At 30.9% G+C, this 144,179-nt stretch overlaps 10 protein-coding genes across 16 annotated transcripts in view; 9 read left to right on the top strand and 1 right to left on the bottom strand.

Annotated features, from left to right (window-relative positions):
* The first annotated feature begins 67,480 nt into the window (after positions 1 to 67,480).
* On the top strand, positions 67,481 to 69,831 carry LOC148228222 (colostrum trypsin inhibitor-like). Of its 2 annotated transcripts, none has more exons than XM_088199877.1 (5): positions 67,481 to 67,585; positions 67,770 to 67,948; positions 68,030 to 68,129; positions 68,196 to 68,305; positions 69,721 to 69,831. In XM_088199877.1, the coding sequence occupies exons 2-5, from the start codon at positions 67,846 to 67,848 to the stop codon at positions 69,726 to 69,728; spliced, it is 321 nt and encodes a 106-aa protein (XP_088056003.1). In that variant the 5' UTR covers positions 67,481 to 67,585; positions 67,770 to 67,845; the 3' UTR covers positions 69,729 to 69,831. The 2 variants fall into 2 exon arrangements, with proteins under 2 accessions (XP_088056003.1, XP_088056004.1); XM_088199878.1 differs by having other exon boundaries at positions 67,498 to 67,585; positions 67,755 to 67,948.
* A 5,616-nt stretch (positions 69,832 to 75,447) lies between these two features.
* LOC148228221 (uncharacterized) lies at positions 75,448 to 103,403 on the bottom strand. 2 transcript variants are annotated; one of them, XM_088199866.1, is made up of 13 exons: positions 103,185 to 103,403; positions 92,493 to 92,558; positions 83,203 to 83,370; positions 83,057 to 83,129; positions 82,914 to 82,985; positions 82,768 to 82,851; positions 82,474 to 82,575; positions 81,959 to 82,072; positions 81,757 to 81,846; positions 81,098 to 81,262; positions 80,752 to 80,873; positions 77,955 to 78,138; positions 76,066 to 77,885 (listed from the first exon to the last, which is right to left on the bottom strand). In XM_088199866.1, the coding sequence occupies exons 1-13, from the start codon at positions 103,262 to 103,264 to the stop codon at positions 77,769 to 77,771; spliced, it is 1,437 nt and encodes a 478-aa protein (XP_088055992.1). In that variant the 5' UTR covers positions 103,265 to 103,403; the 3' UTR covers positions 76,066 to 77,768. The 2 variants fall into 2 exon arrangements, with proteins under 2 accessions (XP_088055991.1, XP_088055992.1); XM_088199865.1 differs by lacking the exon at positions 81,098 to 81,262 and having other exon boundaries at positions 75,448 to 77,885.
* Positions 103,404 to 104,955: 1,552 nt separating this feature from the next.
* LOC148228220 (uncharacterized) lies at positions 104,956 to 107,154 on the top strand. The gene is made up of 4 exons (XM_088199867.1): positions 104,956 to 105,030; positions 105,730 to 105,794; positions 105,858 to 105,933; positions 105,999 to 107,154. The coding sequence occupies exons 1-4, from the start codon at positions 105,003 to 105,005 to the stop codon at positions 106,778 to 106,780; spliced, it is 951 nt and encodes a 316-aa protein (XP_088055993.1). The 5' UTR covers positions 104,956 to 105,002; the 3' UTR covers positions 106,781 to 107,154.
* A 1,151-nt stretch (positions 107,155 to 108,305) lies between these two features.
* LOC148228219 (uncharacterized) lies at positions 108,306 to 110,229 on the top strand. 2 transcript variants are annotated; one of them, XM_088199869.1, is made up of 5 exons: positions 108,306 to 108,384; positions 109,010 to 109,074; positions 109,146 to 109,215; positions 109,282 to 109,989; positions 110,068 to 110,229. In XM_088199869.1, the coding sequence occupies exons 1-5, from the start codon at positions 108,360 to 108,362 to the stop codon at positions 110,091 to 110,093; spliced, it is 894 nt and encodes a 297-aa protein (XP_088055995.1). In that variant the 5' UTR covers positions 108,306 to 108,359; the 3' UTR covers positions 110,094 to 110,229. The 2 variants fall into 2 exon arrangements, with proteins under 2 accessions (XP_088055995.1, XP_088055994.1); XM_088199868.1 differs by having other exon boundaries at positions 109,282 to 110,229.
* Positions 110,230 to 111,680: 1,451 nt separating this feature from the next.
* LOC148228218 (uncharacterized) lies at positions 111,681 to 114,291 on the top strand. The gene is made up of 4 exons (XM_088199864.1): positions 111,681 to 111,777; positions 112,598 to 112,644; positions 112,713 to 112,782; positions 112,850 to 114,291. The coding sequence occupies exons 1-4, from the start codon at positions 111,750 to 111,752 to the stop codon at positions 114,127 to 114,129; spliced, it is 1,425 nt and encodes a 474-aa protein (XP_088055990.1). The 5' UTR covers positions 111,681 to 111,749; the 3' UTR covers positions 114,130 to 114,291.
* A 1,600-nt stretch (positions 114,292 to 115,891) lies between these two features.
* Positions 115,892 to 119,416, top strand: LOC148228217 (uncharacterized). The gene is made up of 4 exons (XM_088199575.1): positions 115,892 to 115,981; positions 117,210 to 117,274; positions 117,345 to 117,420; positions 117,484 to 119,416. Exons 1-4 carry the CDS (start codon positions 115,954 to 115,956, stop codon positions 118,938 to 118,940), a joined length of 1,626 nt encoding a protein of 541 aa, XP_088055701.1. The 5' UTR covers positions 115,892 to 115,953; the 3' UTR covers positions 118,941 to 119,416.
* Positions 119,417 to 122,186: 2,770 nt separating this feature from the next.
* LOC148228216 (uncharacterized) lies at positions 122,187 to 124,469 on the top strand. 2 transcript variants are annotated; one of them, XM_088199988.1, is made up of 4 exons: positions 122,187 to 122,279; positions 122,584 to 122,648; positions 122,716 to 122,791; positions 122,853 to 124,469. In XM_088199988.1, the coding sequence occupies exons 1-4, from the start codon at positions 122,252 to 122,254 to the stop codon at positions 124,229 to 124,231; spliced, it is 1,548 nt and encodes a 515-aa protein (XP_088056114.1). In that variant the 5' UTR covers positions 122,187 to 122,251; the 3' UTR covers positions 124,232 to 124,469. The 2 variants fall into 2 exon arrangements, with proteins under 2 accessions (XP_088056114.1, XP_088056113.1); XM_088199987.1 differs by lacking the exon at positions 122,187 to 122,279 and adding an exon at positions 122,425 to 122,473.
* A 1,078-nt stretch (positions 124,470 to 125,547) lies between these two features.
* Positions 125,548 to 127,708, top strand: LOC148228215 (uncharacterized). Its single transcript, XM_088199984.1, has 4 exons — positions 125,548 to 125,653; positions 125,889 to 125,953; positions 126,021 to 126,096; positions 126,162 to 127,708. The coding sequence occupies exons 1-4, from the start codon at positions 125,626 to 125,628 to the stop codon at positions 127,457 to 127,459; spliced, it is 1,467 nt and encodes a 488-aa protein (XP_088056110.1). The 5' UTR covers positions 125,548 to 125,625; the 3' UTR covers positions 127,460 to 127,708.
* Positions 127,709 to 129,438: 1,730 nt separating this feature from the next.
* LOC148228214 (uncharacterized) lies at positions 129,439 to 131,599 on the top strand. Of its 2 annotated transcripts, none has more exons than XM_088199986.1 (4): positions 129,439 to 129,510; positions 129,897 to 129,961; positions 130,030 to 130,099; positions 130,163 to 131,599. In XM_088199986.1, the coding sequence occupies exons 1-4, from the start codon at positions 129,483 to 129,485 to the stop codon at positions 131,419 to 131,421; spliced, it is 1,422 nt and encodes a 473-aa protein (XP_088056112.1). In that variant the 5' UTR covers positions 129,439 to 129,482; the 3' UTR covers positions 131,422 to 131,599. The 2 variants fall into 2 exon arrangements, with proteins under 2 accessions (XP_088056112.1, XP_088056111.1); XM_088199985.1 differs by having other exon boundaries at positions 129,882 to 129,961.
* Positions 131,600 to 142,973: 11,374 nt separating this feature from the next.
* LOC148228213 (uncharacterized) overlaps positions 142,974 to 144,179 on the top strand; it is a 4,570-nt gene continuing 3,364 nt past the window's right edge. Inside the window, exons 1-4 of one of the 2 annotated variants that reach the window (XM_088199901.1) lie at positions 142,974 to 143,209; positions 143,477 to 143,541; positions 143,612 to 143,684; positions 143,762 to 144,031. In XM_088199901.1, coding sequence (XP_088056027.1) covers positions 143,182 to 143,209; positions 143,477 to 143,541; positions 143,612 to 143,684; positions 143,762 to 144,031 — 436 coding nt within the window. In that variant the 5' untranslated portion in view covers positions 142,974 to 143,181. Of the gene's footprint in view, positions 143,210 to 143,476; positions 143,542 to 143,611; positions 143,685 to 143,761 lie in introns of both variants that reach the window. The other variant, XM_088199900.1, reaches the window with a different exon arrangement.

Raw genomic sequence — 144,179 nt, 5'->3', positions numbered from 1 at the left:
CTATCGAAATATTTTAAATCAAAGCCTATACATTTTAAATGAGCAGGGGTGGAAAAAAGTTATATCTTTGAAGTAAATTAAATTTTGAATCATAAAATTAAAAATAAACAGGCAAACTAAACTAAGATTTTTTTATTTTTATTTTTAAAAACTGTTGTTAATATATTTTGAAGTGGAGAATAAATCTTTAAAATCAGTATTCTATATTATTTTTAGTTCAAGAACATACTTATAATGATCCTTGCTATCAATTTAACATTTTATACTTTTAGTAATAATTTTAAAAACATAAAAAAGCGTTCCATACACTAGATTTTATTATATCAGCTAAGCTTATTTATATGCTTATTGAGTTAGTTAGTCGATACATATGGTTCTAAATTGAATTATATTTTTCAGTGGAATCGTGTAGTTTATTTTAAAGCACAACTTAATCCATTTTTATAAAATAAACAAAAATTAAAAAAGTACATATGTACAAGCACCGTTAGCCTATTTTATACTGAAATTTTTATAAAGCTTACGGTTTTAAAATATGAATTCATAAATATAAACATTCCTGTATTTGTACAGTAGAGTCTATCATAGTTTGAAATTAAATTTCAAATTTCCACATATCTCTGACGAGCCCACGTGGCCGCCAGGGCCACACTTCAAAATCCCCCCACGTGCACGCACACACTCATAGCTGCTTTGCATGTGTATGATGCCTGAAAAAAATCCGAAACCGCTCACGGTACATGTATACAATTGAAATTCCCACTACAGTGAACCAGTGTCGGTTTCAACATGTTTGGTACAAATATTTGCCGAAGGTTTATGTCCGCGGGGGTGTACGGAAAACGGATGGGTTGAGTCAGGGTGGAAAAGAGAAAGAGACGGGAGACGTCGGCCAGCGGCCGTGGTAAAAGTGGAAAACTAAGGAAGGAAAAGCAGGCTTTGTCTGTTGAGCGAGAAGGACGCAGCGGGCTTTTAGGCGCGACGGCAGAGCGAGACGGTAAAGCCAGCGGCGTGGAGTGAAGGGGCAAATCTTAAACATCTATCTAATTGAATATTAAATATCACTTAAAATGTGTATTTATAGCACACGATTTCCGGATCTATAATTTATAATAATTTAAAATATTTATTAGGCTTTAATGTAAAAAAATATGACCACCGGCTTATAAAATAAATGTTTTGCTCTGATTGTTTACAATTTTTTTTATCATATATGAAAGATTCAAATTTTTTTATCATACTTATGAATAATCTTGTCTGTGTATAATATAATCCAATCGTATCCGAAGATCAATATGATCTCTGGATTTCAGATTTTGTAACTGGACCAGGGTTACCGTGAAGTGGGAAACGGATGCATCTTTGTGCAGTGTTTATAGATTAAAACGAAATTTGCTGTAGTAAATATAGATATTTATTATTGTTAGGTGTACACTGATATAAGGAAATTAGGTTTAAATACCATTGTTTAATCTGAATATTCAAAAACTGTATGCATTTGTCCGTCTTTTCAAATTATTCGCTTGTCTAACTATTCGTAAATTATTCGTTAGTATTTCCAGTAAAATATTTAAAAAAATACACCAACTCAAATTTTACTTCAACAACGCAGGTAGTCATTTTTATTCAATTCAATATAACTTAATTGTAGTAAGAGCAAGTAAAATTATACACTGCTCTAAAATGTCTATGCAACTCAATTAGACAGTTGCGAAACGTAAATTTGCTGCAAACCAGACCCAGCTTGACCTAATGAAAGTTCTAAAACTAATTATAGTGTTAAAGTTTTCATTAAGTCAAGTCCAAAATACAAACTGCACCAACTCAAGGGAAAGTGAGCGGAAGAAGAAGTATACACAGACGTTACATCTTGCATATTGCACCAAAGTTTGTCTGCAATTCGATTTCACACAATGTTTTGAAAATATGATTTTTACCGATATTACTACGAACTTTTGATATGAGAGTATTGGGAAAATTATATTCAACCCGAATTTCGGTCAATAGGTGAGCGCAAAAAACAATTGTTTTTTGCGCTCTCATTTAGTGGTTTTTACTCAACTAGACGCACTGCCTATTGCATTTTTATGCTAAAAAGGGTAGTTTTTCTGGTCATTATGAGCATTTAACGAGCGTGATATTGTGGTCTGTTCAGTTACAAAATTGTGTTATTTAATAGTATTTTCTTGTTAGTTACGCATTTTGTCTAAATGAGTTGTTATTTCATTTTCTTACATACGAAAATTTCGCTTAAATGACGAAAAAAGAAAAATAATTAAAATTGAGCACAAGCAAAATTTATGAAGAAGATGTTGAAATGGTGATAGATGAATGGGAAATATTATTAGTTCATACATTTAGATACTTGGGAATATATTGATGATAAATAATTTGAAATAATATTAAATAAAAAAGATTATCAAGTTAATTAATTTGATGTAACTAATATCAACAAATAATTAAAAATAAATATATGTATAAAATACCATTATTATGCCACTCTTAAAATATTGTGGAACCTTTTTTTTAGCAATAAAGCGCGATATAAAATAGATGTATTAAAAAAGAAAATGTAAGGATGGACAGCAAAGAGAAGTTTTATACAAATATAATAAAATTGATATTATTAAAATAAGTATAAGTCTGCATTTATGCACAAATAAAAAAAATATATAATATGTATGTTTCAAAAGAGTATTTAGCAAATAAACTTGATATAATACTTTATTGTGGACGACGAACTTAGTTCAAATCAATCACATTATAATTTTCGGCTAATGTTATTTAATATTATTTTCTAATTTTAATTTTAATTAATTAAAAATCGCCCCCAGTGCGCCGCCGCTGCCTCAAGCGCGTCAAATGCTTTTGCATGTGGAGAGGCAGTCGCGCCAGTGTGCGTCTAGTTCCGTGCGAGATCGACAGATGGCGTTGCTAGGAAATAAATTGCAAACTTGCGCTTATTGTATTTCCGCACACGCTCTAATGTATATTGCACACATTAAGATTAAGTTTTAGCTTAGTTGGATCGAAGATCGAAAAGATTTTTCCCACTTGCGCCATCTAGCGGCGGTCGAGAAAATTATTATACCCGGAAAATCGGGAAAGCATAGTACGTCACGCGGGAAAAATAATTATGGCCGAGGTTCGGTTATATTTTCACTCACCTTTTGCGGAAAATTCCGTGCCGGTGGGAAAGCGCATGATGGATCACCCGGTGGTCAGGGTGGTTGCCCTTATAATGTTTTATTTATTCCCGTATTATATAATATTAGGTATTAAATAAATATATTTATTTTGCTATGTATTAAATTTTTTTTTTTTGTGAAATTTTATTTAATAATGTATTTTTTAATTATTCATTTTTTTATAGTTTAAAAATAATGTTTATGGAGATAAGTTACTTTAGTGGCAGCCCTATATGTAGTCGAGGCTCAGTGTTTCGTGGAAATTTAGCGGAAAACACGTCAGGAATGTTTTAATTGAAAAAATCCTCATACGTAAAAGTCCACACTGAAAGCGTGCAGGCACGTACTGGGATAATGTGTGATGTTTATATTTTAACTTATATTGTACCCGTTGAAAATTCAATGGAAATTAAGTGAAAGTATCCGAATGTTAAAAAAATAATTGCGTGTTATGCTTCTGGAATTATTAAGTTTTAATTATTTCGAAATGAATTTTTGCCAACAGCTTGTTTAAGACCTTACACTGTTAGAAGTTATCGAAATGCTTAAACAAATGATTAATAAGTGTCAGGTGCAAAATTTTATAGACCATTTAACATGTTGCCTTGAGGTGATGGAAGAAGTAGTAATCAAACAATCATAGGATTTTATTATTTCTCAAAACATTATATGTGAATAACAGTCAGAATTCAGAGAAAAACATTCTACTAAGACTGCATTACAAGTAGTCATAAATGATTAGTTGTTAGCAAGTTATTTACTATCTATTTTGAGTTCAAAGAATTGCTTTTACTTTAAAGTTTTTAATATTTAATTAAATAACCCAATTTAAAGCAAAATAATAAAATAACAAAATTTAATAAAGCAAAAATAGATTAAAAAATGCGCTTTAAATTATTATAATATAAACACAATAAATGTATTACATTTTCATTAAAAGAATAAAAGTTGAAAAAAAAAATATTATTTCCAACGCTTATCTAAATAATTTTTATTTATTCAGAATACGTATTTAAATTAAAAAAATATAATACATATTTATATATATGTATACAAAAAAATATTGTTGTATTTTTTATAAGCAAGTTATTTTAAATGTGTTTTTTGTGAGCAAAATGTTTTTTAGATGTCGCAGATTATATTAATCAAATTTTACATAAAATTCATTGTTTTTTCACTAATACTAAAAAGAAATGATTTACAAATAAATACATAATATTTAATTGAATTATGTAATACAATATCATATTTAAGAGGAAAAGTTTTGAATAGAAATACTACCGTCGACTTCTTGGGAGTAAGGTTTGAGCAGGAATGGAGATTTTCTATGTATATGCGTGTTACTTCAATAATTTATTACCGATTCGCGTTCTGTACGATACGCTAATTCGTAGCGTCCTGGAATATTGCTCCATTGTTTGTAATTTAAGTGAAGTGAACGCTACGTCTGAGAGAAGTAAAAGAAAATTTCTGAGATATCTCTACAAAAGGGAGTACGGGTCGTATCAGCAACCAGAAACACTATGATATAATTCATTGCATTATCGGTGTAGCGTCTACTCAATAAATAAAATGTTCAAGTTGTTAAGGGGAGGCGTTGACAATCCATCATTGCTCGGCAACATTCGGCTGCGAGTTTTAAGATGCCCAAGAGCTCTCGCCTCTTTTTCTTAGCGCTTGAAAACGCTCCTATTTTATGAGCTATCTAGCTTTTCAACGAGCTTGCTAAGCACAAGGATGTTTATGGCGATAGCTACGAGGAGCTGGAAAAAATATGTGGGATGGTGATAGACGTACACCATTACTGTTTTTTTATTAATTTGTTTTTTAATGTATAATTGTATATTTTATAATGACCAATATGACGTATTATAAAGTCCAGTTTAATAATGATGGTCGATTTAAAAAATAAATATAAGTGCATTCGATACATTTATAATAAGAATAACGCGTATAGATAAACATATTTAACTGTCATTGCTACATATTTTGTGGTAAAGCAAAAAATGTTGGGAATTTCTGGTTAAAAATTTAATATTTGTGCATAAAGTACAATTTAAGCTCCAGCCCTATATAAATGGGTACAGCAGCCTTTCAAAAAAATTTTTTTATACATATTATTATATATATAAAAAAAATTGTTGAAGCTATTTTTATTAATTTTGTAAAGGCATAGCAAAAAAATCTTTATAAAATCGTATTTTATTTTTAAATAATTTATGAAATATTTATTTTTAAATAACGGTTATGTATAAGTTACTAATAATGTAATGTAATTGTTTGAGAATAAATTAAATATATTAAAGCTACCATTTGGGCCCTGCGTTCAAAGACGATCCTTCATAATGCCTGCAAGCGCTTTCACTAAAAGCGAGGAAAAAATATTATTAATTGCACGGGAAACAACTATTCCGGAAGTTCATCTTCATTCCGTGATGCAAAAGCTTGTGTCATCCGTTGTTTTATTTTTCGCAAAATGTTTTCCATTCTTTCCCCGTGTACTTCAAAGAAAATTTTAAACCAGCGAGTATATATATATATATATATACAATATATTTTTACACAGGTATTATTAGATTTCATAGAATCTCTCCTGTCCTATTGACTACATATACCTGTGTTATATGACGATATAAACGGCATTATCCTATAATAAACTCAGTGTTTTTTTCAGGAAGATGTCACGCGAGGCTCACAGGACTTTCGTAGAAACAGTCATAAAAGCAAATCCGGCAGTAATGAGATTTCGAACAAGTTACTTATCGGTTTAGCCTACGCCGCAAGGGTTAGGTTACGCCAAGAAGAAAAATATAAAAACAAATATATTTTTTTGTTCATTTCACCGTGTCATCTCGCGGTGGGATTGCTCGTAAAAATACGGAGAGAAAAACACCAAATAATTTTAAAGTCTCGGAGCGGAAAAGGGTAGAGATATTGGAAGCAAACCAAACAGATTCCGGCTGGTGGATGTGCACAGTTTGTTTGCCTGTTTGCAAATTGCAAGTATATGTAAACAAAAACAAGTCTATCTTTTAAGGTAGAATTTCTTACACCTACGTATTATATATATTTTCTTTTTCACCTTCGGGTATTCGGTTGTGAATTATTATATTCTGAACACGTTTTCGCAAACTTCGAACGCCACTTAGCATATGTTGGAAAGCCGGAAAACCAGAAAAAATGAAGGAAATACGATTTTCATACTATATAGCCGCTAATGTTTCATAAATCTCGCGATGGCTACCAAAAGTATGAGTGCAAGATATTTTTTTAAAAGCAAGTATATAAACACATATTCATCATACAGATATATGTTTGTATGGATTATTATATATAATATTTAAGTATATTTGAGAGCTTTCTAATCAAACATTGATTTTATTGTAATAATTATATCAATTGTGATCGTCTTGTTTTTTTATAACAATAATAATAATATAAATGCATAAAAATTATTAATCGGTTGTTCAATCTTAATGCAGAAAGCCTTAAACTGTGTATTTTATTTAAGAAACTAGTATTTTTTTTCGAAACGTCAATTGCATAATTTTTATGTAAGGATTAAAAAAAATCTTTTGAAGATGCTAAAAGACATTTTCGTCGAAACGTCGAAATGAAAACTCATTTGAATGCAAAGACATAATGATAAATACTAAAATAATCCTTATTTTACATAAATTATTAACTATAGTTTATTATACTTATTTTATGTTTGGGTCGTATCGACATTAAGCTGTAAATATGTTTCCAAATACATAAATAAGTATAAATACTAGTAAAGAGCAGACAACGACTAGATAATCATTATTAGTTTATTAACAAATAATTTATATTTTGAACCTCAGCATCATTTAAAATCTATATTTAAATGTATTTTTCACATTAAAATGGACATTATTTAAAATTTGAAGAAATAATATAAATTATATATATAGCAAATTTATGGTTATGGTTTTATGGATACGTATTATGTGAAAAATAAAACGTGTTATTAATTAGCTAATAAATAATAATAATTTTAGCCTGTAGAGATAATTCAATTTCAGCATCATTTAATAACCATATTATTTTACTTTGCTGTTTTTTGTGTGTTTATTCAAATTATTTTAGATACTATTAATAGGTTATCAAATTAAAAATAATAAATAATTTAAAGCTGTATTATCATACATTGAAATATACGTTAAATTGTCATTGATCTATTATCTGAAAAAATTCAGGAAAGTCATTTTCAATGATTTTTTAATGATTTTTCAATGTTTACCTACATGCTTTTAATGATATATTTTTTTATATTGTATTTTTTCAGTGTTTATTATCAGCAATCTTTACAATATTTTCAGATTTACATTCTTAAAGTTTGGTGCTATCTTTTTTATTTAAAAAAAATATTTTCTAAATTGATGAGAATTTTTTAATGACTAAATTGAAGAGCGGTCAAGAAGTTTTATTTTACCGATAGATTTTAGTCTCAATTTTTTGTAATTTTCATATTATATATATTTTTTTTAATTTTTCGTTGTAACATGACAGGGAGTGCAACGTATTAAAACGTTGATCGTTAAATAAAATCTACATCTGACTGAAATCAAAGTCTGTAGATCACTAAAATATATTTTATTAATTATGAACTGCTACTAATAATTTAGTTGCTAAAGGCTTACAATAATTTTTTACTCAATTTTGAAAATCATTCATCACGAATTCATCCAAAAGATTAGGAAAATATTGCAATTATAAATATATAATACTCATAAATTCCTATCTTCGAAATACTATAGAAACTGAAAAACACTAGGGTTTATGTATATGTGATTTAGGTCCAGGTCTTTCAGGTTTTAGATATATACCACTTATCTATCGTGATCGTTAGATACATGGATTTTATTTTATATATTCAGGTTGCTAACTAATTTTTATTTGTAAGCTTTTTCGGTCCTTGAAAACATATCTATGTATCATACATTTAAATCATTATAATATTGAGTAATCATTGTCATGATTATAGCAAATAACTATTTTTATCCTGAAAAGGATATTTTATAAATTTTAAGAATAGATAAATTTTGTTACCCAAATTGAAAGATTAATTTAGCAAACTCTAGTGAAAAAATATTATTGTAAAAGCAATCACTTCTCATAATAATATTAAATTGACGATGATTAGTTCCTCAAAACTAGTGAATTAAACAATTTTTAATATTTTAATCAAGACATAAATCGGTGTAGTTCTTTAAATACAATATCATTAGTAATAGATAATGAAATTTTAATAAAACTAATGATACTGATATGTCTGTATAATTAATCATCACGATATTCATCCGCGACAGATCTTACCTAGAAAAATCTAAGTAAGATCTGTGAAGATCAATCGGAATTATTAATACATAAAAATCACTAATTAAGATCTTAAATTTAAAAACAGTAAGGTCACTCGCCTATTGTGCTGGTAAAAAAGTCAAAACCTTAATGCAATACATCAGAGAAAAACGAAACCTCCCATAGATTTTAAGCGTTATTTTATTCATTTTTTATCACCTAATGGTTTCACTATTTTTGCCAAAAATTATTTAAGTAGCTTTAAATATATTTTAATGTTGTTTGATATTTTTTAGTTTGATGAAGCCTCTTAAAATTATATTCAATAAATACAACTATTTTATTCGAGCTTATTAGGTAAATTTCACATTAAGCAACTATTTTTTTGAACTATCTACTTGTATCATTGGGTTAAATAAAAAATATATTAAATTTAGCTTATTAAAATATAAGTCCGCTAAACGCATTAAACGTGTCTGAATTTTACAAGACTATTAGAATTTCATATAAATAAAAAATATATATTGACCAAATAATTTCTTGTGATAGAGATAAATGCCGCAAATACCCCAAAGTTAATTATTTTGCAAGAATTAATAAGTCATTTATTTTCTGAAATGCAAAAAAACAATTTTTTATTTATCATCTTGCAAACGGCTTAGCATTTTTGCAGAAAACTTAATCATGCTAATTTAATTAATTTAACTCTAAACATAACCAATGGAGGAAAGCGTTTTTGTCCAAATAATGAGTCAAAAGAACTTTGTAAACGACTATTTTGCGAGATTTGAAAAATCACCTATATATAATGTAATAAAAACACTTCACCGTAACTGAACTTAGTATTGAAAGATAACTATTTTATCAGCCAATCGTGAACTTTTTAAATGAATACATGCCACAAAGATATTCAAATTGTTATTTTTCTGACATTTATACTATATTTTTTATTTTTGTCACATGTATATTTTATTATATTGTGTATGTATATTTAAAATCATATGCAATGTAATGTAGATAAGAGCGGAAACTGCATAATGGGCACCGGTTATTCTCCGCAGCGCGCCCTCGCTCAGATGAAAAGATTGACCAAACCGGAAAATGAGGGAAACTTCATCCGTGTTAAAATCAACTCACCACTCATACACATGAACGTGTCTAGGCAAATAGCTTTCATTTTCACCACAGAAAAATTGAAAATATTTAGAAAAATTATAACATACTTAGCCGCCGATGTGAGAGCTTTCGCGGGTAATGTTCGATGGCGATATTCAAATCCGCGTATTAAAGATTTAGCTAGTAGATATCGGCTCGGAGAGAACGTGACTTTTCGCCGATAGTACCAACTGACAAAAGCACTTGCCGAAAATTGGAAATGTGGATATAAATGGATGTAGAGAGACGGTTGTGCTGCGCGGCGATTAAATAAACCACCCCGTTTAAGCTCCGGGAAATATGAGAAAAAAAATGTATTATTATTTTTTATCATATACCAAGGGTGGATCGAATGCATTGCTGCTTCATAGGAAAATGTGTAGAGGTTTCCTGTTGTCTTCGGTGTTTACTTGCTATTTTTAAATATATTATATATATGTACATATCCACACATGTATACGATTATAACTTTTGTATCTAGCATCGTAAGGGGTTATTTTACAGTTACTTTTAATTTATTATTAATCTGCTAGCTTTTGTTGATCTTATGATATCAACATAAGATCAACAAAAAGCAATGGCATTATATGAATCAACATATTTTCGCCTTTAAACGTGTCATTCAGGATATTAATTAAATCATACCAAAATCACATAAGATCAGAATAGCGTAGTCTTGACTAGTAAATGAGAGGCCGCAGGTTCAAACCACGGCAGTAGACTCGAATTTTCAATTATACAAATGTGCTATTATTAAAAATCAAAGTGATATATATTGCGTATAAATTATAATACGCATACTAATTTATATTTAATTATATATATGTATGTCATCGCTTCCCAGACTGAAAAGTCTAGTGGTTTTAATACTTATTTATATGTATTAATTATGTCTGATTGACCTACCCAGTTGATAGGAATCTACCCTGTTGTAACGCATTGGGCTTAAGCCTGTCAGGTTACAACGACAGATAAAAAAATGCATTCAGTTCCTTCAAAGCCAACATTATAATTAGTTTGCGCTATGTAATTTACACGGATCAAAGATTTTTCTTGGGGTCAGCTGGCAAAGAATTAATCACTCACCGAATGACCTATTGTAAACTATGAGTTTCATGTGATTGCGCTAGCCTTACGGTTTGTGAATGAATGATCGAATGCCTTTAGAGCGTTTTTCTCGGGCTATATATACTTTGCGATTATATACTTCTTGAGAATAGAGGAATGTACACATCCCTCCAATTCTCGGTCGTCTAACTAATCTTAATGGCTTGGGGCCGAAACAGATTATTTATTATTGTTTAATAAATATGCCACAAAACTGTATTTGCACATAAAAAAGAACAGCAATTTTGTATATGTGTCGCCGCATTCCATTTTATTATGCACCGACCCTTTTTAAGCCGTTTAATATATGTTCGTCAACATATGCGATCGAATGTATTGCACCGACGAGAAAAAAAGTCTAACTATTAAAGCAATTAGTTTAGATTTTTTTAGACTAATTTTGTCGCAACGATAATGGGTGGTCCTGATAATACATACATGCAAATATGTACATTTTAATTTGAAATCTAATAACGTACAGATAAATAAATGGCAATTCTAATTAAATATTTAGAACAGTTTTATAGCAACAAGCTTCAATATGTTTGTAGGTATTGAAAATATTTTTTATTTGCTTATCATCAATTCTATTGTGTCGTTTTTTATAATTTAATTATTAAAAAATTAAAAATAAATCTTAAAATAAAAATCATTAAATTTCATTATTACGCTCTAAAGAAAATAAGATTAAGAGATAAAATTAACTTTATCTAAAATTTTTGCATATTATGACTCCAAAGTTAATTTTTACTGTTTCAAATGTATGCAAAGAGATTTTTTGGTTAAGATATGTGTATGTCAAATTATAACTGAATAAAAATAGAATCTGAAATATATATAAATTAATTATTATTTTATTATGCAAAAAGGGGAATATATTTCATACTGAATCGTGTCTTAGCATTTTACATATTGACAATATTAAATTCTTACAGATTGTGCGACTTTTACATTTTGGTTCAATAATTGCTGTTACAAAATAAAGTGCTTTTAATTAACGCTTTAAGGTGTTTTTAAGTGCCTGATTCTTACATCTAATTGCAATAGCTAGTTAACTAAAATTGACGCTCAGCTTTTGTATTTGACAAAGGGGTTTTGGTAACAGAATTCGACTGTTTAGGTTACAGATCAGAATTTATATTAATGAATCATTCCTTATCTCACCACCGGGAACATTAAAATTTTGCTGTTTTTTTCGTCTGTGTTATACACGTCGGCCGCCACAAAATCAGCGCACAATTTGGGAACAAGTGGGAAAAATAGGTGCAAAGCAAATTAGTAAGCACACGGGTCGCTTTATTGTCGTAAAAATACGCTTAGGTATTTACTAGTATTTTTCACGGAACCCTTAGCATAGATTTATGTTTTATACCCATTACTATAAAAAATAAGATTTAAACTAAAAATATTTTGAGTAACAGATTGAATCTAATTAAGATATTTTTACTTTTATGGCTAATTATGTATATACAGACGATTATATTATTGCTGTATAGAAAGCACTTATGTACAAAGAAATGGGTAAAGTCACGTAAAATCCAAAAAAGTTTTTTTGGCTTGTGTAAATGTAGTGGAAGGAAAAATTCTTACGATTTTCTCCATTAAAGTGAAATATGAAATGGTAAGCCATTTTAACGTGAAAATACAATGCAACCGAGCATTTTACGATTCTCGCGATGCAGTTTTATTGTCAGTGGCGCACAGCATTTTTCGTAGATGGATCGTAAAATCCTGTTCGACGTCGACTAGTCTCCCTCCTTGAGGAATTCTTCTGAAAAAGGCAGGGTAATTGATATGTTTCCTCAGACCAGTTGGCAAATATATAAAACTGAATATAGAAAGAGTGCCGCTGCGGTCTCTAAAAATAGAGAATGGGAACATTTTCAACTGAAACATATAGCTGTGATGTTAATAAAAAATAAACAGTCGTTAATAAGGAATTAAACAATAAAATCAAAACACGCAGTGAATCTTAATCAATATAATACAATAATAATTTATATTTAAAGAAGGTGATACTCATAATACTTATTTATAGAGTTAAATCTATTCATCCTAAAAAACTAGAACCTGAACGCATCTCCGTTAGGAAAAATATGTATAAAAAACAAGCAGTCAAATTAATAAAAGTAAACATTTTTCCATATTTACCTAATAATTAATAAAATACTAATTAATCATTTCAAAGTTAAATTACGATGCATTTCCACCAACTTTTTAATTTATTACTTTAACAAAACTTTTAATTTTAATCCTCCATAAATATATGGCTACAATTCACCTCAAAATGTAATAAATAGAAAACTGCTCATTTTGTCAGACACAAGACACCTTTCGGGGTACACACCGCATTAAAATCGCTCGTTTAGCCTTTAATTGCAACTGTAAACTTATGTAAACAGTATATCAAGGGGGCGAATGCAATTGGTGTTTGTGTTTGTACAAGATTTGTAATAGTTTCGAATCACTCCATATGTTTTATTTTACCCCCTCGCGGCAACAACCCCAACCCCTATCGACCTAGCCTGCGAATGATTTATTTACTGCAGGATTGCCGTTGCTTGCCTGAGTCCTCTTAATAATAAATCGAATCCTGGACCACGGTCAATGTATTATATTTAATGCGCGACACGAGAGTTTATAGCCTGCAATTTGAAAAACTGTAATGTATTAAACTTGTGCGGTTCAAATCTAAAATCATTAAATTTAAAATAAAGTATATATCCATATACATACGAAATTGATGCAGCACTTTTCTTTCTCAATATTCATGAATTTTATTATTATTTTAAGAATGAGAGAGTATTAAGAAAAACAGGTTGTATTACATACAATCTATAACAGAAAGGTATAATAGATCTGTATTCAAATAAATACTATATTGTTATATCTAAAGGTTACCATTAACCAATAACATGTATTTAAAGTAGAGGTTTTATATTCAAAGAGATATATAATACATATATACATATTTGTACAAGTACAACTAAACCTTTCCTAATTCAGATAATATTTAATGTAAAATAGTTTGATTTTTCAAGACTCGTGATCCAATTTTATACAATGCTTTTATTGATCATCCTATTTTTGAAGAGTTAACAGTTATAAGAGATCTAGGTATACTATTTGATAATAAAGTGACTTTTAATGAACATATATATTCTATTTCCATAAATTGTACTATGCATCTCTTCAAAATTCAATCTATACACACACTTTTATTACTATTTATATATAGCACTTGTTAAAAGTAAAAAAATCAGTTATAGTGCACACTTAAAATAGATCAGCACCAACGCACATATTTTTTCTAGCTCCTCATAAAAAACTCGTTGAAAAGGTGAATGGCTCGTGCATGAAGGGTGTTCTTCATGCATGAGCGCTGACGTTCTGGCCATACGATTAAGAATAAGGGATGCGATCACCACTCTCTAGGCTCGCCAGCTTCATTATTATACGCTACATTGATAATTTAATGAACTGTATCGTAAACTTTTCAGAAACATCCCAAAAAAATTCTTTGAATTCTCTCCAACAAGGAGTACTTCGCTTCACTTGGAATCCAAACAACGGAGTCATATTCAAGGACGCTACAAACTAGCGTATCGCACAGAATGCGAATTGGTAATAAATTATTGAAGTGACACGCGCTCCGCATAACGAAGCTGAGGATCCTTAATACCTTGTGGCGAACCACACATAGACCCTCGTTTGTGGAGGATCTTATTCTTGAAACTCGCGTTAATTACTCTAACTAAAAGTGATTATTCATCAATAAGGATAAACTAGACAATAGTGGAACCATACAAAAACTCTCGTTACGATTAGGTAAAAAGAGTTCTCCCATTGAAAACACGCAAGACTTATCCGGTGCTTTGAATGAATATTTTTTTTTACAAAACGGTCACGAGAAACAAATAACACCATAAGGCTACAACATTTCCGTTGCGCAATTCGACCTTGGATATATCCATAAAGCAAATGTCACTTTTTAAAAACTTTTACTTACTTCGTTGTTCTAAGAAGCGAGTGCAACCATTGGCTGGATGTTCGCTGCATGATTGTGATTGGTCAGCAAGCTTTGCGGCCCTGAATACTTCAATGAGGATAAAGCAGTCACTTGGGAGACTCCGGTAAACTAAAAGGCAGTAAATATAAAAATACCTATTAGACAAGCGCGTCAACAAATTTTATTTAATATTGATAATATTCATTTTAATTACCGTATGAATTCCGCATTCCCAATATTACGTCAGCTTGGGAATCAAAACAGTTATTTCAATATCAATAATAACTCGTCTTGTTAAAAAAAAATGAATGTACTTTTTATTAAATAAAATAAAAATAAGTTATAGTCTAGTTTATATTTATAAATATAATTCAATTTTTGTTGTTGTAAAATCCGAATAATAAGGTGTAAAATAAATATTATTATTATAATTTATAACCAATGAACAAGCAACATAGATAATTCATAGTTATCCCAAGTACATAATTTAATTAGAAGGGTTTTTAGCTAATCGCTGATATGTATAATCTGTTCAAAAATATTGTTGTATTTTGTTAATACAGACAGAATAACATTTTTGTATTTTATACAGTTATACAGTTTTAAATATAAATGTATGCATATGAAGACATCAGAGGCTAATAGAAGTAAGTCACATTTTGCAAATTTTTGGCAGAAATGTAGCTTTAATTCCATATTATTTTTATTTTTGTATTTGATGTATATCTATTGATATTAAATTAGTTAAAAAAAAAACTAAAAAAAGATATCAAATTTAATATTTTTTTCTAGTCTATCAAATATTATATTTTAGTACATAAATATTTAACTATTTGCAATTAATTCTATACAAGTAATATTTGTAACTGTGTTTTTTAGTTAGATTCATAGCTCAATATTATCTAATAATAGTATTTTATTATATAGCAAATATAAAATTGTTAATAATCTTATAAACATCTGGAAAGCAATATTATTTATAACTTCTAAGACTTTTAATAAATATAATTATTTGCTATATAAAGAATCTATAATATATAGCATTAATTGGAAACCATAAACACTATTTGTAAAAAAAGTTTATTTAGATAAAATTAATATGAATAAGAAAATATATATATCGCAAAAAAATTTGGATCAAATCTACAATATTTTAATTTATGAATGAAATATGAATAAATAGCAAATATTACAAATGGATAGCAAATATTAAATGTAATCGGGTGTTTGTTTTGACCTGGTTTTAATTTTACATGGTTTAAGAAAACAGAATAATTATTTTAATACTAATTAACTTGCTCTAGCATAAATACAAATATTTAAATAAATAAAAATATTTATTGAAAAATTGCGTGGCATTTCTATTTTTTGATATTTCGCCAGGAAAAAAAGCAATACATGGACGCGTTTATTGGTAAACTAATTACCCTGAATATTTTTTTTATGGATTAAATTAAATTTATGTATGCATACAAAAATAATTTACTTAATTTTGAGTTTCTCTTCTTACACATATTTTTACATAGTAATCTCTACAACGTATCATTCGTGCAAAACCATAAGATAGTATATAAGTAGTATATAATTTGGACTTTATGAAAGCAAATACTTTTGGTGCAAATTATTTTAATTTTAATGTAAATATACTTTAATTAAATAAGTTGCTTATTTTTTCGAATGTATATGCGTTTTTTACTATGTTTAAATTTAAAAATTATCTATTATAAAACTTGCTGTATAAGACCAAAAGGCAAAAAAAAATTAAAGTCTCCATAGACAAAGCGTTATATATAGAGGTCCGAAATAAATAATGTACGGCGTGGAAAAAGAGCATTTTTGTCGTTTTGCACGAGATCTTTACAAATGAGGAGAGGGTGGATTTATTTAGAGGGTCGGTGGGTGGTTCGCTAGTTGGGTGGCGACCATATAGTGTATATACTACACACGTACGTATAAAAAGTACACAGCAACACAATACGGCATGTCATAAACGACGTTGTTTCCTACTACGCCATTACTTTCCAATAACGTTTCTATTTCAAATACACAATTTATGGGGAAAGGAACGACCGTACATTTATGGGAAAGAGCTCGGATGATGGTGCGGTTGTGGTTTCAAATTGAACCGAAGAAAAAATATCCATCGATACTTCAACACCATGAATTTCATATATGTTACAAAATTATGATCATAGACAAAGATATTTTTAAGAAGAATATGCTATCAAAAATTAATTAAATACTGTAACAAAAAAGTGTGAAAATATCTAGTAAAGTAAATTTTAAATGGAAGTATATTTTTTTTCTATAGGTAAACAATAATCTGATTTACATAAGATGCTTCTTAAGAATCGATCGCTATTCCTCGAAAGAAAACACCATTGACTAACAATTTTCCTTGGGATGCTTTCAAAATTTATTTTAATAAAATAATGAACAAAGCGGCATTCTCCCACTGTTTTGATGGCAAGTCGTGCGAACAGTAGAGTTCTTGTTGTCGCATACACTCCTAAATTTGCATATCAATGAAGTTCAAACGCGAGCGCCGAAAACTCTGTTGAAATATAACTATTTCTTATCTATATACATAGGTATACATCTACTATATTAAAATGTGAAATAAATGCTCTGTATGTGAAATAGAAGAACGCGTTCAGAATAATTTGTCTTGAGAAACGTACGAACGTTTTCTGTGTGACAGTAAATCAATTTGTCAGTTTTTCCCCGACCTAACATAAGAAAATCTTATGCTTATATTTTTGTAGGGTGTATTAATAAATACGGTTATTTATACATTGTACATAATATTTTGATACACAAAGTATAAAATTAAATAGTGCGTAGAATATAATATAAATTACAATGTATAATATATAGAAAAAAAGATAACAATAACACATGTTTAACACATAATTAACATTTTTTATAGTAGTGATTCACTTAATCTGATTTAAAAATCAAAAATTATAATCTAGAGCTTTAAGCTTGATTATATGATAAAAAAATTAATATTTCCTGAGGACAAATTTAACAGAAAAAAGTAATAAAAATATATTTACTTTCAATATAATAAGTATATTAATCTATGTACATTATTCGTATAATTTATCCAATTTTACTTGTAAATTTAAACATTTTTAATTCACTTAAATTATAATTTGCATTGAAAATTAAGCAAATCAATTGAGGTTTATAAATATTAGGTACTACATAATTTGTTAAGGTATTTTTTGATATATGAACCACGATGTCCTTCATTATTAATTGTGACTATATTTTTTTAATTATGAACTATTATTGCAACTCACAATTAATAGATGACAGATATTTTATTTTAATTTTTCAACGCGATATTAACCAGTTAGATTAGAAAATTATACGACAATCTAATCTGTAATGAGCGATTGAAATTATAATTAAATAATAATCACTTATTCTGATCTCCCAGTCACGATAAAAATTGAAAAACACTATATTTGCGTTAACACAGTCAGTTTGCGATTAAATAATAATCACTTATTCTAATCTCCCAGTCACAATAAAAATTAGAAAACGCTTTATTTGCGTTAAAATAGTCAGTTTGAGAGCTATCCATTTCAATATTATTCATAATTGAAAAAGAGATGGCAAATTTGGATTTACGCCCCTGTTATTAGCTCTAAAGCATACGCTACTATTAGCTCTAAACTTTTCAGGTTATCATAGATAATCCATAACGCTTTTCTTCAAGAATGGTATGATATTGTTTCTGACAACTAACGGAAAATACACTTCGAAACGTGAATTTGTACACTTTTTCACCATTTCACTGTGAATCAGCTGCAAGAGAAACCTCAAAATCTATTGTGACTATAAAAACAGTTGTTTCTGGATTAGCTTCAACAATAATTCTCGATATTTTTACATCAAATACATACAAAGGATTGTATTTTCATGGTTAATATTGCGAGTACGAGATATCTCGAACCAGTTCTCTGACTAACAGTACCTTCACAAAATCCTAAATTGCCAAATCCAGCGTCACATTGTATTCAAGTTTAAACTTGTATATAACGATAAGGAGAAATGAAAAAAGTATAACTGCAAATAAAATATATTAAAGACACAACATCCCTCGTAGAGTTAATAAAAAATATGAATATTTACTACGTACTTCTTGTCTCAATCATATTAAATTTTCAAACATTTTAACATGAAACAACCTAATAATAAGATTTCCTTGCTATCAATTCACAAGATGCCAATCATAGTATTTGCTAAATAATGGGATACTTATACCATATTTCATTGTATTAAAATATGTAATCATTCAGTAGCTTAAAAATATTTAATAAATTCAGAACGAGTTATAACTACGTTGGAATATATGAATCATGAAATTCTTTTAAGATGTAGCTATATAATGTACATATGTACATAGAAAAGTACAAAAATCAACAAATCGTTGATCATTTCAATATAATCCTTTCTTCTCAACGAATGATCCAAATCAATGCATCAATGTATCCTATATTTTTAATATGATTTTAAATTTCATGTATATTTTTCGCATTTTACTTATCTTATTACTAAGTTCGATATTTCGAATTCAGCAGCTTTTAAGCTCATGGTTCACAGCATGATATACTAAATAAATTAACGTATTAAGATGTGATTTTAAGAAGAGTATACACATCCAATCAAGTCTGTGCCCTGGCTACCCAAAAACATTCGAATCGACCGGTCGATAGTCCAAATTTTCCGCATTTTCCTCGGCCAATCGAATTATCTGATAGTTGGCTCGAGGGAATGGGTCTAGAATCGATAGTGTGGGCGTTCACTGTGGGCGTGCCATAGTGTGCAAGGCGTGGTCTCACGCTCCGATTGGTCGGCCAAAAGCGCGTTTTCGTAAAATATTCTCTACCAGCAAGCTACCGAGGGATTCGCTTTTTGAACCAGCCTTCTTTATTTATCTTACGATAGTTTAATTTACGAAACCCGGAGGACTTTCAATTTTGTTGGCCGAAAGGGAGAAAAAAAAATTCAGACCCCTACCGCGGGGCTGGAGAAAAATAGGGAAAAACGTAAGAGCGTGAAAGATGTATACATATAAAGTAATTTATGTATAGCTGAATATTTTTCAAGACGCATGGATTTAATACATATTTATATCACACTTATAAGTATTAACTTTTGTTAAATTTCCACAGCAAACGATAGTGTTGTATACTGTTTCATTAACAAAAAAACTAAGAGTTAGAATGAGTGCATTGAAAGTAAGAACGAAACAAAATACCTTTGTCTAAAAACACTTTTTAATATTTTTTTACTTTTTCATAAGTTGTAGGGAAATTATCACTTTGCATTTTACTAAAAATTCATATTTGAAAACAGGTAACATACATAAGTTTCTTTGAGATCATTTAAAAAATGACAGAAAAAAAGATGGCATTAAATTTTTGAATGACAGTGTTATATTTATTCGATTATAATGGTATATATAGTTCATTACAGTTATTCACCAATTACAGCTTCTTTAATTGACAGATATGCATTTCTGCGACGTTTCCTGTTCTCGCAGATAAAGAAGACATTGTGAGGAAGATTTGTAAGATTTAGAGAAAATCGCCGAATGAACAAAATAAAATTTCAGTACAAATGTAGCTACATTTTTCATTGTATATTTTTAAATATCGATACCTTTAACAACACTAAACTCAAATGACATGATCAGCTTTATTCAGAAAGACTTTCAAATTAATATTCAATGAAAATTCAAGAGCAGCTCAAGTCACTGCATGACTGCGATTTACTGTTGTGCAGTAATATAAAATCTGCCTATTTAAAAATTGTTAATTTTTATCTGTATAAAAAAAAATAAAAAAAAGAGAGTGAATACAGGCCATGAAAAACAATGATTCCGAGCCTCATGATAAAAAAGCATTTTATATTTTTTTTAACATCTTAATATAATTTCTTGAATAAATAATAATAGGTACGAGATAGCCCTTTCTATAAATATAAAAATTAGCCACTGTTGCGACATATTTTCTGAATCATATTTTATGCGAAATACTTTAATTAGCCATTAAAAAATATTAAAAATATTTATCTGATTAATTAGTCGTATTTTATTTGCTGCTCAGTGTTACCATAAAGTGAATTTCCAGTTCAGATTAAAAGCAAAAAAACCGTCCCATCGCGGTGAAATTTCTGGATTATAAATTTGTGAGAGTAAGAATCGAATAAAGTACATCTAAACCAAATTTTGCCCAATAGAAGAGCGCAAAAAACAATTATCGCTTCTCAGAAAGCAAAAATTCACGTCAAAAGCAATAAAATCGTGCCGTCGCCGTCGCAGTGGGAACGCTCGTTACCGAGCGTTCCCACTGCGACGGCGACGGCACGATTTTATTGCTTTTGACGTGAATTTTTGCTTTCTGAGAAGCGATAATTGTTTTTTGCGCTCTTCTATTGAGCAAAATTAGGTTTGAATATACTTTAATCAGTACTCTTATATTAAAAGTTTATAGTAATATCGGTAAGGATAGCTATCATATTTTTAAAACATAGTGTAATACCGAAATGCAGACAATGTGAGTTGCGACGTATGTCTGTACTTATTATTCCGCTTATTTTACCCTAAGAGATGAGTTGGCTTAGTTTGTATTTTAGATTTGACCTAATAAAAGTTCTAAAACTATAATTATTTTTAGAACTCGTTAGGTTTGGGTTTGAACAGCAAATGAACGTTTCGCAATTGTCAAATTGCGCTTCATAAACATTTTAAAGCAGAATATTAGCGCCTAGCATTTGCCAGATAATTTATATTTTCACTGGTAAAAATACATATCTACTGGTGAAAATGTATTCCAATATGATTTTACTAAATTGACATATTTTAAAAAATATTTTCGGGATAGATTCGAAACCATTTTTTCTAGATTTTCTTTTAAGAATAACCACATGAAACTGAATGTGTTATTTATTTATTTTTCTTCATTAAATGCAGTTGGCAAATTATCGATAGTACAATCTATAAAAATATTAAATTTATATATAATTCGATTTTTCGTTATTTCTTTGCTAATTCCTTAGGTTTTGATTTTAAAATTCAGAACAAATACCTATATTTATATATAGCCTGTCTTTACTATTTGATAAATACAATGATTTCCAATGAAATATTTGTAGTCTTTTAAACGATTGCCTTATTGCCAAACTTATTAAGACGCCAAACATTACTCTATTCTAGAATATATGTATATATTTAAAAATATAATAAAGATCTTATTGTATTAAAAAATATACTTAATCATACAATATCAAATAATTTAATTATAAAAATCATCCTTTCAATTGTAAACAACGAAAGGGTATAAATCGCATTTTGTCAACAAACACTAAATCTTTTCAGCGTAATCAGTCATCCTTCCATAAGATTACTCATGTATGAAAAGCAAAAGATTCAGTCTCTTCAAAATCTCTCCCTCCACGAAAACATTAAAGGAAAACAAGCCATTGTGTTATTAATAAAATGCCACTGTAATTTCAAGACAATCGTTGGGTATACAATTTATTTTAAAATTATTTTCATATAAATAAATATACACATACAAAACACATTTCACACACGCATGAAACCATAAAGTGCCGAATATATGTCCATCTGTCACTAACATATCCTCCCTCGCCCTACAAAACGTCTCACAGCTAAATTAAACGGCAAAGGTTTATGTGTTGACATTGGTTTACGATGCTAAGGGCTCAGTGCTGAAATATGTACTTTATACACTTTTATTATTAAGTCAAAGCCTATGTTTCGCGCATTTTTACAGCCGCTCTAAAAAAATTCCTCTTTCTCTTGCTCCTCATAAAAATTTGCATTCGAAAACGATTATTGCCCTGGTTGTTTTGCACTGAGAAATATTCTAATAATGCACTTATATTAAAATAAGGATTATAAGGAAATTATCTACATTTAGAATTTAATTTAAAAATATTTGTTATGTGGCAATTATTGATTTTTTTATGTACAGCTTTTAATAAATCAATAAAAATATATTTAACATCAAGCAACTAAGATATCTTAAACATTAATTAGCAATATTATATAGCATATATATGTTTATTAGTATCATAGATATAAATATTATTTTCTACAATATTTTTTTCCCTAAATTTCTCGAAAATACTCTTGTATAAAATTGATTGCCACCCAATTTTTTCGTTTAAACCCAAGCTTAAATAGTTAAATATAATGCTACTCTAAAGGAACTTTATTTAAAAGCAGGATTATATAATAAACTCACATTTTCTATTGCACCGTTCATTTAACGTACACTTTATCACGAACTTTCAATGAGATTGAATCAAAAATTTACGATTTAATTACGCGTAACAAAGGGGAGAAATAAACTCCGATAGCGATCGTCGATTGTAACAGGTGTTACAAAATCGCTCTATCGTTGCTATGCATATTAAAAATAATTAAAAAAATCTCTTGCTTTCGACTCGTTTTTAAAACTTTTTTTTTTATATTACTCTTTCAGTTTTTTAAAGTCGTTTTGACATTCGGGTCACGCGCCATTTTACGGCCCGCGTGCAATTGTTTACGACCGCAATAAAAATTTTCAGTGCTTAGCGTAAACAGATTTTCCTTATTTGCTCGGCCTTATGGACGCTTAAATGTCATAATGAAATCTTGTGTGAAATTTAATTTTCAACAAGCCAGAGTAGAATCGAGCTTTAATGAGCCCATTTTTTTACAACTGGTTAAACACAACGGAAGGGGTGAAATTGCATATATTATTTTTTTTTGGCAACGATGTTGCTTTAATTGGTTATGTGTGTTTGTATTACAAAGATTTTTCAACTAGTTTTGAAACTAGTCGCATGCTATTTGAACTAAACGCACAAAACGCACGCAACGAATTCAATTATACTTAAGGTCAAAATGCGAGTTTTATTACGGTAATGTAGCGAAATAATAATAATGATTCCGCATTCGTATAGTTAGAAAAGTGCTTCTAAAATACATATACAATATTAAAATAATAATAAATGTTTAAATTCTATGTATTTTGGATGTATATATCGCATTATGACTTATCTTAGCTTGTGTAAAAGAGTAATGCCTTTAAGAGAAAATAAAAAAGATAAGTACCAATGATGTGAATAATAACTCTATTTCTAACATGATACATCTACAATCTACCTTTGTATAGAATATAAAAATATTTTTTATTGGGTTAGAAAAGACTCGAAAGATAATCCTAATATTTTATTTAACCAGAAGTAAATCACTTAAAGCATTTAGACTGTGTGAAATATAAAGTTTAAAAAGCAAATTTACTAGTTAAGTTTTAAGACTTTCTATATTTTTTTTATTAAATCATTAATATTTTAAAATTAATTTTTAAATGCTATAGAAACAAATAAAAAAAAATCGTAATTTAGTCCCAAACTAATATATATCTAAACATTTCATTTTCTGATTAACTATTTTATATATTGAGTATTACGCAATAAATTTATAAAAAATGACTTAAAAAATTACATGAGGTCTTGGAAAAAATATAATATCATATTTGATACAATAACATCAAAATTGGGGCATTTTAAAGTCAGAACAGTTTGAATGCTGTCTTCGAGGGTCTAATTGATTACTCTGCTTTGTTTTTTATATTCATTAAATAGGGAAATCCTTGTTTGTATAGGTAGACTGTTGCAAATGGTTGCAACTTTTTGACTGTCTTCTCATCTGCAACTTTAATAGCCTTTGCAGCTCTTGACTAGGCCTGCCGAGAGGAGACAAATTCCCGGGGCTGTTTTCCTTGAGGGGGCCAACTCAAGAAAAATCATAGCAAGAATATATGTATAAAAAAGTAAAAACCGACTCTAATAATGAATCTGATCTAAACTACAGATGTTCGAGATGTATGTACTGATGTATTACATGTATAACTTCCTTTAGCCCATTTTATACATACGGAACATTGCCTTCAAAAGCACACACTTATGTACTACTTATGTACTACTTTCACAATAAACATTATTATTCAAAGGGACAGATTATAATTTTTGACGCGGATCCTTTTGTATTAAAATTTTTTTGCAAATTATTGTTCACTTTATTGCTTTTTGAGCGTTTAAAAAATATTAGACACGAGAGGAAACATTCAACTAATGTAAATTAATAGCAGTAACTTTAGGTATTCGATCTGAATTTTCAGATCGAATATCTATCTAAGAAAGAAGCTAAGAAATAACGAAAAATCAACAACAGCGCCAGCTGAATTATATAAATTAAATGTTTTTATAGATTGTATTATCAGTAATTTGACTACTGGATTTAATGTAGCAAATTAAATAAATAATACATTCAGTTTCATGTGATTATTCTGAAAATATTTTTTTAAATATTTCATTTCAGTAAAATCATATCGGAATACATTTTAACTAGTAGAAATGTATTTTTACCAGTGAAAATATGTATTATCTGGCAGGTGATTATACATTATATGATTTCAACTTTTCTATATGCAATAATATATATATTTACATACTTCATCATTATTTATTTACATCCGATGTATAAATGTTACAGAGAATATGTATTTTTTTGGTAAATTTATGTTTTCACTAGTAAAGTCCAAATATATTTTCACCAGTAGATATATATTTCTACTAGCGAAAATATACTTTAATATGCTATTCTGAAACATCTATAAAGCTCAATTTGACAGTTGCGTAACATCCATTTGCTGTTCAAACCCAAACCTAACCTAATGAAAGTTCTAAAAATAATTTAAAGTTTTAGAACTTTCAAAATACAAATTAAGCCAACTCATCTCTCAGGGGAGAATAAGCGGAAGAATAAATACAGACAGACATCGCATCTCACATATTGCTCCATTACACTATGTTTTAAAATTTTGATAGCTATTCTCACCGATATTATTATGAACTTATAATATAAGAGTGCTGATCAAAGTATATTAAAACCGAATTTTGGTCAATAGGAGAGCGCAAAAACAATTATCCCTTCTCAGAAGGCAAAAATTCACGTCAAAAGCAATAAATTCGTGTCGCAATGGGAACGTTTAGTAACAAGCGTTCCCACTGCGACGGAGACAGCACGATTTTAATGCTTTTGAGGAGGATTTTTGACATCGGTATAAAGTACATTTAACCCGAATTTTGACTTGTCAAAATTCGGGTTAAATGTACTTTATTTAATCGATTTATTCCTTATATAAACGCTTGATAATCGAGTGTTTTCATCACGATGGCACGATTTTATTGCTTTTGACCTGGACTGAAAATTCACTACATGGCAACACTGAGCAGTCAAGAAAACGCGACTAATTATCATGTAAATATTATGAGTTTCATCATTATTCCTTTATCTTATATTTGAGGTAGCCCATAATTAAATAACTCTTCCCAGTATATTTTTTTCTAGTTGATAGCAACTAAAAAATACTGAAATTGAAATGATTGAAAAAGTTTTAGCCTTTCACACCGACATATTTTGACTGCAAGGCGGATTATTACTCGAAATACTGTATAAAGTAGTATAAGTTAATCGTTTATTCCTTTAACTTTTTAAATAATTTTATTTATGTCCACAAATTACTTCCAAGAATGTAATTTTTACCCAATTTGGGGTAATTAACCCAGGTTAACCGATCTTATTATTTTCATTTTTTTAGATTACAGAAAACCATTAGAGAATTTTAAAGTTTTTAAATCACAAAGCTCTGGTTGTAACCTAAATTTTAAAGACATCTGCTTTTTTTTCATAAACCGTACGATAAGTTTCATTATCTTCTAACGATAATTTTTTCTTTAGAAATTCAGATTCATACTTTCAGTAATATCAAAAAAAAGTCTGATATTTTTAAGAGCATAACAAAAATTTATATAAATATTTTGCGACAAAGATAAAAAGACTATTTATTATATAATATTTTTTTAATTTTAAAATACAAAATAAAATAATCGATTACATTTTATAACTGATTATGATAGAATATGTTTTTTTTAGATTATTATTACGGACTTTTAAGGTAAAAAAAAAAAAATCTCTACAAAATCACAAAAAAAATATATTAATTTCAATCTAACAGTATGACGACAAAATATAGTGCAACACAAAAACGCCTAATAATTTTCACAAAACTGATTTAGCCAGATTTTGAGATATGATTGAAGATCATTGAACAAAATATAAATTTCATATCAATCATCAGAGCCACTTAAGAAACATTTATTGCTTATTAAAACATCCTTAATATTCTTAACGGATTATATATTAAAATTATTTTTGATATAATTATTCAAAAATCGAAATATTAAGTGGTTGGAATATGGTGTTTTACCCTTTTTTCTGGCAATTTTATATATTTATGAAATAGTTCCTTATTTAATAAGCCTTAAAAGTAAGCTTTAAGAAACATTGTTTTTATAAATTCGCTCTGAATATTCTGAACGCACCAAATTATATTATATGTCGTGAAAAATCATGTATTATCAAAATTAAAAATATATAAACTAAACCCTACATATTATGCAAATTTATCTTGGTACGTGTCTGTATTCTTTAAATTGTATATTCGGTTAAATTTACCGACGCCAGACTACCACTGTATAATGCATTTCCCAAACGGTTTTCGACTCTCCTAGGCAGACTGGTAAATAGAGTAACATTACGTTCGGCGCTCCAGGGGTACTAAAATAAGTGTTTTAAACAGGTCCCCGTGGACTTTTCCTAATGTAGATATAAAGTAGAAGGCAGGTGAACTCGGCGGCCGAGTGCTAAGATGCGATGGAGTCGACTGAAAAATTATTGCGTCCATGAAACGCGGGCATTTTCACGACGTTACCATAATAACCGTATCGCCATTGAGAAAACATATTTATGTATTTATAACTACGTGTACGAGAATGGGATATTTTCTATCCCAGACACTCTGTACGGAATTTTCAACATGTTGTATAAATTATTAATGAAATTTGAACGCATTACCTGAGTGCATTTTGACGAAACGTGACCATCCAGCTTCTTTGTATTGGGTATAAAAAATCAAACGTACAATGCCCTTACTAGGCAAGTTCACTTTCACAAGGTCTAGGACAAAGGGGCTCGGTTATAAAACTAACAAAAAAATATAAATTATATTTATTTGTATTTTATAAAACAATCATTTGTCTCTTTTTTATAATTTTCATAATATAGATTAGGCTTATGTCGTTATTTTATTGGCCTTAACATCACAAGTTAATTTGTAACAATAAGGTCATCTAAAGCTAATTTATTAAAATTATTTCGTTGCTAATTTACAAAATTTGACTACAGATCTCACTATTTATTTTTATTTATTTATTTACTAAAATCATAACCATTGCGACCTGACAGGCAAACCCAATGCGTCACGATAGTCACAATACATACAAATACATAGTATGCATACATACAACCTCATATACGTACAAACACACACACACTCAAAGCATATAAGCAAAAACATAAAAAACAAGATAAAACAACAGACACAAATCACCTCAACAGGTGTGCATTGTCCCATACAAACTGAACCAAAACTCCATATGTGCAAGAGAAAATGTCAATATTTCTATGGACAGAATTGAGCAGATGAATAGCCTTAGCCAGAGAAGAGTTGGCAAGTGCTCCAGTTCTAGACTTTACAGGCAAGAATAGTGGACGCGACCGAGAACTATAACCACCTTCAGGAGCCCACATTTGAAGCTCCTCGAGCACTGAAGGATTGTCTACGATGCCCTTGAGCAATTTCCAGAAGTGTTTAATTACATAAACACTTCTGCGAGTCGACAAAGAAACGTATCCCAGGGCTCCCAAAATAAAAGCACTGGGAAACAAGAACGGATAATACCCGTATTCCTTCAAGTATAAATATCGAAGAAATTTACGTTGTACTTTTTCCAGCTTCAATTCATTACATTGATTCATTACGCCTGGGATCCAAATGATGGAGCTAGTTTCTAGTATGCTGCGGACTAGAGTATCATAAAGAGTGCGCAATACTAAAGTATTCCTGAAGTAACGCGCATTTCTCAAGATAAAACCGAGCATTTTTAAGGATTTGCTATGAGTCTCTGCAATGTGCTGGCTAAATTTCCAACGTTCTTCGAAAGTCACTCTTAAATCCTTAGTTAAAGAAAACCTTTCCAGAAAATATCCGCCTAGATGGTATGACTATTTTGCCGGCATTAACGACCTTGAAAATTAAATTGTGTAACATTTCTTTACACTGAAAGGCAATTGGTTATAGCAAGCCCATTTCCATATAGAGTTGAGATCCTCCTGTAGGTCGAGGGAATCAGAAATCGAATGCATTTTCTTGTAAATTTTCAAGTCATCTGCATATAATAAAAAATCTGAATGCTCTATTGCTGTTTCTATGTCATTAATGAACAATAAAAACAACAATGGACCCAAATTGGATCCTTGAGGTACTCCAGTGGGGGTCTTATATCGTTCTGAAAAAGAGTTATTATACTTGACGAATTGATATCTATTGGTCAAGTAATTTGAGAATAGAATTATGAGATTTATATTATTATTATAAATATTATATTTATAATATTAAGTATATAAAGTAGTAAGTATTTATGTAAGTAAGACTTTCTAGTAAAGACTAATGTTTCTTATTTATTTACTCATTATTAAAAATTTAATTTGTACGAATATTTTTAATTTGCTTACAACCGCTGCATTTTTTTACTACGCTGCACAAGAAAGGGTGGATCTATACCAGAAGCTTTAAATTGCGCATACTTTCTTGGAAGCTTTTTATAAAGTATTTAAATAGAAAAAAAATGTTAACGACTTTCTCAACTACTCTAATCGACCATATTTTTGCTTTGGTAATCTAAGAAATACATCAAAAATCAGATAAGAAGAAACCGCTCCGCGTGGGAATCGGCAGAATGCAAAAATACATAGGGGCGTTCCATAGAGCTACGTTATAAAATTTGTTGGCGAACCTAAATCTCTTTTTTTCGATAATCCAAAGAGGTTTTTTATTTTATCTTGCTTAAAATATAAAAAATGTAAAATAGAAACAGCTGTTATTGCCAATATTATTTACAGTTCAGGTATTAAAAAAGCGGCCCAATTAATTTGTAGCTTTTTGTAATTGTCATAATCACATACTATGAATTACATTAATCAAATCAAAAAAATCGAGAAGTAAAAAAGTTGTTTAAAACCGTAAGATTTAGTTATGAAGACTGTCTTTTTCGAAACAATAATGTTATTATTATATTATATAGAATATAACTTTTACAAGATATTAAATATCTTGTAAAAGTTATATGGTATATGTATTTGGTATATTTTTATTTTTTACACATAAAAATCCAAAGTAAAACTGCAACTGTACAAAAACATTCTTTCAAAGAGAGTAACATAAAAAGTCCTGATTCAAAAAATATTTTAGGGAAATCTCTTTATTCATCACAAACAAGGGTCTTATGAACATTCTAAATGCATTGAACTAAATTTTAAATTTATATTATATTACATAAATAATAAGAAACGCTTCGATCATATCAGATTTTTTCCTTCGATACATTTCGACACGCCCATCCGAAATGGATGACAAACGTACACCACCTTGATATCTAAAAATCTCTCAGGTCACGTTTCGGGTCGTCGAAGGATTACCTCACCCGGTCGTATATCTTTTGTGTATTCCTGTTTTTTGTGCGTTGATTGGGGGGTCACATAGAGAGGACATCTCTCCGGTCCCTGGGTGCTCGCGATTCTCCTCCGTGGATATCCTCAAAATTGCAGCCTTGGTAAACAGATGATCCCGATATAAAATGTTAGTATTGGTGGTGGCACGTCGAGGCCCGCTCGTAAAATGGTACCCATCCCCCAAGGTCTGATATTCTGGTACAGTAAAAATAAATATGTTATAAGGTGGGCCCAGGTAAGTTATGGCACTCGGGGAGAGCGCGCTCAGACGAGACGGCAAAATAAAATAAAAAAGCAATTGAATGATGGCGATGTCGTTGCGAATACTTTGGATACTATAATATATTTTATTTTAATAAGGAACGTACTTGTTGTAAAATCAGTAGATAGTATAAATCAAACAAATGCTTTCTATATTTATAAAAGCATTGATATATTAAAAAAAAACAATTTAATTGACGCATGTGTATCATATTGTTGTATTTTATAAAATCAGAGAGTATGTTCTGTTTAGATTTAGTATCATATAAAATTTGACTATTATATAGTTACACACATGCATTTATAAAAATAATACTAAATTAATCTAACTTCAAAACCATGTAAAAATCTGTATTGCTTCTTATATCAATATATAAAATCATAAGACGTGCTTATCATTGGGTATTATTCCAATATCAATAAAACTGACAAAATTCATCCAATTAAGAAACTATTACCTATTACCTTCACTTAGTAAAATTATAAATTGTTGATAGTCGCTATTTATGTTAGACATAAAAAAAGTGTGGCACGAATACTTATCCTTTAAATTATATAAATACAAAGTCTCAGGTTATCTCATACAGCTAAAATGTTCATACCTAAAATGTTGAAGCTATGTTGTTTTGCTAAGTAATGAACTCTCGATACCGCGTAAAATTCCAGTGGAAGTGCCGTCCCGCAGGGGATTTTTTCGGCCGTTTCTATTTATTTTATATGCTAATGCCATTCTTATTTAAATAATAACATCGACTTATAAATGAACGCTGAGTTTTAACAACTCGTTCTTATGGTATTAAATCAATTGCAATTAAGTTAAAAAATATTCACAAAACTTGAATATTATTTTTTTAAGAGAAAACAGAATCAATACATTTTACAAAACGCAAACAACTCTCTGCCTTCACATCTTGACCACAGAAACTGTATTAAATGGAGGGCAAGCTTAAAATATATGGGTATATATCTGGACTACAATTTTAAATTAATTAAAAATATCATGGAGCTTTGTCAGAAGAGCTTGCTGCCATTGCGGCCTTAAAACCAATATTTAACAGAAGAAGCATATAAAAAAAGTTGACTATAGAAACAATGAGACAATTAGATCAATAATAACACACGTTTGTTCATTACAGAATAATACCAGTTAAACATTTTTTTCTAAGCTGCAAATTATTCAAAATAAAGCAATAAAAATATTTTTAACATACTGTTTTAGACTTGACTCAAATATATTATTATATTTTTTTAAAACCATTAATTAAAAAATATTTTTGTGATAATGTTTGAAGCATCATTTTATATGAATACTTATTTTTCTATAAAATAAGTAATATTTCCCCCTATTTATTAATGGTCCATAAAAAAATATTTTACAGTTGTTCTTGATTGATTGGTTTTGATTTTAATCCAAAAAATAAATTTTGATATTTATTTTTAAATAGTATAACATGTTTTTGATAAGAAAAAATAAATAATTTATGAAGGGTACAATGATTTTTTTTATTATTTAAATGTGAAATTTAATGAAATTTGATTAATAAGGCTTAGATTAACTTTTAAGCTTTACTCAAGTATGTAAATGTTTGTTCGTGATATATGTCCGTTTAGGCAGCTCTCCCCGCGCCAATTCCCTTTACATATTTATACAGCACAAGACCAGCGTATGAAAGTCATATATGTCCAAAGGAATTTATACTTTCTGGTGTGCTCTCTTACGAGGGGTGCGAAACCACCCCAAGCCACCACCACGGAGCTATGTAGCTTCCTTCCGATGGGCGCGATCGTAAATTCGCCGCTGTATCGCGTGGCCTTGCAATTTGTACCGGACGTAGGCGCAATCAATGTTACCGGCAATGTCGTATAAAATGACCAGAAGGAATCTAGAAATATACCATTTTAAAATAAAGCAAAACTCTATTTTAAAAAATCGATTTACGAACCAGTATTAATTTTAAGTAAATCATTCCATGTAAATTTTCTAATTTCGTTTGTTTGGATTGTTATATATTTTGTTTTCTATTATTTTACTATTTTCTTATCATCTCGCGTGCTAAGTGACGACAGTGAAAGAGATAATGATATGGTTTTTCGCAAACTGAGATAGAACGAGCAACTCGGTTCAATTTCAGTATGCGCGTAGGCGTCCTATGGTCAACACGCATGACGAGCGCTGCATCGTGGTCACGTGGTCAAGTTATAATACCATATGCTTATCGGGGACTTCAACAGACTCTTTGAATATTTTAGGGCACCAAAAGGGATTAATTCTATTTTTGATAGTATATTCTTCTAACAGATATCGTTATTATATTTTTTTCATACAAAATTAAATAATTAGTGATACTTGATTTTATTAAAAATATCGTTTCGAATATCCATACGTATTTTCCAAGATCGGTTTATATGAATGTCACACCATAACGAATTATTATTTAGAATCAATGGCGACAAATTCTAGGATAGTCACAGATGTGGTGTTCGTATTCTGAAGTATCATTTTTTATGCCTAATGGCATTTTGCAAAAGCCGACAAAGATTTTGCATAAATTGAATATTTACGACCGAAAAGTTTTCACTGATATTGTATTGGTGAGTGCCCTATGTGTGTACTATGAGACGTACATTTTTTTTATATCTAAGATCTTATCTATATCAGTAATACCAGTGATTGCATTTGATAATTTATGCTTCTTAAAGTATGCTGCAGTATTTTTGCTGTTTAAGATTTCGACATTGACTGTTACGCCACTCTGTAGAGGACCTGTAGATGAGCGTAGCGTGTGACCGCACCGTTTACCCATCCCCGTATCAGAACGAACATCTACACCCGTTCGCCTTCCCCCAAAATTCCCCAGGGAGAGGATCTTCACTCTCCACGCTTTCATACTTGTTGACTTCCTTGTGCGGAAAATCGCCACAAACATGGCCATTGTTTTTTTTTTGCCTCACCCGTAATTTGCCCTACCCGGATGCCACAGGGACATTTGGAAAAACACTCTCTACCCCCGATAACGCGCGCAAGGTACATAATTTAATGGACACGGAGACCAGTAAACGTCGTTGGGTTTTAACCCGCCGATTCACATTCGTTTCGGGGTGTGAAAAAAAGAGCGTCAAGTATTTAACTGAGAAGAATACCCGGGGCACGTTGATAGGCCGAGATATTTGTATCAATAAAACAACAGAAGGGGTGACTTTTTTAGATGCTTTAAGGCGGCGGCGCTTTTCCCATCGGAAAAATATTTCTGCTACTATAAAACGGAATGAAGAAAAAGCAATCTTATGTACAAATCTAACCATACGTACTACGTTTATGATACGGCGGTTGGGATGTAAACATTTTTATTTATTTTTAAGAATAACGTTAAAAAAATGTGTATTGATATTATTTTTATATTTAAAAACCTGGATAATTAAAACTATTTTAAAAGTCGCCACAAATCATATTTTTTATATCCAACTAACTTTACATAAATTATCTTGACAACAAATTGAATATTCAGTAATATTAATATGAAATAGTCAGTAAACTTATCATAATCACAATGACAAAACTATTGTTTTAACCACATACATATTTAATTCATTATAGTTTTTGTGAATTTTATGAACATATATGTTTTTTTCTTTCTATATTAATAACAACATGTCTAGCAATATTTGTTATATATAGTAACACATAAAGACCTAGATTCGAATACCATATTTATTTATCAACACTTTTATTTATCAATTGAGAATTAGTGATTACAATTTAATTATAATCTGTATCATTATAACAGATAAAGTTTTCCTAGATTTTCCCAAACTCACGGATTAATATTGTGATGATTAATTATAGTATACAAAAAACCTTTCATTTATTTATATGGTAATAACAAGCTAGATTCAGCCCATTAGGATTATCACAAATACAAAATACAAATTAAATGAAATTAAATGAATAAGAAATGGAACTCATTTAAAAATTACAATTTAATAAAATTACAGAGCAGAATCTTAAACATACATTAAATAACTATATTATTTTTTTATATTATATATCATAGTTCATTATTTTAGAGCAAAAGTACAATATATCAAACTAGATCATGTTCAAAAATATATAATATTTTTAAAATAGATGCAGTAACAAATTTATTTAATTTTTTAATAAAGCAGCAATAAAATAAAACAATATTTTATTTATAAATCCACGAATTTAAATATATTTTTAAATTTATTTTTCCTTTCTTGATTTAAAAAAAAATATTTTTAAAATTTGATATTGCTTTTTTTATATAATATTATTTTTAATATAAGCAATTTATTGGCAAAATTAAATTGTTTTACTACATCAAAAATATATGTACGAATTACTATTTTCTACGAAGTATTTGATAATATTTTATAGAGATTTTTATACGGAATATTTATTCTAATTTGAAAATTTTTATTTAATATCTTAAGAGTAAGCTCAGATGCGTACGGTAAGATACATTCCCTTTCGCTCGCTCGCGTGTTAAGTGACGAGAGAGAGTGTGCGATAAGGACGTGCGTTCCGCACGCCAACTGCTCAAAACTTAAATGATAAAAATATTTTGTCAGATTAAATGATTTGATGGATTTAATGCCAAAATTATTTATTAAATACATAAATAGCTGATTTGTACTATCGTAATGTGAGCTTCAATAATCTCAAATGACACCTAAATGTTGATGTGTATTTCACATGCGTTTATTCTTTATATGATTATTTTGTTCCTATAAATTTATTTTCTGTGTCCATTTTTTTGATAGCTTAATCTAGATGAAATATAAAGAACTTTACCGCATATATGTAGAGCGAATGGGTTTGAGATTTTTAAAATTCAGACAAACGTCCAAAACACAGTCAGTCGTATCGAGTTTTCACGGGTACGTTCACTCTCGTATGCCCGAATATTTAATATTTCCAAGGCTCGGCACTACACCGGCATTACATTACAGAACACGTACCGTCTGGTTCGGGACTAAAGGGTTACAGTTCGACTCCCAGAAGCAATCATACTTGAGTGCACCCATTACTCGAGCGTCTGTGACCATACGTGTTACAAAATGAAATTTTGCCATTAACCGTCCAATAAGTATCGTATCGCTTTACTTAAACGGCTGACATAATCGATAATATGACTAAGAAGCATGGCACGAATTATTTGCTAGAATATAAGCCCTCATGGTATCCGCTAGTCTCTGAAGAGTCTTTCTAAAACGTCACATTATACTTGAATTGCCAACAGTTGGAAAATGGAATACTACGTCCATATACCAAAAATATGGAATACCACAAAACTAAGTATATTATAAAATAATATGTTCTTAATTTAAATTAACTTTATTTACAGAATATAGATAAATTCAGAATTGCATTGAGGGTCAATATAACATATAAGTAAGAAAAGTGGGAGAGATTCCTAAATTAACCGTCAAATTCAAATTTTGATTAAAATTAGTATTTCAAAATTAGTTACACGGGCGGCTAAAAATATTTTTTTATAAAACCATTATGTTTGATAAATTTTAAAACTTGTATTACACCGCATATTAAACTAATATTATTTTTATAATTGTGTCTGAAAAAAATTTAATTTTAGGCATAATTTATAAATTTTAAAATCCACAGACAAAATTAAATTTTGTGATGAAACCAAAAAAATTTTCAGAACCACTCTTGTTTTGCTTTTGTCTGTAACCGTAGGATAATTTAATATATGAATTTTATTATTTTAAAAACACATGAAAGGGCTCACCCGTCCTAATATATTGTTGACAGCAAGTCGTGTATCTACTATGAGTCAAAAGATTAACATAAACTTTATGAAGTGCCGACCATTGTCAACTCTCACGGATAACTTGAAAGCATTATTCAATTTTTAATGAAAATTTTATAATCCTTTATTTATAATTCACCTAATTGTACAAGCAGAATTTGCTCTTATAATATTTCCAAAAGTGAAGAATTTGTTTTGTTACTTCTAAATCGATAATAAATATTAATTAATAAATCAAATAATTTATTCTGTGTGACTGCATTGAAATATTAAAAAAAATCTGTTCTCATTTATTGCTAGCGGTGCTAACAATCAACCGGTAGATAACGTGCAAAGATAGCGATCATAAATCACTGACGGTAAATAATAATAATAGACTCAAATAGCCGTCTTCTGAGTATGATGTGTGTATTCTTTGCAAATATTCACATTTTTTTTTGGTAAACGGCAAATGTGTGCAAACGATGCTGAGATGAAATGTGTCATAAAATTGTAGAGCAATACTTTCGGACTGTTAAATAAGGGTTTCCTGTCCCTTTTTAATACACCGCTCTCACTACCGAACTAATTTCTAAATGGGTTTTGTGATAAAGCAGGAGAATTCTGCATCTTGAAACTTGTGTGAGATATATATTTCATATGAAAAAAATTAATATTATATTGAAATTTAAATAACATGGTACCCGTTAAAAATCACAGCGCGGGTTCTACCTTTTTCTACCCGGGTCGGAAGCCCTAGTCATTGAGAACAAAAATTCGTTATTTCGCACATTAAAAAAAAAAACAATTTTTTTAAATTTTTTTTTTTTAAAAACGTTCTGATAGCGATGAATCTTTTGCTTCAATCGGACGTTCGTATGATACAAACAGGTCTACGATATGTTCAATTTTGCAAAAAAAATATAATTAAAGAATACTTTCCAAATTGTGGAAAATAAAGATATATTTCCACAATCTTTAATGATATGTTTCCAAAAAAACACAGCAAAAAAAAACATAGATGAAATGAAAAATCTTTGTCATCGTAGATCGATGATCAACATTAAAAAGATGTCCCTCTGAGTATTTCAATTATTCAAGCAAAAGCTCTTAGTTTGCAAAAAGATTGGAAAGATAGATTAAAAAAATATTTTAACACGGTTTTTCAAGCAAGTTACGGTTGGTTTTACAATTTTAAAATGAGGTATAATATTAAATTTTAATAATAATATTAAATTTACTGGAGAATCGGCTGATGCGGATAAATATGCTGCAAAAGAATTTATTTCCTTATTATCCAAAATTATTGAAGATGTAGAATATTCCTCTAGCCAAATATTTAATGTAGATGAGACAGGTTTATTTTGGAAAACTCTTTAACAATGAAAAATATGAATGAAGCCTTCACGCAAATTTTTAAATATTATGGAAGATTGTGATCCCAATGGAGAACGCATATCTCAAGTGCGTGGGGCGATCAATAAAAACATAGCATGTTATAAAATACTATATGAAGAAAAGAAAAAGAATAGTGGAAAACAGTTAACTCTTGCTAACTTTTCAAAGGAAACACCCGCAAACCCCACTTAAACGTGTCTCTTAACACGTTAACTGCCATGGTGGCCATTATGGCCGGCACCTAAGGTTCGCGCAGGGCCATGGTGGCCACCTATGGCCGGCAAAATCTGAAAAGTAAAATGTTCCCGGGAAGCCGCCGCACACTTCCCCGGTTAGATTTTAATGCATGTATGGCCACCATGGCCTCTTCCAAACATTAGCAAGACAGAACATCCACATTGATGCTACTTTTTTTTTCAATGTGGCCACCATGGCCTCCACCGAACATATCCAAACACGAAAATTTAAAACTTTTATTTGAATCGAACTCATTGGAATATTTATGTATATATATAACAAATAATACTGTATAATATTTTGAAGCATATAGGTTTGAAAAAAATCATCATTAGCTAAAAATATTTATTTTCAAATTATGAATGTAAAAACAAATTTTTTTTTTTGGTAACTGAAATTATACATACATAGAATTATTCTTTTTCTACATTTTTTTATGGTCGACATTGAAACAGGGTATGCAATAATGCGGATTGCTTTCGCATCTCCCACAATAGGTAGTTACCCGTTTTGTACGATTTTTTGCATATTTTCGTCCATTAATTGTCACATTTAGTTTATAGCATCTAGCGCAAAAACGACGAACTTTAGCTGCTGGGCCATCTTTTTGTAGCATTTCGTGTCGTGTACTTCTTGGTGGTACTTGGTGGGATTTAGATGCCTGATTATCATTTTTACAGGTTAAATTTAATAATAATTGCTGTCTAAATTCGACAATTAATACTTTCTTTTTCGTCACCTCCATATACAGCAATCTTGAATTTACAACAGCTGTATTCAATAGTAGTTCGATTGCAATTTTCCGGTAACATTTAACCGTACTTCCTAAAGGGGTACAATACGCAGCCATTTGATCCGATAAGTCTACTGACGATTTCCCTCTATTATATTCTTCTACCATTTTTGGCTTTTGTTTTATTATTCCTCTTCTAGTTTTTACGTCACAGTATTCATGTGTGTGTTTGGTGGAAATAAGCATGACATCTCTAGTATCTTTCCATTTTACTATATTCGTAGAGTTCCCAATAAGTGTGAGTCTTCTTAAATAGCGGTTGACAAAGTACCATCACTACATTTGTAGGTACAGAACCAACAACATTCAACTGTTTGCATGTATATATTTTCAGGCTGTATGTATATCCCGAGGACGTACATAATTTGAATATCTTGATTCCATATTTGTTCCTTTTATGCTTCATATATTGCCTGAAACCTATTCGTCCACGAAAAGGAACCAAACTTTTGTCGATGCAAACAGTTTCATGAGGGTTATAGTGTTTTTTAAAATTATTGTTCAACTCGTCAACCAGATTGGATATTTTCCACAGCCGGTTTTCTGAATCGGAAGTGTTGTTGTCTGTGAAATGAAGCATTTTTAATAAGATCTTAAAGCGATTTCTGCTCATCACGCTTGGCGGAAATGTTTGCCGGAATGGAATTTCTTGACTCCAATATAGTTGAATGTTGGGTAGTTTTACTAGTCCCATAAACATAATGAGACCTAAAAATCTCTTAATTTCGTCTTTATCGGTATAAGTCCAGGCATGTAGTCGACTTGAAGGTGTTTGAGTTTTTCCTCTAATACCTGATAAATTGATTTAAGTTAGATAAGAGTATGTTTTCCGGCTGGGGGATGAATCATCCATGATTATTCTAATTTGATCGCGCGACAGCAGGTATATATGTCTTCTCACCATACTTTAGGATACCCGTTGTATTCATAATCCACTTAAAAGGTTCAGGCACCATAGTCAGCGACTGTTGATAGATTGATGAAAGGCCTAATATAGTTTTATCGTGCAGTAGTAAAACACTGGTAAATATTCGAGGGCGCCATGGTGGCCACTAATGGCGGACACTTATTCTACAGAGCCATGGTGGCCATGGGTGGCGGACACCCCCAATAACACGTTACGCTTGCATTTTTCAACCACTAACTAATTATTTATATCATTTATTATTATATATGCAATATCCAGTCAAAATTCGTTTTGGCCTGGACGGTATTTTTCAAAATTTTGGTTGGCAGTTAACGCCTCTTAAACATCTTATATTTACTTGATAAATAAATATTTTAAAATACACACAATTTCATTTTTTTTTTACTTCCCTCGACTTTCGTACATTCAACATTCGCACACATTTTCAGGAACCAATTATGTGCGAAAGTCGAGGGCCGCCTGTATTTAGAATTTATCCCAAAATTCTTTAAGCATGTGTCTCTGGTAATGCTTAATCAATGGTCATAAACTTATACAACAAAAAAAAATTTATAACACCGCATCAAAGCTTTGACAGCCTGTAGGTTTTTCGTCACTGGCTAATCTTTTAAAATTTCAAGTTGAAATGGAATATTTGCACCCAGTTTATAAGTCCAAAGTCTCTACTATTTCACACAAATGTTAAACTAACTAAATTCATCAGTCCATTTTGTCACTGAGTAAAAAGCAAGGTAAAAATCAATCTTAAAAAACACAACTAGCATTAATGCCAACCCAAACCAAAATTCAATAACTACACAAATTCATCAATTCTGTCACAACTGTCACTCTCACTTTCACAAACCTATTGAAACCCCCTCGTAATGTAGTATATTAATGATAATATAGGGCATTGGGTATATCTAGGGCTTAATTTAAATACAGTGCGAAACGAGCCGAGTGTTTAATCGCAGTATTTAATGTTTGGCTCCATCAGAGTCATACATACTTTAGATATTGCCACATCATACGACCCTCTCGTTTCGTATCCCCGGTGTGGTGCGCCGTAAAGCCGAATTAGCTAATGGCCACAAAAGGGGTTGGCGGGTTTTTCTTTTCCGGTAAAAATGAGGGTTTAACAATGGGCTGTCACCCGGATTCGATTCTGGCCCACATGCAATATTCAAGCCGCGGGGCGTGCCTCTGCTGGTTGTTATTGAACAAACGTGCAGTAAACATGGTCACCCGAATGAGGATGTATGCGAATTGAAAATAAAGGAACGCCGTTTTGAGTCCTCGGAGGAAAACAAAACTATTCAATATCTCTTGGATGCGCCACAAAAAAACATAGATAAAAGTTTTGTTACTGTCAACTGTTTACCTATGACTTCCAGTCGTTTCAGAATATATCTTAGTTGATTATGAGTAACAAACGTTTATAACAACTACATTAAGAGTTACTGGTTCGAAAAAATCAATAAACTCTAAACCGTCTAATACTTAATTGTCCCATAAACGTGAGCCATCGCTTTGAGGGCAAAGTTGGCCACGAATCGATACATTAGAATAATTGGCGTCGGCGTAAATAAGAGTCTGGGAAATAAATCTCGTTAGAGAGCGGGGCTCGGGGGCTCAGCCCCGCCGTGCAATATTTCGTGAGGAGACGCCGGCGCGGGTCCCGCGGGGCGCGTAATATTTCTTCATACACATATTTCTTTGGTCTTCGCCCCTCATCGGACACCCTACCCCTGCATCTGAACAGGCGTCGCTCTCCTTTGCAAAGGACGAATCTGGCTGTGGTTTCTACCTAGTTTCGTTGCATATTTCGTCTAAGATGACATTTACAATATCTTTCATTAAAATTGCATTGAATATTCTAATAATATTAGTTGATTACAATAATTAATTTTACGCATCTGAAATTTGTTATATGCAGCAATAAAAAAAGATTAGTCACCAGCAGATGATCGCACGCTCATTTCTTTATTTAAGATGTTTGATTAATGTATTGTTATAAAGTAGGTCGTAAACTAGACTTGCAATACAGCGAGGTAAAAAAACAACACCTACAACTAATGTTAGAAATAATTCTCGATAAAATAAAAATAAATATAAAATTTAATTTATACAAATATTTATATATGGTTTACAACCACTGTAATATCAAAATTAAGTACCGGATTTAATCTGCTAAATATGCAGCTGAATTAAAAGCAGGTAGTAATGAACATAGATTACCGATAAACATTACGAAAACATTGTTTCACGGTATAAGTTTTATGACCGACGCTAGGAATAACATTAGCAAACATTTCGTTTGGCAATAAACAACAAAAAAATAAAAATCTATAGATCAATGACTTAAGAATCATTATATTATCAAGTTTTTGGCAAATATTTGTTCGCCGGCTAAATTTTATATATTATTAAAAGTGACCAATAATTAAACATGCGATAAATATTTTATTCAGAATAAGAATAATATCTCAAAAACAAATTAATAACGCAATAATAATGTACTATAAGTGATTAACCATATTTATATTTATAGCGGAGTAACAAATAACGCTTAAAAAAATATTGTAACTAGAGTTAGAAATAATTATACATTTTAAAGAAAAATACATAAAATACAAGCTCATAAAATATTTATTTTTTAATTTAATTTATAAAAATATTTTTAAATGGTTTACAACCACTGCTATTTTATACAAAAATAGAGATTTTAGTGCGTAGGTAGTATTAAAAGAGTAAAAATTGACTGATTAGCATTAAGAAATATAGTTTTATGACCGACAATAGGAATGACGATTAGAAAATATTTTGTTTGCCGATCAACAACAAACACTTGTATAATATATACATATATTTATGAAATAAAATTGGTACACATTTTCGTTATAACTCACAAGGAAATTGTTTTATAAATTTGTTTTTATCGTTTTTCTATAATAAGTTGAATTTTTACTCAATTTTCTCACGAGCTTTCAAATCAAACTTGACGCACAAATAAATATGATACCAAATATAATAAAATACAAAGCGATATTTGAGAACCGTATCAAGCCAATAGGCGGGAGCTCGGTGCCATTACCCAAAGGTAACATTTTGCGACACATAAATTGAATTTAAGAGCTAATATTATTTATGATCAATAAGTTACTAACTTTTTTATTTTATCCGCATAAAAATTCGCATACAGATATTTTTTTATTAGATATACTCGCAAAAAGGGTGGATCCGAAAATATTGATATTTATGCATCGTTCGTTTTTATTTGTAACGTCTTTAAATTTATCTTGTTTAATTTATTATATATATTTAAACACCTATTAAGATTTTATAGTAACTATCACTACAAAAATAGGATAAAAGTAAAAGTAAATAATATATTATTTTAATTTTAAAAGTGACGCATCAAATAAAAAGCACCTTTAAACTCTATGTGGTTTATTTATTTTAATAAAAAATAAATAAGGTTAGAAAATACTATTGATTAGGTACTACTATTTTGTAAAATAGTGCACTGATTTAAAACGATATTAACAAATTAACTTATATATTATTAGAATAGTATATTATATATAAAGTTAGTTAATAAATCTCTAATTAATTTTTCTATGTAATCTCCATTATAAACAATGCAGTCCTGTTTAAGCCCTCTTCAAATAACTTTTGTAGACTACAGCTTATCATCTGATTTATCACTTTGGTAAAATATTAATATGGCAAGTAATTTCAAGATGTAGTAAATCGATCTAACGATCAGTATTCAATACATTTCGATTCAACAAACTAGGTTTGATTCTTTACTTCCATGTTAAGATGTATTAAAAAATTATAATACATTAGATGAGAAATCTAGTGTTTTAACTTAAGCATTTATTTAGCTATCGCGCTATAGGAACAATGTACATATTGGTGTTCAATAATGAAAATGGAAAATTATCCCTTTTCGGAGGTCAAACGGTTAGTGCCCCCTTTGGAATAAATACGTATGCGTGTGTACCTACAAACGCATCGCTTCGGCAAAATGGCGTAATAATAAATACATGAACGTAACGAGCACCGCCCCTAGTGGTGTAAAGAGCAATATTACTTAATATAAAGTCTTTATTTCACAAAGTTACGCCACTCGCTCTAATGTATTCGGCATCTTTACGCCGCTTTCGACCCGAAAGCCATAACGATACGATATTTTTTATTCTAGTGCAAGTAGAAAAAAATCCCAAGCGAAATAATTTTCCATGAAAGAAAAAAAAAAGAACTCGGGGGTTTTGTATGAAATTTTAATTAATTTCCTGGTGCCCCCCTGTCGTTTTCAAGAGAGAGTTATGGCGTTTTAAAATACACACGAGCGCCAAACTACCCCCCCAATAACCATTTGTTCATAAGTAATTCAAGTGACATATTTTACGGTGGCAACCCTTTCGCTGCGAAAATGAAAAATATTACGCACGAAAATCGCTAATAATGCCAGGAAAACGGTTAAGAGGCACTCGGATGTAACAGGTGAGATTGGAGAGTAATTGAGAGGGTCACGTGTTACTAAAATGCTTTTAATGAATTATCGCAGTATTAAGATAGGAATGTACATATAATCACAGACATTGCTAATCATGCTTATAATAAGTTGAACTATTTCACAACTTATTAAGAGAGACACTTGAGTAACGTTCAAGTAATTTTAGATTGTAAATACATTTATACTATATAAGCAGTGCCGCCGAGAGCGAACTCTGGAAAAACAATGATTCTGGGCCTCATGACAAAAACAGCATTTTATATATTTTTTAACAACGTAATTCTTGAATACATAATAATAGGTACGAGTTAACCCTTTCTATGCTACAAATAAATATAAAAATTAGCCACTGTTGCGATCTATTTTCTGAAATATTTTAAATAGGCATTAAAAATTATTAATATACTCGATAATTAGTCGTGTTTTCTTTGTTGCTCAGTGTTGCCACATAGTAAATTTCTAGTCCTGGTCAACTTATAATATAAGAGGGCTGATAAAAGTATAATTAAACCGAATTTTGCTCAATAGGAGAGCGCAAAAACAATTATCACTTCTCAGAAGGAAAAAATTCACGTCAAAAGTAATAAAATCGTGCCATCGCAGTAAAAACGCTCAATTATCAAGCGTTTATATTAAGATTTTTATAACAAGATTAGCAGTAAGAGTCAAATAAAGCACATCTAAACCGAATTTTGACCAAAAGGAGAGCGCAAAAAACAATTATCCCTTCTCAGAAGTCAAAAATCCACGTCAAAAGCAATAAAATCGTGCCGTCGCCGTCGCATTGGGAACGCTCGGTAACGAGCGTTCCCACTGCGACTGCGCCGACGCGATTTTATTGCTTTTGACGTGAATTTTTGCCTTCTGAGAAGTGATAATTGTTTTTGCGCTCTCCTATTGAGCAAAATTGGGTTTGAATATACTTTAATCAGTCCTCTTATATTAGAAGTATATAGTAATATCGGTAAGGATAGATATCATATTTTTAAAACATAGTGTAATATCGAAATGCAGACAAATTATGGAGCAATATGTGAGATGCGATGTCTGTCTGTACTTATTCTTTCGCGTATTTTTTCCTGAGAAATAAGTTGGCTAAATTTGTATTTTAGACATTATGAAAGTTCTAAGACTATAATTAGTTTTAGAACTTTCATTGGGTTAGGTTTGGGTTTGAACAGTAAATGGAGGTTTCGCAAATGTCATACAGAAAGCAAAAAAAAACTATATAATAATATTTTTAAATTATTTTAATGAAGAAATTGAAATGCTATTTATTTTTATTACCCTCGTAATCATGAAATGTATGTGATTTGAATCCCAAAAGCCACGTCGACATGTATATAATATAGGCGTTTTTGTACTGATTTATTTGGGACATGCCTATTAAAATTATTGTTATGATCAAAATAATTATACCTACCCGAACCAAAGTTTTTCGTTCGTTTTAATACCGCTGGCTTCTGAAAAGCTCGGATTCATTGACGAAAGAACATACGCACTTTTCCGCTCATAATTGCGTGACTACTACCTGCATTATTCTGTCAACTGAGAGTAGAATAAATATTTAATTTTTTTATAGTAATGCACTGTTTTTAAGATAAATTAATTTTATTCTGACAACAGAGGTAGCATAGTTGTGGCGAAATAGTCGCAACTTTTGACTCTAAAAGAGTGTTTTACATCCGATACTCTTTCTCTTTATTTCACATAGTAAATGTATATGCAATAAAGAAATCCAATATACATGGCTACGTATTTATTTTAAAGACGGTTAGTGCTCGTCCTTATATTCTCTCGCCATTGCTGGGCTGCGGAATAAATCTAAATATTGTAAAGTATGTATAAAGTTTCAAATAGCAATCAAATGTTTCGCTGGTCCTTCAACCCCGTGAAGACAGCGTTCCTGCGAGGACCAAATACACAAAATCCTGACTTTTTCGGTAAGAAGTTAAACAATAATATAAAGAGCGAATCTAACAGATGCATATTTAAATACAATCGGTTACAAATTATAATATTTTATTATTATTATTATAATTTCCAATCAATAACCACCAAGGTCGAGTTATATTAGATATATATTATGCAATAGACAATATGCAAGAAATAAAAAAAAAGTAAAAAATATAACAAGAGTATAAAATAAAATTTTCAATTATATTTTATACTCTTGTTATATTGCTAAAATCTCTTTATAAGCTATTTTACTTCAGTAATTAGTACAAAAGGTACAAAATAATACGTATATCAATAAATATACATATGTATATGTACATAAGACAATAGACAAAGTCTACAATATCACCCCATCAAATTTGCGACCATGCGTTTGTCTCGCCGGCTAATCCCAAGCTATTATTAGAAACTCCTTGTGCAATTATAATAATGGTCCTAACACAGTACGATACGCGCTTAGGTTATATACGAGACAATTTCTATTTTTTTTTACATATACCTGTTGCCCGTTTTATTCCATGATTCATCCCCGTCGGCGTAGCGAAAGTCCTTTGTGGTGTGTGTATTTTTGTTTCCGCATGGATTTCCTTTTGTTGAATATTTTCCGTGCATTAAAAGGCAGTTTTAATATCCAAGCTGATGAAGGGGTGATAAAAGATCCGAAAGTTTGTCGTCAGGGTCTCCATCGACCATACTAAAACCAAATCGACTGATTAAAATTGTTACACAACATTACGTTAATCTTATGAGAAGACTATAAATTGCTTAAATTAATCAAACTAAAAATGTAATTATCGCATTATTAAAAGCATTGTTTATTATATAGATAACTTTTAACAATTTTTAATGTAGCTTTATAAAATATTTATTTTAACTTTCATATCTATGGTGTTCTATGGAAGCTTTTTAAATAAGTGAAAATTTGTACTATTCGGTAGAAAAAAATTGATATAGAAAATCATTTTTTTTAAATAGCGTGCAAGAATTTCTAATCATTTTTTTGTTGGAATTATTTTGCCCATTATGATTTTCAAGATTTATTGCCACAGCAGGCTAATGTAGGTCTAAATATTAGGCACTGTAAGAGTAATGCGAGTGAATGCGATAAGGGCCTTAGCACAAAGTACAGGTAACTACGAGTATAAATATAAGGTTTCAATATAATTTTTAGTCCATGCAGTTAGATTTTTTTAGGTAAAAAACGTGCGGAATATTCTTGGTATGCCTTTTTTTATTTTTTTCAATTTTAGTATTTCTCGCAATATAATTGATGCAATGTTTGATAATCTAAAGCGGCTAACCACTAACTCCCCTGTCTCATTACACCACTAAGATTTAACGTCGATCTACCCGACTGTTGCTGTTACTCGAGACAGCTCAAGTAGGAGGTTGGGCAAGTGTCAGAACTAGATTGGAATATAATAAACCTGTTTTTAATAACTAAAACAAAATTTGTTCATCGGGACTACATGACAATGTTACACTAAACTAAAATGTATTCATTATTTTAATAAATTAAAAAATATTTTAATTTTAGTTGGCGCCCCTGCTGCACTACGGACACGATGTCCCTAAACAGAGACGTCTGGTCCGTTCCATTGTACCTCGACCACCATTGTCATGCCACACTGATGATTGCTACCTCCACAATCCTAACTATTTTTCCGCGTTTTTACTTATTTTCCATGCGTCGCCTATTGTTAAAGCTCGTACACAAGCGCTCTAAAAACAACAACAACAAAAAAACACCTCTTTTTTTATTAAAAAATATTTGGCATTTAAAAAAAAACTTTAAAATAACATAGTGTATGAACATTAATAAAAAAATTCTCTTGGATGCTTGCAAAGATTTGTCTTTCGAAGATTGTATACAAACGAGAATTGTTTACTTCAAGCGTAAAGACGAGACAATTGCTACGTAAAAAAATGAACAAGAACGTAGACGCGACTGATGATGAAAAATATTTTTATATTTCGTACAATTGTGTATAAATATTTTTATTTGCAAAACAATTTAAGTAATAAACTATATTTAATGTAATTGAGTGATAAACGATCTTTGAGATCAATATTATCTTATTTTGCTACTTTGCTAAGATGTTTTTTAATAATTATAATATTCAGAATCGGCTATGGAGATTCATCATTTCAAGATAAAAGAAAATCAACTGTGGTAGAATTAAGTTAGTCCTAAATTTAATTACATTCAGTCATATAATCATCGGAAAGCAATAAAGAAATATTTATGTTTTTATGAAATAAATAAAATAATATATTGTAACTGTACTAACAAACATAAAATATGTTACATATTTATAATAGTATAAATATATAATAATGTCAATTAACTTAGCGTCAGTAAAACTGTATTTACTTACAAACGGATGATCCGGTACGCATATTTTCACATGGTCAGAGATTATAAAATTGTGACGTGACATTGTTTGACATTTAATATAAATTAAATCAAACCCAAACATAATCTTAACGTTGAAATCTATAAGTGGAAATGTAGTATCAGTTAGCTTGTAGTTAAAATAATAAATAACTATTATAAATGCGCATGAGCAGCTTAAACTTAATTAGAAAATCTTTTCACGAATCAAAAATCATGGCCGCTCAAAACAATAAAATTAACAAACAGAAATATATATTTGCTAGTCGTCATGCAGTATTTATATACTCGTATAATATAATCAAGGTCGTTTTATGAGTTTTTTAACCTTTTGATCAATAAAAACGCTGGAAAGGTACATGCGAAAAAATAAAAAAAATTGTATTTATTTTTTACTTTTTCACATTTCCTAAACTTAGAGCCTAAAGTATTCTTGGTGGAATAAGATCATCATAATCTTAGCTTGAGCCCGCAAAGTATGGGCTTCTTGAACGCTTTCCAAGATTTATGAAAGGTATGCTTTCTTTTGAGTATTGCGATAAGATCCCTCGAAAACTATTTTAGGTATACCCTACCGGTCGCGCGGTCTCATTTCCTTAGAAAACATTTGCTGAACACACCGTACATTTCGTCATATAAAGCGGTAAGGGTTGCGTCAATATTATCGCACTCATAGATTCGCGTCAAATTGCATTTCGTCAACATGCATATTTAGGTTACCAGAAATTATGATATTGTAAATTCACTTATGTATCAAGCAAGCATTATGGTTTCTTGACGCTTTTAATTTCTCAAAAAATAAGAAATCCTATTTTCACTTCAAGATTTTTTCAAAAATTCTCAAGTAAAATGATAAATAAAATAATATATATAATATTATTGTAGATATGTTAATATTATTGATGAACATAGAACTGCATGATTGATTACAGGGCGTCGAGTTACAAAGAAATTGCCCTTCTTTTTATACCTGAATAGTAGAGAAAATTGTCGATAACAGCTGTTGGAAAAGAAGATTTAAGTTCGTCGACAGGTAAATTTAATGACATAGACAGAATTTTTGCCATTTAAATACTTTTTAATTATATTAAAAGCTTCTTAGAAAGCATGTATATTTTTACACATATAGCATGGATCTACCCTTAATTATGCAATGGTATAAAAAACAATTTTCATTTTTAATAAAAAATGAGAATTCTTGATATGCCATTTTTCTCGAAAAATTCTCGATATGAAACACTAAGAATAGGGCATTCAAATAACTGGCTAAATTCATGTACAGGTTCTCGAATTTTTTCCATTACTTAACCAGGTACCAGGTTTGATTCGGGTAATTTTTGTCCACTATTATGTACTGACACAGAGATACAATTTATATTATATATGTGAATTATAATTTAATCAAAATACAATTTTGATTAAAATTAGTACTTCAAAATTAATTACAACGGCGGCTAAAAATATTGTTGTTATCAAACTATTATGGTTGATAAATTTATCAATTTAAAAATATTCTTATATTAACTTATTAAACTAATATAATGTTTATAAGTTGCATCTAAGAAATATTTCATTTTAATCATAGCATATAAATTTTAAAGTCCACAGACAAGATAAAATTTTGTGATGAAACCAAAATAAGATGGCAAATAAATATTTCAGAACCACTCTTGTTTTGCTTTTGTCTGTAAACGTAGGATAATTTTAATATATGAATTTGCTTATCGTAAAAACACGTAAAAGGGCTCACCCGTCCCAACATATTGTTGCCAGCAAAAATGTGTTTCTACTATGAGTCAAAAGATTAACATTTCTACAAAGTTTTTTATGATTTAATTAAAATATTTATACTATTACAAAACATATATTTATAATTAATAAACATACATTTAGTTTAAGACAAATATTTTAATTATATCTGATTCATTATTAAAATTATCTACAACTTACTTAACATTATCACCTATCCAATAAACATAAATGCAAAAAATATAGGAGATACATTTTATATCTTAAGCCCAATTGTATTGATAAAATGATATAACTTTCCCACATATAAATATAAATATAAAATTCGGTTGAATTTAATTGAAAAAAGTTTTTTTTTATACTTTTTACGTCTGCGGCCGTAAATTTTCCGGTTTGAGTATAATATGTACGTATACTATAATTGCAAAATTCAATTTATACGCGAATATAAGAACTTGGAAAAGTTTTAAGAAAGTTTCAAGTGTCAGGTGCGGTTGTTCTGTATCCAATTAATTCGGATTACTGGCCGCGCGATACTCAACTATCGCTTTTTTGTTGTTGTTTTGTTATAGATAGGTATATTAAAATACATTTACAAGTGTTTTGTAGACACATAGAAAGACATGACATATACAGATGTGAAATACGCCCTCGGGTGCAGCGATGCAGCGGAAAGTGTTTATCGTTTGATGGATTGCGTCTGACAAAACGTTGGCGTGTTTTCTATTCTCAACTATGACAAATTAAAAAGGGTCACCTCCAGAGACCGCTACTGGCAAGATCTCTTTGAAAAACACGATTTTAAATAATCTTTTAGCGATAACATATAAGTATGAGGCTTTAAGATATTAATTAATTTGTTAATAATTTTCTTATTAAAACGCATTATATTTTTTTAACTTTATTTACAGTTAATTAATTATTTCATATTTACTAAAAACTAATTATATAAATAAAAGCTGTGAGCTCTAGAAAAAATCTCGCAATTCGGAATCGAAAATGGACCATTTTTAACGGTAAAGCTTTGTCGCATAAATTGTGCTTTTAGATATAATATTAATTTATTAAAAACTATACATTTTGAGAAACACTGCAATATGCAAACACGTAACTAATAACCGCCAGACACCGTCTGATTAGTGTTGCTTAGTCATAACAAGCGACGTGTCTTGATATCTAATAACAACCCTCGCGACAATTCAATTTTTGACACATGGGAACATTCGCTAATTTAACTTTGCGGTCGCCGTCGAATACGCGCTTAATCCGTTTTAAAACGGCGTCTGAGATTCTCCCGCGATGATTCCTTCTTCTTACCCGCATTTAATACCACCCCCAAAATCCCCCGGATTAATTTCGTTCGAATTCACCGCGGCGCTTGTTCGCCATTACGCCCGCTACGTTGAACCCCCTACCCCTAAACACATTTTCTCTCGCGATAACTAGCGGGTAAAAATGACCCTCTAGTATACCCCGCTTCATTTTTATTTCAGAGCACGAGAAATAGTGGGTATTAGAATCAATCCCGAGCGCGTTTGAGACTTTAGGCTCTTCGGGGATTTCGCTATGAGAAAAATGGATTTTACCGCAGAACGTGATAATAGAAAAACAATGGAGGCGGTCGGTACACGTGGAAGGATTTGCTACAACGGATGTGCTGTTTTGCAACATTTTGAATATCATCTATAAATTTACTTTTTTAAACATAAAGCTATAAGTCTATATTAATAACTGAAATATCCTGGTTACTCTGAGAAAGGCGAATATGAAGATGGAGCTAGGTAGTTAATCTTACAATTAATCTAGAAAATCGACATTGGAACCATTTCGAAGAACAATGTTGAGGTCGTAAACGTGATCAGATTAAGTGACATAAGAAACTCCATCATTAAAGAAGTCGAATACTTTCTGCTACTGTAAATTCAACAAATGTGTATGAGAGCCAACATCCTTACTCAGTAGAGATTTAAAAAATAGCTTACATAATTAATAGATTTTAAGGCAAGCAAGGGCTGGTTTTGAGATTTAAAGTCAAGAGTGGTGTTCACTGTAACTGTATATAACTGATAAAAAAATATAAGAGATTTCATTAATTCATAAAATATAATCAGGTATTTAAACTAGGTTTATCTAGAAAAGCTCACTTTCATAACAGCTAGCCGACAAACTTAAGATTCCTTATATTCAACTTGGATTTCAGACGACAGTTCTTAACAGATTACGAATCCTTGATTATTTTTGTTTCAGAGACTATTCCTGCGAGCATGTTCAGTGTGAAAGCCTTAAGATGTGGAGCAAACCAACTCTTTTGCAGCATTTGAGGTACATAACAGAAGAACCCATTCCTATTCTCTTTTATAGAGACCCATGACAAGCGTAGCGTAACCGAGCGCTGCTTCCCATGTTCTATTTAATAACTGTTTCATCTCCAACAAAAATAGTGATGACCATCGATAAATTCGCCACAGGCTGGACACTCTCGACAGCCCAGGTAGGAAGTCAAGTGGAGCATCACTTCACGCACAGCACCACGATTTGAAAGTCGGTATGTAAATTTTGAAAATTATTTATTTCGCAATTATTCGTAGTTTTCAACTATTCACAGATTAAATAAAAAGTGGATAAAGTATTTAAATATTCTAATATATTCGTGATTTTTTCTCATATTAATTTATTTAACCAATTTAAAAATAATTGTTAGTAAATAATAATTATTTAAATTAATCATTAATTACTTTCATAAACATAAAACTGTTTTTTAAATTTATAAAATATGCATAACACAATGGTATGCAAATTGCTGATCAGTGAGGGTTTCAAAATAAAACTGCTTAATTTATTATTACATACTTTTTGATCAAGAATGTCTTTTAAGTTTTTCAAATCACCAGATTTAGGATCAACTGCGATTGAATTAACATTTTAAATACAGCGTTTTATTGAATTTATTGTATATACAATAGCTAATAATGTATCGGTGTTTGTTTGTGCGAATTTCCATATAAATTAAATAACCAGAACTAAAATATTTGTGTCTTGAAACAACAAATACAAAAACGTAACACGAATTGCGACGTACACCTGTTTTTGAGGTAAACGTTAAACGATAATAAAGAACGAAATCTGCGAATTTCCGTCATAGTAGTCACAGCTATATTCACAAGTGCTTTTTAAAGGCGTAAAAACATTATTTTGTTGAGAAAACGCGTCTTATGTCTCGCATTTCGATACATAATTAAGGCGACTAAAGGATTTTGGAGCAGCACTAGTCACTCATATTGCGAGAATAAATGCTTACCTGTGTTGCTCAACTACCATTTCAAGTATAAACGAATATTTTACGAATTTCTAGAGATTATCAAACGTCAATTATGTTCCTTAGCTTGTCTAAAATATATTCGCCGAGATGATAAGAATATTTCGTAGTAGGAGTGTGACAAAGACAATCAGTTATCGAAAGTTAACTCCATAAAAAATTGAGATCCTCATGCAGGTGTAGAGAATCAGAATCAGAGAGAATATGTTATACAGATAAATGAGAAATTCAACTTTACTCTTTAAATTTTACTGTATCCTATTAATTACTCTTGCGGAGGAAAAAATGTTTACTACATTTATTCAATGACATTTTTTAAAAATGTATATTAATTTAATATAAATATTAATTTATTTATGAATCAATTTTGATAGATCACTGTTGCTAAAAACACCTAACCATATAACGTTGACTTTGTTAATGACTAAATAATATATTATGTATGCGTTTGTGTTTTTTTACTAAATAAAATAAACTCATAGTATTGATACCCAACTCAGTCATAATACTATAATGCTTAAGTGGCGTATGGATATCCTCTGAAGAGGAGACGCAGATGGTGTTCCGAAGCGTTCGGATAATATTCTTTGAATAAAGTAAAGTATTAAGACCACCCTGTGGGGGAAAAGGGGGTGAAACAAATCGGGACACGTCCGTCACGAAGAGGGACTCCTCTTATTGCCCATGCAATATTTCATAGTTTAAAATAAATAATAAATATATTACAAAAAAAAATGTAAGTACAATAAACACTTAAAAACGTTAACAATACAATATAAAATATTAAAAATATATATCACACAAATAATATAGTGTTTGCTATAGCTGTATTTGTAGTAAATATAACTATTTTATTTAATAGTAATTAATGAATTTTTAAATATTAATTAAGCGTCTTTTTAATCCGCTTTACTGTATCCATATTAATGCCTTGTATTACACAAACTTACTATTGTTTCGAAACACAACAAGGCAGAATTAAAAAGATTCCCGTTACTCTTGCATCAGCCAGGGGACTCTCCGTTCCAACTTGGATTTTCATATTGTTTTTTTAGCCTTATTTTTATTTTTATAGACATTGCATAGAGACGTCTTGTGTCTTTGCAGAATAAAAGTTTAAGTCCGTATATTTTTAACGCAGATGAATATGCATTTCATTGAACGTTTAAATATAAATATAAACGCAAATTCAACGTTTATCGTTTTCATTTATATATTATACTTAAGATTTAACGCAAAAATTGTGATTAGTTTTACATGGGCATTTTTGTTATATTTAAATATTAAAAAGGAATTACAATTAAAACCATAATTATTTAAATACTCTCAAAGACTCAAAACTGGGATTACTTCATTTGGATAGTCAACAGCACCATTCATTAATCTCGATTCTAGACTCTTGAAAAATGCTTATCGACATACAAGTTTCTGCGAGAACCACTCATCTTAATACAAAGATATTTTGAGCACCTTGTCTGATTAAGAGAGATAACTCGAAAATTTCAAATTCTATATTCCGATTCAATAACTAACGGATCGTAAAAGTGAATCTTCCTCACAAAAGTGATTTCAATATCTTTAGTAAAAACGTTTCCACCGAGTCGTAGGAATAATCTGATGGCGAATAAGATCGGGAAATGACACAATATGACAATTTCCTACACTAAAGCGCAGACGGCTAAAGGAATCTCCTCTGCAAAGTCTGCAACATTCAAATGCATCTTAACAATTTTAAATCATCAGCATACAAAAAAGTTTTAATTTGTAACTTCCGTATTTATATTATTATATGTATTAGTAGAAGTGCCGAAGCTGATTGTACTCTTAAGGAACTCCCTAAAGGGTAAAATATTTTCTCGATAATCAACCGCCATTAGTAACAAAATATCTACGATCGCTCAAATAATCGGATTAGATCATCTGAGCAATCTAGGTTCGATACTTTTTCTTACTAATAATTCATGATAAACTTGCTCGAATGCTTTTTCTATATCAATATATACATCTATTTGTTTCTAGCATTAGAAGATTTTTTAATTATTTAAATTAATAAGGAAAATTTATACCTTCTATCAAGTATATTATTATTTTTCATTTAATAAATTCGGGATCGACTTTTTACATAAAATACTTTTACATAAAATCAAATTTCAGAAATGGGCTCTGGGCTAATCAGTTGGGGGAGATTAGAAATTATTTTTTTATTACCTTTAATTATGTATAAATCACTATAAGTGGTTCCTTTTGTAATTGTGGTCTATTAATCGATGATGTAGTTGGAAACGCTGACTCACGCAAATATTTGGATCCAAATCAAGAATGTAAATAAATGTTCAAAGCATCTCCCTGAAATTAAATATTTATCATATTAAGCATACTTGCAAAAAATATTTACTAACCATATCATCCTCGTGTATTGCTCATAAATTGTATCAGGATTTCAGTTTTGCTTAAATCTTTAAGTCCCTCTTGTAAAACGTTCCTAAATTTGGACATTTTCGTCATTGTAAATGGTCACTGATATTTGGGATTCGATTAAAAATGTTTTTCATTGAAGTCTTGGATCAAAACTAACCTTTGTTTTTTCTACAAGAAAATGAATGATCTTGCTTAATAAATCTCCAAAACTTACTTCGGCTTAGCCATCTCACGTCTGTGTAAAAATTCTGTCGTTTCTCGTTTTTTCATTGCATTGGAAAAGGTCGCCGTTGAAGAGATGTCCCTCTAATCGATTTAAATCTGTAAAAGCAATATCTTTCAAGTATTTTGATATTTAAAACTGATTGATTAATAATACAGTGAAAGCTCAAAATATCTTTAAAATCTTCGTCTTTCTTACATAAAAAATTATTAACAGGGCTTTGATTGAGATGAGTATTAATAATAACAACTGTATCTTGGTTACGTATTTATTGAATCTCCCAACAAATGAAAAATTAAAAGAAAAATCTTTTAATAAATACTAGTAATTATACAATTTTCAAGAAAATGAAATACATTGATTAATATGTCACGAGATGTTTAGTTACATTTTTGTATTTCTATATTATTGTATATCTTAAATGTCTCTTTATATTTCGCTTTTATTTTTTATGTTTTCAAGTAGTGAATCAGCGAATTCAATTGAGGTTTTTTTTAACAATTTCGCTATAAGAAAAAAATTGATAACTCGGTAGTAAAAAAGCAATTTTGGCATTCTTAGATTAATTTGAAAATAGTTTTTGTTGCGTAAATAATCCATTTTAATTCTTGCAACTATTTATTCCTTACTATTAGGAAACTCAGATTGAAATTTACTCTAAATTTTCTTTCTTAGATATTGCGACGAAAACGCCACATTTAAAATAGCATTGTTCTTTAGCAGTGATGAAAAAATAGGCTAATTTCTATTATTCATGGAAATTATACGGTTGTGACGTTGTGAGGGTTTTAACCACCTGCACAATTTGTTATAATTTAGAGGTCATTCTAAGGACTATTTTAAACAACGAAAATAAAAACCATGCGTCTCTTGAGGCACTTCCTGCCTGAAATATTTTTAAATCTACATAATAAATATTTAACAAAAAAAAATACAAACATTTTTTTTTTAGAAAATTTACTCAAAAAAAAACACGTATTTTTCATAATATAATAAAATTATACTTATGTTTTTATTACTTGCTCTTATATTCTATATTACTATTATTATAAACTAAATATATGTTTAAACCAATAACTTGTACTTAATTGTATTATATGTATTTTATAGTATCTATAAAAAAAGTTTATATTTAAAAAAACTGTAATTGACTTCTTAATTAAAAAAATGTGCCGCCTTGTATTTTTAATTTAATTTAAAATTGCAAAACGAAAAGTTAAAAAACAAATATATAGTATATACAACTACATATTAAATATAATAAATAATTTTTGCCCTAAAGTCACATATTTAATATATTTATATCCGCTTGATATTTCTAATTATATACATAATTAGAAATATCAAGCGGAAGATTTTTTTATTTTCTAACAAATACAATACTATGATATATTAATATTAGTACTTCAACGATTTTATTTTCAATGACTAATTAAATTAGTAATGTTCATTAAAAATATTCATAGTTATAAAAATAACAGTATTATAAAAATCCATTGTTTTTTATGTCTTTCATTAAAATTATTTTTATTACAGTTGTAAAATTGCTATTGATATTTTTTAAGCAAACCGTATACAATTATGTAAAATTAACGTGCTATTAAAAATTATCGACTCTTATCTACATAATTTACATATCTATGTTTTGAGTAAATCTTAATAATAACAATATTAGATACAATAATTATAAAAAAAATAATTATAGTACCTAAATATAAGAATGAATAAATTTGGATTTGTATGTGAATATATACAAAGAATTATAAAATATTAAAATTATTTAATAATTTCCATTTTAAAAATAGTTTAGAGCTGCTGTACGCTCTTACTAGCATATATAAAATATTTGTAAAAAATTGACAAATAACATTATAAGATTTTAAATATTATATAAAATATTGTCAAAATCTACTTGTCATCTAAAAAATTGAACAGTATAAATAATGATTCATAATACATAATTCCATTTTTGAAAATCGTAAATCCCGCACTTGTGCGGGACCCGTTCTTAAAGCCACAAAAAGTATTTCACACAACAATGGAAGAGAGATCTCATTACCAAACAATTGCATATTCGTCCCGAGATTTTAATAACGCATAAGTACCGCTAAAAAATAAAGAACGCGCGCTAGACCATACATTCTACCCTACGTATAATACGGTTACAGATTGCTGGAGTAACTATCTGGACCGTTTCACATTTAAGGTGTGTGCCCAAGAAGCAATGAAATTGTCTTGCAGACATCTTCATCTGCGATTCTAAAGAGCTGTCTCGAACCAGCATTATAATATATGTGACACTTAGTAACATAACACAGAAGGTAAACACCGACGATGCTCTACGGAGTCACAACAGCAGAGTCAAACAGAAACGAGCTAGGAGACTGCAACACATCTTGACAAATCTCAGCTGCTCCACCGAAATCACAGCCGACAATAATACAACCCGACACGCCAAATAAGACTCTCCGAGTTACAAGACCTGCGATTTTAACTCCACCGCTTGATAGCGTCTATTTAGCTGCATATTCAGACCTGATATATAGAACGAAAAGGAGCGGCCCGAGAAAACTACCCTGCGGCGCTCCAGTTGGAATTTTAGGTGGTATCGGGAGCTCATTATTTAGCGAAACCATATAGCTTCGCGCTGTTAATTTTGAGCATATTGTGTGTAAAACTACTAAGAGACTATTTTAGATACGTTTAGATTATATTTTAATAATAGGATAATGTGAGACGATAATTGATCGGAATACTGTTTTTTTTTCGGTATTTTTAATTAGATGATTACGTATGTGTATAGTGAGGAAAATGCTCATTTAAAGTGAATACATTGCGGCACACAATTTAAGAGCTCTACGCGTATATGTGTATTTATTTTAATTATTCGTTAAAATAGTTGACGTGAGAATTTAGATATTTCCTGGGCACATAAGCTCTCACTGCCGCACAGTTCCATCTCGTTTCCGTCCTAGGAAAGCATGGTCATCCTAGTTAAATCGTCGGTTGCAAATTCAAATTCGATTTCCAACGTTGACACGAAGCTCTAACTAACTGATTCAACGAATCCTTTTGTAAGTCGGAGCAAGTTGTCGGCGGCGGTCATTGTCAGCGCCGGCAACTGATATGAGAATGTCTATTCCACATCACGCCGCTATTCATGTTAGCAACAAAGGCTCGATGGCAAAGTTGGTATCGGTCGCCGCCATCTTGTTGCGAGGCTTCGCCGGCGCAGCCGCTTCCGGTTGTCGGGATTTGCGCGGCAACACGCCGACAGGTAACATCCGGCCGCAAATGAAAACTTTTACAGCAAAGCTGAATAATGAACAATCACCAGTATCCAGTAAACGCCACGTAATATCGGTAACATACTGTATCGTTGACACCTAATTATTATTAATAATAATAATTATTATTATTTGTTATAGCGCAACGAAGATAAATACCTACATATGAGCCGTTGATTTTGAAAATGGGGCAAGTCCATGTTGTTAAAAAAAGAGAGCTAAAATTAGCTCTAATAAAAATGATTATATAATAATTTCTAATGAAAATTCATTAGAAATTATTTTAAAATTTCTGTTTTTAATCAATTCACAATCATATCTATAAATAACAGTGTAAATTTTTTACTAATAATGTATTTTGATCAATGACAATATTGTTTTAGACAGCCGAGTATGGATAACGTATTTTATAAAGCACAAAGATTTTTTTTTTTTAAAATAACAAAATAAATAATTGCTATTTAATTTTATGCTAAGCTGAAGTGAAGACTTTCGAATATTCGAAAGATTCATGAATACTAAAAATGTTTACAAGAGGGTCGTGAATACAGCAAATATTACAAGAGAATACAGCAACCACCGTTGAAAATATGAAAATTGCTTTTACCAATTGTTAAATCACTCTTAGAGAGATCGCTTAGAAGATGGTGTCTTGTTCCGTAGAAAGCAAATTTGTTTCAATACTGTTGAATTTTCAACTAAAACAGCATACAGAAATTGCTAATAAATAGTTGAATCAAGTCGCTGACGTTTCAGAATTGCTTCATTGCGTCTAACAGAGAGGAATCATTGGTGTATGGTAATCAAAAATAAAAAATCTCCTACGCTATAAAGATTAAATAACATATTGATAAAAATAACTTTCACTACTTATATAAAATATTTAATACGTACTTATCATTTAGGTGTTTCTCTCCTATCTGAAAAGAAGTTAAAATTTAATTAAATACATGTAAAAAAAAGAAAACATTACTATCAAGTATCGTCTTATTAGTCTATTATCTTTCATTCAACGACCCACAAATTTGATTGGCTAAAAAATACATTTACGATAATTTCAACAATACTACTAATGCTAGACTTGACACTATTTATCAGGTTGGATTAACATTAAAATTAAATAAATATAAATATAAAATAAGCTCGGAACTGAAAGGGAAAAACCGTGTTGTTTCGCTAAATAATAAATTCTCGATAGCGACTAAAACTCCAGCTGGAATCCTACAGGGTAATTTGCTAGGGCCGTTCCTTTCTTTTGTATATTAATGACATTCATATTAAAAATTCTGACTTATAGGCTGAAAACACAGCCGTCATATGTAATTTATACGGTCTTAAACCAATCGTGATGATTTTATTAAATGGAAAATATAAATATACCAAGAGAATATTGAGGCAATAAATCTCACAAAACGCAGATAACCCTTACTAAACAACATCTGGACTTCAAGCTTAAATTCAATAACATATCGTAGAGCTCAAGTCTAAAAGGCTTGCAGCTGTTGCGGCCCTAAAACCAATATTTAACAATAAAACAAGAAAAAATAAAATGTTATTATATATATAGAGATGTATATATGATTTTGTATTTATTATTTATATTACACAGCTTTTTTTAGTTTAGCAGTAAAAATATTAAAATCTACTGAGTATTATAATGATAATTATTGTACAGCTATCCATTAAATTATTTATGCAAAAAAATCGCTCAAAGCAAAAATGTTTTTTTACGTTGCGTGATTTTCTTACAGTATATCTATCTGCCTGATTTTATAAAATACAACATTATTATGAGCATTTCGTAAATATTTAGAATATAATATCATATATTAATATACTAACAAACAAGTACTTTTACGATTTTATTTTCTATGACTAATTAAATTATTAATATTCATTAAAGACTATTCATAGCTATATAATAAATCAGTATTATAAAAACACTATTGTCTTTCATTCAAATTATATAACATAAACCATTGAATGACAAAAAACGCAAAATACATCATGAAATATCAATAAAACATATTTTATTGATACTTTTATTGAAGGAGTTTCTAATGATAATACAATGAAGCTGGTGGTAACCGCAAATAAATATCAGTTCTAAAATCGATTGTTGATACTTTTTTGTAAATTTGACCTTCAGGACTGCAATAATGCTGGCAGTTGCACTATTGTGTGAATATGAATTAAGGTATTTCCAAGGTGAGTTACGTTGCGTTTTGGATATTGGTTTAATAGAATATTGAGTATAAGCAAAGCAAATTAATATTATATTTTAAATGAAATCTAATACATTGTAACAAAAAAAAAATCAATTTCGTTTCTGGATAATTATTACTTAAAATGATTTTTATTTGTCATCAATTACAACTCTAACAAAAACTTTAAGCATGCTTTAAGAATCGGATCTACTAAAATGATTTTGAAGTTGATATCAAACAACTAACAGAGAGACAAAAAATTTTGTCATTTTGGTTGTATATCATTTAACGTATACGACATATTCGTAATAAAAGTGCTCACTCCAACAACCATGGCACAACTGTGAAGCATTTGGATTGATCTGAGTTCAACTCAAATGACTTCAAATTAGATCATCGTAACTTACCATCGTTACATATATATTAACTTGACACGTAGAATAAAACCTTATTTTTTTTAAATGAAGACAATCTGATTATTTATTATCACCATAACAACCATTTGAACAAGCGAAAAATATATATCTCCTACGTTTCGAATTTTAGACCACACAAAAAAACAGATGAGAAATCTTGTTATCACAAAATAAGAGCGTCAACAATTCGATAATATAAAAATACATCCTTTTTTATAAGGAAGAGCATGGATAACAATAGATTCTACTATGTACACAAAACCATTGTTAACAATTGCCGAAATAGCCATCTTAACCGTGATTTCTCTTAGGGCGTGAGTGAACACATTTTGGAGGAGTATCCAAGAAGCGATGCAATTGGTTCGTAAACATCCTCATCTGCGAACCGCCAGAGCTGTCATGAACGATCAACATAAAATATGTGACACTTGATAGACAAGATGTAATAGGCAGACTCGCACAGACATAGGCAGAGTCTGATCGACATGAGATACATCAGCTGATCGATCATAGTTAACAATTATTTTATTAATTTAGTTTTAGCTTTAAATTATTTTAGTACAATTTAAACACAAATAATGGAAAGTGTGATTTAGGTTATGTCATTTTTTCAACTTTCCCACATACAGACAACTAGTCTCTGGAAAATCCACCATTCACCATCGTCATCGTTTATAATAGTTTTCGCGAAAACAAGCGTTTGATGGCACACGCATTACGTTATTAATGTTATGGTGGGTGTTATACAGGGTTCACAAAAGTAGCACGACGCACTCTGGGTCGCTGTCCGATGATGCTGATTTTGCAATAGGCGAATGACGTAAATTAATTATCACATATGAATACATTACATTTTGAGGTAGGCTAAATATGGACAGATAAACCAGACATATCGACGGTTCTAGAATTTAGCATATTGTTATATTGTTATAAATGTAGCATGTAGTAAAATTATATACTTTATATTTTATAAAAGACATTCCCTTATAATATGTCAACATTCTACAAGCAAAGATATATAATATGTATATGAAATAATAGCAGACTTTATCTTACTGTCAATTTAAAACAATTAAAGTAAGGGAACCTTAGACTTTATCATAAATAGTATTTACATAGGTGTGAATGTGTTTTTCAAGCACTTGATCAGATATACTCATTATTATATAAAAATAATATAAATGATTTAATAAACGGTTTTTATTTCATTTATTGTATCTTACAGGCGCGTACGGTTAGATACATTTCCTTTCGCTCGCTCGCGTGTAAAGTGACGAGAGTGAGTGAGAGATAAGGGAGTGCATTACATGCATTTCGCACGCCATTATCTCACTCACTCTCGTCACATAACACGCGAGCGAGCGAAAGGGAGTGTATCTCACAGTACAGGCCTGGTTTCTTGTATAATAATTATAGTAAAACATTTTATATGCATCAATTTCACACATAAATAGTTCCTGTATTTAAAAACCGATAAATAAAGTCATTAATATTATATTTTATAATCCGTGGGCTATCAATCTTTACAGAGATTCTAATCATATTATTTAAAAAAAATACATTGAAATGGAATATATTATAGAGAAATTCTTAACTTCTAAAAAAATTATTTTTAAATTTATTAAATTTAAAAAAACATTAAAAATATTATGTATGTTTTTAAAAAAAATAATAATACAATTGTGGTAATGAATAGTATTATGAAGTTTATATTATATTTTAAACATGAAAGTCAGGACAAAAAAAGTTAGTGGCGAAAGACTCGTTAAAAGGGTCATAAAACTAATAGATTTATTTTTCTCGGATTTACTAAGAATTGCAGATTTTTGTCGGCGTAACAAACAAGCATTTCAGGTTCTAATATAAAACTGCAGATATAATAGATAAATACTGGAAAATCTTACAGTTTATTTTAAGAAATATAATTTTCTTCATATACATATATAGAGATTCAAACATATTAAAACGGTAGGTCTTGAAAGTCAAAAAGTCAGAAATGTGATGCTCTTTTGATTCCTCTTTCTCGCTCATTTGTGCTTTGCTGATATGACTAAGTGTCATTGATTTTATATCAATCGTTCGAAGATTTTTTGTCGATTTGCTAACAAGAATAGTTAAGAAGAAATCGCGTTATCTTCAAGCATGTTGAGATCTAACAGAGAAATCAGCCAGATGCGACTATTAGAGCGATCGTTACACAAAGGATCTGAATAAAAGTAGCAAATGATGCGAGGTTAAATTAATTTTTTTATTGTATAGTTTGTGGTTATTGTGTGATACTGGGTGCCTTACACGATTTTTATCTTCATCGTTGCGATAATTTATAAAAATCAACTCAAAAATATATTAACTTAAACACCACCGTACTCAATCTTCTGTTAGCGTTTACAACAGAACTAAAATTTCGCTTCCGAAAGCCGAAATCTATCTAAATATCACAAAAAAAAACATTATTTTTGGGATAGGAAAAGCATTTAATGTTTGATAGCGACATGTGGTAATTATAATGTACAATAAGCAAGTCATAAAACTCGTGCAAGAGTATACAAATTAATCCCGCTTTTGGGGACAGTAGATTAGCGATATGACGCTAAAATTTTATTTTCGGCGCAATTAAATATTGTAGGATTATATCAAACGATGTGAAAGTAAAATTGTGTCATTTTTTGATCATGTTGAAATACGTGTATCAGATTATCCAGCAGTGAAAATGTTGATCAATTGTTGAATACATTTTAACTGACTGAGTAAAATTATATTCGTATATAGTGAAAATATAACTGTACTAATAACATATTTTATTAATTATAATTAAATATTGTTAGGTTTTAAAACCTTGCATACACTGCATTTTCTTTAAATTAAGCAAAAAAAATTATCATTTTTTTTATAGAACTCATCATAAATGGTTTCTTGCCCACGTTGTCTCAATCTTACGTCAATCAATATTTACACACTACAAAAGGTTAACGACACGCGAAAATTGAAAGTTGAACAACACATTCGTCCTGCGTTCGGTAAAAACCGTTACGTCACATGTCAGTAAGTATATAGTTAAGAAATTGAAACGTTTTAAAGGTGCCAAGTTCTTGAATGTTCCATCGTCATGCCATGTCAGATGGCACGTATGACGCGAACTACGTCACAATCTGGCATCAGGTTTTTTCTGTTGTTTATTTACATAGAACGCATGCAAACAATATGTTCTTCTTTCATACGGGTCGTAGTTCCCAAACTAAAACGCTTTGAGAACCTCTCCATAGTTGTGGACTGAGGAACACAGTGTAATAAATTATTTATGAATTATCTACATCAGCAGTTTTTCAGCTAGCCCACGAATTATGCAAGTTATGCAAAAAACTGTTAGCTATGCAAATGACAAATTGGCGAATGTCTCATGAGACGCGTAGGAGTGAAAATGAACTCATGTAAGTTTGTTCCATCGAACAATACCACTATTTTGGTTAAAATCGTTATGAAAGCATTTTAGAAAATACATGTTTACTTAAAAAAAAAACTTGAAAGAAAGTCTTTTCCTTAATGAAAAATGCTTCGCAAATTTACCTACAGTTTATATAGAAAGTCAGAGATTCATCAAAATTTTAACGTTTCAGATATCTGAAGGATACTATCATGATATACTAGTACCTTATATCCTTATAGCATTATTGTGAGCAAAATTAGTGATATAATAATATAATTATATTTTCGATCGATCATCACAGATTCGGTTTTCCAAAATTCTCCAAATCACACGGATGAATATCGTGATGACTAATTAAAATATAACTAGGTCGTATTATAATAAATTCTCTAATAATGAGCTACTTTAGCTTATAGATAATATCATGCATGTACAATATAAAAAAATCATATCTACTAGTGAAAATGTATTTTGAAAAATACACATTTGCTGTAACATTTATACAGCCTATGTAAATAAATAGTGATATGTATGTAAATGTACATACGAGCGGGAACCCAAAAATAACGAGACTCTCTTTAAAACTTTTTTATTTTTCAATGTTTTTGCTCACCTTAAAAGTATTATCCATTAATCAATATGCACTTTTTCCATTGTTCAAAACAGTTCTAAAACTCACATAATGCAATGTATTTTAACCCCCCTAGATTTTTCAGTAAAGTTATATTGTCACTAGTGATAATATAACATTATTGAAAAATACATTATTCACCGTAACATTTATATATCGTATCTAAATAAATAACGATATGTATGTAAATGTATATATTACTATTATATTATACATATGGAAAAGTTGAAATCATTTAATTTTACTAGCACCTGCTAGATAAATTATATTTTCACTGGTAAAAATATATATCTACCGGTGAAAATGTATTTTGATATGCTTGCATTAAAATGGCATATTTTAAAAATATTTACGGGATAGTGTCATGATTGTCTTCTTTAGATTTCTTGTTTAGAAAATCAGGGATGTATTAAATTAAATGGCATAGGGAGAAATGCCCCCTCTTCACCATCTCCCCTCAAATGATGTCTCTGATTCTGAAAGAAGTTCAATCAAAATTACGAGAAAATCATTAATCAAAGATAGACGAACCACTTATTATATTTAATTGGAATATAAGGATTCGAAATTTTAGAAGAAAGGCTAGAATTTCTTATGGTAAATAATTTTTTTTTTCATTGTCTAGTTGTGCGATAAAACTGAATCTTGTTATTAATATTGATAAATGTATTAATTTCAATTTCAATAGTTCCAAAGATATGTAGATATTTTAAACTCAATAAATAAAAGTAATTACTTATGCACTTTAAAATATTTTCTTTCTATCTAATTTCCTTAGTTTATCTTACAATTTATTTTATTATTTCTCAGTAATTATATATAAATAAGTAACCTGGAACTATACATCTCTAAATATATATTTTTTAATTACCACTTAAACAATAACTTATAGTAGATTTATTTGAAATATTTTAATGTTAATCAAAATGAATATAAATAAATACTTTTTGCACAAAGTTTGAGAACAGCTCTTGTGCATATTCACGCCTACTGTGGAAAGCGACAGAACGGTACAAACTAGACAATATAAAAGTAAACGTGAACAATCACAATACAGTCATTGTTAATACGATTTACACTGAGCACGTTTCTCTTACAATATAAAATAAATATTAATGAATCTAACTTAGATTAAAAAATTATCAACGTAAGAAAATCAGGTAAATATTTAATACATATAAAATCATATTTGTATGTAAGATTAAAAAAATTTTCTTAGTTTAATTACTTTATTATAATTTATATGATAACACCAAAAGGAACGTCAATAAAATAAAATTCATATTTTTATGATACATTTGCCCATAACAACTAATAATATCATAAAAGTGTATTTTATTTCAGGAGGCATACATTATAAAACGATAAAATCGTTTTACCCCCCTTTTGAGTGCAAGAACATCTGAAACTGCTTCTGAAAATGCCTAAATTATCTTTATTATTCATCGTCATTTTTATGACTGCATATTCGTTCGGAATGCCAGCTCCGGCAGACGAATATGACACCATCGAAGTAGGAGCATGTGAGTAACATGGCGATAATTGAATATATTTTAGAATGAAAGTTTTTATCAACTTTCTATATGAGTCATATTTTTTTTCAGCAAACAGCAGTGAATTAGACAATCTATCCAGTGAGGTTAACCCGCGTGAAATCTGCACAATGCCGATGAAGCGAGGTAACTGTCGCGCTTTACTGTTAAGGTCAGTATTTTTTAGATAATTTACCTATAATTAAAATAGCACTTGAGTTAATTAAGCTTTTTTCAGGTGGATGTATAATCCTGTGACTAGAGACTGCGTTGAATTCAAATATGGTGGTTGCGCCGGAAATGCCAACAACTTCCGAACCAAAAAGCAGTGTTTGAGCATGTGTAATGGTAAGTCATTCAAATTTTATCACTAAAACAAATAAGTATGGAATTAGTTTTACACTAAAGATATAGTGCTATTAACTAAGCTTTAATTGTGTTATATAATAATATAAGTTCCCGGTGAAAATAAATCGAAAATTGCTTCAAAAACAAGCAATAAAGTTATTGTATTATACATTTCCAAGCTCTTTTAAAAAATAGATATCATAAATGAATATATCTTTAATAATATAATAATCGCAGATATTTTAATTATTAAAAATACCAAAAATTCTGTCTGAGCTCAATCGTCTGCAAAGTGGGTTGAACTCTGAATTCTGACTTCAAATCAGACCAGTGTTGAAGTGAAAAGGGAAGCGGCTACTTTTTTGCTCTCATCTATTGATGATTTGTGGTTTCTTTTGATTCGAGTTAAATTAGTTTTTGTTGTGTTGTTGGAAGTAAGTCTTAAATAATAATTATTGATTTAGGCGCTGTGTATATGGTTTTATACACATGGCCAGCCAGAGGTGTAATGAAAACGAGCAATTACGACGAGCCAAGATTGTAATTAAATTATCTTGCTTACTAACTAGATTTTTAGGACCGTTGTGTTGGTGTTAAAACATATTGCAATTTATATTCTAAATAAGTTAGAAACGTCCGTTTTATATTTAAACTAGTGTGAATTATGGCATTTTAGCAATCTGATTTTTTATCCCAAAGTGTTTTTGTTATATATTATAATAATAACACTATTGAGATGCTTTTAGTTTGTTCTGTTTATTGTCACGCACGGTCCACACTGGCCAGCATAAAAAATGACTAATGGATTATTGGCGCTCGTAATGCGCAAGAGGTTTTGTTTTTACTGTTAGTGCGTAAATTTTAATAAAAGCTTTCAAAACTGCTCTGTTTTGGATATACTGATGTAGGTGGTCACTGTGAACTGCAAAATTTTATTAAAAAATATCTACAATTATATTAGAATAATTTGACTAAATAATCCCAAACACGATATATTGGTCTGGGCTTTTTTTGGAATAAAATGAATAATAATATTATGAAATATTTTAATAAGCACGAAAATTGTAAATGTCTTAAATTTTCTCTGCTGACCACCAGTGGTTCATGGATAAACCATGTATTTATACTAGAGAAATTATTTTCAAGACAGAATTCCACCATTTTTCTCCTATATCATACGCCAGACGCCAATAACATATTGTCCCACAATTTTCCCTACATGAGAATTACTTCCTATCATTTATATAATTAATTATATAGATATGAATTTGGCGGAATTAAAAATTGACACGGCCGTTTTAAGCACACGCTGCATTACTTACAAGCGTATTTTACCTTTCCAATTATACCACAGATATTCATACTCTCAAATATTATCTACGGTCATTTTTCAACTTTTATTATTTATTTTTCAGGTATATGACGCTGATTCTCTCCACCCCACCGTTAATTTACTATGCAGTATTAATATTTATTTAATATTTTTTTGTAAATATTTATTTAATTTAAATATAAATTAATTTTACGGTTAAACCTTTGTTTCTGTTTTTCTTTCTTCATAAAAAATCAACGCATATAATTCACGACAAAACAAAAGGAGCGAGGACACAAAAACACAAAGAATACAAAAAAAGCAACGCCGAAGGGGAAACGCTTGATAATTTGTCAATTCGCGGTTGATTTCTCTCCTAATGGTCCTAGAGGAGGGAGAGGGTCAGTCAAAATCGATTTTCAAAACGTAACCGAACCATATTCGTCTAAAAGTAGAATTGGTACTAATAAACAAACGGCAATAAATTTTAAGCGTATTAAAATTAGCAAAAACAAATGGAAGGCTTAATCGGCACAGTTAATTATTGCTAAAAGGCGATATGTTAACGTGTTGGCTCAGACCCGCATCTCAAACACCTGCGTTACTCCATTAACCTTGCAATATTTAGAGGTATAGGTTTTAAATGCTACGTAAAAACGTGCTGTATATTTACTAATTAATTCATATCTTTCGAATCGAAAAATCGTAATTTCAACCAGAAATTATTATACATATATTTACCTTTTGCATATGTAGTGTAGAGATTCGTATTAAACTCTTGGGATTCTGGTGGCCGCTTAGCTAGGCCTGGTCGAAGTGGAAAGTCGCTGGTTCTGAGTTGCGAGTTTTGCTGAACTTTGTTCCAACTGGTTCTGGATGAAGTTCCTGAAGTTACTAATGGAAATGAATTCAATACGGCTGTATTCGGACTTATACACCATTGATAGTTGGGGGGAAAGTCCATTTCCCTTCCACTCTCGATCGTCTGGCAAATGGGATGATTCGGGGCGGAAACACGATGATTAAAAAATCGATAAAATAGTACAAGGCCTAAATTGTATATATAATAATAAAAGTTCAATGATTCAATTCTTTTTTGCAAGTATAAGCATAGCAAATATTTACAATATTTATTAAGGCAAAGTAAAGTGACAATAAATTAGCTCGCCAAGGAAGCCATAAAAACTTTGCGCAATTAACACTAAAATAACAGATAAATTTATTAATAAAAAAATGGATTTGAGTTCCAAAGTAATTTGTCAAATACCCTTGCGAAGTGCACTTCAAAAAAACAAATATAGGAACGCCGAAATCTTCTTGCCGAAAGGATCAACTACTGGAATCCAAATTCAACCCCTACTGTTGCAATGTTTTGCAAATATTTGAACATGAAATTATTTTTTTATCTCGTCATTATTGTTTTTGCTCAAAATCGACGATTAAAATTACTTTATTTATTATTAAAACGAGTGATTTTAATCGTCTTATTCCAAAGGTAATTGCAAAAAAACACTAAACAAATAGATAATAAAAATTATTTGAATGTAGCACGAAAGAAAAGTATAAAAATAACTAGATCGCGGGAAGAAAAGTTTGGGAAACGCTGGTCTAAATCAGTGGCAATAAAATAGGAAAATAAAATTATATCTGTAACGGCAGCGGAGACCCAATATCCGCCATATAGTGTCAAGCGACGTGACGCAGATCACGTACTCTCTTAGTCTCTTAGCGACGCCGGATAATCAACACGCAATGAGAATGACATATGACGTGTCCAGAGAATAACTTACAGCTTACAATATAATAAAAAAACACGTGAACGCTAACAGGCGCGCATGCGCACAGCAGTGAGACCACGCTAGTCACAGGTAATGCAGTTGGAAGTAAGAACTGGTGGTTTTTGAGCGTTGCGCTGTACTAATTAACAAGTACCAAAATTGTTATATCCCAAATAATATAAGTATTTATTCCAAAACAATAATCGTACCAAGTCATTAATATAATGCATTTCAATCCACGGCAATCTCTTGAGCGGGCTTTGTCGAAGTGTTGCCAGCACACAAAAATGTGCTGCGTATATACCACAGAATGTACTATGTAAAATAATAAAAATAGCTGCTTCTTCTTAAGGTGTTTCACCTTTTCCAATAGTAGTCGTCTTACTACTCGGTAACATTACAAAAGAATAGATTACAACTTAGTAGTTTCTTTTACTTCTAAGAAAATATTAAAAACAAGAGATAGGAATTATATTACATGCCATCTAACAACATGTTTATTTTATAATTATGATAATATACGTAAACCAAATCAATTGGTATTATTCGGTATTGTAATTAAAAAAATAATATCACCCAAATACGATAAAATAAAATGCATTATTATATAAAATATCATTTGTATGTATATGTATGTAAATTTTATATTTAAAATGTAAGTAGTAATGGCTTTGCATCTGACAGTAAATATAAGACAGACATTGGTAAAATACATGCAAATAAGCGCATAGCGGAAATTTTTTCCAAAAACTGGCTATGAGCTAACGATTGCTAGCGATCGACGGTTTGGCGATTGCTGGTCTAGGGGGTAATATAGTGGTATACGATTATATTTTGGGGTAATGGATACTGGGGTAAAAAATCCCCAATTCCTGGCTTGGTGAATATTATTTTTCAAAATTCATTGACTTGTAAACATATTATAAATTAATTAATATTAATTAATTTTATAAATTGGTTTGTGATAGGCTAAATCAAAAGGGCGAAAAACTAATATACACACGCCGCGCGTAACAACGACGTCTTTGTTTTGCGTAATTAATGACGGAAGCCCATCGCCGAGATGTCATCTGTCTTTGTTCAATGGAAACGTCAGATGTTAAAGAGGCACCCGAAGAAGCAGAAGACCCTCTCGCCTACAACAGAGTGTGAGGTAATTGGTCCCATTTAATTAAAAATTCACTCGGCACGCAGCGCCATTGTGTCGGGACGGCGGAAAGGGGCGCGCTATTGTTTTTTTCTCTCTTCCGTATTCTTTTTGTCCATTAATTTAAAAATGGTAATTTAAAAATAATATCAAAACACGAAATGGCGAAATTAATCGATCGGTGTGGGGGAATTGATAGTGATACGCTGGCAACACCGGTTGTGTAATTTCCCGCACGTCGAGATATGACAGTAATTTTTTTCCGACAGGCGTGCCAACGCGACGACCGGCGCTTCCGTCCACGTTAATGACGGTGGCGCTAAACGATTAAAGCGCTAACCGGAAGTGGTGGCTGATGCTCTCTCTCGCTTTTTCCGCACTCTACGCAAACCATTTTTATTTATATGCACACATGGCTGTAGGAAAACTGGGAAAATATATATATTCTAGATGGATATGTTATTTTTAAACCTAGCACAAATTTCCACGTAAATAGGATAACACAATATAACACAAAACTCCAAAAGAGAAAGCAATTGCGCACATAGTTTTACTACTGATGTGATAACCATGTTTATATGTAAATAAACCCTTAAACTAAAAAGAGAGCAATTATGCAGTCGTAAAATGTCGTTAATTTTTAAAAGAATGTATTGTCATAAAAAAAACTAAAAAAAATGTACTAAAATTAATCTATACATCTTTTTGCCTGTTTTTTTTAATGTTGCTCTAATATTACACTTAAACGTAAACATTACATTAATATTTGCCATTTCAACAAATTGTGGCGACCAAGCTGAATTGTGTGCATAAAAACAACGTCAGTTTGCAGATAAAGGACTAGCGCTATGGTGCTAAAATTTCCTTTGCAGTGCAATAAACACTTTTAAAACGATATTTTAATGACTCGTTACGTTAAAATAAAAAAGTAATACATATTTTTAAGATAACAGACCGATTGTGACATCTTTTTAATCAAGTATAATCTAATATATTATTACAGCCTATGCAGTGCTAGACGTAGCTCAATTATTTATTAATGCGATTAATAAAAATCTGCAAATTATAATAATTTAATAATAAAAGTTGTTTTTTTCAACGTTTCAATATGATTTTTGTTAATGCTCAAATCTAAATATCAAGTTGTATATGCAACAATAAAGTAACATTTATCTGCTTGTGTTATTATTGATTCGCCGCTAAATGCGATTAATGATATTTAAATGTATTTTAGCTGCCTTTAATGCTTGTAAAAATGACTTGCACTAAGTAATTGCGTTAATGTGTTATTGTCTTATACTCAAAAGGTAAAACAATCATACTCAAGAATAAAAAAAAAAAATAGCGGTATTAGAAGTATCAAGGAAGGAGGCAAAATATTTTTATATTCAGAAGATAAATAATAAACAAATGTTGCAAAAATTACAAAATAGGGCAATGAGAGTAATTTTAAATAAAAATAGATTAACTAATTGTAAAAGTATGATTGATAGATTAGAATGGTTGAATGTTCAAGAAATATTGAGTATGAATGTTTTAGTATTTATATATAAGTTAGAAAATAATATATTACCAAAATATTTTAATAAGTATTTAATAAGAAATAAAGATGTACATAAATATAATACTAGAAATAGAGAAAATTTAAAGAAAATTAAGTATAAGAAAACGAGTACGGCTAGGGGAATTATGTACGGAGGTTTTGATTTATATAATAGTCTTCCAAGAGAAATCCGAAACAGCAAAAATATAACGGGTTTCATAAATGGAATAAAAAAACACCTTCGTACATATAGAAATAAATTATAATATTAAGACTTTATTATTGTATTTTTTCATTTTTTCTTTCTGTTATGTATTTTTTATATATTTTTATATATGTTTACTAAAATTGTTAGATGTAAAGATTAGCTATTAAGCTAAATAAATTAATAAAATAAAAATAAATAAATAGAAGAAAGATCAATTACGCGTACGTAATAAGATGTTTACCTTAAAAAGAGTATGTATTGTAATATGATTAAAATATTTTGGATATCGCAGATAATTGCCTCTGAGAAATGGATTGGAGTATTATTAACCATAAAATCCAATTGCAAGAAGATTAAACCATAGTGATTTGGTATTTTTAAATGTAAGATTAAACAAGACTTACAATTAAGACAGACTAGCAACAGCAGTTGAGAAAACCATATTAAAAAACATTACAATCTGTTTTATTATAATAAAAGCAAACAAAGGAAAAAATAAGGAGAATCAAAGTTCAAAATTAATTATCTATTTAATATTTGGTATAAAAAAAAGAGTGCGATTTAACAAGGAATTATTTTATGAGATATGTGCATTTAAATAAATACTTTGTTCCATAAAACGAATTGTTTTTGCATTTATGTAAAGTAAATTTTGTTGGAATATTTTTTCAGAAAAAGATTCGTTGCAGAGTTATCTATGGACCAACGCTCGCTCGTTCGCACCTAATCTGTCCAACAGTTATGCACAAACAATTAATTTTATGGACCAATTATTTTATATATTGCTCATTTAAATTGTCCTCCAATAAAAATACATTTACTTCCTAATAAATTACTTTCTTACCAGTACTTTCATAAATGTTATAATAATCACAATATTGACATATAGATTGAAAAAATAATGCCTGAAATTTCATCAACTGTATATAAAAACCTCCCTTTTTGGACTGCTGTACAATTTCATTTCATGGTATCTCTGCTATCATCATTATTTCCCCCACAAATATTATGACGGCTTTCACACCCCCGTCTATAAAAAAAGAACAACATCAAATATAGCATTTAAATTGATGTAAAAAATATACAAAGTATTATGTTTGCATTCACGTTGCATCTGAGCAGATTTTCTTATAAGCATATAAAATAAAATAAACTTATGTTACTATTCGATTTATTACATATTAGATTATGAGCATTGGTGATATTTTTTACATTTAATGTAAAACAATTTATACATATAACTATCAGACTATGATTTGTAAAAATATATATAACATACAACTATGGATGGATTCGAATGTCAATATAAAAAAATATACAACACAAAAATAAACCATTAAATATAAACCAACAATTTTGACAACTTCAAATAGCATTATGATAATCTCACTGTTTAAATTGTCTATAATGATATGAACATTAATAGTTAACACATTAAAATATTAACATACACGTGTACAATGTTAAGTATGTGATTGTTAAAATATTTAAGAATTAATTAAATCTTCACAACACTTCAATATTAAAATTATTTTTTTAAATTTATATAATTTATAAAACACGCAAGGTAATGGCAAATTATTATTCATAATTAAAATCCATTAAAAAATATATACCAAGCGCATTATTAATAAAAATATAAAATAATGAATCCACATTTTGATCATTATTTACTTTTGATTTAATCATTTTTCTATTATATGTAATCTAATTATGCTGCGGCGGCAGATACAAATTTTCTAATTTTAACTAATTTTACAATCTGATGATTGTTTTTTTTTTTATCTAAAAGGCTCAATTTAATGCCATGATTTGGCGTCTAACAGACATATATACAAATCGATATAAGTCTTGTTTCATACTATAACACATTTTCAATTTTATACATACATATATACTATAAATCAAATTTACAGATGTCACGACTAAAAATTGAAAATACGCAGTTTTAAAGCGTACATTATAAGAAGAGTCTTAATATGAGCATTTATTTAATGTTTAATTGACATCGCCGATTCAGTATCATTGGGCAATATCAATAAAAAGTGTTTCATGTTTAAAATTCATATTATTTAAGTACGAAATTCATCAAATTTACCCATTTTTTTTATTAAGATATACATATATGGCCCCTAAGTATTTATGAAAATGATCGGATAAAACAAGCATTTATGAAGAGAACAAAGCAAAAATATATCAATCCTATCATTGCCTTAGAATTTAAATGATAGTTCTATAGAATAGATTTAGAAGATTATTTAAAAGGCAATAATATGCTAATTTAGATATCGACAAAATAGCAAGATGTTTCAGTAACAAGTGCTAAATATGTTAACTACATTTTTCTATTGAAGAGAAATAAATACATGATTTACTACAATAACATGTTAAACTATTAATTAATGTTACTGCAGTAAAAATTTAGTCAACAGAGATACAGATAAAAATAAAATATTGCAATGAGTTAACTATGTGATAATAATACATATTTATATAATATTATTTTATTCTTTTTACCACTAATCATACCATGAGCGTTAGTATTTTTACCTAAATTTAAAAAAATACAGGGCAATTCGCAAATTTTGATTATACCAATAGTTCATAAATAACATATATGTGATGAAATGTTATTACTATAAATAATAAAAACACAGATAGAGTAAAAATTTGACCTTTGAGATATTTGGTGAACCATTGATGTTACAGAAGAAGAACATACATTAAAATAAACTCAATACATTGATTGATATTACGAGCTTGAATTGAGCTTTCTTAAGGTATTTATGTTTTTCTATAGCATTAACAGTTCATGAAATACATTTGTTGTGGCCATATGTATATAGTTAAATCTCTTAGAACATCCAAAATGGAATTTAATTAATATATAACAACTCATACAACAAATATTTGTTGAATCTTATGTGTATATATAATATTGACGCATCTGAACCATCAATCGTACTTGAACAACATCACAATAAACTCAAAAACAATCAATCTTTACAAACAATTCACAGCAATCTTGTGCCCGATTAATGTCTTTTGTCAAAATTATAATAACATTATTTTTAACTAGTGCATATAAATTTTAATAAACTTGTTAACATGTTAAGCACCACATTGTAACACGTAACATAATATCATTTTGGACACCATCGGTTGAACGATTGATTTATACGACGCTTATTATTGGTAACTTTATTAAAATAAAGAATTAACATGGTTTGTTACAAATAATATAATATGATATATAAAATAATAATCATAGATCAGGTACGTGTTTACATAGAAATGCGCGATATATCAACCGTTCAATCGATAAAATATTGCACAAGTGTCGTACAAACATTTCGTCAGACTAAATTTAAACATACACACACACACGAGCGCCAATAATGGAAATTATAACACAACTCTTCACAAAAGTTTAATTTTGGAATTCCTGCGATTGAATCGCAGGAAAGTCGTCGGCTCATGGTCGGTTCGCCAGCTCGTCCATTCTGCATCTCACGGCCATTTCGGCTACTTCCAAACTCGTATAGTCGAGTTCTTTTACCAAGCACAAAACGGCTGAGAGTAGATTCGAATTCTATAATGATAAATTATCTTATAATAAATGAAGATTTTGGATAAAGCAAGAATTGATCGAAGTACATACTCTAGTCATTGGCCTTCTGGTGAATCCTTTATAGTCTCCCATGACCGCACTGGCTATATGTCCGTCTCGCTCTTTCGAAGAACCGACGATGCTATCTCTTTCCCAATGTTCTTGTCGAGAGTTATTATTTGTCGGATAATGCTGCTGGTTATTATCTACATTTGATAATGTTTGGCTGGCATATCTGAAACGGAAATAGTTTTAAAATCATTGCTTGAATGTAGCAAAAGCTTTTCTGAAATCTCAATTACATTTTTACAAACCCTAAAGTTTAATAAAAAAATTAAGGTAGCTTCGTTCACATAAAATATATACTTCAACGAAAAAATAACAGTAGGATATACCACATAATTGGCCAGTAAAAAATGTCAATTTAACAAAGATGCTTTACATACACCCAAGAACGACTTAAACAATGACTACAACAGACTTTCAAAAACCATAAACGAAACTTCTTAACCATAACACAAAATACTGCACAATAAGCATTATTTATATTTTTGTTGTCATCTAGAAGTAACCACAATGCTTTCGTTTATAAAGAGACACCCGGGAACATACCCATAGTTTATTAGAAGGGAGACATTATGAGTTGAGTTTGATAATACAGTCTAATTGGTTTAAAAATACATTTTTTCTAATCGTGCTTATATGAGAAGACATATAAAAGGCTTGCTCACTTAGCCAGCAACACAGGCAGAGATGAGAGACTAACGCATTGTGAGAGGTATCAACAACATCGCCACTGCAAGGACTACAGTATATCGGACTTAGCCACCGGCCACAACCTTTTGGATAAACCTGACTTTTCCACATTCGAGGGTGAATCAAATTATAACCTTAAAAAGGGTATAATGGGACATCACTTTATTATGTAGTCTACATGGCGTAGTAGCGATACTTGCCACAATCATATAAAAGTCGATGAAATGAATTTTTCGATTCAAAGATAATGTCATGCTTATCTTACTTAATCGAAAATATAAAGGATAAAGAGGCAGCTACCATATATCCAGTTGAGTTAATAAATTCTCGAATTAATCCATATGAATTACCGCAGCACAAACCAACCCTTCCGGTATTTTGTGCTAAAACTGTGTAATGAAACGAAGTTGGTTGTAAAAACATTGAACGCATACATATCGATGGCTTAAAGTGTAAAGATGCTAACTTACTTTTGGGTGAAAATGACAACAGTGTCATCTTGTATCTTTAATCTAAACACACATGCTCAATAAATTGCTATCTCCAAAATCTCCAATTAATGAAACTATTTTCTATACTACAAGATATTGTGTTTGCCTTTACGTTTAATTCCTTATTGAAATGTCAAGTAGACAAAAGTGAGTACTTTCGACACCTCCTTCTGTATGCATTCAATCAAGGGAATAAAGCCACCAAAGCTGCATGCGATATTTGCTCAGTGTATGGTGAAAATGCTATGAATGAAAAGACAGCTCGTTGATGGTTTCGCGTTTCAAAGACGGTAATTTCGACCTGAAAGACATGGAGCGTTCTGGTCCACCAGTGGAATTCAATGAGAACCGCTTAAACCACCTTATTCATGAAGATCCACTTCAAACCACCGTAGAATTGACCGAGCAGATGAATTGTAGTCACATGACCATATACCACCATATTCAATCCATGGAAAAAGTCCAGAAGCTCGGCGCTTGGGTCACACATGCTTTAAGAAAAAACAACGTTCAACAATTTCTGCTGGTTTGCTTGCGCATCATCTTGCTAAGCATGGCGACAAGCAAAGGTTCCTTTACCGAATCATTACTGGTGATGAAAAATGATGCTTTAATGTGAGTATGAGGCGAAGGAAAGAATGGGTGAGTCATGGTCAACAAGAACGCCCAGAGCGAAACAAAATTTGAAACCGCGCAAGACGAATTCTTTGAGCCAAGACCGGATGATTTTATCGCAGAGGCATCGAAAGCACTTGTAGAATGTTGGCGAGAAATTGTAAGTACTGAAGAATTATCGACTAATTTGTTTTAATTTTTTTGTTGTGACTTTGTAGTGGTACCTCGGTATACGTCCTTAATCCGTTCCAGATCCTTGGACTTATACCAAATAGGACGTATAACAAACGTATTTTTCGCGCGGTGTTGTAACTCATACAAGTTGCGCATGCACTGTGTCTTTTTGACACATACAAGTTCTAGCACGCACGCGGGTCGCACTCCAAACAAAGGTCTTATACCAAGCAAAATGTTTCTTGTCCAAACAGGACGTATACCAAGTTGGACTTATTGGAGGTACCACTGTATTTGGAAAAAATGGACACAACTTATGTTAACACCCAATATATTGTAATCATAACAGATTGAATTTTCCTAGATTTTCCTAATCTCTCTGACGATCATGCATTAATGATTAAAATTGAGTTAGGTTGTATATATATGGTATTAAAAATTCTCTGGTAATGAGATAATTCAACTCATATAAGTATAAAAAAAAATTGGCATGAAAATAAATACGGGACAGTGACAGAAATTGACTGCTTCTACCTTTATCAATTTAATGTCATAATATTACTAGCAGTACATCAAAAACATTTCTAAAACTTTCTTTACATAATATTAAAAATATGTTCATGTGTTGAAGGATACTATATAACTATGAACAAATCACAAGTAAAGCTAGATATGAAATCTAGTAATAATAAATCGTATCTATGTGGAAAAGTTGTACAAAACATATTTATAGACATATAGTGTTGCCAATCTTGTGTGTACTAATATTTACAATGACGAGTACTATAATATAAGTCTTAAAACAAAATTACCTATCATTTCTATCGTAGCCTTCTACATTTTGCGACTGAGTCATGTCCACAGAATGCCTATTATTATTCTGATGCTGATATCTACCCTGGCCGCCATGATCACCGTTCACGGGAGTGTATTCCTATAAAAACAAATACAAATTTATTTTAAAATAAAAGTACACTTGCCACATCATGAGTATTATAAAGATCAGCAAAGCGTCTAAACAAAATCAACAGGATAACATAACTGCAGAGTAAGAAAAAGGATTCGACGGTGTCATGAAATAATAATGTGATGGAACGTAATAAAAAAAATTAAAACGGTGCATTAGTGCATAAATGAATGTTGCGTTAACAAAGCAACCTTGATGCTGTTGGCGGATTGACTGTGATGTAGCATTCGTCTATAAGCTACCGATTCGTTATTCCCAGACGCGTCGCTTTGTAAGAGCACCACTTCCTCTTGTAGCTTCGTCTCGGTTTGCAAGTGTTGCTGGCTCGATAGATCGTCGCCCAGCGACGCCGAGCGCTTTATTGTGAAAATATTAGTAGTTTGTTAGTTAGTCAAGCGACCAATGTACACACTAAAATGCCGTTAATGTTCAAAACTTGTCTATCATAAAGACGCAAATTGAGTTGAGACACATTATTTAACCATAAATACAAACTTAACTGCAAAAACATCTTGCAGTGAGATACTTTCCCTTTCGTTTGCTCGTGTTTTAAGTGATGAGAGTGAGTGAGAGATAAGGGCGTGCGTTACATGCGTTCCGCACGCCCTTATCTCTCACTCACTCTCATCACTTTAACACGCGAGCGAGCGAAAGAGAAAGTATATCACTTTTGACACAGTCTAGCATCCATAAGAAATGCAATATAATATGATAAAATAAATACGTTCAAAACTAATATCTTATACAAATAGAACACTTCTTTAAAAAAAACTTGCGCTCATATAATAAACAAGTACTAACCGCTATATTAGTCGATCTAGATTGATTAACAAACAGAATGTGTTTTTACCTCGAAATACTGCGACCTGGACTGCGACTGTTCATATCTCGGTTCTTCATAATTTTCTGGCGTGTAACACTTCTGGCGTACAGGACTACCCTAAAAATATAATTTAATGCAATTAATGCAACTCTAATGTACATATTTTACATTCAATCTTTATCGAAATGTTTGGTGTACTTTTTTATGAATAATGAATATGTGTACTCACTTGTAAGTTGGATGATCCGTTAGTCATCGGCGGTGATCGAGGTAATGCTGAAGGTCTATTGTAGGCGTGATTCGTATTCGTCGGCGTATTTTCATCATTATTTCTCTCATATTCCTGAAAAAACACAGATAATAGAATTAAATGAATTGATAAAAAAATCTTTTCATTAAAAAAATGATAACACATATATAATGCAAGTGTACTCTAAAATTACCATAAAAATGCTTTGAAGTCACATCTTCTCAACAGTCAATAGTAAATCTTGAATTTTGTGTGGACAGTGTGCATTTATAAACATTGAAACAATAACATAATCAAATTGCAAAGAATTTAATCTTATTAACAATGCTAAAAAGTGGGTGTATCACAAGGCTCAATCATAGGTCCAGTACTGCGTACATTATTTCATACAGATTTACTTATATTGACTATAGCTGTTATATAGACACATGGAACTTATTTAATTCCAATATCTAGCAATAGCACATTTCCATCGAGCTATCTAAATGTATTACCTGATATCTGGGATTATTAGTATTTGGCGGAGATCTCCGTAATCCGGAAGATCTGTAATAACCGTACGACGTTGGAGCATTATGATTATCGTTAGAAGATTCCTGGAAGCAATACAGGAAGATAGGATTAGCTGCAATATAAATAATACATACATAGTGAACCATAGGCAATTTTATCATTCAAATATTGATACAATTTTTTATCTATTGTTAGTTGATAGTAAATATTATATTACAAATAAAATGATATTTATTATTTAAATAGTAAAACGACTCATAAGCATTGCGACTTACATTATCACCGTTCCTATATTCGGGTCTTTCCGCATTCTTATCCCCGTTACTCTCTTCGCTTCTGTTCCATTGAGTGTAGTCGTCCTAGACATTCACAAATCATTTGATATGTAAATTAAAACAATAATAACAAATCAGAGTAGTACCAATTCAGGTTCATAGTCCTCTTCGGGATCGTAGTCTTTAATCAGCGACCCTTTATTAATTGCTTCTACAACCTGAAAATGAATCACTAATAAATAACAAGTTTATACAAACACAGACACTTTTAAAAGCATACGATGCATACCTCATATTCGCTAACTGAAAAATTATCCAATTTTTCAAGGTTCGGTAATGCTTTCAAGACGGTCATACGATAGCTAAAAATATATAACTAAATAATCGATTATGTGTTAAATTAAAACATTTCAATTTATTGAAACGGTTCTATACTTATCGACTTCAGCACACGGATTTTCACCTAACCATAGGACTTTTAAGAACGGAAGCTTTCGCAGATATCTCAACTCGGATAAATCAGATATTTTGTTCTTTCTCACATAGAGCTCTTTCAGTCGTGAACAATGTTGAAATTCTACTAAAGATCTGATGTTGTTGATGCTGAAACATTGATTGAAAAAAAAAATATTAAATATATATTCAATTTTAACATGCAATAATAATAAATACACATAATTTATTGGAGATTATTTTAGATTATTATAGAAAAATCATAGTTATTCCCCCCATTCTTTAAGGGTATATAAGCCAGAATACTACTGTACTCAAGTACTCCAGTCAAAACTTGCCCACATAAGTACCACTTCGCTTCCGACTTGGAATTCAGCCAAACTGCACCAAGCCGAGTCACATGAGATGAACTATTGAAGCTAAAGAAAAGCAACAGCTTTCACTTTGATTGTCCAATCAGGTCCAATTAACGGATCGCCCGAATCCCAAGAGATCAAATCAATATTCGATACGACTTGAATACTACAAACAGGCACGTTTATATAACATTATTGCACAAACTAATTTATATAAATAGGGCAGATCTTTGGAGCACAGGGGATTGGTTCTTCTATCATGACAACGCACCGGTTCACACGGCGTTGTCTGTGAGGCAGTTTTTGAGCAAAAACGGATTGACACCGATTATTCACGAAAACGTTTTGGGACTATGGAAGAGTTAAAACAAAAATCACTGGAGGGGTTATAAGAAATTCCACTGTGAGTTCCGGAACTGTTTTGAACAATGGAAAAAACATTTAGGCAAGTGCATATTGGTCAATGGAGACTGGAGAGTACTTTGAAGGTAACCAAATTTGAAAAATAAAAAAGTATAAAGAATATCTCGTTATTTTTGGGTCCCCCTAGTATGGAAAGTTGAAATCGTATAATTTTACTATCACCTGTCAGATAAATTAAATTTTCACTGGTAAAAATATATATCTACCGGTGAAAATGTATTGCGATATGATTTTATTGAAATGACATATTTTAAAAAATATTATCGGAATAGATTCGAGACTGTTTTTTTTACATTTTTTTGAGGGATAATCCGAGAATTTGTGGTTCAGTATCAGGGACGTCATTTCAGCTTTTTTTTAATATTTTTATTTTATTAAGATTCATAGTATTTAATTAATAACATGCATTTTCTGGCCAAATTTAAGGGTGACAGATGCACCCACCTGCCCCTTCCCCTTTAAATTATGTTTAATGCATCCCCTGGATGTTGGCTTACGCGCGAAAGCCCAGGTAGGAGGTCATGCCTAGTCTCAGTACGCGCAGTGTACTGAAGCAAACGCCCGACTAGGTAAGGTCATAGTTACTAATGATCCGTGCGGTTTTTATTTTATGCAGATTATTATTATAATAAAATTTACATTGTTATTGCGCCTCACCCACACTCTCTTCGATTGAGAAGCACGTGTTTAAGCTATCATGAGAATAATACAATGGATTTACTAATATGGATATATTTATATAATAATTTCGATGGATATATGTATGTCATAATTCATTTTCTACTATATTTTTATACATTTAACTTAAAATAAAGTAAAAGTTATTTGTCAAAATTAATTGCGTCAAATCAAATTGTAAAATACAATTATTCAGGGTACATCTCTGCTCGATCCCTTGCTCTATGCCATTCAGCATCTTTGTAACGCGTTGAAACCACAAGAGAACAATAAAAGTGTTGCAACTAAAGTGTTTTTGCAGCAGTGCAGTATCGACCGGCGCGCGGATTCGAACCGCGTTGCCCACGTGGGGGCCTCGGACGTCTGCGGAACGGTTCGCCCACTAGTGTGACATCATGCGACGATGGTCTCACGCCTTCGACCAACCCACGTAGGAGCACCCCGATATGGCAAGGTGTACCGGTGGCCAAGTATGGCCATGTGTGTATACAGAAACGCCACGGTCATGGCGAGACGGCTATTTGCGCGCTAAGTCTGCTCTGATAACAATACGCTTGTCGTGTTTGACGTGATCAACGGGTTAAGCAAAATTTACTGCCGAGATCGCTTCATATCATCCTTCAATGAAAAGAGCGAAAGAGTATGTAATGATTTAGTCTTTCACGACTAAACTTTGCTCATTGTTGTAGGATCTTCAGTGTCACAATATCAATAATGTTCATTGGTTCATTGGCCGCAATGACAAACACAAAAAATTCACTGAAAAAAGTATTTTTACCGAACCATTGTTATTTACTATTGTAGAATAAGATTTTTTTTATTATATACTAAAGTAATTAAGATGCAAGATAAATCTTAATTGGAATTAAATTGGACACCCAGTCTAGATTTAGATAATATACTCAATTATAATTACTGCAATAATACATCTCTATATATGTATTATAGTTGGATTGCGTGAGTTTCTATAATTTAAGTATACATATATAAAAACGTAGAAATAAGTATTTAGCAACTGATTAATCAGTGATTACGAATCAAACCCAAAGTATGTATTATAATATATTTCAAATCATACAATTCCGCATGCAGTCAAATTAGCATTTTCACTTTTGATTACATTTTCTATATTATATTAGTAACAATTATTGCAATATATTTAGTAGAACTGACGTGCAGCACAATTAGCATAATATATGATATTTATACGAAATAGGTTAGCAATGGAGTATCTAGATCGCCGCAATCTTTCCTACGCCAATCGGATAAACTATTGCGCTATCGAAAAATGAAACTTATAATAATCGGCTTTCGTGAAAATAACATACGTATTTTTATAATGTGTGACATATTGTGATATGCAAGAAAAGGAAAATAGCCGCATACGCGTGAGAAAGTAAACGCTAGTACGAGCCAGAGCTTCTTATGCGGGGGGTCGCGACCCGTATTTGGGTCGGGGCGGAAAATTGAAAGAAAGCTGAATAAATTCAGCGAATTTGTATGAAGGCTGTTAAAAAAGTTTCCGAACTTGTATTTTATATTTTTGTGGTATACTGACGCCGCAATTATGCATTCTGATTTCTCGGTGAACTAAAGAAGTCATTTTTTTTGACAAATTATCGGACCAGCTCCCTGCAGCTATCGCCGAATACATATTTATGTCTTGACAAATTCGTTGAGAAGCTGAATGGCTCTAAGTCAGGATCGCGAATGAATTTCACAAATAAAATTCTGATGCATTAAATTAAAAGTTTGACAACTTTTTGAACAGCCTACGTATAATACAAGTAGAATGTGTAATGTCATAAAATCTAGAGAGGCAGCGCAAAAATATTATGTTAATAAGGTCGCCAAGAAAAATCGGATAATTTCAAGGCGCATACGTTGGGTAAGAAATAAAAGAAAAATTGGCTTATGTTATAGTCTCGTAAAGTATTAAATTAAGTCAGATTAATTTTGTACGTAGGCCTTCAATTCATCCGACAATACTCCTTAGAATTCATCAGACAATAATATATATTTTGAACTGTTATTTTATGAAACGTATGTCAAAATATTTGGGTATAAGATACTAAAATAAAACACCTGCAAAATTTCTATGTCACTATAATCAATTAACAAAATGTTATATAAGTCAATGGTGGACGGGTGGTGATGGGTGATAATGACACAGATTGGGCCGGTGCGATAATGTTAATCAATGTTTATAGGTAATAGTTGCATAGCTACTGAATATTATAAAGTCGGCGGACGAGGCACCGCCGGTCGTCGTACTTTGGCCGTGGTCGCCAGAGAAATATATAGCCACATCAATTTTACCAGAGTGCCACCTAGCTTGAGGCAGTCTGGTAACATTGACATGTTAAAAATTCGTAGAATAAGTATTTTTATTGAAAAAAATAAGAAAAAAACATATTAAAAAAATTAAAAAAACGAAAAAAAATTGTACCGATAAAAACAAAACACATTATTTAAACATTTGTCATACTCAAAAATTTTGTCGGATTGTATTTGATTTGCTTTTTAAAATTAATTTCATATTTTTTATATATTTTTGTAAAAATGTGACACCCCTAGTAACATGTATGAGATCCATTTCGTTTCATATAAAGTTGATTATTTTTACATCTGAGTTGATAATTATTATTAAGATTTAAAAAATGTATTTAATTTATGTAATTTCTACAGAGGATGAAGACAGACAATAAAGCAGCAATGAAACTTATCTTTTTTTATGAGAAAGAACTTGAGATTTATAACGGAATAATATCATCAATATATAATATAAATAGTCGATATAAAATCATTGAAGTTAAAACATCACTGAGATTTTCTTGTCTTGGTTTTTGAATCGTGAGAAATTATTGATTGTAAAAATTAGAAGAACCCACTGTATTAAAGTACTAAAATAAAATGCTTTTGACATATAAATAATCATTTCTAGACCTAGTATCTCTGCTTTCCGAATACTTTTTACATATGTATGTTTTTGGTATAACTAACCTTCAGTCTATCAGATTTTTATTGAATGTTTACTTAAGAAGTATAATAGTTCGATATGTATTTCGACATGTATGGTTCGTTATATGCAGTTGAATCTGTTGAAAGTTCTTTCAATATGTATCTCGTAAAAAAATAAACCACTTTTTAACTACTTAACTTTAAAATGTAAGTTTCTCATTGCTCCACTCAAGTTGAACTCCCCTGTTTTTTTTCAATGGCAAAAATAAAACCACTTTTGAGCAAAGTCGCAAGAACGCAGTCAAACCACAAAAAGTGTCGCCGATAATATAATCGATTATATTAGTAGGTCAGCAAATCGGATATCTGACGAATTCCAAACGCTCATCTAACGGTCCGAGAGAGTTCGATGCTCCACCGATCGTTTGCTTCTTATAATACTTCTTCTTGCGCATAATTTAGATGTTCATCCTGACGCAGCGTGAATTTTTCACGAAGGTTGGGTCAATTTTCCTAATTTTTTCGGCAAGGTTTTCCGAACGACCCTCCGTCAATTCCAGAAAATATACGGTAGGTGTTTCTCGATTACATAAATATCGCAGTGGAAGGAAAACGATTCAATTCGATCTTGAGAAAGTAAACTTGACTTATTATATCTATAAAACTCTATACATCAACAAATATAATACTACTACCAACATATCATAAGATAAATATTTATTTATTTTTATTTTCTACATCATATTTTCTCTTCCAACACTAGTTTAGGTGTAAAATTACATCATTTTAATCATAAGTAATTATATCTGTTTTATTCAAAATCTAAAGCTTTGCTCACAATTAAGACAACATCAACGGAAAGCGAGCGAGTATTCCCAACGGCAAGAATATTTACAACGAAAATGAAAAATAAACCATCTGATTAATCCATATATGCCTTGTTCTTTCTAAAAAAATATTTTGCCCATCTAACATTAAATATGTATTCTTATTTTTGTATTATAATTTTACAATTACTGTTTTGTATATATATGTATATATATATATAATTTAAATTGTGTTTTTTTAGTTGTTATAAATACTAAATAAATATAAAAAAAAGTTCAAGTTTAAAGTACAAATTTGTCGTACAGTGTCCTGAAATCTTAAGGAAATATTATATATTTAAACATAAAGTGGCAAACAACGGCCCGTGAGCCGCTTACGGCTCTTGTTTTATTTATTTTTATACGTATGTTGCTGAAGACCATATCATCATAAGATGTCAGACCAAACTCAAATTTAATTAATCAGCAATACATCCGTGAGATAAATATCGCGATGACTAATTGGAAAAATCTAGGAAAACTTAATCAGTGATAATCGATCGGAATTATAACAATATTAGAAACACTAATTCCGTTCTTCTATAATGACAAAAATTGAAAAACAAGGTTCATGTGAGATTCGAACTCTTTCGGTTATTAGTCAATAACTTATGCCACATTAAAATAAATTGGAAAATGCTGGTCCTGCACAACAAACTAATGATTTTAAGAGTTAATAATGTGCTAAGGCGTTTTGCTTCTTGCTTAAACGAAATTAAAATATTCTCTGGGATAAATAAACAGACGGTCAATAGCTGCAAAAAAATATTTCACGGTGGATATCACTTCACAACTTAATATAATTTAATTGAAATAGAAAATAAAATATTGCATTTTCAATGCTTGAAGAAAGTACATCATACGAAAAGAAATTAGTTCTTTTCATTGGACATTTAGAGAGAGAATCCTTAGATATTTTCTTAAATTAACAAAATAACTTGAATAGTTTTTAGAAATATAAAAATGTTAACGAATTATTATTTTCTCCATTTGTTTTTTAAACGAATACTTTCAAAATATGATTAGTGTACTAAACTAACAGAGAGTTAAAAAATTTAAATTTTAGAGTAAAAACTGATCTTATATAAATTATCAAAGACAACCATAAAATGATTTTTTTTATAAGTTGTACTCGAAAAATCTAATCATTGTGCTTTGTGCACCACCTCTGGATTAATGGATAGTACAGGTTTTATTAATGATACAGGAGTTATTAATCACTTTATATCGACTCGATTCTATGACGGTTAGCCGGAAATAAAAAAAAAAAATTACTAAAAGTTATAAGTCAAAATCAACTGTCCAAATCTAGTTTGCAACTATTGAAAATAAATAATAAATAAAGAGCCATTTATGTTTTATTCCCGTTTATCAAGCACGAGTAAACCATATATTTCGCTGATCTTCTAATCTATGTTCCTTACTAAACAAATCAATTCTTAAAAGCTCTCAAATTTTATAATAGATTTTTAGAAAATGATAATGATGAACATAGTATTTTTTCAATATTATAAAAAAATTAAATTATATGACAATTGATGCATACATTGTAGTCACAACTCCATAGCCATTATGTTTTCAATGCGTCAATGGACTCGAGCGATTTTTCCAACCGTGACCACTACTCTCAAAACATTGAACTTGGCGTGACCTCCACCACTACGACACGTGAACGTATATTTCAACTACTTAATTCTTAGTATTTTATAATGTTTAATAACTATTTCTTCGTACTGAAAATGATGACTCAAACGCGTGGATTTAATATTGATTAAATATGTAGTGAAGGTATTTGGACCTCTATATGGATCCAGAAAAGGCGTAAAAGCGAATTTCGCTTCAAATTCTTCAACAACAACTGTAAATCATCGCTCACAAAGAGCTCTGCAAAACGGTCTCGCAATAGCCAAGACGATGCACATGGCTAATCTTCGGCTCCGTGATCTGTGACGACTCGATGAGCTACTACGACGGTGAGAAGAAAAACTTCTAGCTCCAGGGCATAAAAAAAATACACGCATGAGTCGAGAATATCATCACAAACCTTTCATTAATCTAGCGATAGGGATTGATCACTGACATTCACAAGAATATGTATTGTTCTAAATAAGCCCAAATGTATTTATTTTATTTTAATAAAAAAAGAGAATTAAACAAAGAAGAATATATGTCATCTGCACTTTATAATGGAATCCAAATATAATACACAATTTACGACGCCATGGAGTCACATTAGCGTATCGTCCAGCATAATCACAAGAACACAGCCGACAATAATTCAACTCGACACTACAGCGAAGACGCTCAATTTGACTTTCACGACCTATCATTACGCTCCATCGCCTGATAGCAGCATCTAAATTTCCATATGTATGTGGTATTTTATATATGCCTAATAAAATATACTGTTACCAGCTTTTTATGGATGCAAAGTTACACCTCTTCGGCCTCAAAACCCAAGATATATATTGAAACTATGTCTGTGTTAATAAGCATATTTAATATAATTGCATACATAAAAATAAAATTGTAAGACCACAATGGTTTTACCAACTGTGAGTACCAGGTTGAGAACATATCAAAACTGTTGCTTAAAAATTTAGACAGCTGTATTTATCGATCTATCTAACAATCCTCTTTTTCAAACGGTACTTAGAAATATAGTTATTCACGTATCTCCGAGATGTGTAAAACCTCAAGCTACTAAAATGCTTTTCCAATATATACGACAAGATCGTATCTCAACACTGCTTGTAGAATTTTGTTTAAAATAGCAATGGGTATTTTTCGTATATCTGTTTTTCTTTATTTTGCTCTATCATAAATTAGTCGGTTTCATTATTTGACAAGATATGCATATTCAAGGAAACTGTGCAATATGCTTATGTAATTTGTAATCCGTTTAAAGTAAAACACCTAAATGTGTTACAAAATCAGTGCGATGAATCACGTTACTACATAATTTCATAACCAAAACGAATGAGTAAATCACGAAACGGATTTTTTTTATTCTAAACGATAAATATAATATGCTTTCTGGCTATCATGAATGAAGAGTGTAAATATTAACTAATTTGAGGAATTCTCAATGTGTCATTGTAGCCAGAATTACGCATATTAACAACGATCTGTGAGAAAAGATTTAAAAAGATCCAGCATAATCGTTGCTACTGATCTCAATACAATTTCTGGATCAACAATATGTTCCTAAATATCAATCTCCATACATCCAAAGGTCCAAAATAACTTCGATCTATTAGATCACAATCAAGAATTTGAATAGAAGTAAAGCATAGTTGAGAATGTCGGTAATGTCTGGCACTGGCATGTCACCCAGGTCTTTCACCGATCATGACCGAACCACTGTGTAGGAGGCATAAGTAAAGTCTCTGTCTCGTTTTTGATTAATCAAAACGTTTGAATTAGAGCTGCTTTATTGCATTTTGCGCCAACTTGAGCATGTCCTTTGATTATTCCGTACATGGACTGAGAATAAACTTCCGCACCACGTTTGTGACCTGGCATCCGTATTGCATAGGCATGAGTCACTCGCTAGCTCTAGAGATACTTTACAATATCCAATATTTTCTTCATGATGTCCTTGTGGCGAGCTGTGTTGAACAGTAACAAGGTCATCTAGGATCACAAATAATCCTAATACGCACAACTACTACCAATACGTTCTACAGAGAGCCAGTTTTACGAGATTCTAAAAGCAAACAAAGAGTCAGCTGGTATGGTGCGGTGACTAAGAAAGCCAGCATCATCCTTGAATTTTTAAATGTTTGCTCCACACAACATATGCGGATAATACAGCAAAACATAAACACGCATTTAGCATATTTCGCACATAGCACGATCTTATCGGATCGAGGCAAAATGCGATCTCGACGAAAACGTTCCCGGGCAATTACGCAGCCTCCGTTGTTTTATCACTTTATGGTTGCTTGTATATGCATTTCATAAAAATAAATGAGGTAGAACTCACCTGAACGCCAAAACTTCCACGTTAGCCATACGCTTCAGGATGCTAACGTCTGTAAGTTCGGAGCCCCTGAAAGAAAAAAATATACTTTTATATTTTATAACAAACTATATAAAATAAAATTGATTGTGAAATACATGATTGCGACAATGATGAGCAATACAGTAAAGTAGCGATCGAGATCGATGGTAGAAAAGTGTCAAGTTCGCGTTCCATAACAATAGCGAATACTATCTGTTCTAAATGTCTCATGGCTTTGAATTATTATTATCTAATTAGTGATGAGCGTTGAAATAAAAATATAATGATCAATTGTGTATAAATTGGTTTCAGAAAGAAAATGGAGATTTAATATTTCACGCACAATAGACACCCTATAGTGTAAAACACTAGAAACGAAATCGACGTTCGACGTAACCACTCGTTCTTTCGTTCATTCATCATGTTTAATTCATGGTGTTTGTGCAGCAAGTAGTAGGTACTTGCCGGTCCAGTACTTACCGTTCGGTCGTTCGTTTCGCGCGAAAATGGAAAGTGATTGTACGCAACTCGTGTTGGTTTTTAGCAATGACTAAAGAAATAGGTTTTAAAGCATTTTGTAATTTAATTATAATTTTAAAATTAGTAGTACCACCGGCATTATATATGGTAGATGACGCATTTGTATTTTTTTAAAGATGTTACTCTTTAAAACTGGAGTATGTAAAGAAAAGTATGCATCGGTTTTAATTTTTTTTATAATTAAATATTATTTAATCAAAATACGAAAATTAAATATTTTAATTTATATAATATAAATTATATCTGTCAGTAAATAATAGTGAAACGGGTAACCGATTAAGTAATGGAAAAATACCCGAGAACCGGATGGTATTTGGATGCCCTACATACTCATAATTCGTCACATATTATAACATGTTGGAGCAACGCTAGGTAGTCATTTTTTTACAACGCTATTTTCGTGAAAAATTTAGCAGTTTCTGAACAGATTTTACTGCCTCGTTTTATACTGAAAATTGTTATAAATGAACCGTATGAGATAGCAATTTCTTCAGCAATATCTCTGATAGTTTTTATCGACTTACTTGCTAACTTAGAAATTATCAAATTACGCTCTGCCCATTTCAACGGTTCATTGAACTGCGATACATTTTCGCTGGGACATCAAAGGGTTAGTCAATGGAGACGGGCGTGAATTTTTCGCTACCGTTACGTTTAACCGCGATTTTTGAACATAAAGACGATTACAAGCTCTCGGATTAAATGGCTAGTATTAACACAGAGATGATGAAGACAATGGTGCAATTTTACCGAATCACGTTCGTTCCGTTCACTCCGATTCGTTTCATACGTACTACTACTACCATCACTAAATAATGACTTGAATACAATATAATAGGAAAAAAGTAGCGGTACGTGTTACGTGAAGAACATGATTTATACAGCACATTGTGCATATGCATACATACACGTGTACTAGATGGTATTAAAGCGCCACTACAGTAAAGTAGACCCGCCCTGGGTGAGTAATTAATTCTGACAAACCACGTATAAATTTAGATACACATCATTACATGATCGATAGCAAGCGTGAGTGTATTTATTTAGGGTATGGTGGAGAATGAATTCGCGATCGTGCGATACCGAATTCATTGATTATTTATAGCCGATTTGTGAAGAGAACTTGAATAAAATTCAAAACCTTTCGTGCCCAGCCTACTTTCGGCGCTAAATTATGCACCAAATTCAATATCATGTATATTATCAATCTCTGTTTGAATGTGGGTCGAAAGACTGGGGTGAGGCGACGACTCCAGCGAGAGTTTAAAATGTATATCATTAATCAAAATATTTTTATATATATAAAAAAAAACAAATATGCAAAAGCTCTTTACGATTAAATTATCGATTTATTCAAAAGAAAGCATAAATTTATGTGTTGGCCTAATTTGGTTGTGGCCTAGCACCACTACGGTGAGCTGAAATCAGGACAGCTTGAAACGTGCCAACCGAGACGTCGAAAAGTTACAACCTAAACGTTTTTGTAAACTGCAGAGAAACAGTTTTCCACTTTGAAATACAAACACTGAACTAAGATAAACTATGAATATATAAAATTAGCATCGTGGGTATGTATAATAAATTATCACACAAAAAACACTTCTAAAAAGGCGGTACTTCAGCAACAGAGTACAAACCCTACTCAACATTTCATTAGTGTATGCCAAAATTAATCCAGGCAGAGATGAAATAGTACTTATGTTTTGTGCAGGATCTATGCAAAATTTGATAACGATTGATAAAAACAATAATTAAATTGTGAGACGGCAGAATGTAATCTCGGCACTGAGAGTGCAAATCAGTTAGTCACTGAAAATATGCACGAGAAATCTTAACGCTAACGACCCAAGATGACGTTAGATAGCGTCTTGTCACTATCTCGCGTCACTACTCTCGAGGTCGGAAGTTCGGCTGTGATTCGTCACACACGAACAATACTTTCCCCGCTGGCGACAATTTTTCCACTTTCGTCGCGATTCAACAGGAAGCAGATGCTGCCAACGTAATAGAGAGCATTTTTTAAGAAGCAAATGAAAGTCGTTAAAGACGACAGGAAGCGACGGTCATTAAGCAAAACTATTGTATCGTTCAAAGCTGTTCTTTTTAATATCTTAAAGCAGTCTAGATTTACAAGATTCAAAAAAATCTCAGTAATCAACTGCTAAGGTATTCGTTCTTCTCAATCTCGCGTGTATATGCATAAGTATTGTTATCATCATTTTTGCTATGATTCTCCATTTCAATTCGTTTCGATCTGTTGCACTTATTCAAGAACACAGGAAAACATAATTTGTTGTTTTACGTGTACTATAATAACGTCACAACTCAAAAACATACTTTTCTGCATCGGCAAAAAATATTTTCATGGTTGTCTAAATATTATATTATGTTGCTTTATCAAGTAGCAAGAATGTTTGAAGACACTATTCAAGTATTTTTCGGGACAGAATATAAGCGGCCAGAATCTATATTAATTGGTCGAAATTTATATTAAATGATTAGAATTTAAATTGGACTTGTCAGAATTAATATTGAATGGTAAGAATTATTTTGAATCATTTTTTTCAGTTGGCAATATTTTATCGCACAGTGTTGTTATTGCTGTAACGCTCAAGATTGGTCGATCTGTCATTGGCATATCGGCAGTTCATTATCATGATCGTCATCAAGGTGTTTTAGGGCCAACTTGATCGGTTGGGCTCGCACCATTGTAAGAAGTCAACACAACAAGCCAGGTGTGCTCTCCGACGCCGCTCTGTCGTTATTCCCGCTTCGTTCGACGCTCTGAATACCTTCGCGTCCTACATACAATTAATTATTAATTTAATGATAAATATTTCATCTGATTGATATTCTTTCATAACTGTACCAAAATGATTAATTATGTCATAAACGAAATGTAATCAAACAAAAGTTTTGGACTCCTCTTCTTCTGATTGGAAAATCTTTTCAATCATATTTGGACAATCCCCTTTTCCTGGTTCGGTAAAATACAGTTTTAAAACCAGCCAAGCTTTGATTATTCTTTCAACAACATGAGATAGAAACAGAAATCGTGTTTGAATATGTCGTAGCAATTGTACCCATTCAATTTCACCGCTTTCGAATATTTCCATTAATTCTGCACGTCGTTTAGCAGAATGCGAGAAATAACTGTAAATTATTAAGATCAATGCCTCTATGTCAATTTCGAATCTATCACAAACAAATTTGCTCATATTATGCATAATACAAATCGAACAGTTTGCTTTTAATATGTTTTTATTCTTCTAAACAGAGTGATCGCAACCAAAGTTAACAAAACAACAAAAATGCGTGGATTAAATTATTGGAACACAAGTTGGGATATAGAGCTACAACCTAAGATAAGGAAAATTTACTGCTCATTGATAATTGTGCGGCACATCCCCATTTGGACAATTTAATAAATATAAAGCTGGAATTTCATCGCCCGAACACTAAATCGAACGCTCGTTTGAGCTGTCGACGCGACGGCACGATTTTATTGCTTTTGACGTTGATTTTTGACTTCTGAGAAGGGATAATCGTTTTTTACGTTCTCCTATTTGTCAAAATTCGGTTTAGATGTGCTTTATTCGACTCTCAGTAAATCGTAATATTGTTATAAAAAGTTTTAATAAGAACGCAAGATAATCGAGCGTTTCTATTGCGACGGCACGATTGTATTGCTTTCGACGTGGATTTTTGACTTCTGAGAAGGAATACTTGTTTTTTCGCCCACTTATTGATCAAGCCCAGCAACGATAAGCACCAGAGCCCGATTTTTCTCTCAAATGTTAAGAATGAAGGACACAATTGCAACTCTCTAAGGCACTCTCAAAATCTCCGAGTATTGACGGATTGTCGACACCACCCCTCAGCAACTTCAAAAGGTGCTTCATTGAATACGCGCTATGTCGAGAATGCAATGAATTGTACCTCGATGCTCCTATCAAAAGGCAATTTCGAATAGAGAAATTTATTCTGAATCCTCTTCGTTATGAACTTTGTATCTTTGTTTTCGTTATTTTATTAGTGAGCGTTTGCAGCTTTTATCTTCTATCTTATATGAATACCATACTTAATTTGTTTTTATTCCTTATTCTGTATTCATTGATGCTTCGTCAAAAATATTTTCTGAATAAATGTAAATATGTAAATGTAAAGTGACACTATTCGCGATTTTAATTAACGACACTTTTGATCACTAGATTCGAGCATCGTTTGACACTCTTGATCAATATCTTCATGGCTATTGTTAATTTTTGTTAGATCTACATTTTTTAATGATAAAGATCAACACACTCTGTGGATCGTATCTTTAAAAATCTTGTGATGTGCAAGTTGAGCTATTTTAAAACATATAAATTTATCTTGTATGCTGTTCATGGAGTCATGTGCAGCATGTGTTGCCGGCGCAGCATTTCAAGTGCGCTATTGTTATCCTCGGCGGATGACTGTGTTCCAAGCATTTCACCTCTGACTTTTGCACACTTGTAGTATTTTAATCGAAACTAGTATTAGGCAACTCCGGGTCATCTTCATTGGCGTGCTCGGTTCTTCAAACACTTGTGATTATCAATGAATTTCGTAACTAACCTCGGGCGATTCGCTTCGAGCACGCCAAGAATTTGTAGCTCTTTGAAACCACAGGAAAGATACACGTGTCGAGTATAGAACGTGTTATGCTACTGCCTTTGTAACTCGATAAGGCGTTTATCCACCATTTGCTTCAATATCAATACTCTTGTTCTGCTTAACCTTAACCCTACAACTATGCGTGTAACACGGTTAAGAAACAATATGTTCGTTCGATACCACTAAGTTAGAAAACGAGAGTTTTACGATCAAATAAGCACATGCTTTGAAAGTTTATTAGTTATGCTTGAGAATGCACTCGAAATTTCCGAAGAAAATACATCAAGGTATTTTTTTTTAAAGAACATTTCAATAATAATACGATTGCGTAACATGTTCATGATCTTAAATCAAACGTGTCATCCTACACGCCCTCCTACGTCAAATCACAATGACCATCGATTACGATATAAAAGAACATAATCACTGGTGCTTGCTGCCATAATGATTTTCAGCAAACGCGGTCATGTGAAAATGATCCTTGAGAAACAGCTGACCTTGATATAACATCATATTTTTCATTACTTACAAAGCTAAATTGCGTTAATTAATACAATATATCGTGATGAAATTTAACCTATATATGTATGTAAATTAATCATAATTTAAAAAATCCGGGACATTACCATGAAAAAGGCCAGGCAACTACTATAATGAGGCTGATGATGATTCATTAATTTTTATGCGTTTTTAATACATATAATAGAGCAAGCTTTTATTTTTTCTAGCATCATACGCATAAACTAAAAATGTGTTTATTATTACATCCTCAACAGTCAGCCACGCAAACAAATCGTTAGCCAAAATAGCAGTTCCCACGAATCAAATTTCAATACATGTGAATATTTATTAGGCCATTTTTGACATAGGTCACTTTCACAACTTAACACACCAATAATGGAATAGACAAAATACAAACACAAGAAAGTCTGGTATTCATTATATCGGTACACTGACTATTGATCCCCCAAATTTATATTCATAAATACTCACATCCCAGAAAGTTTAAATAGTTTGGAAGCAAATTTATATAAATATTGCACTTATACGAAATTACATACAGTTTTAGATAATGCACAAAATGGTATACATTTTCTTAATGTCCAAAGGGATTGTTTTTTCCTCTGGACATTAAGAGGCTTTACCGTGGCGGTCCGTTCAGTGTCAGTCTATTGTGTTATCCTTCTTGCGTGTTACCATCAGTAGCTCCGGTCCGGGACACCGGTCGCAGCCGTCCATCGGGACGACTCCGGCCGAGACGTGGAAGCGGACCATCGGCTTGTCCGATGGAAAGCGGTTGTGCTCAGTGCTAGGGTTGCTAAAGAGCCGATAGGTAAGGGCTTATACACAACCTGAGGATGCGGGTGGGAGCACCCGGGAACCCGTCGTTACCCTTTGTTTATATTACACAATTGTCAAGATACATTCTGGTAATTATCGTTTGGTTTTGATATTTATTGCGCGAGTATATAATAATAGTTTCATATTTACAAACCGTTAAAAAAAAGAAATTTGGAACTAATTACACATATTTTCATTCAAAAGCTACACGTGTAAATAATTAATTTGTATCTGTACGTATATTAAATAGTTATTTTACATTTTATATATAAAAAACACAGATATATTGTAATAAATAAAAATTAAATTAAATCAAAGTACAATTTAACAAACAACTAAATATACATATATCTAAATATAATAATATTCATAAGTAAATTAATTTAAAATAAAATACAAAAATAAAAAAAGTATATATAGACAAATAAAATCCAATATATCTCAAATTGCTGATATTAAAATATTACTATATAACCATCTCATTTATCATTATTCTAATTATGTATTAATTAAATCTTACATATTGAAATTATAAAATATATTCAATATTAATATCTTGTGTTCCAAATAACGATGAACTTTCTAAAGAAACTAAATATAATATATAAGTAACATCCTTTTTTATACTCTGTGCAATTTTTAATCTTATTCGCTAATAATATTTTCTGGGAATATTTTTTTCTTGAATGAGCATTCAAGACTATATTTTACTATTCAAAAATATCCATAAATACAAGTTTGAAATGTAATAGCCTAATCCTTATAATGAATGGATAATTTACAAATAATATAAAAAAATATTATCGTTAAAATATTTAATGAAGGAATTATCTTTATTGTACTATAAAGTTTGCCCAAACGATAAAAAACTATTTTTTTTTCTTATATGTATTTTTTTATAAATATTTGCTCCCACCCTATTTAAATATAATATTAAATATTTATATCCTTCACGGATGCTAGTATTTACGAATATAAATACTTGAATAAACTTTGGGGGATCAATAGTCACCGAACCATTATATATTAACAAACATAATTTATAAAATTAACGATTCAGGAGATCTGCGTTAAAATCAGCGTTACTTTAGTTTTTTATGTTTCTATTGCATTATCAATACATTATATACAACCATAAAAAAATCCAATCATTATGTTAGTTATATATTATGAATACCTTTAAACAAAAACTTCCCACATATCATATCTACTAATAGAGTGCAAAAAAAAGAACCGAAGACCACTATACCTAATTCCTAAGAAGTCACATTAATATGTATTATAGACACCAAGAGTAATTGTAAAAAGACTTCATACATATAGCATACGCCAATACACAGTAGTGAAAACATACATAAAGTCACTATTATTTATTTACAGGTATAATGAACACGCACAATATAACATGCGATATATTTTTTTAATAAACACTTTATTTAAAAAAAATCTGATTGTAATGTCAATAATATTTAGATAAACATGTTATGATATAACATCAAATCGTGATAATTTTACAATTTCAATTTCAAAAAAATAGAGAATCTTTTGAATACAATGTATCACTTGATCCTGAAGTATATCTACTACCAAGAGAAACGAACATCAAAACCACTTGTTAAAAGCGTAATAAATCAAATTGTTATCAGTATTTGCAACTTGTAAAGCAAGTTTATTCGTTACGCCGACGCACGTGACGATCGGAGTTTCGGTCAGATTACCTAAACAAAGCGACAGTCGGCGTCTCTAAAATTCTATATTGTATTGGCAACGTCAAGTGAAATGTGCGACCCAGGATTATTATTCTAAAAAAACTATTTTTATAAGATATAGTTAATAATATTCAGTTTCCACAGGGCATTAGCCCAAAAGTCTATAGTAGTGTCTGCCAAACTATTTTACCTCACGACACACTAGGCGAGGAGAATTTATTTTGTGGCACACCAAATAAAAATCCCAACAAAATTAAATATACTTCATCAGCATGAATAAAAATAAATAAATTGTGACACACAGTTTAGCAGACATTGGTCTATAGATAATTAGTGGCAAAGATGTTTTTTATATAAATTGCGAGTGTGACACTCGAAAGATTATACTATTTGTGTGCAAAACAAATTTTTTCGATATTTTTTTTGTTTAAAGTTTTTTTTATTTTTTCTATATATTTTATTTTTTCTGCCTTTAATATGCAGTCATTATATCATTTGTAAGTATTCATTTTTTTATAAAATATTGCAAGAAAATGGTAATTCCACAACTCATATAGTCGTGAATTCTAAATGCATATTCGCGTGTTGTTTTTTCGGGTTTTCAGTAATATTTCCATTAAGGCTTTCATCGTATCGAAAAATCAATATCATAACGTATATATAATATAAATGTACTGTGCCAACCAATGGCGAATGAAAACAACAAAAATTGTTTGTAAAAATGGAACAATAGAAGAAAAAATAAAATATAACTTGGATATACCACCACAATAGACAAGTGGTATTAGTCGGAGACTAATACATACCATATAGACCTGGATTCAAATCCTAGTGTTATTCAATTTCTATTCTGTTTATGAAGTCGGAATTAATGAATATTATATGATTATAATTCCGATTGATTGTAACAGATAAGGTTTTCCTATATTTTCCTAATATCACGGATAATTAAACGTGATCAGTAATTAAAATAAAATCTAATATAAGTTTAATGAACTACTTATTAATATATCGATAGAAAGTACGCACATTTAAATATATCCATACTTCACATTAAACCAGTGCCTTCCAAGCCTTCCAATTTGTCCCAAAACGAAAGACAAGATACAATATGAACATTTATAACGGTACACTAATAAAATTATTTTTGTTGAACAACTAATTTATATTTAATTTCGACAGCAATTACTTTCAACCATTAGCTTTGCAGCGAAACATTTTGCATAATATTAGTAGAAGTTAATTTTAACATTAATCCTAATTTTATAAGCAGATCTTTTTATTAAAATCTTAATAAATTGCATTTATTCTTTCTACAACCTCCTAATTAAGTGAACAAATTTGACAAACATTAAAAAATAAACAGTGTTTTGATTAAATCTCTAATTCAAGTTGACATATTGAATATAATTTTAAATTTAAAAACTAAACCGTTTCATTGTATTGTTTAATACCCCTGATAATAAACGAACGTGCGAGAGAAAATGAGCTTTCACGTACAATTGTAAACATATAAGTAAATGGTAAAAGACGAGCATTCGTCATGAAGACAAACTTCTCCTTTGGTACATGACGTGTATACGTGAACAATTCCTATGCATTTTGTAAGGCTTGGTTCGCTCTGAATTAAACTGATATTATAAATAATGACTAATAAAATTCGATAATGTGGTATAATTTATATTCTACACGATTGTTCTATATTGTACATATAAATAAATCACAACTACAGATTAAAATTACTTATATGTAAAATGTATACATTGTTTGTTGATCACACAGCGTATACGATGAAAAGTGAATGTATGAAAAAAGCAATGAAATTCACAATTGTGATAATTAGTAAGTGAGTCGTGAACATAAATTAACTTCATTATCAACGTAATTTATTATGTACAAATACGCTTTAATAAAAAGTAAATAATAATAAATTACAAACCGTTCACTACTCAAGACTAATTTTATAACTATATTTGTGATAACACGAATTGGAGCAAAACGAGTGTTTTATGTTCGTATGCGCGAAATATTTAATTATATAATTAAATTTTGGGATTATATCATATTGTTAAAAAAATAATCGAAATATTTATTAAGCGCGTGGGAAGGTTTGTGAGTCACACGTTAAATAATAGTAATATTCTCATATAAAAAACAATACCAAATTTAAGTTAGTAAAAACGTATTTAATGGTGAATATAGTACATACTCATGTAAAATCAGATTTTGATTGAGGAACAATGTAAAAATCTGACTTTAATTATTTATTTATTTTACATTTTTGACACTTGCACCTGCGCCATATTGTTTTGGCCGTAATGATTAAGAAAAGTGTGTATATTTTTAAATGTTCTAATTCTAAAACAATCGAATTACTGACTAATAAATAAAATAAAAATATATATTAAACAAAGTAAGCAAACGTATGACAGATAAAACAACATACCAACAGTTCAACTTCTTTATGGACGAAAGGTCCGACTGTTTGGCCCTGGCCACGACCATTTCTTCTGTCAATTTAGTCATCTTGAGTTGGAACTCGCACTTGTTAGAATTTTGTCGGATTACTAACAAAACAAAACAAAACCAATTCACATGACAACGAAGAGGGCACCGGGGAGCCGCATGGGACGTCCGTTCACTACGCACGCAAACGTCAAACACTGCGCGCGGCTGTATGGCCAGCTGCTTTCGCCCGTTCGCACCGATTCAAATATGGGGGGAACATTATCACAAATATATATATATATATATATAATAAAATCAAGGTATTTTGACCTCATTTTTAAAAACAATGAATTGTTTTTTTATGAAAATCATTTCATTTCAGGTAAACGTAATAAATATTATAATTTTAATAATGAACATTTAGTCGATATTTTAACATAAAAATATGGCACTTGCTAAATAAATCGGCGCCATACTCAAATATTAGATTGTTATAAGCACTAGTTCTGCTTTTTTCTGTTTTTGCCACTAACGTCTACGAATGTGCCCAAATAAGACATAAATACGTTTTAAAATTTAAAACTTAGTCATTTATCGCCGGGCGCGTATTTTTATTTATTATATTAAATTTATTTTGTTTAGTAATACATAATATACATACTATTTCGAATATTAACATATACTTTATTTTTTTTTATAAAATGACAGAATTATGTTAACAAAATTTAACCAATAATATTTTAGCCCTATGGTCAGCTTTCTTTTGTGAGGTGAAAGAAATTGATAACTCAATATGTTTGGGCCAAGCCAAACACAAATTTCTCGCTCGCTTTTATATTGCTGACGATTTTAACCTTCGGACGCGGAATAAGCCCATTTGTTATAAAACATTAAGAAAAAATAAAAAATCAAATATCAATCAAATTATGTTTGTGGTCTTTCAAGCTTTATATAATATAGAAATCGTAACGTATTTAAGATGTTATAAATGATAATAAAATTTACTTTACTCCTTAAAATTATAGCATTCTACATATATAATGCCAGGTTTTAATGATAAATATTTCCATTAAAGTTACAAAAAATTAAGCTTAAAACACGTCCCGGTTTGACCGGGATTGCCCTGGTTTCACACCATTGGTTTCACAATATTTCCGAGGTGACCTCTTAATGTCTGTCCTGGTTTAGAGTTTTATAAATATGGTAAGCCTGTAGAAAATGAAACAAAACTCAATTGCATAAAAACACACGTGCACTATACAATTTACGAATGCCGCAAATAAGAGCAGTGGTGCACAAATAGTAAATATACACTGATTTTCTAAATTATGGGTTGGTTTTTGAGTGACAATAAAACATACATTTTTATTATAAATAAATACAAAAAGTAGCAATAGAGAAAAAATATTTTTATATTATGTATTAAGTTTCCAAAGAGAATTTTGCTCTTAATTGGGATGATTTGTTTAAAATATAATCTATTTAAGTTGTTAAGCATATGCTTATTTAAACTAAATTATTTAAATAAGCATATTTATGTTCTTATCATAAATACATACTCCGAGTATACGTCGAGATACGATTCTTAAAATAGCGAGAATGGTTGATTTTATTTTTGTTGACTAGTTTATCTGCCTTTGAAGACAATTTTTGTTTGTGTTTTGCTCAATATTTGTTTACTTTTAAATTTTTGAACTTTGTAAGATATATTATAATAGGTAGCACTATCTTATTATTTCCTGCTCAATATTATTCATTATTCCGACCAAAAAAAAAGAAGGCGTTTTTGACAGACGTCAAGCGTAGAGACGTCGCTATGTCATTAACACATTTTATAAAAATCGGTACTATTCCATAAATTTCATAATTTAATGTATTATACAGTTCAGGCCTATTATTGACGACTTTTTCTGAATAGCTAATATTTGTAATATCACATTATAACACTTTCGGGCTTCAGTTGTTTGTACAAATGTGCAAATTCATTGGATTAACAGCGTTAATTTTTTATACATACATAATTCTGCATTATAAAATTACGTTACTATTTCCATATAAAACTAGGTAACTTAAAATCGTGCCTTTATTATTTTTTTTAAACGAAAAATATCTTTAAAACAAAACGTTTATAATTTGAATTCACTAATATAAGTGCAATTATATTTCTTGTTGCTTAGCTTTCTTATAAATCTTAAGCCGAACTAGGTGTGAAAAAAGCAATGTTATGTTTTCTGAATACAGAAACAAACAAAACGATACAATGGCTAATATGTTTATGTAACAGTATCATGGTATAGAGCTGGTTATTGATAATATTTTTATATTTTTATTTACTTTTTAAAACATAGGATTAAAATATCTATTCAATTAAAAATTATTTAATATTTTTATTATTAATTTAGATTATTAATGCTGAAAAAAGTAATGTTTTCAGTGGTACTTATAGGAAGCTTATTTCTTTTATTTTTTAACCAAAATTTATTTGTATTTTATGTAATTCAATATGTGTATGTATGTATGTATAAAACAAAATATATTTTTAGAACCAGGTGTTGAAAACAACGATGAATTATGTTATTCAGTTGACAAGATAAAATATACAGTCAAGGTAAATGCAATAACTATGCTTATAAAACATAAAACCAATTATAATTACTGTTATATTTTAAAGTATGAGTTTGACAAAGTGGAGAATGACAGCACTGAAGAATATAACATTGAGAACATAGACGACAAACTTGAAATAGGTAAGAAACATTTACACAAACATTATCTTATTGTATTTGAATTACAACATAATTTATCTTTTCAGAATCACACGACGTTAAGGATGTTATCATTTCGAATACTAGCCATATCAATCTTAATACTGACAATCCCCATCGAAATTTTAAAAACAACAAAGAATTCCATTCAAATAACTTTGAATGTGAAAATTGTGGAAAAATATTCAATACCAAAAAAAATATTCGGCGTCATATGAAGACTCACAGTTCTTACAACTATAAATGTACTGAATGTGGAAAAGCATTCAATACAAAAGGTTACCTTACAAAACATGTGTATATTCATAGAGATTCGTGCAAATATAAATGTAGCTTTTGCGGAAAACCATTTAATATCAAATCTAAACTTTCACGGCATATAAGCATTCATAGTAAATCTTTTGATTTTAAGTGTACCAAATGTGAGAAAGCATTCAAAACTAAAGATTGTCTTGGAAAACATATGTATACTCATAGTGAATCTCACAAATATAAATGTAGCAAATGCGGAAAAACGTTTAAATTTAACCAAAAACTTTTACGGCATATGAGCATCCATAGTGAATCTTTTAATTTTAAATGTAGCAAATGTGGTAAAGCATTCAAAGGTAAAGAAAGTTTAGCAAAACATATGTATATTCATATAGATTCTCACAGTTATGAATGTAGCAAATGTGGAAAATCATTCAAACGTAAAGATCATATTTTACGGCACATGAACGTTCATAATGAGTCTTTTAATTTTCAATGTAACAAATGCGGAAAAGCATTCAAAAGTAAAGATAGCCTTGTAAAACATATGTATACTCAAAGATGCCGATATTTATAAATGTTACTAATGAGGAAAGCAATCAAAACTAATAATTGTTCAATGCAACATTGTATACTTACATACACATATATATTATATATACAGTGTTCTAATGTGGCGGCTGGCACAACACGCCAGTACTTCTTTTTCAAGCTGGAGTGCGCCATATTGTTTAAAACTTTATTGGTCGTAGCGCGCTAGTACCTTTTTATTTAGCATTACACTACTGTTTTCAATGAAATGAAAACTGAACAGCTTTAAAAATTTAAATTATCCATTTTCAACACAAAAAGTTGTTAAATCTGAAAAATACTTATAGCACATATGTATTCTAAAATTTTTCTGTTTTTGATGTGTTTTTTCATAATATTTTAAATAAATAATTTAAAAAATGTTTTGGCTATTATTTTTGTAATTCTTGATCATAACATTAAAAAGCTTATGGAAAATTTACTTCATTAGCTAATAACAAGAAATAACAAATCTACTAAATCATCATAAAGCGATAAGTTAATTAATAAATCACGTTTGCTACTGACGAAACTAATGATTAGCTAAACGAATGTCATCTCGAAAATTTTGGGATGCAGAGATATGCTAGATTGAATGACAAAAATGAAAAATAAAAAAGGTCATTTTGAAAATTTTGTAAAATCAGGACCGATAGAATTATCATACATATATTATACTATTGCTTTATGGGATCATTGCCTTTCATATGAATTATGGTCAGCGACAAACACTTCACACTTATTTGTAGACTGTAAGACGATGCGATTACCTCTTTTCTTGATATTGAAACCACAAATTAACATAATTATATAAATACGGGAATCTCCTTAGTTCGGGAACATTCAATCACATAACCTGAAACCATGCGGTCAATCATCTGATCGATAAATATCGATCTTCCCCCAGTCGCAGCTTTTACGTAGAAATTATGATTATTATATGATGTATTCATCAAATAAACATGGAAGCTGAAAAACTGAGACTTTTACAAGAATACTACAAACTTTGCTTACCATATTTATAAAATTAAACCGGGAGAACTATAAAAAAGAGAATTTCAGATTTTTTTTACATTTTTCATCTACATACAAATAAAGTGTATTTTCGAAAAAATGTTTATTTATTTATTTTAATATGGTAGAATTTTTTTGTGAAATAAAATGTTATACTTACTTTATCATTGTTTAAAAATCACATAATATTTTCAATCCATTCATGTAAATTGAAATTGTATTGTGCCATTAATTTTCCTAGTGATAAAACACATTTTAAAAACAAACTTTTATATAACGGATTAAACGTATACCCCCTCACCCACATTTGGCTGTTATATCGAAGTTCTACTGTACTTTTATTCACTAAATAAAATACATTTTAATATATATAGTTTTAGAAAGCCAATATATAATTTTATTTTAATTTTATGAACTCTGCTACATATTTTTCTTTATGAAAATTACAAAGATTTCATGTGTTTATTTAATACAATTTATCACATGCTCAATGTTACATAATGTTTCGACCAAAAAATAAAAACATTTCGTGCATCTTTTAATTTGACAGTTGTCAGTGTAGAAACCTCAAAATGTCACTAACACTTATAAAAACCGGTACTGTTTCAATACTTAATTGTATTATTTTTACAATCATGGCTAGTTTGGCCGACATATATTAAAGATAATTTTCAACCAAGACGCTTGTATTTTAATGTCATATGTGATTTGTATACTATTGGTATAGATTTCCGTGTTTATTAACATTTTCAAGTTTAAGATGTTTGTCCCTCTTTGCAAACTCTTCTATAAAATAACTTTCAGTTGACAATCAACCTTCTTAATTTAAAATTGTATAACATGTTCAGGACTAGTAATATTTTCAGAAAATAGCGTTTACAAAACAAGCCAGGTCACTCAAAATCGTTTAATCATGAAATGTTTTAATATGTTTGCTAATAATATATTCAACAACCGGTATGATTAAAAAATATTGTTGAGGCTAATTTATTTATAATTATATTTCACAGCATGTTCATTATAATCTTATTGAACAGAAAAATTATTATTAAGGGACTTATGCTTTTACTTGTTCATAGCTTGCCAATTGATATCCTTCTCTCAACCAGGATTAAAAATGCAGAATAGCATAAAATTATTTTATAGAACTTCATATTAAATATAGTTTACTTATTATATCTGATTAAACTAGGCACAATAAAAAACGAAAATTTATTTGTAGAACCATGTATTGAAAACAACGATGGAATACATTATTCAATTGACAATATAAAATATACAGTCAAGGTAAATTAAATAAAAAAAAAATTATATCTTTAAACCAACTTTAATTATAATTCAGAGTACGTTTTTTCAAGAATGAGTTTATCGAAATGGAAAGTGTCATTACTGGAGAAATTGATGACATTGACGACAAACTTGATATAGGTTGGAAACATTAAAATATTGTTATTTTTTCTCTTGTGTTCGTATTACAGTTATTATTTTTTTCAGAAATACATGATGTCAAAAATCTACTTGTTTCGGCTATTGTCTATAACGATCACTCTCAAAATATAAAAGCTTCTTATTCAAACAAATTTAAATGTGATAATTGTGGAAAAGTTTTCAATAGTAAAAAATATATTCAACAGCATATGAAAAGTCACAGTACTTATGACTTTAAATGTAGCGAATGTGAAAAATCATTTAAAACCAAAGTTTGCTTAATACAACATTTGTATACTCATAGAGATTCCAATAATTATAAATGTAGCAAATGTGGGAAATCTTTTAAAATTAAAACCTATCTTGCAAAACATATGTTTACTCATAAAAAGTCATACAATTATGAATGTAACAAATGTGGAAAATTATTTAAAGTTAAACGTCATATTATACGCCATATGAGCGTTCATAGCGAATCTTCTAATTTTGAATGTAGTAAATGTGGAAAAGCACTTAAAACCAAAAGCTACCTCGCAAAACATATGTATACTCATAGAGATTTTTGCAATTTTTATGAATGTAGCAAATGTGGAAAAAGATTCAAAGTTAAAAGTAATAGTTTACAGCATATATGTTTTCGTAGTAAGTCTTTGAATTTTGAATGCAGCATTTGCGGAAAAGTATTAACTAAAAAATTTAACCTGAAACGGCACATGAACAACCATTGTGAATCTTTGAGTTTTGAATGTAGCAAATGTGGAAAAGCTTTCAAAAGTAAATATTACCTCGTACAACATATGAATACTCATAAAAATAAATTATAAGTTATTTATTTATTATGAACAAAATTAGGTGGCACTCTGGTAAAACTGACGTGACGGTGGCATAATTTTTGTCGGAACTTGACAGAAGAGGTGCCTCGTTCGTCGATCATTTACATAACTTATATTATAATTCAACACGTAACTAAATTTTGTAAACTATACTTCAATAAATAATATTGCAGCAGCCCAATTTGTGTATAATTGCCACCAGTCATCATCCATCCGCTAAAGTTTCTTTTTACATTCTTAATGTACTGCAAATTCAATATAAAAAAATACACTTTACTGACTTATTTATAGTTTAAAACTAACAAAATATGACAAACTTTATACACTATTTTTTCTCTCTTTATATTAGCTATCATGAGACCGAAATATTTTTAATCCAGCGTAGAACAAGACCATGGTATGCCTTTTTGTCATTACGAAATCCTTGCCTCTAAAGACCCAGTTGTGACAGCAAGTCTTCAAAATCAAGGAATAGGTAACCTTTTTTTTACTTACTCATAAAATATGTTCTGATTTATTTGGAGTCCACCAAAACTTGTTTTGCCAAGTGAAAGTTACCCGCTCGCTTATATACTGCTGACGTCCATAAGGTCTGAACGTGCAGTAATCCCATTTGTTATTAAACATTTGAAAGGCAAAATAAAATAAAAAGCATCAACCAAAATTTGTCGCAAGTCTGTTAAGTCAGATAGAACGGCCTTACCGTGAGGTTAAACGTCGCTCGCGAACAATAAGACAAACACTGTCGACTTCCCGAAGGGAAGAGTCTAAAAGAATATGAATCAGACATTATAATATATATAAACGTAAAATGCCAGTGTATTAAAAATCTAGATGGGTACTACCACAAGCGAGTTGTCAAGTGGCCTTCGCCTAAAATTGCATGAAAAGTTGCCTTGAGCGCGTTGCTCGAGGACATTCTGGAACCCAAAATTAAAATTCTCGAGAAAAGGAGGATTTTTCACATCACTCTTCAGTATTTTAAAGAAATGTTTACTTTTACATAACATTTTGTGAGAAAATAAAGGCGAATTATGACCTAAAACTTGTTAAAATGTGCTGGAATAAAGAAAATTATAATTTTCAAACTTCTACATATAGAAGTGTAGGAGGCCTACACCTATTTATATTTATTTATATATTTTCATTAAGGTTCATTATGGCCAAAACTTGGCGTGAGCTTCAAATAATTCAATACAATACTACTGCAGCGGCTCAATCTGTGTCTAATTGCGACCCGTCGCCAAAGAAGTGTCTCAGAAATCTTTTTTGGATGTTTTCTATCATAGGTATGTTTGGCCTTGCAGAGCCAAATATTAATAATTTTTATTATTAAAATATTAAAAAAAAAGTATATCAAAAAACCGCAAATCACTCTTACATTATTAAAATGAAACGCATACATTAAAAGACTTTCCAAAGTATGTAGTTGAAATCTTTCTAGCTGGTTAATTTTTACCTGGGTAATAGATAAATTCTACAGGAGATAAAGATCTGAAAAACGGTATGATATGACACTTTCCAGTGATAAAAGGTAAACTTAATTAGACCAACTGTTTTAAAAACTGAAAATGTTAAATAAATAAAAATTCGACATACTTTCAATTTCTCATATGCTCAATATATATATCGTTTCGACCAATAAATAAAAATATAGCTTGCGTCCATTCCTTTGACAGCTGTCACCGTAAAAACCTGAACATGGCTTTACCACTTTTTATAAAAACCGGTACTGTCTTAATATTAAATTTTAATATTTTAAATAAGTCACACATAATATCAGTTAGGACTTTCAATTTCAAATTGTTCGTTCTACTTTGCAAAATGTTTGATAACTTTTAACAATTATCATATCTTACTTAGTTTTTGCAAAGTATTATATATATTTATTCTTTTACTTACATACTTAACACTTGCCACATTCGATCCTTGTTTAAACCATGATTCAACATATGAAATAATTCTTTCGTAGATTTTTCCATCAAGAGATTGTTGGTAGGAAATTATTCTCTATATAGTAAAGACAAATTATTTACTAAAAAGGTTAATAATAAAAAAATACTTTTTACATCAATAATATTTTTAATTTTCTCGAATGTGTATTTGAAGTTTAAGAATAAACATTATATTTATCAAGAAAATTGTGTTTTACTTTTTTTATATCTTGATTCCATAATTTGAAATGACTAAACGCAATTCGCTGAACTGTGCCAAATATTGGCACAGTCTAGCTTAAAGCTAGATTTTTTCTCCTAACATTACAGTGGCACTGTTTATATAATTTCTTAGGAATTATTTCTTGTGTTTTTAAAATTTCTATTGTACGTTTAAATCACATCCATGTGAAATTGTTGAATTTTTGTAGAGATCTAATATTTATTAATTAATTAAATTAACGGTATTATGCAAAACTTAGATAACACCTTTAAAAACCAGTACAAAAAGCATTGTAAAGTAAAACAAATATCACCCCTGGTCGCAGCTAAATTTAAATAATATATAATTGTGTCGAACTAGTTAAAAAATTTATCAACATAATTTTTTTATAGAACCAGATATGGAAAACATCGATGAAATATATTATTCAGTTGTCAAGGTAAATATGAGTAAAACAATTATATAACTTATAAGCAATTTTAATAACCATTCTGATTTTTTTTCTAGTGTGAGTTTGACAAAGTGGAAAATAACACTACTAAAGAAATTGAAGACATTGATGACAAACTTGAAATAGGTAAGAAATTTTTCAAAATATTGTTTATTTTGTTTTATTTGTATTATAAAGTAATCTATTTTTACAGAAACACATGATGTTAAAGATGTACTTGTTTCGACAATTGGCTATAACGATATAAAAACTGAGACTCACACTCGGAATATTGAAATTCATACAGCTTCTTATTCAAATAATTGTAAATGTTATAATTGTGGAAAATTATTCGATACTAAAAAAGATATCCAACAGCATATGAAAAGTCATAGTTCTTATGACTTTCAATGTAGCGAATGTGTAAAATCATTCAAAACTAAATTATGCTTAGCACAACATTTGTACACTCATAGAGATTTCAACAATTTTAAATGTAGCAAATGCGGAAAAGCTTTCAAAGCAAAAAGTTATCTTGCAAAACATATGTATACTCACAAAGATTTCTTTAAGTATGAGTGTAACAAATGTGGAAAACTATTTAAAGATAAACGTCATATTATAAATCATATGAGTGTTCATTGCGACTCTTCCAATTATGAATGTAGCAAATGTGGAAAAACATTTAAAGCTAGAGGTTACCTTACAAAACATATGTATACTCACAGAGATTCTTGCAATTATGAATGTAACAAATGTGGAAAAGCATTTAAAATCAAACGTCATATTATACGTCATATGAGTGTTCATATTGAGTCTTTTAATTTTGCATGTAGTAAATGTGGAAAATCATTTAAAACTAAGGATTGCCTTGCAAAACATATGTATACTCATAGAGAATCTGATAATTATAAGTGTAACATATGTGGGAAAAGATTTAAAATTAATCGACAACTTTTACGGCATATGAGCATTCATAGTGAGTATTTAAATTTTAAATGTAATAAATGTGGAAAAGCATTCAAAACTAAGGACCGCCTTGCACGACATATGTATACTCATAGGGATTCTGAAAATTATAAATGTAAAAAATGTGAAAAAACATTTAAAACTAATGATTGCTTGGTACAACATATGCATACACATAGAGATTCTAACAATTTTGATTGTACAATATGTGGAAAAGCTTTCAAAACTAAAGGTTACCTCACAAAACATTCGTATACTCATAGAGATTCTTGCAATTATGAATGTAGCAAATGTGGTAAAGCCTTTAAAACTAAATATCACCATTCACTACATATGTATACTCATAGAGAATCTTATAATTTTGAATGTAATGAATGTGGAAAACAATTTAAAATTAAGTATCAACTAAAACGGCATATGGGCATTCACACCGTAACTTATGATTTTGAATGTAGCAAATGTGGTAAAGCATTTAAAACTAAATATTTACTTACCCGGCATAAAAGCGTTCATATTGTTATGTAATTAAAGAGTAACTCAGCTAAATTCTCAAACAATATATTTATTTAAGACAAAATTTAATATTATTAGCAAAACACACATACATGTATTATATAATAGATTAATCATAAGTTTTATTTTATATTCTTAATGTAGCGTATATTCAATAAATAATACGAAACAAAAGTTTTATATTTTAATAACTACTAATCTAATAGAAAAACTAATGTAAAATTTGCTTGAATGGTAAAAAATAAGATAAAACGAAACATGATACACTGCAAGTGTCTTGAATAGTTATTATTAAGTATTTTTAATACTGGTAAAACTTTATGATCAGTAAGTAATTGTTTTAAAAAATTATTGCTTTTGATATAATTGTTACATGTACCTATTTTAAAGTGAAAGCATGGAAGATCGACATGGTTGACATTATATATACATACAATACCACAAAATAGAGAATATTACGATGAATAATTGTAATATGGATTATCATAACTACTGTACGAACTAAACCCCGATGTAGTGTTATGGGAATCGCTATCTAAAAGATTACTAAAATGCAGTTAAAGCAAGGTTTGGTCAAGGAAATCATTTCAGTTTTTCCAGGGAGGGGGGGGGGGCAAAAGTTAGCCAGTAAGTGGTATTTTTTTTAATATTTCCATTTTTTTTAAATTCATGATATTTCATTAAATGACATGCATTTTTCCGGCCATATTCAAAGGTCTCCCTATTTAGAATCCACATCAAAAGCAATAAAAATTGTGCTGTCACGGTGGAAACTTTCAGTTATGTAGCATTCATATTAAGACTTTTTATAACAATATTACGACTTACGATATGTGAGAATCGAATGAAGCATATCTAGATTGATTTTATTGCTTTTCACGTAGATTTTTGACTTCTGAGAAGTGATAATTGTTTTTGCGCCCCCCTATATACCAAAATTCGCTTTGAATATACTTTGACTAACACTTTTATATTATACGTCCATAGTAATATCAGAAAAGATAGCTATTATATTTTTAAAACATAGTTTAGTATCGAAGTACAGACAAACTATGGAGCAATATACGAGATGCAACATCTGTCTACTTCTTCCGATTATTTCCTCCTGAGAGATGAGTTGGCTTAATATGTGTTATGACTTGACCTAATGAAAGTTAAATTTGGTTAATTCGTGTAGGTTAGGTTTGAGTTTATATATCAAATGGACGTTTCGTAACTGTTAAATAAACATTTTAGAGCAGCATATAATTTCACTAGTGCAATCAGTTTTATTATATTTTCGCTAGTAGAAATATATATCTACTGATGAAACTCTTTTTGGCCTTCACTAGTGAAAATATAACTTTCCTGAAAAATACACATTGACTATAACAGTTATACATTGCATGTAAGTAAATAATGATATCTATTTAAATGTAAATATTACCTCGTTTGGAAAAGTTCTAATTATATAATTTTACCAGCACCTGTTATATACATTAAAAGTCATGTAGTTGATTTTATACAGTTGTTTTTAAAATTATTAAACTTGAACTATTTGTTTATTAATATTGGCACTAATAAGAATATGAATATACATTAAAATTTCATTTAACAATTTTAACCGATATTGAGTTTCTGAGCGTGTCACCGATAAATTAAACTATTACCCTTTTTTATTTACAGTTATAAGTTTAAATAATCGCACCGCTGTTCTAAATTAAATGATATATATTTTCTCATTTAAATGTTTATTATATAAATCTTCTTATATGCTCAATATATATAGCGTTTGGATCAAAATATAAAAGCAACGGTACTCTCTGACAGCTGTCATCTTATAATAGAAACCTCACCATGTCATCACCTGTTTTCATAAAAATCGGTATTATACTAATATTTGTTTTTTTTTTAAATATACAAATATTCACTCTAATACCTACTTTGGATGACTAAAACAATTGAAAATATTTGAGACCCCTAATATCAGTGGAACATTTTTTTTCTGTACAGCCAAAACGTTACTCGAATTGTTTGATCTTTGCAAATGTAATATTGTTATAATGTTAATATAAAAAAATAAACGATACTGTAGTACTCCTCTACACTGACAATGGAAATCATATTATTAGTTCTCTATCAATTAGCTTGCAAGAAGGAATGAATAAATATCCATTCACAGGGTAGACAAGTTTATTTTTATTAACAAATTGCTAAAAATGAATATACCCATTTTGATTTCAAACACTCCAAACAAATTTATTTATTGCACATCCTCCATTGCAACATAAAATGCGTTAGCCCAATGCGTTACAGTGGGTGTTAATACAATCAACAACTACTAAGTTAAGATAGTGAGATAGACTTAAATCAAAGTCTGACAATTAGTAACTTATATATTATTAATTATGAACTATTATTACAACTTAAAATCAATATATGTAACTACCTATGCACAACTTAGCTCAATATTTTTGCATCATGTTATTCATCTGCGAAATTAGGAAAACTTAGGAAAACCTAATCTGTGATGATCGATTAGAATTTTAATTATATAATAACCACTAATTTCGACACAATATAAACCGAAAAATTAGAGTTCATATTGTTTTCAATCTATGTAACTTACTATTAACCACTTGTCTACCTGCATTTGTATTTAAATTTACTATAATAGGTATCAAAACATTATGTTTCTGTCCATTATTGATACAAAATAATATAATCGAAAAGAGTCTATATTATTATATAACAATAAAATCCCAACTTATTTTTACCATAACGTTAAATATTTTTATAGTCATTTATCAGAGGTTCGGTTACCAAATTATACTGATTATATATAATAATACAGACATGAGTTGACCATTCTTCTTTATAAACTGTAGAGATCTGCATCGGAAAATTTTTTTAGGATTCATAATATTTTTATAATAGTTCGAAGCAACAATAGAAACTGAAAATGTTCTATAAATGACGTCCTTTAAAAATATATATATATGCACTAAAATAAATTAATATGACCTATCAGCTGAACTATCAATATTACATTATGTTTTTATTTGTAAGTCATTAGTTTTAGAGAAACAATAAAAAAAACTGTATTTTTTTAGAACCGACTGTTGATAACAATGATGACACATTCTATTCTATTGAAAATATTGAATGTCCAGTTAAGGTAAATTCAACAACAACATTCATAAAACATGATTTTTTTACTTTTATCTCAAGCATTGTTATTATTTTAGTATGAATTTGCCAAAATAGAAAGTTTCAACAGTGAAGAATATACTATCGACAAAGTAGATGACAAGCTCGAAATAGGTTAAAATTATATACATACATTGCCATTTTTTATTTGAATTATATGATGATTTACTTTTACAGAAACACACGATGTTAAAGATATACTTATTTCAACTACTATTCACTGTAAAGATGATAATACTGACAATTTATATCGAAATATTGATATTCTTAAAGATTCGTATAGTTTTAAATGCAACATATGCGGAAAAATATTAAGTAATAAATATAATCTTACAAAGCATATGAACAATAATTGTGGATTTTATAATTTTGAATGTAGCAAATGTAAAACAACATTTAAAACCAAAGAACATCTTTCTACACATGTGTGTAATAATATAAATTCTTACAATTTTATATGTAAAAAATGTGGAAGAGCATTTATAAGTAAAAATCTACTTGCACAGCATATAAATATTCATAGTGAATCTTACAATTATGAATGTGACAAATGTGGAAGAGCATTCAAAGTAAAAAGTAAATTAACAAGACATATGAGTATTCATAGTGAGTCTTTTAATTTTGAGTGTAGCAAATGTGAGAAGGCATTCAAAGCTAAGTATCAACTTTCACAGCACATGGAAATGCATAGAACGTCTTATAATTTTGTATGTAACGCCTGTGGTAAGGCTTTTAAAACAAAAGCTCAACTCTCACAGCACATGATTGTTCATAGTGAAAATAATAATTTTGCATGTAGAAAATGTGGAAAAGCCTTTAGAGCCAAATATCAACTTTCACGACATATGAAAGTTCACAGTGAGACTAATAATTTTGTATGTGACACCTGTGGCAAAGCCTTCTGTACAAAAGCTCGAGTTTCACAGCACATTAACGTTCATAATCAATCCAATATATTTGTATGTAACAAATGTGGAAAAACATTGAAAAGTAAAGGAATACTTTTACGACATATGAAAATTCATGATAAATTTGAATACAAATATTGTGGAAGATCATTAAAAACTAACATTGAACTTTTACAGCACACGGATATTCATAGTGAATCTAATAATTTAGAATGTAGTAAATGTGGAAAAGCATTCATTGGAAGTTATCAACTTAGACGGCATATGCACATTCATAGTAATTCTTATAATTTTGAATGTAGAAAATGTGGAAAAGCATTTAAAGCTAATTATCAACTCACACGGCATATGCATATTCATAATGAATCTTATAATTTCGATTGTAGCAAATGTGGTAAAGCATTCAAAGCTAAATATCAACTTTCACAGCATATGAAGCTTCATAGCGACTCTTATAATTTTGTATGTGATAGTTGTGGAAAAGCTTTCCGTTCTAAACCTCGAATTTCGCAGCACATGAGTGTGCATAATGAATCTAGAAATTTTGTATGTAGCAAATGCGAAAAACCGTTTAAAAATAGACGTACACTTTCACGACATATGAAAATTCATAATAATTTTGAATGCACTTATTGTGGGAGATCGTTCGAAAACAAACGCGATCTTTCACAGCATGTAAGCATTCATACAGAATCTAATAATTGTATACCTAGTATACGCATATAAAGGTAAATATCAGCTTTCACTGTATATTAACATTCAAGTTGCTATAATAATTTAAATTAATAAACACAGTGATTTTGTAAGTAACATTAATAGAAAAGTTTTCAAAAATAAAATTTAAGTTTCTAGACATATGAGAATTCATAATTTGTATATCTAGTGAATGTAGCAAATGTTGAGATGCAATTATGTTTTAAGGCAGTCTTTCGTCTCATGTAAGTATTTTTCACACTCTTGTGAAAGGTAATTATTGAGGTCTTAGAGGAAAAACGTTACATTTTAAAGTTTTGTATGAATAAATGTATTTCATGTACATGTATAATAGCGATTATATATATTTTGATTATGAATAAAATTATGATGAATCTGTAGTCCTAAAAAACTTGAAATATCTGGACGTATATGACAATACAGCTGTATTATTTCTCAATGGAACTAGAATCTAAAGCGGTGCTAATTAGATTTTCTAATATGCTAAACCAGTGTTTTATTAAACGGCGTTATGAAACATTGATGACTATTGATTCGTAAATCCAAATAATTTATGTCATGGGATGAGGAGGGGCTGAGAATTAAAAATATAAAAAGCTACTGTTTAATTGAGTAAATTATGAGATATTTTAGTTTTTATTGTAAAACTATTTTACTTCATATTAGCTCTTACAGCATTTTTTTAAAATTACTTGCTTATGCATTGTACTGATTTAGTATAATTTAACTAAAACTGCTATTAGATAGATTATTATGTTAATTATGAGATATAATGAAATTTGAGGATACAATTGCTTGGAGTGTTTATTATATCGACATGAAACGTTTTCTAGAAATAGAATTTGTAAAAAATTTGGCAAGTTCTTTAGTCTGATCCGCCATCTTGTTTCAAAATGGCCACTAATAAAATCAAAATAGCTTTTTTCAATAATATCCCAGACAAAAAAAGTAAAGAGCGCAAATCAATTTTGTAATAAAAATTAAAATAAAATAACGTGTTCCAGTTCCTAAAATATTTTAAACCCATTATTTACATTTAGGTCATGCGACGTATCTACACAGCCAACAATAATTCATATTTTCATGAGATAAATGGGCTTCAGAATTGTGTACTCTTGTCTCACGATAAATATTTTCCTGTCAGTCTCTATTCAGACTATTTAATATTTTTGTACTTATTTATAAACTTTTATAAATAAAATATTTATTTTTAACCATTGTTTTTATTTATTTTTACTGAGTCATCTATATTGAATTTTTATATATATTTTTATATAAATTAAAAAACTTCGGCTAGTTTTAGTGTAAAAATTATACCTACGTCTAAGTTTGCTTGGTACTATGGGGGCCAATATAGATTTGCTATGGCCAAAACTGGTCGGCGCAGAAGTGGCATTGTTGTGACGGTTTTCGCTCTCTCGACCGGCAAGCTTGTAAGGGTTCGGACGCGTGCCGTCGCGCGTCCACCCCATTTTTGTAATGTAATCACTGTAACCTTAAATAAATATTACTGCAGCGGCTCAATCTGTGTCTCATTGCCACCCGTCACCAACACACCCCTAAAGTACACAATTTTTTTATATGTTTATAAATTTATTACAAGTTACAGTAAGACATACATGAAAATAAGTTACAGAATGCTGGTTTACATTTATTTATCAAAAAATCAAAACACTAGTGGCTTTAATAAAAAAATGCTTTAAAAAAATATATAAAAACATTTTACAAGATAAAAAAAACGACATTTTATGTTGTTTTCAATATTTGCCCAGTTAATTTGATTCGTGGTGAAAATTTCATACATCAACACAAAACAATGCAGTATAATTTAATTAAATGTTTATTATGAATCCTAAATAAATTAAGTTTGCTTTTAATAATAAACCAGACGTGGGACAGCAATTTTAAATATACGTAAACTTTTTCGACAGTCATAATTATGTATGTAGCAAATATGAAAACGCTATGTTCACTTCCACAGAATATTAGAATTCACGATGCTTTGTAATATTGATTATAGAAAATTCTGTACAGCGAATGTAAAAAAATGTATGTATGTACATATGTTTTATGTCGTCACATATTTTTATACTTATTGTCGTTCTATTTATAGAATATCAAATCAATTTCTTATATTTTTTTAATTTAATTTAGTGATATTTTATTTTTATTCATTATATTTTCATCTTAAGTGAACGTAAACTGTTATTTTTAATCTACACCACTTTTTGTGCACGTTCATTCAAATACACAACTAGGAATTTCAAGTGTTTAGGACAATTCCAAGATCTTTTAGATGTTTAGAAATCTTTTCTACACACTCAGCTATGGCGGCAAATTATCTTTATTGAAGTGATCAGACGTTCTCCTCAAAAATCTTGTTCCCTATACAAAATCTCACGCTTCATTTCTAATTGAACAAATTTTCTGAGATGACCTTTTTATAAGTGTCCTTTGATATTTTCAAAATCTGGTCACCTCATCTTTATGAAGAATGTTTGTCTACAACCAGCGTTGTTTCATGGCTCTTTCTGCATGAGTTTTACAACCTTAAAATATTTGTAAAAGGACGCTTCTCAAAATTAATTTACATCATGTCTGTATTATTTTTTAAATTTAAGTTTTAATAAAAAAAATATTTTCTTCTCATTAGTTTTATATATTTTGGCGGGCGGATGGTAACGGGTAGCAATTACCAACAGATATTATCTTATTAAATAAATGATGTATGGTTTACATGTTATACATATAATGACAAGATTTAGAAAATATCAAAGGAGGACACTAAAAATAAAAAGCCCATCTCGGAAACAAAAAATTACAATAAAAAAATGGTTATTACGGAAATTTTTGTTTTAAAACCATCTCTGATTTTTTTTGCAGAGAACAAATTCAAAAGTAATAAATAAGCCCCCACAATATATTGGGTAAAAACACGCAGAGACAAATTCTGTATTATAAAATTATGTTCCTGTAAACCGCAAAGGTTTCTCTAAACCTGCTGATTTTTTTAGAAGAGGACTATGGACCTGAATTTTTTTTGCGAACTTTGGAAATAAATGTTTTTTTTTAATAACGAAATTTAATGTTTGAACGAGTGATTGTTTCAAACGTGATACTGTACAGAAATCTACTTATTTCATAAAAATATTTTTTTGTCATTCATTAAAATATAAATTTTTATACCTTAAAATACACAACTTTTAAATCTTTTTCGGTACATTTACAAATTTCACTTATGCTCAACAATGTAAAGTGTTTAGATCATAAAATAAAATATCGGCTCTCGTTGACAGCTGTCAACCGTATAATAGAAACTCACCATGGCATTACCAGTTTTCATAAAAACCGGTATCTTACCAACACACGTTTTTTTCAATAATATACCAATGTTTACCATCATTATTAGTTTGTACAACTCAAAAATTATTTGATGCTATTTTTATACATTCATCTAGAACTTACATTTCTTAAATCGTTTTTCATTTATCTGGAGCTCAATTACCAAACCATAATGATTATACGTATATCACATATGAACATAAGTTAATAATTATTCTTTACAAACTATCGAAAAGTGTCCTGCATTCGAAAAAGCACTTGTATTTTTTTATGGATAACTTAAAAAAATGTATTTTATAAACATTTTTTTTAGAACCGGATGTTGAAAACAATGATGCCAGATTTTATTCCATTGAAACTATTGAATGTCCAATTAAGGTAAATTCAACGACTTAATTCATTTAACATTATATATTTTTATTCGCAAGTACTGTTGTTTTTTTAGTATGAATTTGAAAAAATTGAAAGTTCAAGCACCGAAGAATATACCATCGACAAAGAAGATGATAAACTCGAAATAGGTTATAAATAATATACTAATATTCTTTTTTATTTTAATTATATGATGATTTATTTTTTCAGACACGCATGATGTTAAAGATGTACTTATTTCGACTACTATTAGCTGTAAGAATAATAATACTGATAATCCCTCTCGAAACATTCGTACAGATACTTATAGTTTTGAATGCAGCATATGTGGTAAAGTATTAAGTAATAAATATAACCTTACAAGGCATATGGGCAATCACAATGAATCTTATAATTTTAAATGTAGTAAATGTGGAAAAACATTAAAAAATAAGTATCAACTTTCACGGCATATGTATACTCATAGAGATATTTATAGTTATGACTGTATTGAATGTGAAAAATCGTTTAAAACCAAAGAACAACTTTTAACACATATGTATACACATAGAAATTCAACCAATTTTGAATGTAATGAATGTGGAAAAGCATTCAAAAGTAAGAATCTACTAACACAGCATATGAGCATTCATAGTGAATCTTACAAGTATGAATGTAGCAAATGCGGTAAAGCATTCAAGGTAAAAAGTAAACTATCGCGACATATGAATATTCACAGTGAGTCCTTTAATTTTGAATGTATCAAATGTAGAAAAGCATTTACAACTAAATATCAACTTTCACGTCATATGAACATTCACAGTGAGTCTTATAACTTTGTATGTAACACCTGCGGAAGAGCTTTCAAAACTAAAGCTCAAGTTTCACAACATATGAGCGTTCATAGTGAATCTAATAAGTTTGTGTGCAGTAAATGTGGAAAAGCATTTAGAGCTAAATATCAACTTTCACGGCATATGAATATTCATATTAAGTACAATAACTTTGTATGTAACAATTGTGGAAAAGCTTTTTGCTCCAAAGCCCGAGTTTTGCAGCACATGAATGTTCATAATGAATCTAATAGTTTTGTATGTAATAAATGTGGAAAGACATTAAAAAGTAAGGGAATACTTGCACGACATATGAAAATTCATAATAAACTTGAATGTGATTATTGTGGAAAGTCATTCGAAATTAAAAATGAACTGTCACTGCATATGAGTCTTCATAGTGAATCTAATAATTTGGTTTGTAGCAAATGTGGAAAAGCATTCAAAGCTAAATATCAACTTACTCGACATATGAATATTCATATTGATTCTTATAATTTTGTATGCGACAGTTGTGGAAAAGCTTTCTGTTCTAAAGCTAGAGTTTTACAGCACATGAGTGTCCATAGTGAATCTAACCTGTTTGTTTGTGGCAAATGTGGAAAGCGATTAAAAAGTCAGCGGATACTTTCACGACATATGAAAATTCATAATAATTTTGAATGCATTAATTGTGGGAGATCATTCAAAACTAATCTTGAACTTTCACAGCATATGAGCATTCATACTGATACTAATAATTCTCTAGATAGTAAAAGCATTCTTAGCTTAATATAAAACTTTACTGCATATGAATATTTTTAGTAAAGCTTATATATTTATGCAACAATGTAAAAAAGCTATAACGGCATATGAAAATTAATATTATGCTTTATATAAGGAATAAAACGAATGTGGAAAAGCAATAAAATTGAGTTGATTTTTTATACATTTGAGAATGAAACATAAGAGTGAAAAGGTGTTAGTAATTCTGGAGATTTAATTAAAACAAAATATTTTATGTAAACAAACAAAACTGAGTTTTCATTTTACATCATATCAATTCCTAATATTTTTATGGTGAAAATAATTATGTTTATTCAGCTTAAAACATTTGATTATATAATTATATTATTATTATTCAAGGTATTGAATTCTAGTGAATGAAGTTAGATATGAATGCAAATTATTTATTACGCATAATATGAATCATATTTTTTAATAAACAATACAAAATAAAAGTCTTATAGTTAATTTAACTCCTAATCATAGTATGAATAATTTGCCTGAATAGTAGAAAATAAAAAATAATTGTTAGAAACAAGATTTGCTGAAATGTCTTTAATATTTATAGGTAAGTATGGTTCTATAATAAAAACTTGCTGTTCAGGTAAGTGTTTTTTAAGGCGACATGAAAAATTACTACTTTAATTTGTGATTTTTTAAATTAAATTAAATATGAACATTAGATTAACATATCAAAGTAAAATACATGCAGGGCCGAAGATAAGGAATGCATTAGATCGAGGTTTATTAATTAAATTTAATTCAGAATTTTTTTATTATTTTTTATTTTCATCAAAAGTGCAGGTAAACAGTTATTTTTAATCCATATCCTTTTCTGTGCACGTTCATTGAACAATACCTTTGAGAACTCGAGGTCTTTGATTTTTTTAGAAATCTTTCATATATAATCAGCTGCGGAGACAGATTATCTTTATTAATAATGTTTGTCTATAACCGACATTATTTCTGAGTAAGTGTTTCAACTTTAGAATATTTGTAAAAGGACACTTCCACACGAAGCAAACGAAACAGTCAAAATAATCATTCCATAAGTATTTATAATTTCAAAACTAAAAATGAATTTACTTCTAAGACAGCACAGAAATCTACTTATTTAATAAAAAGCAAAATATATATATTTTTACTATTTCTGTCAAACATTAAAATATAAAAATTTACAATTTGTAATATGAATTAAAATATACATTTTAAGTATCACAGTTAAAGATTAAAATATTTTCAACATTAAATTTGAGTATACGTATATGTACTTTATTTCGAACTAAGAAGCTTAAATTATTTTTTGTATTTACCCCGATATCACTTATGCTCAATATTATAAAGTGCTTAGACCGAAAAATAAAACATCGCTCTTTGACAGCTGTCAGCGTAAAACAAACCTCACTATGGCATTACCAGTGTTCATAAAAACCGGTATTTTACCAACGCATATATTTTTTTCAATAATATACTACTGTTTAATATCATACTAGTTGGTACAACCCAACTGCTTTAAATATAGTATCAAAATTATTTGATACTATTTTTAAATCAACATATTATATTTTTAATATCATTTTCATTTATCTGGGGCACAATTACTAAACAATAATGAGTTTTGTTCATTTTTCTTATTTATAACCTTATATGGTATAAACGTTTTTTTTAGAACCGGATGTTGAAAACAACGAAGCCACATTTTATTCCATTGAAACTGTTGAATGTCCAATTGAGGTAAATTCTACAACTGTATTCATTTAACATTATATATTTTTATTCGCAAGTACCTTTACTATTTTAGTATAAATTTGAAAAAATTGAAAGTTCAAACATCGAAGAATATACCATCGACAAAGAAGATGATAAACTCGAAATAGGTAAAAAATATATACAAACATTGTTATTTATTTTATTTGAATCATATGATAATTTATTTTTTCAGACATGCATGATGTTAAAGATGTACTTATTTCAACTACTATTTGCTGTAAAGATGATAATACTGACAATTTCTCTCGAAACATTCATACAGATTCTTATAATTTTGAATGCAGCGTATGTGGTAAGGTATTAAGTAATAAATTTAACCTTACAAGGCATATGAACATTCATAGTGAATCTTGTAATTTTGAATGTACTAAATGTGGAAAAACATTAAAAACTAAGTATCAACTTTCACGTCATATGTATACTCATATAGATATTTATAATTATGACTGTAGTGAATGTGAAAAATCATTTAAAAGTAAAGAACAACTTTTAACACATATGTATGCACACAGAAATTTAACCAATTTTGAATGTAATGAATGTGGAAAAGCATTCAAAAATAAAAATCTTATCAGAATTCATATGAGCATTCATAGTGAATCTTATAAGTATGAATGTAGCAAATGCGGAAAACCATTCAATGTTAAAAGTAAACTATCACGACATATGAACATTCATAGCGAGACTTTTAATTTTCAATGTATCAAATGTGGAAAAGCATTTACAACTAAATACCAACTTTCACGTCACATGAATACTCACAGTGAGTCTTATAACTTTATATGTAACACCTGTGGCAGAGCTTTCAAAGCTAAAGCTCAAATTTCACAACACATGAGCGTACATTGTGAATCTAATAATTTTGTATGTAGTAAATGTGGAAAAGCATTTAGAGCTAAATATCAACTTTCACGTCATATGAATATTCATAGTGAGAATAATAATTTTGTATGTAACGATTGTGGAAAAGCATTCTGCTCTAAATCCAGAGTCTTGCAGCACATGAATGTTCATAATGAATCTAATAGTTTTGTATGTAGCAAATGTGGAAAAACTTTAAAAAGTAAGGGAATACTTTCACGTCATATGAAAATTCATAGTGAAACTAATAATTTGGTTTGTAGCAAATGTGGAAAAGCATTCAAAGCGAAGTATCAACTTTCTCGGCATATGAATATTCATATCAATTCTTATAATTTTGTATGCGACAGTTGCGGAAAGGCATTCTGTTCTAAAGCTAGAGTTTTACAGCACATGAGCGTCCATAGTAAATCTAATCTGTTTGTTTGTGGAAAATGTGGAAAACGATTAAAAAGTAAGCGGATACTTTCACGACATATGAAAATTCATAATAATTTTGAATGCATTAATTGTGGGAAATCATTCAAAACTAATCTTGAACTTTCACAACATACAAGCATTCATACTGATTCTAATAATTCTGTAAATAGTAATAGCATTCTAAGCTAAATATCAAATTTTACTGCATATGAATATTTTTAGTAAAGTTTATATTTTTGCATGTAACAAATGTGTATATGCTTATTAATTTACAACATAGCATTTCTTAATCAGTTAGCTGTGAAAATAATTATGTATAATTATGATTTTATAATTATATTATTATTATCTGAGGTATTGAATTCTAGTGTTCAAAGTTAAATATGAATGGAAAAACTTTCATAACTCAAAATGTTAATAAATAATACAAAACCAAAATTTTTAGTTTGCTTAACCATTAATCATGGCATGAAAAATTTTCCTGAAAATAAATCTACAGAAAACATGTTCCATTGAAATGTCTTAATATTCATTGGTAATGTTTGCTATAAGTAGGATTTAATGATTGGACATTGTTTGTTAAGGTAAGATTAAAAATATACCTGCCATAAATGTATTAAATTCATTGTGTATGTGAATACCGGTACTAATGTTTTGAAATAAATATAAACATTATATCGAAGTCAAATAAATAAGTAGCATTTTATGTTCAATACTTAATGTTTTGTTCTCCTATTGTTTGTTTATTGTGTTGTCCCGAATTGCTATAAATTTGTATGATTACTTTACAATGGTTATTTGTATGTTTATTTAGTTTATCTGAAATAAAAATATATCTTGAATCATATGATTAAAAGTATTCAGCTTAATTACAGCTGTTGACGCTAGAATCGCGTTTAATTTTAATTAAAAAATCATTTTGTATTAAAAAAATGACTAAAAATAATAGTAAAGGGGCAAAAAATAGTATATACAATCTAGGCACCACTGTAATTGATATCGTAATACTAGTAAAAAATAAAGATATATTGTATATAGAAATCTACATAATTTCTGTAGCGTTGTAGGGGCTTATTTATGTATTTATTTGTTCATTCGTTATAGCCAAAACTTGGCGGCACTCTGGTAACACTGAAGAGACGGTGGTAAAAGGCAGCGCATTATTTTGGTAGATCTCGACGAGAAGAAAACGGCTAGTGGTGCCTCATCCACCATTCACTCTCATATACATATTTGAATGACAAACATGTAAAGTAATATAATCCCCTCATAAAATACTACTGCAGCGGCTCAATCTACATGTAATTTCCACCCGTCACCGTCTGTCCGCCAAGGTTTTAAAAACAATTCTATCACCAGATCCAGCAGCAGCATATTATTAATTTGCTCTGATTAAATATTCTGTATTATTCTTTAAAAAATCTTATTGTTTATCAATTTTGCGCACATATGTTTTTTTTGTTTTGGACCTTTGTTTAGATTTATTTGAAATATGTAAAACCTTTGTTTAGATTTACTTGAAATATGTAAAACCTTTGTTTAGATTTACTTGAAATATGTGAAATATTGTTCACCTAATTTGTATAGCTAACATTAAGGCAAGGCAAAATTGTCTCGTGCGTCAGCGTCGTCGTCAAACAGTTGTAGTGATTAGAAGTAGATTTTCCATTTTGATCAATAGTATTTATTGTTAGCCATCAGATGGCCATTTCGTGTTAAAAAAAAGTGTGTAAAATTACACATTGATTTACATTGGTCCTTCGAAGCCGTTAAGATGATTTTTCCAAGAAGTTTAAAGTCGCAGGTAAAGAGAAAAAAACGCCAAATTCTCATCAGCAGAGAAATATAACATTCTGTCCTTCGAACCGGATTTACCGTCAGAATGGAAGCGCGTAAACTATTCCTCGGGTGGAGACAACGGGACAACCGTAAAATAAAACCAACCGTAAAACATGTACTGCGATATTAAAGGGATGGATGTACAATTTTTCCTGGTTTTCATTTAATTCTCAAAAAAAACATTATTTTATTTTGTGTTTTGGTCTTTAATAATAAGCATATTTGTTATAAACAATAATATATATTTTATAATCAATAAAAATGGATTTTTTTTTCAATCTGCAATGCCCAGTGTTTTATATTATTTCGACCAAAAAATAAAAATTATTGGTTTCTTTTGACAGCTGTCAGCGTATAACTTGTGAACTTCACCATGTCATTACCAATTTATATAAAAACTGGTATTGTCACAATTATTTAGTTTTTTAATTTAACATATAAAACTTACTAGCTTTTCTAGTTTGGACGTCTAGTATTCATGCTGTTTTTCAATAAACGTCATCTATCAGTGATATAAATACGATATGATAGCAATTATACTTAAAATTTTGGTCATAGGCTAATTTTTTTCTTTGCAAACTGTCGATGTGTGATCTGCATTAATTATGATTAATTAATGCAGATCACATATCGACAGTTTGTAAAGAAAAAAATCGTCCTATTATTTTTTTCTGAAATTGCAAAGCGATAAAATTTCAAACGTTCCATAAACAACACCCGTATAAAACTTAAAATTAATTCAGTAAAATAAATTAATGTTACGTGTAAGCAGTATGGATTTTTTTAGAACCAGGTGTTGAAAACAATGATGAAACATTATATTCCTATAAAAATATTGAATGTACAGTTAAGGTAAACAATTTTATTTATAAAACAAAATGTTTTTAAATTTTAATCGCAAGTACTGTTGTGTTTTTAAGTGTGAATTTGACAAAAAAGAAAGTTCTGAAGAATACACTGTCGACAAAGTAGATGACAAACTCGAAATAGGTTAAATATATATACACACATTGTAATTTTTAATTTGAATTATATGATGATTTATTTTTACAGAGACACATGATGTTAAAGATATACTTATTTCGACTAATATTTGCTGTAAGGATGATGATTCTGACAATCTTTCTCAAAATATGGATATTCATACAGAATCTTTTAGTTTTGAATGCAGCATATGTGGAAAAGTATTAAATAATAATTATAACTTTACAAGGCATATGCACAACCATATTAAACCTCATAATTTTGCATGTAGCAAATGTGGAAAAACATTCAAAGTTAAAAGTAAATTATCACGGCATATGAACGTTCATAGCGAGTCTTTTAATTTTGAATGTATCAAATGTGGAAAAGCATTTACAACTAAATATCAACTTTCACGGCACATGATCATTCACAGTGAATCTTATAATTTTTCATGCAACACCTGCGGAAGAGCTTTCAAAACAAAAGCTCAAGTCTCACAGCACATGAGTGTTCATAGTGAATCTAATAATTTTGCATGTAACAAATGTGGAAAAGCATTCAGAGCTAAATATCAACTTTCACGGCATATGATCATTCATAATGAGTCTAATAATTTTGTTTGTAACAATTGTGGAAAAGCTTTCCGTTCTAAAGAAAGAGTTGTACAGCACATGAAAGTTCATAGTTTTACTTCTCATAATTTTGTTTGTAATACATGTGGTAATGCTTTCAAAACTGAATATCAACTTACGCAACATATGAACATTCATAGTAAGTCTAATAATTTTTTATGTAACAATTGTGGAAAAGGTTTCTGTTCTAAAGCCCGAGTTTTACAACATATGAGTGTTCATAATGAATCTAGTAATTTTGTATGTAGCAAATGTGGAAAAATATTAAAAAGTAAAGAAACACTTGCACGACATATAAAAATTCATAATAAATTTGCATGCAATTGTTGTGGGAGATCATTTAAAATTGAACGTGATCTTTCACAACATATGAACGTTCATAGTGGATCTAATAATTTTGTATGTGGCGAATGTGGAAAAGCATTCAAAGCTAAATATCAACTTTCTCGGCATATGAATATTCATATCAATTCTTATAATTTTGTATGCGACAGTTGCGGAAAGGCATTCTGTTCTAAAGCTAGAGTTTTACAGCACATGAGCGTCCATAGTAAATCTAATCTGTTTGTTTGTGGAAAATGTGGAAAACGATTAAAAACTAAACGAATACTTTCACGACATATGAAAATTCATAGTAATTTTAAATGCACTAATTGTGGTAGTTCATTTAAAACTAAACTTGAACTTACACAGCATATGAGTATTCATATTTGAAATGTTGTATTTGGTAAAGCGTTTTAAGCTAAATACTGATTTTCACTGAATATTAACATTTATAGTGAGAGGTATAACTTTTTATGTCACAGGTATGGAAAAGTTTTCTGTTATTTGACGATATATTTTGTATGTAGAAAATATGGGAAAGCAATAAAAGTAAATATTGACATTTTAAGGCCTGCCTTTTATTTTCTATTTTAACCTAAACAAATTTAAATCTAGAGAGTTGTTGTATATTTTGTTTTAAGTTTTATATCTTACCAACCATTAATTATTATGTAATATGCCCAATTAAAGAAAAATGAAAATTAAGCAACAGAGATATATACATTATAAATATAAAAGTATAATATTAAACACTTAAATTTGATTTTAATATAATGAATTTTATATAATGTTAAAAACTATATTAAAATGACATTTAATTGTCTGTTGCTGATTGATTTTGCTTGTAATATCCGTGCGTTCTTTGAGAGTTGATCAGCGAAAAATTACAGCACTATGATAGGTAATTTTGTGTGCTTTGATGTTTTTTACTTCTTTTGATTTGCTTTAGATCCAGATCTTTAATATCTATACTCTTATCAATTATCACGGTTCGATTTATTTTTACTCGATTATGTTTAAGATGAACCCGTCTTTGAATTTGTCTCGTCACCTATATAATATAAAATAAATAATCTGTAACGACCTATTTATATTTATATATATTTATTTAGATTTGGTTATTGCGAAAACACTGGCGAAAAGTTGCGCGCAAGCGCCCCATATTTTGTAAGCAACATGCAACAACTTTATACTTCAATAAACATACTACTGTAGCGGCTCAATCTGTGTCTAATTGCCACTCGTCACCCGGCTCCCGATATAAAACTAAACGTCTTCACTTATATAAAAGTTGATCCAACTTCAGTTTCCAGTTGCGTTCTGACCGCCGACAGAGATAGTCATTCTATCAGTCGCGCAAAGTGGCCACTCGTCGGGGGGTAATCCCCGCTGACTAACGGCCGTCAAAGGCTGTGTCGCGAATGCGAATATTCTACCAGCTTGTACGATTTGAGCTGACTAATTATCGATAACGCCTCGCGAGTGTTGCGTAACCTGTGCTGTGGTGAGCCAATATTGCGTCGTGTCAAATAGTTCCGGTGCAAACCATGGGACGTTCGCGGGACCCGTCTCCCGCTAATAGCTACCAGGATAACATGGAAATATTAGATATGGATGTCGTTAGCCAATTAAGGCTAGAAATAGAAAAATTACGCTGCGAACTCCTCGAGGAGCGGAGAAAGCGACTAGAATTAGAAAATGTAATAAAAAACATAGAAAAAAACTCAAAAAAAACATCAATAATAAAACCAAAGAAGAAGCTTTAGTAAAAACTAAAATCGCTTCATTAACGCCTGCGACAGCGCCAGTGCCTTTACCTATAGAAACCACCTCAAAAATGATTGCATCACATCCTATAGTTACGAAAGTCGTGAGTCATCCGGTTAAAAAGAGAGCACGACCTAGCACTCCAACTCAAACATTGTTCGAACCCATGGTTCAACCAGTAATTACTCAGTCGTCTGACCCTAGTCAAACTAATTTCTCAAAACCTCCTCCAATAATTTTGAATAAACCATCTGACTTTAAAGCTGCCAGACAAACAATACTAAATAACGGCCTATCGTTTACATCCGTACAACGCACTGACTGTGCCAAAATTTTCCCTTCATTAGTAGACGAGTTCCGTAAAATTACAAAACTACTTGAAAGTAGAGCATTCTCCTTTTACACCTATACTCTTCCAAAGGACAAACCCTTACGTGTGGTCATTCGAGGACTCAACGCAGAATACTCCTCTTCGGAAATTAAAGAGGAGTTAGTCAATCTTAGTTACGATGTAGAAAACGTCACTCAGCTAGTTAACCCATTAACAAAAAAACCCATGCTTTTGTTCGTGGTCTTAGTCAAAAAGAGCGACCATAATCGCAACATTTATAACTTGGGCTGTTTGCTGCATCAAAAAATAACTGTAGAAACCCAGCATAAACCAAAAAAGGTACTACAGTGCCATCGTTGCCAAAATTTTGGACACTCTGCTATAAATTGCAGAGCTACTCCAGCATGCGTCAAGTGCGCTGGGAGCCACGTATCACTGGACTGCCCATTTGGGAAAAAAATTGATACCCCGCTGTGCATAAACTGTGGAGGTAACCACCCAGCCAGCTATGCAGGATGCATGAAAAACCTTAATAACAAAAAACTTATACAGCAGAATAGAAATAAAACAAATAACCTAAAATCTACAAAAGCTTTCACTAATGGGATTTCGTATGCCGAAAGTGTCAATATTGATAATAGTAATAATATCTCTAAACCCATACTTGTAACTAACGATAAACCACTGATGGTAAATTCCACAAACCTATCAAGCGCACCGCCAATGACTTCTCAGAATCGCGATAATATCATACAAAAAATTCTTGAAATGCAGAAACAAATACAAATTCAAATGGATTTCATAACAGCTAATCTTTTACCTGGTCTTTAAATGTCTATTAATAATAACTTAAACTCGAACTACGATCGTTTTTTAAAAATTTTAACTTGGAATGCCAATGGAATTCGGGATAAGAAAGGTGAATTTCATCAATTTTTAATTGACCAGTATATTGACATTGCACTCGTTTCCGAAACGCACTTAAAAAACTCGTTAAAAATGAACTTTCCTAATTATAAAACATACCGAACTGATAGGTTGATAGGCGCTGGGGGCGGAACCGCAATATTTATCAAAAACAATATTAAACATCATGAAATTGAAACGGTTAACTATTTCAGCTTTGAAGTAACATCATTGGAGATTAAAACTGATAAACAAAACACTATTATTATCCACTCAGTATACACCCCTCCCAAACCCAAGTATCCCATTGGTGATCTACAGAAATTATTTAAATTCAGTAAACCCACATTTGCCGCGGGTGACTTTAACTCTAAACATAAAGATTAGAATTGCAGAGCAACAAATGGAAACGGCAGAACATTGAATAGATTTATTAATAATTGCTCATACATTAACTTAGAAATCCCGTGCGCACCGACACATTACTCCACACGTGGGGCATCGGATATATTGGATATCGCGATTTGTAAAAATTTGCCCGCATGTGAAATTGAGGTTCACAACACCCTCGCGTCCGACCACAACCCGGTAATATTTTCTCTACCTGTAAACTACGAAAACAAAAATCTAATATCGCACACTAAAAAGATATTATGTGACTTCTTCCCATACTATGTTGACGAATTCGTTCCGGAACCCAACAAGCTTATAAACGAGTCAGAGATAAATGAGGAAATAGATATATTGTTACACCACGGAGCAGCAAGGCGAAAAGTATGACGCGCGCAACCCAAAGGAATGGCTAAGGGAGGGGGCGAGTGTCATGGTCAGAGGGTGGCAGGGTGGAATAGACTGGCGCTCGCCGTAGAGGACGGACGTTATTTCGGCACTGCGGCTTAAGCGACGGACTTGCGACGAAACTAGACGAAAATTAACGTCTAACAAATCAGAAGTGGGATCAGGCGACTTGCGCGTCGTTCAGGACTGTCGAGGAAGTATTTACGTAAACGTTGATTTAACATTTCCTTTGTTACTAGGGACGCGTAAATAAACAAGATGGCGGCTAACAACGAAAGCGGTAGCCGGAGTGTCGGCGGTGCATACAGTGACAGCGTGGGCAGCGTCGACAGTGCAGGAGGGGCGCGAGGCATCCGGCCTGAACGCGTCGGAGTTAGCGCTGGAGCCACCCGGATTGCGAGCGCTGGAGTTAGTGCTGAAACCATCCGGGGTGGGAGCGCTGGAGCCACCCGGAGTGCGAGCGCTAGAGTTAGTGCTGGAACCATCCGGAGTGGGAGCGCTGGGGCCACCTGGAGTGCGAGCGCTAAATTTAGTGCTGAAACCATCCGGGGTGGGAGCTCTGGGGCCACCCGGAGTGCGAGCGCTAGAGCTAGTGCTGGAACCATCTGGGGTGGGAGCGCTGAGGCAGCCCGGAGTGCGAGTGCTAAAGTTAGCGCTGAAACCATCCGGGGTGGGAGCGCTGGAGCCACCCGGAGTGCGAGCGCTAGAGTTAGTGCTGGAACCATCCGGAGTGGGAGCGCTGGGGCCACCCGGAGTGCGAGCGCTAAATTTAGTGCTGAAACCATCCGGGGTGGGAGCTCTGGGGCCACCCGGAGTGCGAGCGCTAAAGCTAGTGCTGAAACCATCTGGGGTGGGAGCGCTGAGGCAGCCCGGAGTGCGAGTGCTAAAGTTAGCGCTGTAACCATCCGGAGCGGGAGCGCTGGAGGCAGCCAGAGCAAAAACGCTGGCGCCAAGCGGAGAGGCAGCAGCAACTCGAGCTGCATATATGGGGAGGAGTCAGACGAAATCTTGGAGATGGATGTCGAGGAGGAGAGTCACGGAGAGAGCGACTCGAGCTATGCTGCGAGTGACCGTGACGACGCCCAAGCGCTGAAAACCCGACTCATGAAGCAGGTTGAGTCGTGGTTTAGCCGGCGGACTAGCCGACACCGGAGCCCCAAGAGGGTGGTAAGGCCGGAGTCGGCTAAACGTAGACGTCAGGAAACCAAGCAGGTGTCTCACGCGTCAAGTGCAGGGCATTGTAGTTATAAAGCGTCGGAGACGAGCGGAATCCTCGAACCATTCGATCCACAGTGCCCTACATTTCGAGTAGACCACTGGCTGACCACTGTGGACCGAATGGGGCAGATTCATGGCTGGACTGATTATAACAAAACGTGTATTTTGCAGGATAAGATGCGGGGCTCGGCTCAGCGATGGTACAATCGTCTACAACGCTACGACTTGACCTGGGAGGAGTGGAAAGTTCGACTTCAGAGGGCTTTCGAACTACGAGAAGAGCCAGCGGCGTTGCTCAAGAAGCTAATGGCCCGGACTAAGAGCACCAAAGAGACGATGACCGAATACTACGACGATAAATTGGCATTGTGTGACCAGTGCCATTTATCGGGACGTTGGGCGGTGTCCTGCATCATAGATGGGATTCCGGACGAACTTAAAGCGAACGCATTGGCATGTCGTTGTTCGACTCCGGACTCTTTGTATATTAAGTTTTTGATCGGACTGGACTTTTATAAGTCGCCCAAGATCAGGAGCTTTCGAGAGGCGGAGACTTCCAGAGTAGAGTCATCCAGAGCAGGACCTTCCAGGGAAAAGCGGTATAGGACTAGGCCCGCCAGCTGGAAGCCGAGGAGGAAGAGCCCCAGCGAGGAAGCTGAGGATAAACCGGAGCAGGAACGTCTAAAAAGGGGAGTCAGATGCCACAATTGCCAGACCTTTGGCAACCATCTGAGCAAGGACTGTCCCCAGCCAAAGAGGACTAGGTGTTGGACTTGCGGAGAGAGAGGACACACTGCATCGGTTTGTCCTCAAAATAAACCTCCAACTCAGCAGCCCTCAAAGGTGAGCAAGGCTGTGAACGTCAGGCTGGTGAGTACAGACTTAGATCTCATTTACAGGAGAAAAGGGCAGGTGAACGGTCGTGATGTAAATGTATATATAGACACAGGATGTTAGCATAATTTGTTGGCAGCAAATTGTGCGACTCGATTGGAGCTAGAGGTAGAGCCGCAGATAACTATTCTCCGAGGTTTTAGAGGCGGATTTGGGAGAGCAGATGGGCTAGCCAAATTTACGCCGACTATTGATGGTGTCAACATAAATATGAAGGCGTTGGTTACTCGTTGTGATATCTCAAATACGGATATGATTCTAGGTCAGCCGGCGTTAGCGGAGGATGGAGTGTCACTGGTGGTGAGGGGCGACCAGGCGGTCCTGATCAAGGAAGGGGACGTCGCGGACATATTTAAGCAACTATCTCTAGAGGCTGAAGACACAAGGCACCGCGTCTCGTTATCTGAGGATGTGACGATTCCAGCCGGAGTCACTGAGATGATAAGAGTCACTATAGACCAAGCCCAAACTGGTGAAGAGTACGAGATGGGAGCTAAAGTGTTCGAGGACGGCCGATCCTTGGTTGCAATCCCCAGTGGCATACTGAAAGCGTCGGCAGACGTGAGAATAAAGGTGACAAACCTGGGCAGCGAAGAGGTTCATTGGAAGGCGGGACGACTAGTGGCGAGAGCGACGAAATGCAGAGCAGCGCAACTCAAAGAGCCTATATCAGCTAAGACTACAACAACAATTAGTACCATTGTTTCAATTCATAATTCTGACCTTGATGTGGGGGATATTGCAGATGAGGAAATGGAGAAATTGGTGGAAATCCTTAAGAGTAAGTTGTCCTGTTTCTCTTCCAGTGAGGGTGATTTAGGATTAACTCACTTGGGTGAGATGGAGATCAAACTCGCTAACGATACTCCGGTATACTATAGGCCTTATCGTCTGTCTTATGCGGAAAGACAAAGGGTTAGGGAAAAGGTTAGAGGTTTGTTGGACAGCGGAGTCATCAGAGAATCCCAGTCAGATTATGCGAGTCCTATTGTGTTGATTAACAAAAAGGACAGTGGTTTTAGGTTGTGTGTAGATTATAGGGCATTAAACGCTGCCACAGTGAAGGATAGGTATCCATTACCGTTGATTTCTGACCATTTAGATCGCTTAGGTGGGAAAATTTATTTCACAACGTTAAATATGGCACAGGGATATCATCAGGTTCCAATGCATCCCGGATGATCTTCTAATCCCTTCGGCAGCTGTGGAGGAGGGACTATCTCTGTTGGAACGTGTGCTGACGTTGATTGAACGGGCTGGCTTCAAGTTGAACATTTCTAAATGTTCCTTTTTGAAAGGTTCTATCTCTTATCTAGGGCACGAGATAAGCGGTGAGGGAATAAGACCTGGCGAAAGGAAAACCAACGCAGTGTCTGATTTTCCTACACCGACTAACGTACACACTGTGAGACAGTTCATCGGCTTGGCAAGTTACTTTCGTAAGTTTGTGAAAATTGCTATTATAGCAAGGCCCCTAACTCAGCTCACGGCGAAAGATGTCGAATGGACATGGAGTGACGCTGAACGAAACGCCTTCGAGGAGCTGAAACGTCACTTAGTAGGCAGACCAATTTTGGCGTCGTATCGCAGCACGGCTGTGACTGAATTGCATACCGATGCCAGTAAATTGAGCCTGGGTGGTATTTTACTTCAGTTACAGGAAACGGGCGAGCTGAAGGTTATTTCGTACTTTAGTCGAGCTACAACAAAAGCTGAATCCATGTATCACAGCTATGAACTGGAGACGTTAGCTGTGGTAGAATCTGTAAAGAGATTTAGGGTGTATTTGTTGGGTATACATTTCAAGGTGATTACTGATTGCTCGGCAGTTAGGGCTACTTTGCTGAAACGAGATTTAGTGCCTCGTATAGCTAGATGGTGGTTAGTCATTCAAGAGTACGATATGGAGGTTGAATATCGTCCCGGTGAGAAGATGCGACATGTGGATGCCTTGAGTCGGAATCCTACAACTGTCAATCTGATCGACGGTACTGAGGCAGATTGGTTTTTATTAGTACAATTGCAGGACGAAAAAGCTCAGGAGATTATCAGAGCATTAGAGCATCGACAAGCTGACACGCATATTAAGAAGGAATTTATAGTAAAGGACGGTCGTCTATATCGTAAGACCGCTCTCGGAGACCGTCTTTATGTTCCTGCAATGGCAAAGTTCAATCTCTTGCGTAAGCATCATGATGAGATTGGCCACCCGGGGTTTGACAGATGTTTATCACTAATAAATAGAACTTATTGGTTTCCTAGGATAAGAAGGTTTGTGCCCAAATATACAGCAGCATGTATGAATTGTGCATATGCTAAGGGTGATTATGGGCGCAGAGAAGGATTTTTGCATCCTTATGAGAAGCAAGCGGTTCCTTTCGATACAGTGCATATAGATCATTTAGGACCCTTTGTATGTATGAAACGAAATAGTTATCTGTTAATGATAGTAGATGGTTTCACAAAATATACCATTGTGAAACCCACACGCACCCTGAGTTCAGCTGAAGTGATTGAAAATCTGCGATGGGTGTTTGCAGAATTTGGTTATCCGCGGCGTATTGTTTCTGACCAGGGCTTAGCATTTACTAGTAGAGCGTTTACTAATTTTTTGCAGGAGAAGGAGGTTAAGCATGTCATGAATGCTGTAGCGACTCCGAGGGCCAATGGTCAGGTTGAGAGACCTAACCGCACCATTATCGAAGCTATTACAGCAACAGCAAGTGCGGAAGCTAGATGGGATGAACAATTACCTGAGATAGTGTGGGGCATTAATCACACCATTAATTCCAGCACTAGGTTTTCGCCAGCAGATCTGATGTTCTCTTACCAGAGCGGACGACTAGCAGGATTATCAACAGGAGATACCACTGCTGAGGCGGAACGAGAACGATTGCAATCGAATCGACTGAAAGCGGCTGAAACTCTGCGAAGCACAGCAGCTAGTATGAAAGCGAGATACGACAAACGAAGGAAGGCTGCAACAAAGTATAAGCCGGGAGAGTTGATTCTATGGCGTCAAGCAGCTACAGCTCTAGGGGAAAAGGGTATCAATCGAAAAGTGGCCAACAAGTTTGATGGTCCTTATAAAATTTTTAAGGATCTAGGTAACGACAGGTATCAAATTGTTGCACTCAAAGGTGTTAGAGGGTACAAACGGTTCAAAGCCACCGTGGCGGTTGATGCCCTGCGACGTTACCAGAGCGGAGCTTTCCATACAGGAGATTCGTCTGGAGGAGATTCGATTGATTCAGAGATCAATAGGTCTGGGAGACAGGATCTGATTGATCTGTTGGAAAGCTAAACTCTGACATCAGACCAGTCGGATGATAGAAGTGTATGGTGCTGGTTGAGAAGTGGGAGTAATTAGGTATTCTATTAATGTGGACATTAATTATTTCAGGATGGCCGATTGTTACACCACGGAGCAGCAAGGCGAAAAGTATGACGCGCGCAACCCAAAGGAATGGCTAAGGGAGGGGGCGAGCGTCATGGTCAGAGAGTGGCAGGGTGGAATAGACTGGCGCTCGCCGTAGAAGACGGACGTTATTTCGGCACTGCGGCTTAAGCGACGGACTTACGACGAAACTAGACGAAAATTAACGTCTAACAATATTTACAAATACAATTAAACACGCAATGGAACGCTGTACAATTAAAAATAAAATAACTAAAACCGATCCTTTACCGACAGAAATAAAGGAAATGATTAAAATGAAAAATAAAACAAGACGACTCTGGCAAAATAATCACGAAAAATCTGTCAAAAAACGCCTAAACAAACTACAAAAGGAAATTAAAATTTCTATTTATAAGCATTACAATAGTTGTTGGGAAAACAAACTAAATGATTTAAAGCCTGAAGACAATTCACTGTGGAACCTTTCAAAGATCTTGCGCCGGGAACCCTCATCAATTAAAAAAATTAAGACTCAATCTGATAAATTTGTATTTGATGTTGAAGATAAGGTTGAAACTATTGCTGATAGTTTGCAAAACCAATGCACTGTCGACTTAAATAAACTTAAAAATAATTTCAAAACTAACGTAGAAAGACAAGTAAAAAAAACCTATCTAAACCTTTCGACATAACTATTACAATACCAGTTCAAGAATTAGAATACCTTCTTCTTCGACTTCATAATCGTAAAGCTCCCGGCTGTAACTCTATTCCCAACAAGGCTCTGAAAATTCTTCCACCAAAAGCAATTAGTTATTTATTAAACATAATAAACTCCTCTCTTAGTTGCCATTACTTTCCAACCGCATGGAAACAGGCTATTGTAATAGTTCTTCGCAAACCGGGCACGGATCCTACACTCCCTTCAGTTATCGACCTATAAGTCTGCTTCCTGTCACTAGCAAATTTTATGAAAAAATTATTCAAAATAAACTTCTTGAACATACTATTAAAAATAAAATAATACCGGATGAACAATTTGGATTTAGATTTGAACATTCCTCCACCGACCAACTACATCGAGTTGTTAAACATATCCAAAGGGGCTTCGATAAGAAAATGTCCACTGGAGCCGTTTTCCTGGACATTGCTAAAGCATTTGACCACGTTTGGCATACAGGCATACTATATAAATTAATTAAACTTAAATTCCCTGCATCACTAGTAAGATTAATACACTCTTTCTTAAACAATAGATCTTTTAAAATTAAAATTGATAATCACCTCTCTAGTCCCAGGACTTTATTTGCTGGCGTCCCTCAGGGTTCAATTTTGGGTCCACTACTATTTACAATATTTACAAGTGACTTCCCAACTAAACCTCATAGAAATAATATCACTGCCCTCTTCGCAGACGACACTGCAATTCTTTGCTCCTATAAAAATCCACATCGGGCAATTGATAACCTTCAAAAGAAGATTCAAATCATCGAAAAATGGTTCGACAAATGGTTAGTCACTGCAAATCCATCAAAAAGTGTCGCAGTAATGTTCTCTCGCAGGAGAAAAAAGGCCTTTGCTGTTGAAAAACTTACTAAATTAAAAATGTACAATAACTATTTAAATTGGGAAAATACGGCTAAATACTTGGGTCTTACACTCGATTCAAAACTTTCATGGAAGACCCATATAGACAAATTAATACTCAAAATTAAAGCCACTAGAGCTAAATTATATCCTTTTTTATGCCGTAATAGTAAACTAAATATTAAAAATAAACTCTTAATATACAAATCAATAATAAGACCTGCCATTTCATATGCATCTCCGGTATGGGGATACATAACCAACTCTCGTAAATATCCAAAAAAACTTCAAGCCCAGCAAAATATTTCATTGAGAATCGTGTCGAATGCTCCTTGGTACGTTCGCAACTCGATATTACATAGGGACCTTAAAATAGACATTATCACTAAGCATTTTGAAAAATTAAATAATAAGCATCTCGAACGTATTAGATCTCACCGCAACAAATTGATTGCAAGTTTAGTTAATTAATTGATTGATTGTTTTAATATTGCACTAACATACTAATCTAACAAAAAAAAAAAAAAAAAAGGTGATGCTTAGATGAAATGTATCTATGTATCCACCAACGATATGTTAAGCAGGCAAGAGACAAAAAGTCTAGGAACTGCTGAATAATAATAGATACTATAACTTCAGTTTCCGAACTTTTAAAAAAACACACACTTAAATTTTAAAATATCTTTGGATTTCTTATTATAATAAAATTTGATATATTCAATTAGTTATGAAACACAATATCAATTAAATGGCCGCCTCTGGACCTTTTGCAGCACAGCAGCCGATCCTTTCGATGTAATTTTCTATGACCTTTTTGTCGGTGATGTCATAATAATGTATAAGTGGCATGGTTTGTTCAAATGCCAATAGAGTGAACCCGGTCTATAAAATTCAACTGTAGTCGCATCTACTAAAAAAATAGTGTTTTACAATATCAACTGATCCAGAAGTAGATCGATTAGACCAGAATATATATTCGCATAGAAATAGTATCCGTGGGAAGAGCGGCACATCCCTAACGGCGGCGCGATTCGAATTGCCAGTCACTACGCTTTTTTATACTAGCAACACTGAAATATACATGTATTCTTTCTTCTGCCATCACAGTATAGCCTATTTTATTTACATTAACTGACATAAAAAAGATTCTGAATTTTCGATTACACTGCTAAACGTTATATATATTGTTTCGAGCAAAAATAAAAGTAGAATTCTCTTTAAAGACAGCTGTCAACCGAGAGGGCTCACCATGTCATTACTACCTTTTATAAAAATCGGTAAAGAACAATTTCACTATTTTAAAACATTTAAAATACTCTTCAATCACAACCGTAAACTCATTATTTGTAACGTGTAAAGTTACTAGATGACCCAGATACATAACAAATACGAAAAAGTGTCGATCGTGCTATTTTATTGATTGAAAACTGTGATAAAACGACAAAATTCAATCTAGTTAATTATTTATAATCCTGAAATGAGCATAAATATTACTATAAATTATTATTATGTTGTAAACAAGTTTTTGTTCTTTCTTTCTTTAGAACCGGGTGTTGAAGACAATAATACATCATTTTATTCCATTACCAATACGGAATGTGCAGTCAAGGTAAATAAAACTACATTTAATACAATGTATACATATTTTCATTTTAATTTATAATCACTATTTTTTTAAGTATGAATTTGGAAAAATAGAAAAAGACAGCAACGAAGAATATAATTTTGGAGTAGATGACAAACTTGAAATAGGTTAAAATCTTATTCTATATAATAATAATGTAACTTATTCTATTGTTTATAAATTACAGTACAATTTTTCTTTTTAGAAATGCATGATGTTAAAGATATACTTATTGGTCAAGAAGATGGTAATACAGACAGTACATCTCAAAATATGGAAATTCATACAGAATCTTACGATTGTAAATGTAGCAAATGTGTAAAAACATTAAAAAATGAAATTCATTCAATTCATAATGAATCAAGTAAATGTGGAGAAGCATTCAGAACCGAACATAAACATAATCAACATATTAACGTTTATAATGATAACGAACATGAATGTAGCATTTGTAAAAAAGCATTCAGAACCAAAGGTAATCTTTCACAACATCTGAGTACTCATAGTAATTCATATAGTTTTAAATGTAGCAAATGTGAAAAAGTATTCAATACTAAACATAATCGTACACGTCATATGAAAATTCATAACGATTCTTATTACTTCGAGTGTGATAAATGTAA

Source organism: Plectrocnemia conspersa, unplaced genomic scaffold (genome assembly GCF_051122295.1).
Source record: "Plectrocnemia conspersa isolate PC_06_02 unplaced genomic scaffold, ASM5112229v1 ptg000012l, whole genome shotgun sequence".
NCBI classification, from domain to species: Eukaryota; Metazoa; Arthropoda; class Insecta; order Trichoptera; family Polycentropodidae; genus Plectrocnemia; species Plectrocnemia conspersa.
Note: the sequence above shows the minus strand (reverse complement) of the source record. Positions and strands in the feature narration are given on the sequence as shown.

Bases quoted from the DNA above. Each gene is read 5' to 3' on its own strand.
- LOC148228222 (XM_088199877.1), top strand. From the start codon at position 67,846: ATGCCTAAATTATCTTTATTATTCATCGTCATTTTTATGACTGCATAT. The intron at 67,949-68,029 runs GTGAGTAACATG...ATTTTTTTTCAG, and splicing joins CACCATCGAAGTAGGAGCAT to CAAACAGCAGTGAATTAGAC. The intron at 68,130-68,195 runs GTCAGTATTTTT...AGCTTTTTTCAG, and splicing joins TGTCGCGCTTTACTGTTAAG to GTGGATGTATAATCCTGTGA.
- LOC148228221 (XM_088199866.1), bottom strand. From the start codon at position 103,264: ATGACTAAATTGACAGAAGAAATGGTCGTGGCCAGGGCCAAACAGTCG. The intron at 83,371-92,492 runs GTGAGTTCTACC...TCAATGTTTCAG, and splicing joins GTGGAAGTTTTGGCGTTCAG to CATCAACAACATCAGATCTT. The intron at 82,073-82,473 runs GTAATACATTTA...GTGTTTTTTCAG, and splicing joins CTAATAATCCCAGATATCAG to GAATATGAGAGAAATAATGA.
- LOC148228220 (XM_088199867.1), top strand. From the start codon at position 105,003: ATGTCATTAACACATTTTATAAAAATCG. The intron at 105,795-105,857 runs GTAAATGCAATA...TATATTTTAAAG, and splicing joins AGATAAAATATACAGTCAAG to TATGAGTTTGACAAAGTGGA. The intron at 105,934-105,998 runs GTAAGAAACATT...TTATCTTTTCAG, and splicing joins AGACGACAAACTTGAAATAG to AATCACACGACGTTAAGGAT.
- LOC148228219 (XM_088199868.1), top strand. From the start codon at position 108,360: ATGTCACTAACACTTATAAAAACCG. The intron at 108,385-109,009 runs GTACTGTTTCAA...ATTTATTTGTAG, and splicing joins ACTAACACTTATAAAAACCG to AACCATGTATTGAAAACAAC. The intron at 109,216-109,281 runs GTTGGAAACATT...TATTTTTTTCAG, and splicing joins TGACGACAAACTTGATATAG to AAATACATGATGTCAAAAAT.
- LOC148228218 (XM_088199864.1), top strand. From the start codon at position 111,750: ATGGCTTTACCACTTTTTATAAAAACCG. The intron at 111,778-112,597 runs GTACTGTCTTAA...ATTTTTTTATAG, and splicing joins ACCACTTTTTATAAAAACCG to AACCAGATATGGAAAACATC. The intron at 112,645-112,712 runs GTAAATATGAGT...TTTTTTTTCTAG, and splicing joins TATATTATTCAGTTGTCAAG to TGTGAGTTTGACAAAGTGGA.
- LOC148228217 (XM_088199575.1), top strand. From the start codon at position 115,954: ATGTCATCACCTGTTTTCATAAAAATCG. The intron at 115,982-117,209 runs GTATTATACTAA...GTATTTTTTTAG, and splicing joins ACCTGTTTTCATAAAAATCG to AACCGACTGTTGATAACAAT. The intron at 117,421-117,483 runs GTTAAAATTATA...TTACTTTTACAG, and splicing joins AGATGACAAGCTCGAAATAG to AAACACACGATGTTAAAGAT.
- LOC148228216 (XM_088199987.1), top strand. From the start codon at position 122,443: ATGATTATACGTATATCACATATGAACATAA. The intron at 122,474-122,583 runs GTTAATAATTAT...CATTTTTTTTAG, and splicing joins TATATCACATATGAACATAA to AACCGGATGTTGAAAACAAT. The intron at 122,792-122,852 runs GTTATAAATAAT...TTATTTTTTCAG, and splicing joins AGATGATAAACTCGAAATAG to ACACGCATGATGTTAAAGAT.
- LOC148228215 (XM_088199984.1), top strand. From the start codon at position 125,626: ATGGCATTACCAGTGTTCATAAAAACCG. The intron at 125,654-125,888 runs GTATTTTACCAA...CGTTTTTTTTAG, and splicing joins ACCAGTGTTCATAAAAACCG to AACCGGATGTTGAAAACAAC. The intron at 125,954-126,020 runs GTAAATTCTACA...TTACTATTTTAG, and splicing joins CTGTTGAATGTCCAATTGAG to TATAAATTTGAAAAAATTGA.
- LOC148228214 (XM_088199985.1), top strand. From the start codon at position 129,483: ATGTCATTACCAATTTATATAAAAACTG. The intron at 129,511-129,881 runs GTATTGTCACAA...ACGTGTAAGCAG, and splicing joins ACCAATTTATATAAAAACTG to TATGGATTTTTTTAGAACCA. The intron at 130,100-130,162 runs GTTAAATATATA...TTATTTTTACAG, and splicing joins AGATGACAAACTCGAAATAG to AGACACATGATGTTAAAGAT.